The sequence below is a fragment of the Lutjanus erythropterus genome, chromosome 12 (genome assembly GCF_056507025.1).
Source record: "Lutjanus erythropterus isolate fLutEry1 chromosome 12, fLutEry1.hap2, whole genome shotgun sequence".
In the NCBI taxonomy this organism is placed as follows: domain Eukaryota; kingdom Metazoa; phylum Chordata; class Actinopteri; order Lutjaniformes; family Lutjanidae; genus Lutjanus; species Lutjanus erythropterus.
Genome location: NC_139328.1, coordinates 28,403,170 through 28,547,348, shown reverse-complemented (window position 1 = coordinate 28,547,348; position 144,179 = coordinate 28,403,170). Strand labels below are relative to the sequence as shown.

General features: G+C 39.6%; 1 protein-coding gene across 1 annotated transcript; it reads right to left on the bottom strand.

The window, feature by feature from the left end:
* Positions 1–38,738: 38,738 nt before the first annotated feature.
* On the bottom strand, positions 38,739–126,499 carry tmtopsa (teleost multiple tissue opsin a). Its single transcript, XM_084732630.1, has 4 exons — positions 125,704–126,499; positions 112,142–112,470; positions 65,375–65,608; positions 38,739–40,291 (listed from the first exon to the last, which is right to left on the bottom strand). The coding sequence occupies exons 1-4, from the start codon at positions 126,074–126,076 to the stop codon at positions 40,007–40,009; spliced, it is 1,221 nt and encodes a 406-aa protein (XP_084588756.1). The 5' UTR covers positions 126,077–126,499; the 3' UTR covers positions 38,739–40,006.
* Positions 126,500–144,179: the final 17,680 nt, after the last annotated feature.

Sequence of the window (144,179 nt, the reverse complement as noted above, 5' to 3'; positions counted from 1 at the left end):
AGCACATACTTGAAAGTGGTTTTTATATTCTTATCTAACTCTCAGCACATAAGTGAATATAAGCAAATTTCCCAAAATATAGAGCAATTCCTTTGGGGTGAACATGAAAAATAGCACCATTAAAACAAATGTGTGATTTCAATATTAAAACAAATGCTTGTGTTTTTCTTTCTGATTATGTCTTTTGTTCTTTGGTACCTCCTCACAATATTGCTGCTTCATTCTTCAAAATTCTTTAAAGAGCAACTCCAGTGTAATTGTTAAAGTAGGCTCATTACCTCTACCCAGATATTTTTAGGCATTTGCCACCTGAGTGCCAGCACACACTGGAGTTTGGGAACAGGAGAAAGTTGAACGTGAGGACATATAGTCACACTGCATAATTGACAGGTTCAACTCAAGGTTTATTTGCTATAGGAGCACAGCTTATTATATTAACTTTGAAGAAGTCACCACTTGTTGTAGGGAAGGGGGTGCAGTCAGTGGTTCACTTCCCAGCGTTCACTTCTCAATTAAGAGGTGGGTACTGAGGCATTCTTTCTTGGGTCTCCTGTCGATGGAGTTTTTGTTGTGACAGTCCTGTCTTTGTTTGTAGGGCGGCTCTTTATTCCAGAAAGTGATCAAGGTGTCGTTTAATTCAGACTGTTATAGAAGACATATTAGGCATAAGGCAGCCTAAAGCAATTCAGCCACATCTCCGCCAGCACACTCCCTGGCTGGGTCACGGTGTCCTCTCTCCGCTGCTTTGTGCCTCTCCCTGACAGCTCCATATTTCAGCTCCGCGGGCATCCACCCTCCACTGCAGGGTTACAGAACAGAGGCACGGCATACACACAGCTTTTATTTACTTCCAATTTCTCAGTCCATTCATAACACTCACAGTGCCAGTCATTCAGCCTCCCAGAGGAGCACGAGGGAGTGCTCCTTAAAGCTGGATTAGATAGCCGGATAACAGTGAAAACAATTACTGGATCTCCTGTAAAACGGATTAACATCTGTAAAACAACTGTCAGCATGCATGACTTAATCATGCATGTTCATGATTCATTATGAAAAACATTCAAAAACATATACAACATTTCATGGTAGCAAGGGAACGTTATATACTAACAAGATTACACAGCCTGGCTGTGGCAGTATAATGATGGGCCCTTGTGAGGGGGAATTGATTTACAGTGATGTGGAAAGAAAAAATATGGCTATGTTTATTGCTATACTTTGATCTGTATGTAGATGGCCTATTAATCCCCACGGTGTGGCTGTACATCAGGTGTTTCCTTCACACCACTACATAATCCTTTAGCACCCTTGCTTTCAATCAATCAAAAAGAATTAGTGGACAATTGTGTTATTATGTGACACACAATGAGATGTGAAAGTATTCATCACTGTAATTAATTTAGTGAGTCGCTGTGATGAAATCAGGTTCATGAATCAAGTGGAGAACGGGGAAATTTTGTTTGCTGGGGAGTCCAACCTTGTAAATATGTGTGTATACAGTTTTAGTAACTGTCTTAAGTTGAAAGTAGTTTGAGTAACAAAGGGTTCACAGCAAAATCAGATGTGCGTGGCTACTGAGAGTAAATGGAAGAATTACTTTTTGCAGGCATGGAGTACTGATTCTGTATAGGAGGAAATGTGGTAAGTAAGAAAAAAATCCATTTAGACCAATTCGAAATATAAAAAAATGTATAAAACACGACAGGCTTTTAGTCACATTACCTGCTTTACCAACGGGCAAAATGATCAAATATGCAATTCCCTAATTATATGTTTCATGTAGTACATTAGTATGATTTTGTTTACTTGTAAGTTGTGGTTGTAACCAGTTGTCACAGGACACTTGGTTTTGTGTGGTTAGACCTATGGTATACTTGATAGAGCTATCAAATGTGGACTGTTTGACTGGATGGGGACTTGTCAAAAGGTGCCTTCTGGGGCTGGATGATTGATAGTTTTTATTATTATTATTTAAGTGATCCACAACTGAACTTGAACCCAACCACTGCGGCTCATGGTCTGCCTGCTAACCCCTTTCAGCCGTGGGGTTGCTCCATGATTGTAAGTTGTACTTAAAAATCAGTGTGAAAAAGCGTGTTTATCAAATAGCAAAATCAGCTTTTTTTAGTCATAAATTACGTTTTGAGACGTGAACAGGTTGAGTGTGACATAGATGGTGCAGTCAACAGTGGTAAATTTAGGTTACTTTATTTGTACCTGTGGGTAGATGGGGGTTTGCAGTCATACAGAGACAGGCTATCCATCTTGACACGTTTGCAAACATCCCAAAGAAAGACAAACATGATCTACTCAAAGGCTCCTCAAAGGCAAGGAATGGTGACTATTTATAGCACCAAGTATGTCTTTGATTTTCGTAAACCTGGATCATATTTTATGGAGAAAATATTTTCTTGTTTTCTCTCTAATGTCCTCCTGCTGCTGTATCTTAACACTGTGATTTACTGAGCTTCCTGGTGGACAGTAAAGTACCCGCTAACTGCTGCTAACTGTAACTTAGTTGCTGTTACCTAGTTAGCTCAGTTAGCTCTGCAGCTTGCTGATTCTGCACAGACTGGATTACTAATATAGTGGCTTTGGACTTCCAGCAGGAGGTGGTTTGAGAGAGAAACCGCTCAGCAGTCTCTACAGACATCACAGCAGAGGTGAAGAGCCCTTAGAGGACATTGAAGCTAAGAAGAGAAAAAGAGAAAGTTACTGAACAAGAGGCTGCTGGACAAGAGTAAATGCTGAATGCTGTGCCGACCTTCATGCTGTTGGACTGGTCAGTAACATCAGGTGGCTTGCCATGTCTTGTGTTGTTGCACTTGCGTGATGTTTGGCTGTGTTAACAAAGTTGTTGACTAAGTTTTGTTTCCAAGTACTAGGCGTGTCACAATTCTCCAAATCCACATTTCGACTTGACTTTCAATTTTAAGGTCAAGATTCGATATTTCAATTCAAGCAATTTTTTCCTTATCATTTCTTTCTTTTTTTTTTTTTTTGGCTCTGATGGCTATGCCATTTGTAGTCTATTGAGTCTTGATTTGTAAAGATCAACAGATCATCGGTTTTATGTCCTGAAGACTGTCATTTACATTTGGTACTTTGTTGTAGTATATATATATATAGTGAACAGCAGTAGGTGGATTCCCACAGTTATACTTAGAAGCACAATTAGAAGCCGATATGAAAACACAGAGTTAAATTGGTATTTCTTTCAATTGATAACTCATTGTTTTTACTTTTAAGATGACTTTTTCTAACAAGGGAGAGTTTTTTTTTTTTTTCCTATTGAAATGAATGTAACAGTGTATGCAGCAATACCACCCTGCTGGGCAGAAGTTTGGCACGTCTTAAGTGTGAAGTATCATACAAACCTCACCAGGGCTCTTGTTCACCTTCCTTCATTCCATCCCTCCCTCGCCACTGCTGCCCCTCCTCTAAATCCCGCAGCCTTCAGCCTCGGGGACCTGGGAAATTAATTAAATGTCTGAAAATGACAAGCCCTCTTTCTCCCACTTGCAACAGCCACAGATCCTTTTTTCCCAGGACCTCAGGGACAGCGCATTGATTTCCCTGCTGTCTAATTCTCTCAAGCCATGTCTTCCTTGGATTTTTTGTAGTGAACTGGGAGGAAAAAGCGGAAAAAATGAATGAGATAAGATGGCACGAAGGGATGCAGAAACACCAGCGATGATGCTGGTGTGTGCGTGAGTGCATTCGTGTGGATGGTTTGTGGATCTGTCAGCGGGCACAGACGTGGTTGTGCATCCATCTATCTACAGTATGTGCATGTGTCTACAAACAGTCCCTGTCGGTTGTGAAGGCTGTTCATTAACTTTGTGCTCCATTCCCCTCGGTGTCCCCTCCCCTTCCTGTTTTGTGTTTTGTTGGATGTGTCCAGTTCAGAGAGGAAGGTCACTCAGTAGAGAGAAGCATCCTACAGAGACGCCATCAGCATACCATTGTGATGTTTTGACTAGTTTGGCTGTCCTTCACTCATACTATGCTTATATCAAAGACCAGATGGTGCAAAATATATTAATAGTCATAAATAAAGAAATAAATGCATTAAAAAGAAATCAGTAATTGAAATGATATAATTTATTTAAATTAAATGATTTGATCCTGATAAATTTCATCAACATTTCTCCAAAGCAGAAAGCACGCAGCGCCTCCGACCTTGGTCAAAGAGCGACTTAACACCAAGCTGAACAGCGGTGTTTTGCTGTCTGATCTTTGGTTGAAAGTTCACAGCCGGCACCACTGCTGCGTATGGTTATGTGTGGTCAGAAATGTAGAGTGAACAAATTACCACACCCAACAGTGATGTCATGGCGTCCTGTGTACCTGAAAAGTTAAACCACTGGAGGTCAACAGAGACTTTGTGGATGTAAAGTTAAAGTTTCTTGTGTTGTATCAAACACCATCATTTAAATGGACACAACACAATATGTTGATTGCACATTAAAGATTACAGATATCAGCAAATCTGTGAACTCTAATGAAAACATTTAACAACAATTAGAACTGGATATTGTTTGAAAAATTACGATACCAGTACCAAGACCAGTAACCCTTAATGATTCCAAAAGAGTACAGAATTTGATACTGTTTTGTCCCATTTCATTCGATACCTATCATATGAATGGAAGCATTTCTGAAATAATTCTTCAGCTTTTTATGCATTTATTTTCATCATATGCCACAGGTATGCAATTTGTTCAGTGCCAGAAAAGTACTGAAGTTTGGTGCCCAGTCCTACGCAGGTCACATTAAATCAAAGAACACTTTCAGTGACTGGCTGCAAGCAAAATCATATAAATACTTTTTTTTCTGGGTACAAAAAGAATGGAGTTGAGGGATCACTTGACTGGAGAAGTTTTCATTGCAGTTGGTACTCAGTTGTTTTGGTTGATATCCTAAAGGTATCTAGCACCGATTCCCACACTAACCACACTGCCCAAAAGTCACGTTTGCTTCTTAAGGGCTACACACACCACTGTGTAGAAAGTGTGTGGACAGTCTTTCTGTTGGCAACCACAGTTTTGTTTACAGAAGGTCAGGTTAAAGTAGAAAAACACCTCAAGAGGCAGAGAAGTCTCACTCTGTCTAAATGCTAAAACTTGAAGCACTCAACCACACACCAGCAGCATGTTGACACACTTCAACACCAGACTGCACATCAATATATCTAAAATCTTCAGTTTCACACCATTTGGAATAAAGTTTAAACCTAATTTTATGTACTTGGTTGTACTTGATTTTATTTTTTAATCATTCAAATTTGGTTGGGTGGTTAATAGATTTTTTATGTGGTGTGACTAACTGAGTAGACATTTATCATTGCTTTACACAGGCTTTAAAACTCCTACAAGGAGTTTCTAACTGGTTATGAAATAGTCTCAATTTAATACTGATGCCTCTACAGTATATGACTTACTTAAATGAGACCATCCATGGTAAGACTGGCTGTTGATGTATGGTTGTTCTTAATGCCTACCACTGGTTCAGATTCTGCATGAAATCAGATGAAACAAACCTGTGTTCACATTTTCTCAGACACAGTTACAGTGAGGAGGTTTATTTTTGTTTAGATATTTTACATTTTATTTTTGACATTATATTTTGTGGTTATGGTGAATGAAACCCTATAACTTTGGTCCACAGGAGCCTCCAAAATCAACACAATCTCAAAGTTTGTTGTAGTAGCTCTAAGTCACAATACAATATTATTACAATTACAACACTTTGCGGTATGCTGAGTATTGCGATAACATAAATTGTGATACATTTCCTTTTTGCAACTACAAAACTACATATCCCTAAAAGGGAAACTTTGTCAACATCTGTTTTATCCAATGAGATAAAGGTTTCAGTCTGTTCATCTCATTTCAGTATTTTTTTTTTTTTTTTATTGTTTTGGGGTTTTTTTATTGACTTTATTTGATAATAAGGGTCGAAGGCTCGAAGGGGGGAGAGGGGAAGGACATGCAGCAAAGGACTGCAGGTTGGAATCGAACCTGGGTTAAGGGAACTTTACAGAAATAACATTCAGGGAATGTTATGGAAATAACGCTCAGGGAACGTTATGGAAATAATGTTAATGTTATGGAAACGTTATGGAAATAACATTCCAGGAACTTTCATGGGAAGTTACGGGCATAACGTTCTGCAAAAATAACGTTTAGGGAATGCTACAATAATAATGTTCCGGAAACAATGCAGGCACAACGTTCTTGGAACGTTACGAACATAACGTTCCGGAAACATTACGGAAATAACATTCAGGGAAGGTTCAGAAAATACTGTTAAGGGAATGTTATGAAAATAATATTCTGGGAATGTTGTGGGCATAATGTTCAGGATATGTTACGGAAGTAACGTTTCAGGAACTTTATGGATATAACATTCAGGGAACGTTATGAAAATAACATAAATGCCTCAGCCTTTGTACAAGGAATACACACTCTGAGCTACCGGGCCATCCCACACTTGAATCATTTTTATTGCACCAAAATGGGATTCTCAGGTAGAGAGACTGTTTTAAAAACGTAACAATCCCACCGACCTGACCTCTGCTGACCTCACTAGAAAAAAGCTCAACACCATCTAGTAGACTGAAAAAGGAAATGATTTTACTATTTTAGCACCAAAATTTTAACTCACACTTGCAATATTATTCATTCATACATTCCTTGTCCGTAGCTGCTTATCTGGTGGCACGGTGGTACAGTGGTTAACACTGCTGCCTGACAGCAAGAAGATCCTGAGTTTGAATCTCCTAGCTGGCTGGGCAGGGCCTTTCTGTGCAGAGTTTGCATGTTTTCCTCATGTCCGTGTGGGTTCAGTCCAAAGACATGCAGCATACTAGGTTAACTGGTGACTCTAAATTGTCCACAGGTGTAAATGTGAGTGTAAGTGGTTGTCTGTCTCTGTGTCAGCCCTGCGATGAACTGGCGACTTGTCCAGGGTGAACCCTACTAAACTAAAGTCCTGCATTTGAAAGAAAGGGAAAGTTTATTATCTTCACGGTGTAAGCGGTGAAATTAAGGGTCCTGGTAAAGACAGTAAATGGGGAAAAAAGGAGTGTTATTCGTACAAGCTGTTCTGGCGTGAAGCCCTTTGTTCTCAGGTAATATATTATCATTGAGCAGGTCATTTTGTGTAAAGTAATTTTGTGTACCTACTTACTGCACCCAGGATGAAGTTGCAGCCATCCTGCTAGATTCTGCCAAAAGCAATAATAAAAATTTGAACATCATCCATCATGCTACAATTTATGCTTTGATAAAAATCATACAGAGAAAAGGAAGGATAGCTGGGCCACTGCACAGGCTGTCTTTCTTTTCTGACAGAAATCCCACTAACAGCATGTGTAATTGGTTTGATTCCACAAGACAGGATAAAATTACAAATCTACACTCATTTACAACAGCTGACAACTAGTTTTTCTCTGTAAATGTCCTCGACTTTGTGTGGCTGTAATCGCAGCAGTGAATACTAGCAGATCTGTCTCAATTGAAGAAGATTTCAACCGTATGTCAGTGCAGTTTCTAGTTAAATAGACAGAATTCATTGCAGAGCTTTAAAGAAATGTTGATGGAATGAATTTAGGGACCATACAGATCTGCAGAAGCAGAAATAATTCCAGACTTCAGAAGCAGGTATTTCTTTTTTGTTGCTGTTTTCTTCTTTTTTTTTTTTTTACTTCTTCCAGAGAGTGAGTGCTTCATTGCTCAAGAACATACCACTTTCATTCTGCAGTCTATTCGGTGGGCCAGAGTGTTATCTAATGGTCAGACACCTGTTGACAACTGTCTGACACATACGTCTGATTGAACAGACAGACTGATGAACAAAAACATTGATGTGTTGGCAGGAGCAAGCAAGTATTACTGAGCAAGTGTGTTAACACACACACTGGCTAAGCGCCCAGCTCAGATGCACCAATGTACCAAAGGTTTCCATTTCTAGGGCACCTTTCTGAAGAACACCTGGTGGAGACAAATTACATTTAGACCCCCCTTACACCTTGCATTAAAATGTGTTTTCAGTGATTGGATCGCAATCAGATAGTCCTTGACCTTATGAAAGTACAGGTGTAAATGCACCCCGGAGGGTGAGGAGGGATTATGTTTTTATTTGTTTGTTTTTTTTCCACATCTTTTTATTTCCAATGAGTTTCCTTATGTCTGTCATTAATGCCCTCCACAACCATAAACCCAAGTAAAGAAAACAGACAAACAAGCAAAAGAGCAAATAGCAAAGAGCACACAGGATGAGGAGGTGGTCAGAGATGCATTGTGACCACATTAACCCCACTGATTATTCGCCTGGCCGATAATAATGGCTGATGTTCAGCATTGTTACAAATATCAGAATCAGACTTTTTTTGAAATAGGTGATAAAATAATTTCAAAATGTACCACTTTGGCTCTGATATTTCCGTTCCGTAAAAATAAGATCGTAATGTTGCTTAGTGAAATTCCACCATTGATGTGAAAGCTTCCACATAAAGGTTTGAAAAATACTACTCAAGTTATTCGCATTAATAAAAAAGCCCTCTGGTGTGACAGGTACACGATATTGTTGTTAGACTTTAGACGTAATTGCATCTAAGGCCTGTATTAATCCCTCCGTACGTGGACTGCATAGATGGTGTACAATTGTCAACAGGAGTTAATAGTCACTGTACATATTTACCTATATTAATAATTATCAGTAATGCCTTGTGATCCCTGCACTTTGCTTAAAGGCATTTCAACAAAGTTTTGTGTTGGTTCTACAAAAATGTTTTATAGCACATTTTTACAAACAAACAGTACACTGTATTTACTCTAATACCAGGTGTTTTATTCTAAATTTTGACACCAATTTTTTTTATTTTACTGCAAATGAATACTGGTTCTAAATACTGGTTATTGGTCTCCTTAATTACTAATCAGTATCGGCGCTGAAAAAACCATTTGGGTCGATCCCTACACATGACTATACTTGCGTTGGTCACTAGAGTTAGTGACATGTCAGACACGCTTAGTGACCCATACCAGGTGTAAATGTAATCAGATGAAATTTCATATCAAATGCAAATGCTTAATGCAAGGTGTAAAGGGGGTGTTTAAGTCTGAGAAAATAAGTAGGACTGAGATCTGTGCTGCAATGATGTGTTGATTAGTCAATTAGTTGACTTAAAAAACAAATTGGAAACAATTTTGGCATTTATCAAATAAATATACAAATAAAAAGCTGGTTCCAGCTTTGGTATTGAGAGGATTTGTTAGTTTTGTTGGTGTTACTTAAACATCAGGACCATTATGCAATTTAAAAACCTCACTTTGTGCTGTTTGTGAACGATGGATATTTATATTTGGATATTTTTCTATTTTCTGACATTTTATCAGTTGCACTTTTAATTACATCTGAAGAATCAGGTATTATTTGATACAGAAAAACACACAGTTTCCACAGTCCTACATAAAACTGCGCATGAATGGAAGTTCACACGCTCTCACATTTTTCAGTTTCAACAATTTTAATTTAATTGCAGTTGATTTGCCATTTTGATCTTTTCACAGTGAAATCAAAATGGCACATTCATCAAAAACGCTTTAAACAACTTGCTGAAGCCCTACATGCCCATTTCTGGGGTAAATAGACCATATAATTAACCATTTGTTTTCTTAATTAACTCACAGCGACCCCAGGATGACCTTAATAGCACCAACTTCCCTCATCCAATATCAGAATTTAGAGAACATGTCAGTGGGTAATTGATACATTATGGGATCATTACAAAATCTGTGACCCCGTGTTCTGAGCTCCACGCTTCCACCTCCTCTGCTGAGTGACATTTGGAGCTTGAGGTAACCTTCTCTGTCAGTGACACGAGAAGAGACGTGAACATACTCAGTAGCTCATTATCACACTTGCATTCTAAATCAGAAAAAAATAGCAAGAAAGAAATGGCATACCCTTAAATTAAAATTGGTCATGTAAAATAAAAATTGAAAAGTATTAATATAATAATAATATGTAAAATTAGATGTTGGTGTGAATCATCTGTATTACATTCACTTGACAGAGGGGATTTAATTTTAAAATTAAACTAAACTAAAAACATGTTTCTTCATTTTTAATTGTTTGATACCTGATTCTGTTTTAATATAAATCATATTAATATCGAACTTAGTGCATTATGACTATATGCACAAGTGCACAGTAGAGCATTAATTAATATTACATAATGTTATAATATGCAGGTGCAGCATTGGTAGAGTGTGTTGCTTCAGATCCCAGTGAGTAGCTTTGAGCTCTGAAATGTGGTGTCAGTTTGTATATGACCTGTAACTACTGGACTGAATCAAAACACATACTACAGTGCCTTATTTCTGTACCACAGCTACACAGTTGCCCTCTGGTTTGGACCTTACTGACATGTCACCAAACCACTAGTTAATATTACGTCAGTTGCTTTACGTTGTTCTGACAGCAGGTAACCTTCCATTGACATGGATGTGATCTGGTTAGCAGAGGCATACAACCCTTAAATTTTGTTATTGAAGCATTGTGAGCAATCTCTGATCAAGTCTCTGGCATTTTTGCCTTGTGATTTCTTGACAGTATCTCTGATAAGCTAAAATTGACCAACATTAACTGTCATAGCAATCTAGATATTGGCCTGTTTCTTCCTCAACTGTCAACATCAGCATCAACAACACTGTGACCACCACTAACTACACTTGGGCGATGCCGTTTCCTGGGTCTCTTCAAGAGTAATGATCTCCGGATGATGAAAGAGCTCAGGTTCAAGGGTCTCCCCAAAGCCCTGTCTTAATCCATCAAACAGCCGGCACTTGTGTATGCTGGAGATCTGTGCATCTTTGTTACAGGCGAGGGTCAAAAGGGGAGATAAAACAGAGGGAGAGAGAGAGAGAGGGTGTGCTGCACATGTCAAAGTTAGAATGAAAATCTGCAGCAGTTTGGCAGCAAAGTGTCATTTTAAATGTGCAAATTGTAAAAATGGGGCTAAAAGCCCACAGCCTCCAAGCGTCTAAGTGTGACATCAGCACTTACACTAGTCGGATGACTTTTGACTAATTGATAAAATTATAAACAGTAGCAAGAGTCAGATTTCAAACGTGACGCTGGCGGCTAATCACAGCCTGACACGAGCTGACTTGATAACCAGATATACTGTATTTGTACAGACTGAAATCAACTTGAAGTGCAAATAAATGAAGCCCCAGAATTCGAACAGTCAAGGAGTGCAGGCAGACATAAAAGAGAGTTTTCTGCTGGTCAGTACACGACTATGAACCAGTGCTAATTAGTCAAAATCAGGGCCAGCTTAGCTAAACTGAGCTAAGGAACTAACATTACAACCAGTGTGACTTCATGTTACCATTGCTTTAGATATTAGCTACAGTTATTTTGGTTAGTGTGGGGGGTGTTTGATTGACAATGAACCAACCCTCTAAGCATTTGTTTTGTTCAAAGTAAGGAGAAGATCTAAAGAAACACGTTCAAAACATGCAACATCAGAATTTGTGCTCTAACATTACAGATACTGAGGGTCATCACTCACATCTTTCCTTGTAAAATGTCCAGTGTTACTGGTAGCACCAGTGTTGTCACAACTTAATTAATTGGTAGAAAATATGTCCTCACCATGACATTGGTTCACGAAAACTGACATTGACAAGCACATCAGCTGTATGAAAAGTTTAGCTGTCTCTGGTGCTTTTTGTTGAAATGTTAAAACGTTAGGCCAGCTAACCAAACTCAAACCTTACTTTATCTCATTCCTGTTGTCTTCTGTCTTGCTGTTTCAGCTGCAAAACCTGAACAAACAGTTGAGCTGGTATCACTGGGCTCAGTGAACTGCTCTCTCTGCTTTGCTGCCAGCGTCTTCAGGCTCACTCAGCTGAGATGATTGACTGGTAACGGCGCCAAGTGAATAACTTGTTATTTTAAAACGTTTGGCTGCATCAGCCTCAGGGGACTTAAACCTCTTCTATCTCTGCTTTTCAGCACCACCTTTATGTTTTTTTTCTCTCCACTATTTATCCAAATAATTTATCTAACCCTAAGCCAAAGTAATTGGCTGGGAGAGAGAGGCTGACAGATGTGATGCCCAACCGCAGTGGGCCTGCAGAACTCGCCTGGGCCCCCGTCAGCCACACAGCATTTTGTAAGTTTAATTTAAGCAGGAGTTTGAGTTATTTAAATATATGGAGATTTTTTGCATTGCATTGATCCCAGTTGTGAAAGGGTGCATCGGGAAAACTCCAAGTGCCTCAGATGGCCAGTCTGTCACTGGCCTGCAGGGACATAGTGACCTTTATTGATTTTTCAGTCAAAGGTAAATTGTGGCAGCATTTGCTAGCTGATAGTTGGTAACACTAGACAAAGCCAGACCTGCAAATTTAATACTAAATCCAGCTCTCAACATTGATTCCCATGATCCCAGCGCACACATGGCTGTATGTTACTGACAATGTTACAAGAATATAATACCAGTTTCAGTGGTATTAACAGCATTTCTGGAAAAATGTCAGTTGTTCTCTGTGAAGCTCAGGTAGGGGGGCAAGGTGTTGTAGGTGACGGTAGAGTAAAGACAAGCAATGACAAAGCGTGGCGTGGGAGGGGACAAAGAAAATGGAGAGAAGTGGGACTGAGATTGAGGAAAGGTGCAACTGATGAAGACAGAGGAAGGTGTATAAAAGGAAAAAGAGAAGAAAAAAGGAGGAGGGAGGCTGATGGAGACCGAATCAGGGTCCCTGCCTTTCCAATTTAGTCTAGCTGTCATCCTGGCTGGTGATTAATGAAGAATGGAATGCCATCTGTTTTCCCTGGGAATTTCTCCTCTCTGGACTCAGAGATTGCCCTTCCTGAACTCCCACTGAATCTGTGTTTCCAGGAAGCTGCAATTTGGGATAGCCCCATTCACTGCTGATACTGGAGTACAATTCTGCTGGTTAATGAGAAACTGGAGAAGAGAAAGTGAAAAAAATGGAGGGTTGGAGAAGATAGTAAGGTAAAGAGGGACAGCTGATGAAGTGTTATCACACAAGGTTGAGGACCACAGGTCACGAGGGAGAAGCTGGGAAGATTGCTATATGTTGTAAACATTACTGCCATCACCATCCAGAGGGATTACTGAGTCAGTGAACTGTGATGAACAATATAAAAACATTTTTTTTTTCTCCGTCAAAGCCGTTTGGGGAAGTTATCTTGTGTTTTGAAAGCAAAATGATTTTGGTTCTATGATTTTTTTTTTCTTTGAGGGAAGATAACTCCAGAACAACTGTAGCTAATAGACTGAAACAAAATTAGTTGTCAACAGCTTTGATAATCAATTAATTGTTTCAGTCACTGTCCAAGCAAAAATGTTAAACATTTGCTGGTTCCAGCAAAATGTATGGGTTTGCTGCTTGTCTTTGTCTGCTGTGATAGTAAATGAAGAGTCATGTATTATTGGTAAATATGTTGATTATTTTAACAATTAATCAATTAATCATTTAGTCTAGGAAATGCTCATAATTCCCTAGAGCTTAAACCAACAGCCAAAACTAGGGATGCACAATATTGATTAATATTATCTGTTTTAATCTTCATTTTTATGTAAGTAGTACAAACAAAATCATATAAAAAATACATATTTTTCTTCTTGCCTGTGGTGCTGTATATCCATCCAGATTGTTTTTCAATGAAATGCTGACTTCTGGAGATATCAGCCGCGTAGAGAGCAGTTTCTGAGTTAAAACCGCTCACAGCAAGGTCTGTGGATTGTCTTAACCAGGTCATGATTTTTTTAGTGCTTTGAGCACAACAAGCCAAGTGCCATTTACTCACAATTATATTCAAGAGAAGGCAGACATCTCTACAGGCGATGCCTCCAAAACTCTGCAGCTCTGCAACCAAAGCAGTCTAGATGGAAATAGCACTACAGGCCAGTAGGTAAATATGTGTCTTTGACGTTGGGGGGGACTATCTGTTTAATTCTGTTTGAACTACATCCGTCAGGGTTTATATGGATTTCTCATTTAATGTTAAAGCCATCTTGAATGAATGATCTGGTCATTTATCTGGTACTGTGAATATTATGTATAGATTCATCTAGCCGGTTGTATTGGTTGCTGCAGGACACTGGGTAGGATATGACTTACCTATCAACAGCAGGCCATTTATTTGGTGATGCGCTCAAATGTCCACCCATCCTCCCAGGTGGTTGGTATCCTGTTGGTTCCATCAGAGCGCCAGCCGAGTGATCAGTATGTGGGCAGCCATGCAGAGCCAAGCCCACATAAATTATTTGAAAATGTACACAGGGTTTCTGGCCTTGACACTTCTTTCACTTCATGCAGCATTGATTGCATTGATTTGCACAGACAATGTGTCAGTGGTCTCTGACACAAACTGGTGGGAAAGCATGCACTCCTGCCAGCTTCACTGATTTTATTGTGGAGAATCTTGAACTTAAAATCACAGACTGTAACTTTTATCACAGCCACAGGGACACAAGTGACTCCTGGCAGGAGGGACTTTTTTCCTTTCCTTTTCTTTTCTTTTCTTTTTTTTTTTTAACAATAAACCTGAAAAGGGCTCAGCCTTGTCTGGCGCAGATGGGCTGCCGTGAGTATTTTTCCATCCAAACAAAACACATGCCATCAACCAAAAGTATGTTGTTTTTTTTTTCATCACATCTCATTACGTGTGTTTGGAGATAATAACAGGAGAGCAGCTTCCCTTGATTTTGATAGTCTCTTCAGGGGTAGCTCTTGGATTTAATCAAACTCCCACAGCACAGGGACACAGAGCCTGTCTCCCAGAAATGGAACACTGATTCATGCAAATGCCATGCAGTTTGACCCTGTATGAGAGCAAAGATTGTGTGAACTAGTTCAGTTTGTGCCCTTAAGTGAAATGCATAAGATTCTTGGTATATAGTGAAAGACCTCATTTCAAGAAAATGCCCCTCTATTCGACCATGCAGGGTGAGACTTCTTTAACCCTTCATTTTCTTCTTTTCACCTCATAAGCTCCCATGATGTCACAATTTGGTCAGATAATGTGGCTCACCTCTGCTGTGGGGTTTTTTCACCGTCACTTTCGGCTGTGCCGAGTCATAATGTGACATGCTGATTTGCATTTCCACGGTCACTTTTAACGCACCAAGCTGTGCCGTGTCACACCTGAGATGGACCTTCTCCAGGGTACGGCAAAAGAGTGGTGACAATCTCGCCTACCGCAGCCAGTCCATGTCGAGCTCCCTTTCTTCTCCACAAACTAGCATGTGCTGCAAAAGTGAACTTCATGTCTGCACAGGAGAGCAGAGAGAAAGGCTTTTCTTATTTTTAAATCTCAGCATTTTCAGCTCTCAGTACTTTTATAGCTTCTAACTGAATCTATGTGGTTTGAAGTTTAGTTTCTCTCCTGGGTCGCTGTTTCTGCTTTATTTTACCGTTTCACTTTCACCTTTAGGTGATAGGAGAGTTTTAGGTTACTGCTGATGAAAACCCAAACCTGATTTTGGTGCTTCATAATAAAAGCTTTAGCTCCTGGCTCTGGTTTCAGATCATTTTCAGGTTGTTGTGGTGTTTGACACCGAGACAGCAGGGTGGACATACCCCCACCATTTCATTTTTAAACATTCCAGTTTTACAGGATGATTAATGACACATTTCTGTGAACTAATAATCTCAGAACACATTATTTAATGTTGCTTTACAAGATCTGCTCTAATGGAGATGCAAAATTTCTACCATTTTGAGTCAAACCAACTCGAACCAGGCCAGCACGTGTGAAAAAGGGGTACTGGACTATTCCATCAAGTTAGACAATCTGTGATGCCTTGTTAGAATCACTATAGGAAATGAAGATTAACTTACTAGTGTTTGCTCTCACCATGGATGAGCATGTAATCTGAACTAAATGCACTTTCTGCTCATCAGACTTGTATACACTCTGTTAAAGTTGGTCCTGTTGTTTTATTACACCCTGAGGTTTCCAGGGATGATAGCAGTTTGGCCTTCCTGCTCTCTGCCTTTTTTTCACTTTTCCTTTTTTTCTGCAGAGCAGCGAAGGCTTAAAACTTGTCCAGGGAGAAAATTGCACATTTAAAAGAAAAGAAGTGACCTGCTATTCGTGCACTTTGGAAACCCAGCGAGGGTTTTAACCGGCATCTTTCTTACTTGTTTGTAGGATCATTGGCTGGCCTATAGCAGTGAGGGCAGGGACCACCATCTGGTGTGCAGCCTTATTCCTCTGGAGGTGTGGCTGCATGACAGGCAAGGCAAGGCAATTAAGAAAAGGCAGGACAACCTTTTATTTATATAGCACATTTCATGCACAAGGGGAAACTCAGTTGCCTCTAGTTTGATGGCAGTGGACTGCTGGAATCAGCAGATAAAACCCCAGGACAGTGTTTCAGTGCCAGATTCATCATGTTTGGTCTGGTGTTTCTGATGTGGGTTTCACTTAAATATTCCACTGACAGTGTTCAACTTCGACATGTGCATTCAGTCCAATTAGTTAGAAACTCCTATTTTTTTTTTTTTTTTTAATTAAAACCTGATCTTGTGACACTGGTGATATATTTGCATAAGTTGTGACCAAAATTGTGGTCAGTCCTTTCCAGTGACTACTTCACAGTAAAAGTTACTGTTTCACCAATTAAATGATTTTATTGTGTAACAGCAGTAGGATGTTGAGCTGCAACGATTAATCAATTACTAATCAACTTTTAAATTAATTCCCAACTATTTTGTTAAACATGTACTTTAACATCTTTGATACAGTTTAATGAGAGCGAACAGTTAACAGTAGGGCTGTAATCAATAAGATAAAATTGTGCTGTGTTTCATGGATGTATTGTTGTGAATGACAATCCTGCTATCCTGCACCCTGGATGTATTCTTTCATAAAATTCCCCCAGAGTAGCTGATTATAGATGCATGAAAGACAATGGATGGGTTACCTTACAGCCTGAGCTGTATCACTGTGGAAGAGATTGAGGGCTGTGAATATTAAAGCTCCTGAGAGATGATGGACAATTCTTTCTGCTTAATAGGCGTGTAAAACTAATCCAAGGCAGTTGTGTCAGAGAATTTGCTGGGTAATGCTGAGTAATGTGTGGCTTATACTAGGGTTGGGCTGATGGACGATGCCACCATCCATCGCCGATGGCTGACAGTCATCGACCGCTGAGCCCTCTACCATCGTAGCGTTGTGATTTAAAAGCCTCCTGTATTTGAGGTCGTGTATGGCAGGAGTTGGCAAAGTTCCGTCTTGGAGACGTGGGAGTGGAAATAAAAAGAAGCTGTTGCTGCTCTTTGCAGCATTAATGTTACGTCTCCATGTTCTGTGTATTATTTTCTTATTGAACCTGCCCGGCGATGACAATGTCAAAAGTTTAGATAAAAATAAGCAGCAGTATTGCATAACGGACTCATGTTGTGGGTTATGTATTTTTTTCCTTCATGTGAGGAGAATATTTGTGTCACAGTTGGTTTTTGGTGGCAAGGTTAAGCAAAGTGCATCCATACAAATGTATTATTTACAGCTGAGTTGTTTAAGACAGAGAAAACGACAGTCGTGGAATAGTATTGGTATCAGCAAGTACTCAGGGTTGCTGCCCACTGGATCATCATCACATTTGAAAAACTCAACAACAACACCTCTTTATAAAAATCATGACCTGGTGTTACGCAAGATAAGCCACAAACCTTGATGTGAGCAGTTTCTGATATCTCCAAAACTCAGCATCTCACACCAAAACAAGTAGCACTACAGGGGAGAGAAACAATATGTATTTTTGATTTTGATTTGAATTGTCCCTTTAAGAGAAAATATAAGCCATTTCAAGGGATTTCTATTCCACTTTTCTGTCTGGTGTATTTAGATTAATGTCATACATGGCACGACTCTGAACTTTTTATATGAGAAAAGCCTTCTTGTTTACTCTTTTGGTCCTCATAATTAAATGGCTGAAATATGAAACTGCCACCAAAGTTTGATACTTTTAAAATTACAAGTTCCCACAACCCATCCTTACCTAAATGGTACAGAAAACTTAAATATCGAGTTTTATGTGTTGTCAAATAGCAAAACTATTAAGTTTGAAATTGAATTTTGTGAGCCTTGAAATTGTTTATGTTCTGATTGTTGAAGTTTGTCGGTTTGCATGTGAGTGTGTGCATTCAATAAATTTTCAGTACAGTGGTGAGTTCACTGACTGGAAACTTGTATCTTAACTTTCATCATAGTAGTTATAGTATTAATGGTAACACACACACACACACACACACACACACACACACACACACACACACACCGTTATGATATATTAAGCCACCAAGACTTATTGAACAATCCCTTCAGCAGGAGTTTCTGTGCAAAGCAAAGTTGACATTATACTAAAGTGCAACAAATTTGTATATAAACTCTGAGCATCTTGAAACATGAATTCATAAAATGCTGAACTGCTTTAAAATACAGTGATGAAGTTTCTTTTCATCTTGAGAGGAAAAAACATCACCTCAGCGGGTGATGAATTATCTTTTGTGCTGTTCCATTTTCACTCTGTTTTAACCATGTTTCATTTCTTAGTCTGCTCCTGTCACAGTAAACTCTTGACACATTACTCGAATTTCTAGAATATATAAATGTCCCCATTTACCACATCCATCCATATGCTCACCTGTTTGCCATCTATTGATCTGTCATCCGTCCATCCATCATCCACTTTATTAGGGGAGGGAGGAGAGTCTGGAGAGAGAAGTCATATTTCCCCCCAAGTTTTATTTGGAGTTTAATTTCCCTCCTTAGTGTTGGATTTACTCATGGATTTCTATAATACCAGATGGGACAATTACCATGGCCAGGCATAATAACCTTCCATTTTTGTCATTTTTCCTCGGTTAATCCCCATCAGCCACTGTCTGAGTAATTAAATTCTATAACAGAGCTTGGCCCGTGCTCGAGGATGATTACAGAGACAGTGCAACCTCAACATAAATCACTGTGACACGCACACAAAGCAAGCTGACTCACTTATTTTTCTCTTACGTTTTAAATGGATTTTGTTTCTAACGTTTCCTGTCTTCAAATGGCAGACCTATTCTTGTGTCAAACAAGCTGACTGTGTTGTTAAAAATAGCATAAATGGAGAAGACATACATTTTAATGCTATCTTAATGTGAATTGTTTTGCCATTATTTATTTTTTCATACATAGGCTGCATTCATTTGAATTAGTAGAAACAGTGTTATGGTTTTCATTAGTGTTGTTAGAGTGCATTTGTCTTTTCAGCTGAAATACAACGAGCTGAAGATATGAAGACATTAGTGAATCAAAGAGCTGGCTGTCAGAGCAGAGACCTCAGTGTGGGATCTATTTGCAGACAGTCCTTCTTGACTTCACAGGAAAGGTGACCTGATAATGTCCACTTGGCCTCCTTACTGAATCCCATAGCTCCAATTAAAGTCTTATGATTGGGCTTAAGTGTGCCTCAAGCGTGTCAAACTGACCACAGCATATGGTGGCACTCTAATGACAGATGATTTGTCAGAAGTCAGGTGTGGGCTACAAGGTAGAGAGTGGACTCTTTTGCAGCTTGCTATGGACAGTCAATGATCAGAGACAGTCCTGTATGTCTGTTTATCATCAGTATTGACAACGGATGATAAACTTATAAGTAAAGAATTTGCTCTATTCTTTTAAAGTCTTTAACTTCACGTCTGAATGTTCAAAAACGACGTTTGATGTTGGCTAACATTCAAATGTACTACAGGATTTTCCAACATGTTAGAAGACAGAGGAAGAGACAGAGTCGGCTCATCATCAAAAACTCTCAGTAAGCTCAAGCACATCCAGAACTCTGCTGCTCGGCTGCTCACCCACTCTCGCACCCGTGACCATATCACCCCCGTCCTCCGTAAGCTCCACTGGCTCCCCATCCCCCTGAGAATTCATTTCAAAATCCTCCTCATGACATACAAAGCCCTCAGTAACCACGCCCCAACCTACCTGTCTGAGCTCCTCCATCGACACACTCCCACCGGCACCCTGCCCCCCCCCTCCGGACCAGGCACAAATCTTGGGGGGACAGGGCCTTCTCTCGCTCCCCATAGTCATCAGAGACCCATTCCTCTCTCTCCATATTCAAAAAATCACTCAAGACTCACTTGTTCAACGCTGCTTTCAATCATTGACAGTTTCTTCTCCTCATCCCTTATTTGCTCTTTTATTTATCTCTTTTTTTCTGTCTGCAAAGTGTCTTTGAGTGTCCTGAAAAGCACTATATAAGTATAATATATTATTATTATTATTATTATTATTATTATTATTATTATTATTAATCCTCAAGATTTCAGTCCTGGTTGATTTGGCCCCTGCTTATTGTTGGTAAAAGCAAGTGTGATTTAATAGACCCTTTTAGTGCCGACATCATGATTATGTCACTGTGTTCGCTGGGGGAAAAACAAAGGCAAACATGAATCAGAACCCATAATCAAGTGCAAATGTCATCTTGCTGTGATGTTGGGTACAGAATCAAAGTAATAATGGCTCAAATTTGTTTGGTTAAACGTGATCAGACGAAAGCTGAGAAATGTGAGCAATATAATGTATACGATATATAATGCAATGCAATATATACGATAAAATAAACTCAAAGTCAAGAAAGGGCATAATCTCACACCTGATTTCCTTATTAAACCTGAACTAAAGTGTCAACTAAAATGCACTTTAATTATTTTGTTAACTACATAAAACACACTAGGGTTAGGCGATGTGTTAAAATTTTCCAGCAGACCATCATCAGCCTATCCATCGATGATTGGCAATATCTTCATCCCACTCTCCCACTTCCTCCTCTTCTCCAGTCTCAGGTGAAAGATATGTGCAAGTCCCAAATTACTTATGGTTACGCATGCTTCCCTACGCCCAATATACAAAATAAATTCAGTGTCAATAAATTCAATACACTGACACCTAGTTTTTCTTTTAAACAGAGAAATATAACCGCACATCTTTTGAATTAAGTTTCTCTTCTACCAAACTAAGATAGGCTTGAAGCTGCAGTAGGTGGAAAGCCTGAAAACGGTTGATTTTTGAGTCTCATCTGAATTAGGTTTTGTTTTCTGTGTCCTGACCCCCTCCCACCAGAGGAGCAGCACATGCTTCAATTTACGGAGGCAATCATGAGCGAGTACAGACCAACGGACATCAGCTGTGTGTAATAAAACAGACACCTGACAGTAAAAAACACAGACAGAGAAGAGAAAATACATTTAAAAACATAAAGATTCAGTGTGAAGATACAGAAATGCTGAGAGCTAAACATAAAGAGACTTTTAAAAATGTTTTTCTCCACACACATGCTTGGAGGGGAGTTGGGCTCGCAGTTCATGTCGGGTGTGGCTTGCCGCGATATAAGCGGCCGTGGAAGTGCAACTCAGTGGCAACACAGTTTGAGTCACGCAGCCAAAAATGTCAGTAAAAGCACAGTGTCCACAATTGTCTTTTACTCATCCTGTAAACAGCGGTCAGCTCCTCCATGATGCTGCTGCACACAAGTTTGTAAGAAAATGTGAAGATAAATCGACTTTTTAATCCCAAAAGTTAAAAAAAACAAACTCTGAACTCTCATCTCGGCAATCAGCACATCTGTAATTGTTTCGTGAATCGGTGTTGCAGAAGCACTGAGAGGCAGGAGTAAAAATAAATCAACTTTTTCATTTCAAAAGTTTCAAAAACAAATGCTAAACAAAACAAACTTTTTTCCTTGTTGCTGCAGAAGGTTGAAGCAGGAGTAAAGATAAATCCTCTTTTTAATCCCAAAAGTTTGAAATATACACTCTGAATTCCTCTCCTGCCAGGAAAGTTGCCGGTATCACAGCAACTCCGGTATTTTTTTCCTCCAGAAGCGCCAGTCTGCCACCAACCCTTCACTGCGGAGCTCACCGACTCTGAGCAGCTGTTTGTCAGCTCTGTGTCTTAGCTCCGCCCGGTCCTCTCGACACTCGGCAGAGCTCTGCGATGCACGTGAATGAGCACAACTGAAGGTCTGACTCTAAAGTAACTGATTGAGCTGTCAAACTCCTGGCTTGAGCATGTTGCTCATTGGGCTATTTTCTCTTTATTACAATGCCGTTTTGCCACATGCATTCAATGGATAAAAAAAAAATACACAAATTATTAGGAGATCAGGATCTCATAATTACGAGAAAAGATCTCATAATTACGATCTCAGTTTGATCTCAGCCCAGTCTGAAGTGCTGGATGTCGCTCTCTTTCTGCAGGAGCAGTTGAACCAACACCGGATGCTTCATGGATACAAAGTTGTTGGATTTCTCAACAAGTGTTAGTAACACCTCTAACTCATCTGTCTTGAAGTGCCTGTTGTTGTCCATTTTATGTCTGTTTCTCTTTGCCAACAGCTGCAAAGTTGTTTAGCTCAGTGAAATGAGAAAAGTAGTGCTGGTGGCTAGGGTGACATTAAAGTTGATTAGCAATGTTGGATTAAGTATTTAGGATTTCCTAACCTCACGAGTTAAGATATTAAAGGCTTGAAACACACACGGCCACTTACCTTGGCTTGGTCCTCCTGTAGGGAGCCTCCGTTGGCCTCAATGTACTCTCAATGCCAGACCAAAAGAAAAAAGAAACGTTGCATTTTAGTCCCGGTCCAGTTTGTGTTCACATTTATGTTTTTTTAAATACAAACCAAGAGGAGCAAACATGCAGTTTTACAGACTGACAGGTAAATCTTTAATTGGACAGTTTTGGTGATAGTCATCCTGCATCATCATTGCATCATCAGGACCCACGTGGGAAAATCTGATTCTGGCTGACAGAAGTTTGTGCAGCACTTTAATGGTTCAGATGTGTGTATTTAAGGTCACAAAGAAACAACCAGCAAATTGTGGCATGTTATGAATAATGACTGACAGAAACAGGATGAAAAGAACACACTTTTTAATCAGACAAAACAGCAGTAGGATATAAGCACAGCAGTTTGAACAGCTTTTGGCCTGTTAACTGGGGAAAACAGGTGCACTTAGGTACTTGCCTGAATATAGGTCATGTCTTATCAATCATACAATTTCCCTCTCAACACATTTAATGATCAACTGATGGATTTAGCTTTTGAAGTCGTGCCAAAATCACATCTTCTATCATAAAATCCTGTGTTTGGTTCGTTTGCTTTCACATCACAAACGAACTGCAGCAGAGTTTGTTTGGAACCACACCAGAGTGAATTTGGAACCACACCGAGACCCACCTTTGAAAGTGGACTAAGTGTGGTTCTTTGGTCCGCACCAGGGTTTGATTGATAGCTTTCACACCAACCCAGACGAACCGCACCAAACAGGCAAATGGACCATGGTCTGTTTTAACCAGACCAAACACGGCCGGTGTGAAAACGCCTTCAGAGGTCTTTGCAGCGGACTGGTCTCTCTATCGCCCCGAATCGGTTCCTGGTCCAGATCATACCAGTCCAGCAGGGACACTGGTGCTGACGTCCCCACTGAACCATCTGTTCCAGTCTGCAGTTTCAACATGATGGCCACCTCCATCACGAGCTGGGTCCCATTCTGGTCCTGAAACGTTACAACAAGATGGAGGATGAGGGAAAGAAGTTCCAGAGACTCACAGAGAGAACCACCATTAATACAGAATACTTTCAGCCAATGAGAGCAGTAAAACAGCAGATTTCAACAGCTTTGAATGAATAGTTAAAAGTAGTAGTTAAAAGCAAATATATCTCCAAACTTAGTTATGTACCTCATGTTTGCAGAACACATTGTTTTTAGGAATGTGTTTGATCGCAACCTACAAGACACAAACAAGACTTTGGTTAGCACTTTCTGACCACTGTGCATACATGTGTGTGTATGGTGTGCGCTTGTGTGTAACACTTACAGGTAAATTATCTGTTTTGCGATATCCTGCAAACACAGCTCCACAGCCTTCTCTGAGCCGATTATCGTTGATATTTGGCCTCAAAATCAGCTGAACAGACAGATACACATATTTTGTTGAGTCACAGTTCTGAAGAACATCACTTCCATGTTACCAAAGCTCTAATATTGATATTTCCTGTGTTATACCTCATGTAAATCCTCATTTTACACTTTATCTTAAAATAAAGTCAGACATTAATCACTACTTACCTCTTCGGGCTTCTACTATCAGTTCTTGTTTGATCTGCTGCAGGTCCAGGCTCCTCTGCCTCTTCCTGCTCGGTCCTTCTTCATCAGCGGCAGCCTTTCTCTTCCCTCTCCTCTCCAGAAAATCCTCCACAGATGTAATGCAGCTTTCAAACACGTCGCTGCTCTGTACAGATGAGAAAAACCCAGAGGATTGCTGTTGGTCACAGGCACTTATGTGGACTATGTACATTATATATATATTATATATTATACACACACACACACACACACACACACACACACACACACACACATATATGTCTATGTATGTATATGTATATATATTATTTTCAGCTTAAAGGTTTTGAGATACTTGTATTTGTGACTACTGTCTCCACCACAGTACAATGAAGATGAATTGATTTAGTGGATGGTTTGTGGCACTCACCAGTGCTGGAATGTAACTAAGTACATTTACTAAAGTACTGTGCTCAAGTACAAATTACTTCCAGTCCGCTGTATCTCAGAGGGAAATGTTGTTCTCTACTCCCCCGACTGTCTGACTAGACTAATTACTTTTCAGGTTACAGTTTGACATACCTTTCCTGTCCAGTAGTTTGGAGAAAATGTCCATCCAAGAGGTGTTCTGGGGTTCATATTCAGACACCCTTGTCCTCTTGTTGGAGGTCCTCTTGTCAGGACTGGCTTTTCTTTTAGTCCTGCCATCCTTTCCAGATTCTGCACAATGTTGACTTGTGCTGCTGTTGCTGTCTACAAATGAGAAAAACAGTGGAACATGGATTTGAAACATGGCCTAGAGAATTTCATGGTTGTATACGTATATATTTGTAAATAACTGTCAGACTCAATATTGCTTTATTTTAATTTTGTTTTATATTTTTAGAATTATCTGTATTTATGTGGTGTCTAAGTAAACACAACTGGGTCATTACAAATACACTGTGCTGTAAAAGTAACAAGTAGTGACACAGTGAGGAAAAAATAAATTGTAGCCCTCTGAATCGAAATCATGAGGTGCCAAAAAAGTCCCCCTAATTGCTAGCTTGAGACATTTTTTTGGTCTCTTTGGGATAAAATTTACTCGTTTTGATGATTCCCTGACTTTTCCTCTATAGCCACCAGCAAGTGTTGGCTTTTAGTGAACACACAACAAACACAGCACCAAAAAGTTTTAATGTTCTCTGAATAAATCTTTTTGTAGCAAGGGAAAGTTCATGTGACAGTTTAAAAAGGCCTCTCTGATAAGGGAATAGGCTCTTATCGGTGGTAGGAGTAACCAAACTTGGCTCAGGTTATACCCATGAGCTATAAAAAATTATCCCTAGAGTTTGTGAGACGTGGTGGATAAAGTCTTAAAAGATAAACTATAAAATATCAACGGACTTGGGCATTACCATAAGAGCATTTACAATGAAACCAGATCTGCTTGGTATTAACGATGAATCGCCATGAAGAGATAATCTTTAGGATGCTCTTTTTTTTCTTTTTTACATTTTAAGTGTTTTTCAATGCACACTGCAGCAGTGATTCCACTATTACCATCCTTGACCTGACTGCAGTTCACAATCACCCAGACCAGTACGGGCTTTTCTATTAAATCAAGCAATCCAGCACCTTACAGCATTTCCTGCAGCAATTTATCACAAGATGTGCTACAGTTGTGGGCCACCTTGGCAGAGAAATTCCCACTCAGTTAATATTTTATTGTATTAATGAATCTCATTTGGACCAAACTGTCACCCGAGTTTCAAAGTCAGCTACTGTAATTAACCTTGACAACGCCAGGTCAGAAAGTCTCACCAAGCTGAGCGGAGCATTCAGGGACCAGCAGATAGCACATCAGATCCATCATCTTTATCAAATTCAGCGTCATATCAGAACATGTTGGTATTTTAGACCATGTGAGGAATTGTTTTAAACACATTTGTTGTTAATTTCTTTAATTACAAAAATAAGCGGGTTAGCAGGCTCATAAAAGTGCAAACTATATAACAGAAAGATTTTTTTTCTTTGTGCCATCACTGTAAATTATCATTATCATCATCTGGTAAAAGATTCATGCAGTCTGTTTGGATCTGTACATGCAGTCTTTAGATATATTACAGTATATTACAGTTCTATTCATCCAACCCTTTAATGACTTCAATCTGACCCTTTTATTAATTATAACTATGAAAAAAGTATATCGTAGTGATTTTGATATATTTAAATAACCTGAAAAAAAAGTTTGAGTGTTTACAGTAGACTAATTATCTCATTCATTGGTTGCGTCTGTTGTTAGAAACAGAGACACTTATTATGTTAAAAACTTTTAAATAAGGCTGTATAAGCAGGTGGAATTTATGAGAGTCAAACTGAATGAAAATGTTAAACATTGTTCTTATTAAAGCCACACTCTACTTCTAATCTAGTATTACAGTGGTGCATTGTTTTGTATAGGCTCCGATACGGTTTTGTACAAAATGATATTAGGGCACTGAAACAGTAAACTTTATATTTATAATTAACTATGAATAAAAAACACAGATAGAGCAGAGCATATGTATATATTTAACTTGAATTGTGAGGAAAGTACAGATGTACATAAATGCTGCCTATAAAGTTAAACAGTTCTGTTAACTGTTCTGTTAAAGAAACAAGTTTTCATACTGGTGAATATTAGACAATATACCGGTCGACCAATTTAAGTTGGGCTCTACTTTTGTGCATAATGTTTCTTTTAAAATTGTGAAAAGTAATAAAATGGAGAAAAAACTTAAAGGTTAGACATAGAAAATGCAAAAAAAAATGCAAACTTTTTTCAAATCTGGCCTCTTCTGAAAAAGTAATTTAATGAGCCTGCTCTATCATATCTGTACCCATGTCAATGATAGAGTATCAGTAAGTGTAACTGAGAGAAGAATTTTATTTCTTATCATATGAGTGACTTGATAAAATGTGTGCAGAGGGCAGAGAACCTTCATTGATTAGCTCTCAGAAGCCTGTCACCAAATAAACAGACGTTAGCAATTAAAGGCTTGCATCTGGAGGGCAGAAAAGTCGTGGTCCAAAAAAAAAAAGACTTAAAATGAACTGGCCAAGGGCTGGTGACAAAAGTTAATTGGGAACCTTTTAGAAAGAGCCGGGGAGGTTTAGAGCAGCAGTTAGTTCTGGAGAGGAGTTTTGGAAGAGAAGGTGTGAGGTGATTATTTATAAGAACAGTTTTGTGCCATCACCTCTCAACCTCACTCCCTGGCTTGTTGAACACTCGACCCATCCTCGGTCCAAAAGCAGTATGGCTTGAGCAGATCGTCTTAGAATACAAAGTTGATATCCCAAGGACGGCACAGTCGGTAGCATAACCAAGTCCAGGGCAGCAGCAGCTCGGTACTTACACAGTGCACTGTGTATATTTTGTCTTTAGGGAGAGAACTGTGCAAATTGTTGTTGTATGCAGGGTTCCTGCAGGTTTCAGTCAGTGAAATTTAAGACTTGTTATGACCTTTTTATGACAATTATGATTTAAATTTATGACCTACACTGATTAATTTACTTTAAACATTTATTTGTATTCATCACACATTTTACACAAATTCACTTCATTAGTCACATTTTCACACATTCTGATGTACCCCGTGTGTCCCTCCCTGCATGTCTTAGTTCAGTCCCTTTCTTCTTAATTTCCTACTCAATGGTCTTTAGTTCTGCCAGTTTGTCTCTATGTGCCCTTTAAAGGGTGTTAATAATAATAATAATAATAATAACTTTATTTGTATAGCACTTTTCATACAAAAGGAATTGTAGCACAAAGTGCTTTACAATCATAGACTTTGACAACATCTCCGCCATCTTTGACCTAGCGTTTCTGCCTCAGCAAGGCTGTCTGCATCTCTTGAGAGGCATGCGGTTACCTACATTCCCCATCCTTCTCTGTTGACACTGCGTTAGCTAAAGAATATGGAAGTACCAGAGCCTGTCTATGGAAGTACTCTTTGGCACTGGTGGGTTTCCATGGATGTCCGGCGATTAATTCCTTCTGGGAAGTCAGCATGGACCTTGTGGTTCTGGAATTCCCCAGACAGAACTACAACAAAAGGAACGAATGAATGCCGCTATCAGCGCATTTCTCGCAAAGGAAAAGGCGATGATGAAACCAATGAATAAACAAGCAAATAATTTTAAGATGTGACTAAATGTTATTTATGACCTTGTATCAAAAATCCTAAAATTTTAATTTTTAAAATTAAGACTTTTTATGACTTTTTATGGAAATCATGTGTATATAAAAAAGTTGAACAAATCAAGAAAAAGATTAAGTTGAATAGCTTGGAAAGGCTTGAGATTTAAAATGTAAGACAGTGGTGTACTGAATTTATAGTGTCTTAAATCTCATCTGGATTTTATCCAGATATGAGTGTAAATTTTTTTCCTGTGATCTTCACTCTGTGTTAAACAGCAGCCCTCCAGCAGCAGACAGAACAGGACTGAAATGTGAGCGTAATCAAAGCAGGACCTGTAGTGATGGTAATATCATTCAAGTTGGTCTATCTATTCAAAACCCCAACCAAATCTTGATCCTCATCCACAACAACCACAGGACAGATCAGTAGTCACCTCACATCTCACATCAAAATTTCTAAATACCAAAAAGTTTGCAAGGTACTGTAAATACAAATGACAAGGTTTTTTTTTAATCAAATTACTGACGGGATGCTGCTGATCCCCAAAGGAACAATTACTAAATGATGAGTCAGCCTGACCTTTTCTCCGGATCAGCTTAAGGCTAAAGTGTTACTTGTACATTAGTAAAATCATAGCAGATTGCCATGAAATTTACCATGAACCTTAAAAATCCCTTAATGCTGAACACTTTCCAGTTTGGAAAATGAATACATAATTATAATCATCTGTTAGCAAATGGCAGGTTAAATCTACCAATGTTCTCTGAATGTTATTGAGGAAGCAGTGGAGTTTATTAATCAATTAAGTGTGGAATCCCCTGTGCTGTCTGCACTCATTTACAGTGTGTTTTATCATCATAGTGCTGGCTGGGCCCCACTGGTCACAGGGCAGCCTGCCAGATATTACAAACGCTTCAGTCTGGCTTGTTTGGCAGGACTCAAGACAAACACTCTACCCCCTGTGCTGCAGGAACCATGACTATTAGTATCAAAGAACCACATTTCTTCAGTGCTTCACTACTGCTAGATTCCTCAGTTAAGTGTTTGTTCAGTTTGTTTGATGCATGCATGGATAGAGCAGCAGCAACAGTTATTGTTATGATTGTAAGGGAACCATGGATGCGTTGCCAAGTGTGTCTTCATGCTTTCTCCTTGTTGGAAGTAGTTCAACCCTTTTTTAGGTATGAGCCCATAAAGACGGATCGTGATCATAATTTGCCTGTGACAATAGATTTTTTAACTTTGATAGAGCATGCACAGGTTTGAGATAAAAAGAACCAGAGTGCTGGGGAACATCATCTTCTCATGTGAAGGATTTGGCTGTTATCATGTACATTTTTGATGAGATGATTATTTGACAAAACTGTGACAAAATTGCACTGTCATGTAATATCACCAATTATGTGAAGAGTACAACACATCACACCAGACGACAGAAGAGGTTGCTGACTAATGATTCGCAAAATGACATAAGACTGTTGGACAGCGACAGGTTGCCAGCACCAGACCTTAAAGGGATAGTTCAACCAAAAATGAAAATTCACTCATTATCTAGTCGCCCTCATGCCAATTGAAGGTTGGGTTTAGTTTTTTTTAGTCCACAAAACACTGATGGAGTTTAACAAGAGAACAGTGTAAGTGAATGGTGACCAGTTTTGAAATAGAAATAACACCCTTAAACAGCCTCCGTACTCGTCTAGTGTCCAAGTCTCCTAAAGTCTGGATGTGCTGTTCACTTGTGTGCACACACTCCACAGACCCAGTTCAGACAGTGTGCACACACACGTGAACGTGGTTCCAAGCTAAAAATCTAAAACGTAAATTTTGACAACATAATTACCACCCTAACTGCTGAATTGATTTATTTTTTGTAAATAATTAGCACTTAGCCCATTGGCTTGGTGCTAACACATAGTAATTAAAACCATTAATGGAAATTAGCATCGCAATCACGGTAATATTTTCTTAATAAACATACATTTTGCTTCACATATTAAACATAAAATGTATGCTCATACTTTTTAGGCATATCTTCACTATGATCTTAGGAAACAAACTAATTGCTGCTGACTTCATGTTGCTAACTCAATCTGCTACTGTGGCTTCAACACCCCACACTGACCAGCTACGGCAACCTCAAAGAGTCAAAACTCAAAATCAAAATTACCAGTAGGTTTAAAAATACATCCAAGGGCTCTATTCATTTTGTCAGTTATTTTATTTTATGGCTCTAGCCTGATTGAGAAGAACTAAATGTAACAGTTAGTAGTATTTAGTATTTAGCCTACTATAATATGCAGTATAGCAATGATGCTGCTGAAATCCAATTCTGACTGACATGTGATGCACATCTTTACAGTGGTGATATAGAGTTTCCAGAAGCGTATGATTCAACTTTTTCTCATTGTGTAGTGTTAAATAAGCAAACAAAAACGGCAACAAATTGGAATATCACACTGTAATTATAATGTAATAAGCATATCGACCCAGCCCTGGTAAATATTGATGATGATGTTCAAGATGCTAGCAGAAGACCTTACAGCCATTTTGTGTTGTTTGTCTACTACTTCAGTTGCAATGTGAAGTCCATATTTAAGTTTGTTATGTGGAGTCTTTTCACATCCTACATTTCCTCTGGTGCATCAATGTTGCCTTTGCAGCATAAAGAACTATAAAAAAAAAAAAAAAAGGCGACACCTTAGTTTCATTTTGCATCATGTCAAGGTTGGTGAATTGTGGCTGCCTTGTTTTTCATCAGCATAAATCAATCAGTCAATGTACAGTCGTCTCTCAGCTACCAGGTAAAACATGCTTACTGTTTGCTCCGTCTCTCCTTGACTGTCTCCGCAGCAGACCTCTGCTGTCTGAAAAAAAAAGATTTAAGTCATAACCCAGAGGACTAGACATCCTGAATGTACTTAGGAAATGCAATTGAGCTTATAGCAACACTGGGAAGCAGAAGTGAAAGTGGTTGGTGTTCTTTATGCTCTGGCACGTAGTCCTAGTGAATCTGCAGAGTGTCAATGAACTCTGTGAGTGGACATCTCCTCCTTTTGGACGATGCCGCATGCCAACATACCATTGTTGTGGTCCAGTCTTTAGTGAGCAGCTGATATAACTTAAATTTTATTATCTTAATGAAACTGTCGTCTAGAGCTGAAACAATGAGTTGTGGTGTGAACAAATGAGCTGATGGACCGAACTGGCAAATGATTAATTAATGATTAACATTCACTGGTTACAGTTTCACAAATGTGAAAGTCTGCTGCTAATTTTCTGGTTTTGTATAATTTTAAATCGAACATCTTTGGGTTTGTATCGTTCGTTGTAAAAAAAAAACCAAAAAAACAAGTGATTGAATCGGGATTTTTTAGATATAGATTGATCAAGAAAATTCTTGCCAGACTAATCACTAATCAAAACAATTGTTATTTGCAGCCACATTGCAGTCATCTTGATGGCCAAAGTTAGGTCCAGCATCGCTTTACTTTCAGCCAAACTTTATGTTACTGCACAACAAGCTAACATCGCCATAAATGATGAGAACAGGAGCCAGGAACAACCTGTTCTAGCTGTTCCTCAGCAGCTGGTAGTTCAGGTAGTAATGCAATCACAGAATCCATTGTAAGTGAGAAAGGCAACAGAATAGAAAAAGTATTTCCTGTGTATACCCTCTCAGTGCTGCTGTTTGCACAGTGAATATAGAGTTAACACGTTTTTGTTTTGATGTGTTTTAGTGTACAGATTAATGTATGTTGGGACGTTTAACATGTTCATTTGTTCATTCAACCCTCATTTACTTCGTGGGGATACGTTGAGGGGTGGCCCTCATTTTCAGGGATGCTGAGATTACATTACCCAACAAAAGCAGAAATTCAGTATAAACAAAAAAGTACAAAAATAATTAAGTTCTTAAACAAAGATAATAAAAATAAGACTGACAGTAGAAACATGTAAATGCTTTAACCAATTCCTAGTTAAAGCATTTATGTGTAAATATGTTAAGATTTCTTAGCATGTTGTTAAAATCTCCTAAAGTTATCAGGAATTCAAGAGTTAAACTCCATTGTCAGTTATTCCATGAGTCAGGAGCACGAAGCCTAAAAACAATCTTTCCAAGTTCAGAGTTGACATGAGGAACAAGTGCAGTCCAGTCCTGAGAGCAGGTGTGCCTGTCAGATGGAGACTCAGACAGCTGAATGATCAACAGTCCCTCTCATTTTTATTTTATTTACTCCAAAATTAGAGTGTGTATGTGTTTTTTTTTTTTTTTTAACACAGCTAAACCTGCACAAAATAGGCAACTCTCTCTTTTCCCATTGCTAAAAGACAAGTTTGACTTTCTGTTTTTTTTTCTGACATGCACTTGTAAGCAGAGATTCAACTTGTGTCTGTGCAGGAGAGTAGAAATAAACGTGTTTTAAAAAGTATGCATGTTCAGTTCTCAGTGTTCTTGCAGCTTCTGACCGAATCTCTGTGTTTTGAAGTTTAGTTTCTCTCCTGTGTTGTTGCCAAGTTACTGCCAATGAAAAACACATTTCCTGTTTTTGTTGCATCATAAAAGAACTAATAATGGGTGATTATTATTGCAAAGATTTTGTGGGAAATAAAATGTTCCACTGTTTTTATAGACACTTTATTAAGAAATTTAAACTGAGTGAAGCCAAGCAGCATGTGTATAATTTACTATACCTCCAGTCATCATGATACTATGATTTTCTGACATGATTCTCAAAGTTACTTAATAAGTGTAATAAGCGGCCTACACCAGAGTTTACAGTACACTCAGCCTTTTTATTATTTTGTAGGTAATAATATTGGATATTTTTTATGATATATTGATCCCTTTACCAGAAAATTCCAGCTTTTTATTTTCAGAAATCTGATCACTTTCCTTCATTGCCTCTGCTATAAAAGAGAGACAATTAGCCACCCAGGTATCATGTTTACATCATTGCTGATCAAAGCTGGAGCCGATAAATACCCATGACTCCTGCATTCGACCTGGGATTGAATGCTGACTGTACTCTTTCCCATTGAAGACAAAAACCAGATGTTAGTGGGTGTCAGTGTGTTTTTTATTCAGTGTAAAAGAGGCTTTATAGTAAAAAATTGTTGATGGAAAAAGGTAAAGTCTTTGTAATCAGTGAAAGCAAATCAATGTTATTTCCACTACATTAGAGAAAAGGGTAAATCTTCTATTTGGCCAGAGGTCAGCTCTTCATCCCATTCCGTCTATTTTCACACAGCTCACTGAATAAAGCCCTTGACATTATTCCCAGCTAAAAGTCAGAGAGAGGGAGAGAGAGAGAGAGAGAGAGAGAGAGAGGGACATAGAGAGAGAGTGGTGTTGAAAGTGAGAGAGAGGGAAATCAATTTTGACGCAGGCCCTTAGTGGGCAACTTTTTATCAAGACAACTGACTGGCTCTTATTTCTGACAAAAGCTGAGAGGGTTGGTAACAAAAGGTCATTTGGATTATAGTCATCCCTGCTTTAGTCCAGTCTTCTGGCTATTGAACTGGTTAATCAGACATTACGCCCAGAGCCTCTGGTAAATGGAGTCCATCGCCACAATGCCGTCTCACAGCCGTGTTGATTATTGGGGCGTTTCTCTTATCTCGGCTCACCAGGGGCTTCATAGTAAACAGCGGAGACCGAGGACCGAGCATTACCCAAAAACAATTAGCAGAACATCCCAAAAGGCGCAGAGAGACCTGAAAGAGATTTAAAATCAGAACAGATTTGTTCAACCTGAAGTCCCACCACCAATTTAAGTTCACTCTCCAGTGGTTAGGCTTAGGTTTGTGTAGTCCTTGTAAATGTTTTGTGGCCATCCTCTGATAACACAAAGGTTACACAGGGGCAACTTCTCCCATAGTCATAATATAACCTCTACTGCTCAAAACATAATAGTAATATAACCATTATGTTACAGACGTAATTAGTGAATCTGTTTAATAAATTGATTTTTTAATGTCCACAATTAGCTGACAAAACCCCAGTCTAGTATTAAGATGATTAACTTAAAGGAGAGATATGTAAGTCCCTAGCATTCAAAAATGAGCACTACAGTCCAAATAATGAATTTGAGCATACGTTGAATACCAGTTTCAGACATGATCCAGAGCTGAAGTGAGTTGTTTCCCCCACCCTCCTCCTCCCCAAACTCGAGGCACAGGCACGTATGAGTACAACGTTATTCTGAATTTAGTACACTGTAGGTTCATCAGCTGTTCATAACTGTCACTTGTCTGTCGATGTAAAGCTAAACCTGTTATCCTGAAAACCCACTGCTCTGAAAATACACACTCTGGAGTTTGAGCTCAGTGACTGCCTGCCTCACTGCCTGCCAAACCACATTAACATATTTATCAATTTAATTGTTATAAACATTGATGGACAAAAAACCCACTGCTCTGAAAATACACACCCTGCTGGACTTCATTAAAATATCGCTCAGTTTAACCGTTACAAACATCTGCTCCTTCCAAAAGATTACTACTCATTACAACTCATAAACAGACAGTAACTCATTCAGTGAACATTCAGCATTAAACTCTAATAAACCTGAAAAAATAATTGTTCCAGCCTGGAATGGAAATTGGATCAAAGGAGGACATGCCGGCTGTAGCGTGGTTGTTGCAGGAGCCAAGTTTCCTTTATCTCTGATGACATGTCATGGTCATTTTATAATTTATATTACCTGCTTCGCCTTTAATGTTATAATATAACCATATTGGTGGTACAGAATTATCTCACTGTAATATAATTACATATTCAAACAGTGTTTCACAGTGTCCAGTGTTTCAAGCACACGTGGATTCATTTCTAGACGTCCATCATTCAGTAACTACTGCTTGTCAGTTGGCCTTTTGGCAACTGAGCTCCAGCTGTCCCAGAGGAATTACTGTGTTCAGTGGTTAAAAACACCAAAATGTATTTGTACTTGGCTGCTCTCATCTCTGTGTTAATGTGGAACCTGGCTTTATGCAGATAAAAAATGTGAAATGTTTTTATAACCTGTGTCAAAAGATCTAAGGCAAGAGATTGAAGATAAAAAGAAGTCTTCTTGACTTTGGAAAATTGGCACAATTGTCTCTGGCAATTAGATAGTCATAAGACTCCTCCTTTGATTCTCTGTGTGAATTTAAAACGTGGATTGGCTTAGTGCTCCAGCTTGACTGAGGATCTGCACTGAAGAATCTTGTGACCAGGTTGTTTGTAGCCTGAAATTTAATATTCCCCTTGGAAAGTCAATGTAGATTGCATTAGAGGAAGTAACTTCATTATCAGCCAGGCTAACCCCAGGTAACCTTTATATAAAGTTGGTTTATAGATCATTTTGCCTGTGGAATTGGTCGCTGTTTTGAGTGTTTTTTGAAGGTCCACTGTGTAATTGTTAGGGGCATTTATTGGCGGAATATGGCCGAACTGGGATATAATATTCATGAATATGATTTAATTAGTGTGTAATTGGAGGTCCTCTTCCATGAAGTCTGCAATGTTTCTACAGAAGCCCAGAACAGGCTGTAGTTTCTCATACACGCTCGGAAGGGGAGGGTGACATAAGCAATATTCAATTGGTTGCAATCTGCAAAATCACTGCTAGATGCCACTAAATCCTACACATTGATCCATGAGGTTAAACTGTGTTGTGGATGTTTTCTAAGCCCCGCTCTCCTTAATTACTGTACTCTTTGCCTATCAAGTTTACAGTTCTATGGTGGCAGATTTACTGCTCAGAATTCTTAGTTATGGTTGAAACAATGAGTCCCTGATTTAAGATAGAGATGGTCAAAGCAGGCTGGAAAGACATCTTTCATTAGCAGGCTTTATCAACTGTAAGTAGCTGGCTAATTAACATTAGCTCTGTTACTTGGTTGAAAACACCCTCTTTACCTGACTATTACGGTTTCAAGGTGACTCGTTTTGAAACAAGAACCTTGTAAAAAGTTCTTAATGATACACTTGGTGGCTACATCCATGCTAAAAGTCTGAGCCTGAAGCTGCATGTCAAGGCAAAAAGACAAACTTCAACTTAGCCGAGATAGGAAAATCACTCGGGGTTGGTGGGCCACACAGAATACTTTGGCTATTAATAGTTACAATGAACTCTTACCATGTAATGTTAATAGATGTATTCAGCTGAGTCCTCGTGAAAACTCACCATAAACTAGCCGTGATTTGATTTAATTCTGAAGCTTGTTGTTAGTGTAGCTCATGCAAGTTTCTCCGTGACCCACTAGCCCAAAAAGTGCAACGTGATTACAGCGAATCCCAGCACATAGGTACATTAAAAAAGACTGTTCCTGAGTTTTATTCATCTTATTACACACACCATCCTGATTTGTAGGCAGCTTCTTGCAGGCTGCTAGTTGAATGGGCCTGATTAATCCCATCAACAACTTTCCCTTTTCTATTTTTGGTTTTGGACAGGCTGCAGTAAAAGACATCGTGCCCCCAAACTCTCATATATCACCCATTCTTGAGAACCGGGACAAATCATATCCTTCCCAAAATAACTAAAAATGATTATTACTGACACGCTAATTCCAATATTTTGGTGAAAATTGTTTCTGTAAGGATTTCCGTATATGAAATATGTGTATTCACAACTTAAAACACAAATTCCAACTTAAAGATCTAAAACTAACAATACTTACTGATAACACAGGTGTCTATAGGTCCTTTCAAGTTTCCCAATTCTCAAGAATGAATGCTGTGTGTGTGTGTGTATTTATGTGTGTATATGTATATATACTATAATACCATTCATCATCTATATGCTGCATATCATACTTTAAGCCTTAATTTTTAGGACCCAACTTTTTAAACACATCCTCATCAAAAAAAGAAACACACATTTATTTAGATTAAAAAAAAAACAACCTTTATTGAACAGTACCCCTCAAAAAATATTTTTCTTTAGCTTTGGTATCAACTCATGTACATGAATGTATACAAGATCTTGACAGCACATAGAAAACAGTGTGCTAAAAGTTTTAAAGAATTACAAAAAACCTGCACACACTGTAATCATTTGTAGTCGCCAAAAGTACCACACTTAAACTTAGAGCTTAAATTTTCACTGACAACACAGCACCGATGTGCTGCTTCCAGACACTGCACGGTTATCTTTGTATTGCAAGAAGGAAACAAAGTGTCAAATCAGTTATCAAAAAGTTGAACACGATCCAGACAAGCACATGGCAAACAATATATACAGAACAGATTTATTCCACAAAAAGATATTTGTTACCTCAAGTGAAGTCTTTTTTTATGCAATACTGGCAAATAATAGCTGTTTGTTGTTCAGATTTTCTGAGATGATGCTAATTATTCAAAGACTGCTCAGCAGTACGCCGACTTTTGTGGAAGCAAATAGTTTGAATAACGTGGCAATTGTGAGGAAAGACAGATGCCTTTCCACATGCACTGCTGACTGTGTGCCGATGAACAAGGCACCGAACTGCTAATAACTTTATAAAGATGTTTGAAGATTGCTGTTTTACATTAAAGCTACTGCAAGTGACTTTCATATGTTGTTGATTTTGGATGCCCATGTGGAAAAAAGCAGTAGTGTTTCCTACCAGAACCTCAAAATATAACATCCAAAATAAAATTATCTAAATGAAAGGCTCTTCCTTCTTCTATACTATTCATTGTAGCTTTGCCGAAGAAAATGCAAACAGAGGCTTGTTTCATCCGATTTCATGAAAAATCCAACCTGGTGGCAGACATGAATAACTACTGTATATAGAAGTAGGTAATCTTCTTACAGAAGGTCTTGTTTTCTTATGTGGGTGATATAGAGGCAGTAGTATTAACGGGTCAGTTCACCCCAAAATCAAAAATGCACATGTTTCCTCTGACATCTGGTGCTATTTATCCATCAAGATTGTTTTGGTGTGAGTTGCAGAGTTCTGGAGATATCGGCCATAGAGATGTCTGCCTTGTCTCAAATATAATGGGACTCAATGGCACTTAGAATAGATCTAAAAAAGTCAAAACCAGTCTGTCTTTCCAGAAATCATGACCCGGTTGCTCACGACAATCCACAGACTTTGCAAAGTAGTTCCAGTAGATTCTAGAATGAAATAAAGTAGTTCCTCCACACAACAAGATTTTATCTGAAGTAACTGAGTCATGATTTCTGGAAAGAGACTCTGGTGTTCAGCTTTTCAAATGTATTTCCTGGCGCCCTGAGAACCACAAGCCAAATGCCATTTAGCTCCATTACAATGGAAAGAAGGCAGACAGTTTCTCCAAAACTCTGCAACTCACACTGTTCATCAACTTTGTAAGACAGAAGCCCTGTCAGACTGACACTGACATCTACATTTAATAAAAAAAAAAAAGTGTAATCACTTGGAGGTTGGTCCATTGCAAAGTTTGATCTTTTAAAATGTTTCTTCTCAGCGTAATTGAAGAGCGAAAATCAAAATCCCCGCAACATACAGTTTTGTCCGAATTCTCAAGAATGAGTTTTGATTTTGGGGTGAACTGTCCCTTTAAATTGAGAACGCCTCATAAGCTGTTTATAAACCTCTTGTAGTAGCTTTAAATGGCCTGTGACCTCTCTGCACAAGCTGCAGTTTGGATCTGACCAAATTCAGCATTCCTAAAAAGACAAAGAAACAGATGTCACAGCTGTAAATACATGTGGAAATGCCCAATTAAAAACCATGAAATGATACATTTTGAGATTTCACATGATACCAAGTATCAGTGATAGCCACTTAACATTACCAGATACTGTATTTCTCAACCTCATTTGCATATTTTATACAGTATCAGTGCACATGCACAGTCGATATTGAGGGAACTATACAGTAACACTCCAGCATGCACCTATTTCTTTGACCTTAAAGTCACTATTCCTGAAAAAAACGTTGATGCCGCTAGCATGCTAGCAATGCTACACATCTAGCAAACCACTTATTAAACCACTTAATTGAAAACCACTTATGCATTTCAAAGTGATGAGTGATGATTTAAATGAAAATTACAGAATAAAAGCTAAAAAGCCTGATACTTTAAACTCATTACCAGTACATTCTCATTGCTCCTCCTCGCTTATTTTGTCTTTTCAATCTTGTCTACTCTAGGAAAGACTTTTAAATGCATGGAGTGAAAAACAATGTGTGTTCTTCTATCTCACTTTGTGCCCACAGTTAGTGAGCAATCAATACAAAAATACATCTTATCCCTCTTCCTGCACACTGAAAACATTTCTGTTATGACATTTTATGGGAGCGAATACCAACATTAGATATTGCACAAAATAAATGATCCCTCCAATTCCGCTTCTGTTACCCGAACAGTGACAGTGCTTTCTCCAGAAGTCGTGATAAGAACATCTTTCAAATGCTCATTCCAAGCAAGACAGATATATACTTTTTCTCTGCAGAGAAACACAGACTCCCAGCTTCTGCAGGCTTAACACCTCTGATTTCTGCTCATATTGTCTAGAGGCAGGTGAGGTTTGGCTTTGTTACCGGTCCATCATTTCTACTAGCTGGGGCCGAGCTGATGCAACAGCCACGTTAAATCCACCTGGACTAGCAGACTGCTGCTCTCCAAGCTTTAGTAAAACCACCTTTCTCATTATTAATGACTTCCTGGCTGGGGACTTTGGGACTTTTCACGGTTAAAGCCAATCATCAGCCATCAAAGTGGGCCACTAATGACACTACGACAGGTTTGTTGGTGTCTGAAGACGGGTTTCTGGTGACATCATTGGTGACTTCAAAGGAGGGGCCCAGCTGGGGCATGGTGGTAGCCGGTTGGCCCAGGGAGGCTACCATAAATAGGAGGTCGTTGGTGCGGCGGGGACCCGTGACTCCTACACCTCTCATGGCCTTGGTGGCGACCTTGGAGGAGCTCTTTAAGCTGGAGCCTCGTCGAGGAGCCTCGCAGTGTAGCAGGGCTTGGAAACATCTGTAAAACTGGGGCAAGCAAAATACACAAGCACGTGATCAAAAACGCAAGGTACTGCAAAATATGACAGGAGACTGCAGAGGATGAAACTGTAAAGACTTGCCAAGAAAAGTATTGCTGTAGTAGTAGTAGAAATTTTGATTGAGCAACATGAAGTGAAACTCTGTGTTAGGGCTGCACCTAACAATTAGTTTTTAAATGATTAATCTATTGATTTTTTATAACATAACATATATCAAAAACATAAAGCACATCAGAATAATGATAATAGTGTCATATTTTAAAGTTAGTCTAAATTCTGCCTTATTTAATAGACTCCATGTGTCTGATTAGAAAAATACTGGACCTCAAATTCAGAAGGAGCTATGATGCATGTTAATTTAATCACTAATCACCGTCAACCCTTCACTGAACTGAAGTATTTTGACTTAAAACTGGTTATGACATGGAGTTATTTCATCACTGCAGTCATGTAGGTAAGATGAATCACTGGAAGTGTGTTTTTGCATCATTGTCGGCCAAAGAAATTACTTTTTGTCCTTTTCCTGGTGACTGAAATGAATTACAGACAGTCTTTAGCATTAATTTTAGCCATTTCTGACTCATATGTGACTGATAAAGTGTACAGAAATTACAAAATGGCAGAATAACACCGTTGGGTGACTCATGGTGTAAAGTTAACAGCAGCGGTGCAGACATCACTTATAACAGAGGGGTGATGGAGAAACTTCTAGAAAATCTATCTTAAGTGACTTCTACTAACAGAAAGATGTTCCACGTGTTGATGATTCTCGTGTCCCATTTGTGGAGCTAAAGAGAGCCAGACTGTTGTGTCTCTGTCTAAACTACTCCCACACTTTAGATAACTGTGGCGAGACTGGCTCTCTGCAGCTTGTTCCATCCACGCTCTGACCAGGCACAGCAGTTCATAGCAACGCGTCAACGCACGATATGCAAATCGACATATTTTTGCAATATCGCCCCAGCCTTACTTTGTGCACATAACCAGTGGTGGGTTATATTTCAAGCCTAGTATGCGAGAGTGCTCAGGACGAGGCGATGACTCGCAGCAGAGAAGAAGCACTTGAATAAGGACAAAAGTGTCGAAGTGATATAAACCTTATTTGATCATGAAGCCTAATGTTACTCTACAGTTCTGTGGTTTATACCGCAGAGTAGAGTTTCTGTTAATAACAACAACTACTAACTCCCTGTCTCCTTTTCATTGCATCGCTGTATGCACCATCTCTCCTTGGAAGTTCATTACTGTCAATGTGATGAAAAAATAAGAACCAGTAAGTCATTATAATAAGAAGCTTATTATAATAAACTTATAAGAAGTTGGTAATTCAAAATAACAACTTATTGTCTTTAAATCAACTCAAAATAATGAGTTAGTGTCAGAATCATGAATTACTGTCTCAAAATAATAACTTTTTTTTTTTATCTCAAAATTATGATAAATTTGTCATTATTATTCAGTGACTATTTTCAGAAAGTGTCTCATTATTTTCAGATAATAAATTATTATTGTAATATACTGGCTCATTCATTGGAAAAACTAACTGATTATATATACTGCACTGACCTCCAGTGTCCCTTTGCTTAGTGTAATTAGGAAAAGATTGAAAAATTCATCCTTAACACATATGTTAAGTTTATTACAGTATTTCAGCTGACTTAAAATCATAATTTTATTTGATGACCTTGCTCCTAAAATGATGAAATTCCTTGCATCCATAACATATTTTACTGTACATGAACCTGATTCAAGTTCCTGCTTCTACTAATGGGAAGTTAATTTGCCTCATAATTTACTCATTTCACTCTCTTTCTCACTCTTACAAAATATTTTGTAAAGTTTCTAAAATAAATTAAATATTCAACTAATTACATTCTCAATCACGAGCTCGAACCATTGCTGCATTTTCAACTGGGTAAGTGATTTTGTTAATGTGTGCTTAGAAAGAGTGCCAAGTTGAGAGTGAGAGAACAAGAGACCGAGAATGGAGGACAGCCAATTTCACCCAATCTGGTATTCTCTCTTGGGTGAACTAACCACCCAAGACTTCCATTATGTGCTTAATAATTTTCATAGTGCAATTTTATGTGTCAGAGGGGTCTTTTGTAAAGCAGGTTCCAAAAAGCTGCGACCTCAAGCAGTTTAATGAATACTGGCTATTGAAAAATGAGGGCAGAGGAAATGGATTCATTTTGTACGTTGTTCATCGTGGGGTTATTTTAAATGTAGTATTTGATCAAATTTCCATATGTATTGTGCAAGTCAACAATTCACATGGCACCAACAAAGCGTGTCAATCAGAACAGGTAGTTGACTGCAGGCCCGAGTTGAAGGTGCCAAGCGGCAGACGAGGTGACCATTGAAAATATAACACTCACAAAAGTTGAACCATGTTAGTAGTGTGCAAAATGTGCTTACAGGAAAGGTAGAAGAAAGAGTAAGAAAAGAACAGCAAAGCTTTAGGGAGGACCAAAGATCATTGTCGGACTTCACTCGCTGGTATTCCTGTGTATCCTACTCTCCGTCTCATCAAACTCAGTGGACAGAATCTTGTCAAAAAGTTTGAAAACAAGACCTTGGAAAGTCCTGGTTAGCCACCTTAACTTTTTCGTACAAAAAGTGTTTTTTTTTTTCATCTTAATTCAACCAGGGAAATCTTGCTGAGAGCAACTCTCTCTTTTGCAGGTTCACTCTCGCACAGTTTCCCACCTCGAAGCAGTAATTTAAATTGCAAGCAATGTTCAAACAGGATGAAATACACGTTTTTCCCAACTAATCTATCACAGAGCCATCGAAACTCACCATTGCATCCTCATTCCTAAGAGACAAATCTCAACTGCATATCAGGTCTCATGACTAAAAACAATCTTTATTTTGCTTGTTTTCTACAGAAGGTGCATCATACTAGTAAGAGTCCACTATCTGTCTGTTTCCCCGTAGATCTGAACTGCTGGCAGGTGAAATTAGTTTTTTTACATCATGCCAGAGATGCCTGTGACCTCCACGCTTCCTGTTCTTTTGTCCACATGAACCCAAACAAAGCCTTATATTATCCACAGGCTGGATATTGAAATTGAGGCACCCTCGACCAGTGAAATGGGAGCTCTCATGCTCACTCTTCATAATAACTTCCCAGTGGTAATTTGGGAAGTGGCAGTGACAGCAGCTATCAATGTCTCCATGGTTCTTTATGCGGTTACTGTACAAGGCAGCAGTGGCTAGACATAACAACTCTTTGGAGATGAGACGCTGATGGAGCTGTTACATGTCCCTCACTGTCTGCATCACCGAAGAGGCCTCAACCTAATGATATACATAAACAAAGATAGGGGTCCTGCACTTCATCAGCCAGTCAAATTGATCCACTACTTGCCTACTGCACTTTAGATTGTGGTGAGAGAGATGGACTAGTCTGGGGCTGAAACTTGAGGTCTCCACATATATTCACTGTCAGTGGGGTACAGCTGTGTCCACAGTGAAACAATGGGGCTCATGCATGAATTTTGTCTTACTTTTCTCTTATATTTGTTCTTAAACAAAGCACCAAGAGGAAAATTTGGGATTTATTAAATGTGCACTGACAGCAATGTCTGGTTCTTACCCACCTGAACGTGTTGATGTATTGCATCTGATCTTAAATTGGATGCATGTGCCAAGAAGTTTGCAGTTCACATACGGAAACACCCCAGTAAATGCAAATAAGGGCAGCAGACTGTAGTGCGGCGTGGAAACCACAAAGCAATGAGCTGCTGACAGGTAACAGGTAACGTCAAACTCAGACAAAGGAAGAAAGGAAGCAGAAAGGAAATGCAACCAAAAGACAGCAAAAAATAAACTTTTTAACAGATATGGATGAGCACATTGAAGCATCACTGGAAAGGTTTTGGAGGTATTTACTGTTAGGGTGTAGCAGGTTGTGCAATTCCCCATCCCTCACAGGCAGTTGCATGTTTTAAGATTCTGTGCATCACATATTATTTGGACATTTATTTAATGGATTTTTACTTTTTTTTGGAAGGACTGTGGATGTGGAAACGATGCCTCAACATGCACATGAGGACAGTGGATTAATCTTGTCTCCTGAGCAGCAGTGTGGAAACTGGATGAACTCTGGTGTTATTTAGATACGTTTAGGGAGTGCACAGCACATCGGTGGTGTCCACAGTTGTCCATGCATTCGTCCGTTTGGGACTAATCCAGTCTTAATACTTATTAAACAGTGGACTTAAATTTTTCAGACCCATCACCAAACTCTTTCTGGGAGGCCAGGAAAGTTAGAGCTGAGTAGATGCAGATGAAATGCATTAAATGGTTTTGTCTCTGATCTAAGCTAAAGCTCCAGAACTGTACACAGGTTTTGAAGATTAAATCTCTGTAATCTAATAATCAATCCTCAACATTTGCAAACATTTAAAATTATTAAATGAATAAATAGTTGTATACCATTTTTCCAAAAAAAAATTCATAAAGTTAACTACTTTTTCTTCATCTTTATTAATATTTCACGACACAAAATGTGAATTGGCTTTTGTCTGTACATTTTGTTCTTAAGAAGAAAGTACAAAAATATTGAATGCCACAAAAGTTCTTGAATTGTTTGCACACACAATTTAAGATCAAATCTGTTCATATAAATGATTCATGCATGAGGCCTGTTATGATGGACAGTTGGGTCTAAAAGAGTCTCTGTCTCAGTACCATGTTCATGTCTTAGTTGTGTTTAAACAGACAATAATAAACACAACATGGAGATTTAGTGCAACGATCAGCAGCAACAGCCTCTTTTTATTTTCTCTTCCACATGTCGAAAAAAGAACTTGGGCAACAGCTCTTTGGCAACCCTGAGGGGACACACAACCCCAAATATAGAATGCTTTTAAATCACAGTGCCACGAAGGTAGAGGGCCCAGTGGTAGATTACTGTCAGCCATCAAGATGGACGATGGCTTTGTGCATTGGCTCAACCCTAATATCCATGTCCTCCTTCTACCAGGAGTGGAAAACACAGGCCCACCACTGGACAAATGGTGACTGCAGTTCAACACAGTACATCAGCTCTGAATTTATGACCCAACAAGACTTTCATCGTCCCCTGAGGCACTGGCTCTCTAGAGTGAACATGTCAGCAGACAAAGATTGTCCAAAAAAACCTGCCTCTCCTGATGCTAGCTCGTTGCCATTATGGTAGCTCCTTAATCCAACCGAGGATGGGATGACTCCTAGCAGCCCACTGGTCCTGAGCAGCGCTGTCATAGAGGAATGCTGTGATTGATATGGATGCCTCATCTCAATCAGCCACTGATGGTTTGAGACCTCAGTAACTGTGTTTTGATCAAAGCACGTGTGCTCAGTCCACTTCACAGAGTACTTTGGCTTCCAGTCGTGGTGTGGTGTTTAAACCCATTGACCTGCTCTTTAGAGTCACTGCTCTTTTACCACCAACTCCTATTAGGGCCTGTCACATTCTTGTAACTTGTATGCATCAGCATTTTTTTCCTCTCCGCTGCGCCTCTGTGAGAGAGTTGTGGTCAGCCACAGCCATCCCTTGATGAAATTTTTTCTTAAAGGTTGTAGGAAAAGACGATCAGCACTTTGTCCCTCAGTGTTCCAGTTGTTTGCCATGTCCTCCGATAGGAGTCTTTCAAGTGTGATGACTGGATTTTCTGGTAAGCTGCTGTCTACTGACTCTGACTGCAGCTGGAGCTGATTTACACGCCATGTGTGTTGCTCATTGTGCCTGTTACAGCATTGCAATATCTCTAGGAATTGCATATATATATATGTACATAATAATAATAATTCATCTCACGATATAGTGTCAATACAGGAAGTAGTGTGCCCTTTGTGTGGTGAGGCGGACAGCGAGTGAGTGACGTTCTGCTGTGGCTGGGCATGTAGCATATCTGCCTTTAATGTGGAAGACTGGAGCTCACTTCTCTTCATGAACCTGCATTAACCTGAATTAAAATTTACCTTTTTATTATAAAAACGCATGATACACTTGTTCACATAACTGCAATCCTTACCTACCCATGACCACATCATGCAGCAGTTGCCATGCATCAATAGTTGTTTTGTTTTGTTTTTTGCCATTGTAGAGTTGCAACGATTAAATGATTTTTAATCGACTATGAAATAAATTGCCAGTTATCTTGATAATCAGTTAATCAGTTTGGACGTTTTATATATATATATATATGTATATATATATATATATATATATATATGTATATATATATATATATATGTATAAAAAATGGCCTTCTCTTCTTAATGGCTTTAGTCCTTTATGACAGCAGACTGAATATTTTTGGGATGTGCAATAAACAAGACTTTTGAAGATGATCAAAATTTTTTACTGCTTTTTGACAGTTTATGGATAAAAAAACTAATGAATTAATCAAGAAAATTGACAGATTAATCAATAATGAAAATAATCTTTAGTTGCAGCCCTACATTTACAGAATTGTTTTGTAGCAACAACTTCCCGCTTGTACTTAAATGTGTATCCCTCTCTGTCCTGGCATTTTAGTTTAATGACTGATGACAGCCACTGTGTGACAAGGCTGGAGTTCTGGCTACATCAGATTAACTTAACTGAGCTCTACAAGCTGAAGGGCATTAATTTATTTCTAATCAAAGAGAGAATATTTTATTTAGAATCATTGGTGCTTGTTAGAAGCGTGTTGGCCCCTATTCACCAACTTATTCTTAGCTTAAAGACTGAGTCAAAGCTGAATTGTTCCATCATACAATGAATTATTTACTGTTATAGTCTATAGGGGTCTAGGCTCAAATTTTTGTACAAAATTTAACCTCTCTAGCTAATAAAACATTATTTGTTTTGTATCCCTACACATGATGGGAGGTTTTTAGTTTGAAAACGTATTATTTAAGACTGAAGTTGTCATTTTTAAGCGTGACCAGATAACAAGAGAAATTCCGTAAACACATTTCCTCAGTCTGATTATATTGTTACAGTGATTTCACAAATGTTACACCTCCACAAATACTGCATTCTAACCAGCAGCAAGACTAGGAACACATCAAAATATTTTGAGGAAAGAAAGGACAGGCTGTCTCCAAGGTACAGAGGAAAGGCATTGCAATGTATACAGCATCTGTCAGCGTATAATAAATAGTGAATGGAGCCCTGGATACATTTTTCAATCCAAGAAACAGATCTGGAAGTCTCGGGATTATGATTTCATGCAGATCTTCCTGTTTTACACCAACCTCTACACACAACAGAGCCCCTGTGTTGCCCAGCTCAAAGTCCGGGTATGTGCTGATGGACAGATAGGAAGATTCTGAATAATTGAGGACCCCAGCCGCAGGTTGAAAGCATAACAATGCATTCAGGGTATTTGGCTATACTTTAAATTCTAGGCATTTCCAACCACATCCAAGACACATTCACGACACAAACGGGCACTGGACCGCAATTTCGATCTGTTCTTCCTCTGATCCTGTTAATGTGAACTAATGTGGAAGATGCCACTCTTAAGTAAACGTAGTATACTTAGTATACTTTCTGAGTTTTAATGTATACTTATAGTCTACTACATTTTCTCATGAGTGCAAAATTGTGAAACTCTTTCACAATATCTAGCTACAGTGAAGGTATAACAACAAGTCAAATGTACACATTGAAAACACTGTGAACAATATTATATAATATCTGTTGAGAGTTGTAGTAGACAAGAGACAAGAGAAGGAGGCAAAATACATGAATGATGGGTTCACAGATCAGTCAAAACACATGAATAAAATACAATTAATTAATAAAAGTAACTTACCTTATTTATATGCAGCAGCTCCCATGGGCATCCTTTTCTTAAGGGTAACGATGTTTAGTATCCAATCATTTTTATTGTTATAAAATCACATAAAAAGACCAAAACCAACAAAGTATTGCCTGTGAAAACATCGTCTGCACCATAAAGATCTGTTGTTGTCCAAAATCTATTTGGAAAAAAAACATGAATGAGGCTCACTGCTGCACTGGATGATATGCTGCTTCACTGCTATGAACAAGGACACTGTGGTCAGTTCCACATCATGCTGCAGTAAATACTCACTAACACACCAAATCTGCAGCTGTAAATAATCCCCAACAAATACACTGTTTACTGTTACTGGTACAACTGTTTAGCCCTTTTTACTCTGTACAAAAAAAAAAAAAACACTAACATCTGGCTTTTGTCTTCAGTGGAAAAGGTTGCAATCAAGTTTCATTCTTGAGTTAAATGACTCTGCAATAGTGAGGTACTTATCGGCTCCAGCTCTGTGATGGAAACATGACACCTGAGTACACAAGTCCATTTTCGTCTTTTTTCTAGCACAATGCTATGAAAGCTTGTCACGTCAGTCAGTTACTTTTGTAACTCTTTTGCCCCTTTTTCAAACACGTGTCCTGGTTCGGTTCGAAACAGCACGTCAGCCCAACACGGCAGGGATTTGCATCTCCATTGCAACAGGGCCACCTGCCTGATTGTGTGTCTTTCATGGATACACACTTATCACACATACATCAGAATCAACAGAACCAGGAAATGTTGGGTTTTCATCAGCAGTAATTTAACACAAAACCTAAACAGCTGAGAGTGAACATGAAACACTACATAAAGCCAGCATCTAAAAGTATGAACAGCGGTGCAAGAGAGAAACTCAACGTCAAATCACAGAGCTTCAGTTAGAAGCTACAGATGCACTGAGTTCTGAGCACTGATACCTTTAAAACGTCTTTCTCTTTGCTCTCCTGCACATGCGAGTTGAAGGTTGGCTTTGCGCATCACAAAAAAATAATAGAAAGACAAACTGGTCTAACACCACTGGTAAATGCCCACTTTTAGTGACTTCTAAAAAAAAACGTGTATACACACTAATTATCTGCAGACACCTCCGGCCAGAGGCATTATGATTTCCAGTCTTTACATTCTTGGAAAGCAATATCTTGAGAACGCCTTGAGGGAATTTCTTCCAATTTGTCACAAATGACCACTTGGACTCAAGGATGACCTGTTTAATTTTGGTCAAAGTCACTCTAAACTCATATCCATCCCACTTTAGTGAATGTGTTCAGGAATGCTTGGAGGGACTTTCTTCAAATTTGGTACAAACATCCACTTGGACTTAAGGATGAACTGCTTATATTTTGGTGTTTTCATGCACTCATTATAATAAAATCAATCAAAATATTGGTGATTACAAAACATTGAAATATTGTTGTGAAGATATGCACTGTATTGAGTGCTCTAGTTTTGATTTAAATTGGTATTTCAGTAGCATTTGCTAATAACTACAGTGCCCAGCTGTTCTACCTATTTCTTTAAACAATATATATGATATGTATAATCTATACAACCTGATTGTATAAAGATATATAATATTCAGTAAAAACAACAATGAGCTGGAGATTGACGGCCATGGACAGGCTGGGGAAGTTGTAAAGTATTAAAAGATGGACTAACACATTATCAAGATTGGTCTTTCCATTGGATTTGTTAACAAAACAAAAATATCACCAGCCTTATCCTTTGAATGATGACCTAAATACTTTTCTGTTCAAAACCTGCCGCAAACATAATTTTGTTACCACACCATAAACTCATAGAGAGAATATTTGAATCAACACTGAACTTCTGTATATCACTTGGTTGGTGGGTATGAAGAGATGTAGAGGGAGAAAGAGAAAGAGAGACAAATGCCTGGAGACATAACCAAAAATTCTCCTCACGGCGTATCTGTGTGCTACACGTTCGCCCCCTTTGTCAGTCCGCCCATAACCTATAGGTCATCAAGAGTGAAGGCTAGCGAGGAGATGTAAAGAAACAAGACAATCAACACCTCTCTGGTGGTCCTGATGTATGCTCCCTTCTCCCCTCAGCTGTCCAAACAACACGCTGAAGACTGCTAGAAAGATGGAAGGGAGGGGGATGGATGCATCACACTAATGGTAAAGGATGAAGTTAGTTAAGACAGAGGCATCAAGGCTAAGGTCAAGAGAAAGGTGAAGGCAATGACAGATGAATAGATAAAGCGTGACAGGGAGACGGGAGTATTTCAGAGAGTGGGGGTTGGAGATGACTCAGGAGGGGTCGTCTCAGACTGCTCACATCAGGTTTGGGTGATGCTTTCTATGATCTGGGCTGATGCCGTATGGGTGGAGGATGACGACAAGAGGGTCAAGGTTTAGGCATCATCTCAAACAATAAGGCCTTCATCTATTTTTTAAAGCATGGGACGTCTGCACGGATCCAGTATTTTTCCGTTTCTACGTGACTGTACACAAGGAGACTTTCATTAGCAGTGCGCACACGTTGGCTTTGCAGGAGGAGGCATCCGTTTTTGTTTGTTGTATAAAAGAACAGCACAGTCCAAAAATATGTATGGGCCATTTTTCATATTTAATCAGAGGTTTTGTACAAACCCCAAGACATACTGCAGTGATATGCAACCTTTTCAACCTACGCTCAATTGAAACCGTACAAAGACAAGATTTCTTAATCTTCAAACAGATTAACTTTTTTGTTTGTTTAGTTTTTTGTAAATTTGATGCCTGCAACTCATTCCAAAAAAGCTGAGTCTGTTAATCACCATCTCATTTAACAAAACTCAGTAAGAGTTTGAGAACTGAGGACACTAATTTTTGAAAGTTTTGAAAGCGAACTTCTTTCCCATTTTTGCTTGATGTACAGCCTCAGTTGCTCAACAGTCCGGGGTCTCTGTTTAGGTGAGAGGGCACCTATAGGTGACGGGTCACCTGTCACCTAGACTGGCCTGCCTGCTGTCCAGTCTAGTACCAAGTAGTACAACTCTGTGACTACACCACACTGTTATAACTCAAGCAGAATGTGTCTTGTCATCATCTCGCTGACATAAGCAAGGACGTCCTTGACTTTATGACTTTTTTTAAGCATTAATCCTGCAATGTAAATGGTTACTCTTTTCCATCAGAACTTTTTTCAGAAGAATCATGCTTACATGTTGCTACATTAGTCAGCTACATACAAATTGAAAAGTATTTGCAAATCATTGCATTCTGTTTTTATTTACGGTTTACACAGCGTACTGATTTTTTTTAGAATTGTGATTTAAGTCTAACGTGATCATATTCAGTCAGTGTGTCTACCATGCTGCAGAGCTGGGTGCAAAAATGAATAGATCCTAGTCTTTTAATTGAGTTCTTTGTGACATTAATATCCAAAACTCTGCAGCGTTCTCACAACAGTCTGAGACACTGCAGACAGTCAATCACTTCAATACATTACACATAATACGGTTTAAGGGATTTAAATGAAGTGAGTCTAAGGCAGGAAGTATTAAGTTTCTTTTATAGACATCAGCAGATAACCCACTACTTCATTTGACAATTTTGTGACTTAATTTGATCCAATAAACTCCCCAGTGTTGTGAAGTATCCTGCAGACCGAAGGATGTAATATAAAAATGAAAAGATCTGAGCGCTGTAGCCGAGAAAAATAATGAGTGCCACACAGGAGCATGTGAACGGAATGACAATCATTTGATACCCTCTTGGGATTTCCTGGCACATTCTCAATTCAGCGACGGGGCTGCAGTGTGTTTATGTTGTGTGTATCAATCATTTCCTCACGCTGCAATCAGCGACTAGAACTTTCAAGTCTCGCAGTCAAGATTTCCTGCAACGTCTCATTTCCGTGATGGGGAGAGCCATTGACTTAATACTTCCTAACAGATCAGTTCTTTGCCTCACACATGGTTCTTCAGGAAAACAAATCTGTCCAAGTTCCTGTTTGTAGTGGCACAAGGAGTGAGATGATTGTGATATGGTTAAATAAACAGCTCCACAGACACCAAACAAAAATCAAAACTTTGGTTGCTGTGGTAATGCTTCATCTGTTTCCTATCACAGCTTTTTCAGAGGCACCCTGCAGCTACATTAGGCCCTGGTCAGACCCGATATTCGCATGCTCGGTTGATCCAATCACAAGTGGACAGGTGTGAAGGATGCATTTGAGATCAGATCTCTCATACTACATTCAGAGGTAGTCTGGGCCGCATGTGACCACAATCTTTAGTGGTATGTACGCAGTGTGTCCTGGGCCACACTGTTTAAGCTCATTATTTGGTTTACTGTAACGCAAACTACATGTTCGGGCTCTCCTACCTTCAGTGGACATTTGTAACCTGGTAGTAACCACAATATGAAAAATCGAAAAATCTTGGACAGCCAAATGGATATATTGTAAAGCCAGGTGTGAATTCATGTACTATGAACTGTCCACTTGTGATCGGATCACCAAGGACGCTGGTTAATATAAGGTCTGAACATGGTTTTCGTGACCTACGTATGAGCAACAGTATAATTAACAAAGTAAACTTTCATTGTCCAGGTTCAGAGTGGAAAAAAACCCTCCAATTTCTGCCTACCAAGGCCTCACAGCACTGTTGAGCACTCCCTTTGAAATTTCTATTTAATTACATCAGAAAAAGTGTGTCTCGAGTCAATATTGGCGCTTGGTTTTGGTTTTAATACCCCTGTACCTGATGAAGAGCCAATTTGAGCTTGAAACATTGTTCTATATCTCACGTAATAAAACAGAAATCTTAGAGGGAGCGATCTACGGTGTTGCGAGTTCTTAGGGGGCAGAATGAGGCAATAAGCCCATAACATTTTTCATGATATTGCTGCCATGCCTTGTTAACGCAGTCATCCATATATTCTCCAGCTGACAGGTTTCAGAACGTTAAGAGTCCACTCATTCAACTCACTGTTTCTTTTAAGTTTACTGAAACGAATGTCTCATCAGAGAGTCGCTACAAGTAGGACATGAAATAAATTAAAGGGTAAATCAAAGTATGGTTCTTTTTATATCTTCCTATTAAAAAGATGATCATATGAAGATGATATAAATCATTACAGCTATGAGGTAAGTCAGCCTAAAGGCTCCTAAAATCATGTCACAAATGCATTTCCAATTTAGGTCAAATGATGATTGGAGTTCTGCAGCTGCAGTCAAATATGACCCAGCAGCACTGTAATGAGTTTATCATGAAAACAAACTTCATTATTGTTACCATAAATTGAAAAATGTACAAGAATAAGATCTGACTTTATTGACAGTTTTTGAGTGCACCTACATCAGATTGTTATTTTCTTTTTCACCATTGCATATAATTTTGAAACTGTTATTTCCTCTTAGGGCAGGCCTGCTGACAGGGCAGAAGCTTTATTTGTGGGTCACTGAATAATATAATCACTAAAATTGCTCACAAACACCGAACAGAAATTGCCAAGTGTATATGCAGAAAACTAGTTCAGACTTTATCATTTTAAGCCCTGCACGATATTAGGAGAATATTCCTATAATATCTTTATCAGGACTTATATTTTATACAGTTTTTGGAACAAACGAGGAGCTTAAAATACTGTATTACTTAACACATGGTATCGGTTAATTTGTAGCATCATTTTAAAATAATGGTGTCAAACTCACTTTAGTTCACTGACCACATGCAGCTCTTTGATTTCAAGTAGGTCGTACCTGTAAAAGCATTGCATAATAACCAATTAATAAAAAAGTGCCTTGGCAATAGGGTGCCAGGAATATTGTTTTAAGATTGTTACTGAAGCTGCTGATTGACAATGTACAATATCTTTAAATATGGCCAGTGTTTTTTGTTTGTTTGTTTGTTTGTTTGTTTGTTTGTTTGTTTGTTTGTTTGTTCAGAGAACTGTATTATGGTCTGGAATTAATGACTGCTAACTGCAGTTTGTTACACTTTGCAAAGTCATCCAGTGGGCCAGATTAGACCCTTTGGCTGGCTGTGTGTTTGACACCCCTGCTTTAAAATATTCATATAGTAACTTCAGATTTTGCTCTGTACTCTTTACACCTCATCTTTTGGCGTATCCAACGTAATTTTTTGCAACTTTTTATTCACTGTAACACTGAGTTTATGACATTTTTCTCATATGATATCTGTATAAAATCATATGATGGGATTGTGAGTCAGATTTGTCTGCAGCGTCAGAAGAATAATTATTAAACACACACATCAGGATCACCACACCCAGCTTGTTGTTACTGGCCATTACTTCGAGTTTACTTCAGAGAAACTAAAAACCATTCAAGGCCTGAGTCCACACAGTAATCTGACAAACAGCAGCTATATTAACTGAGAGCATGTGAACCATGGGCCTATATCATTGCCTTTATCAGTAAACAAGCTGTTATTTTTTAAAATCATCCTAACCATCAAAAATTCAACGAAAGTATGCATAAAATCAGCAGCAATGCCAACTCGTCTCTTATTACACTAAATTTTGGCCACAAATCCACAAAATTAAATATTTCTATATTTCCGCAATTCTCACAAAACACAAAGAAGTTCTGTCTCTCAAAGATGCCTGGTTCAACTCCAAATTATTATTATTCAGTTAACTCCAAACTGCAAACTGAATACACATTAATGTCCAGCTGTCCATCTAACTTTCTTTCATACTGGCGAACCTGCCAGTGATAAATGACAAAATGAGAAGAACACAAGATCCACATTTCTTTTGATTTTGCAGTTCTTTAGCCCTCATAGAAACATAGCATAGTGGAACCTGTCTGAAGAGAAAAACATGAAAAAAACTGATTCATCACAGGACACAGCTCTATGTCAAATATATTGTGCTTAGTCTTACTACTAATTAATAAGGGGGTAATAAGGTCTGATCATATGGACTCCTTTATGAGGCCTCATGAATGAAGGCCCCACAGCTCTAGTTAACAAATTCTGGAATGACCCTGAATGAAGAGAGTCTGCCAGATATGAATGCACATAAGAAGTAGGCTTTAACTGTCACAATTGTTTAACCAGTGATGGAGTAGATCACTCCACCTGTCAAACTGTCAGTCATGATAAGGCAATTTACTGCAATGTTGAATTTATATTCTGGAATAATGCACCTGTGATTTGTGCACAGATTATTTTGGAGCTCTGCTGCTCATCTCATGTTGTCTCAAAAAAATTCCATCGCTAAAAATGACATCTTACTGATACTTGATCTAATTTAAGATCATTTTGCAAAAGTGTGTTTAATTATGATTAAGTTATTTTCATGGAGTAGTTGAATGTTTTGTCAAGGAAAAAGCTTTGATTGCTTTCTTGCAGAGAGTGAGATGACAAGATTGATACCACTTCAGTGTCTGTCTGCCAAACGTGACGCTACAGCCAGTTAGCTTAGCAGAAATGACAGGAAACAGGGTAGAAACAGCTAGTGCGGCTCTCTCTAAGTGTAACAAAACAAAGTCACTGCATCCGTTCAACAAATAGCCTTGCACAGAACCCTTGGTGAAACCACAAGTTAGATTTTTGAACAGATTAAACAAACGAGATATGGCACGTTAATTAGTTGGCTTTAAAGGTGCTGGTAGGTTGATTTTATAACATTTGTACAGGGCAATGCTTACTGTTTCCCTCTGTTTCAGGTCTACACTAAGCTAACCAGCTTCTTGGTAGTATTGTGATTTTTTTCCCCAACAAATTCTGAATCAATTTTTTCATGTATAAATAAGTGCCTAGTCCGTTAGCTTGATGCTAACATGTAATGGAAATTACCCATTAATGGAAATTAGCACTGTGATAATTGTAATATTATTCTAAAAAAAAAGTGATCCATTTTTCCTCACATGCTTATCAAAATGACGTGCTCATACTTACAGGCATATATTTCCTATACTCTGTTGACTTCTCTGTGTTAACCCAGTGGCCAAAACTTAAACTCAGAATTCACAGTGTTCAGGTTCAGTTTTATATGTGAAGGGATGTTAATTTTAAAGCTCTTTGTGCTGTTTGCAGTTTTCAAGGGCTCTGTTCATTTTGGCCTAAAATCACATTTTATTCACTTTCTTATGGCACTAGAGTGGTGAGCAGGAACACCTAAAGTTTCCCTTAGAAAGTATTCTGTTTACTACTTTTTTATGTAGTGTAACAATAATGCTGCTGAAATAAAGCCCAAAAACTGACTGACATGCGATGTGCACATTTTTGGAAATATGATATACGATTCAACATTCAACAGCAATAAATCGGAATATCAAATCGCAGGACTTGTAGAATTGCGCCAAATATTCAATCAGCATGAAAGTAACGTGATAGTATCAAATCAGACGATAAATGTTCAGTCCCAGACCTACTTCTCACTGTAGTTTCATATGTAGATAACAAGTGTGAGAGATGTTATCGATTTTCTCATCTAACCAGCAATGAAACTAATATTTTTTTTCTTAAAATGTAGAACTATTCCTTTAATGTCATCCTCTTCCATTTATATTATATTGTGTTATCCCTCTTTGCATAATGTGTGTTACTGCTGTGTGCAACTTTGCATTAGACCTGCTTCATTAACTTCAAGATTCATCCAAAATGTTGGGCTGTTTATTCATTTCCATGCGTGTGTGAGGACATTATTACTCATGTTGTGGGGACATAAATCTGTTTACACACTTATGGGGACCAAATGGAAGTCCCCAGAATGTCAATCATTGAATTTAGGGTGATGACCTGGGTTAGGGTCAGGGTCAAGGCTAGTCAAGTAGTCATTATGGGAAGCGTTAGGATAAGTCTCTGGGAAATTAATGTAAGTCAGTGTAATGTCCTATGAAGTGATGGAGATGTATGTGTGTGCATGGGTGTGTGTGGCACTAAGAAGCAGTGAGCTGTAGTTGTAAATTGATGAATTGATGAATTTGCATATGGGCTCACAGTTTATGGGGCAACAATAATGTTTTATGTCTCTGTTTATCCTTTCAGTTTCCACTTTTGCAACAGTTTTCAGAGCAAAGCTCTCAGCAGACATACAGTACAAACTGCCATGTATCCACATGAGACAGAAAGATGATTCAGTGAAAACTTACCCACAATTCCTGGGTGTTTCCGTGCAGGTGCCCGACATCCACCTCAGGCCCCTCGGCTGTGAGTGCTGCCGCTCGGTGATGGGACAAACACACACCAGCTGCTACTTGTATCTGTACAGCATTTTTAGTCTTCAACTCGCCTCAACTCACAGTTTCCATAGTAACGGGCTGGGAGGAATTGAAGACTGAAAAAGACATACAGGACATTTGGTGTCCCTCTCTCTCAAGGCGTCATGAGGTAGACGATGTGTGGGCTAGAACATCCCTGTAAGATCAGGTAGCTGCGATGGGGGCTTCAGTAAGACGGGAGCGTGAGAAGAGACAGACGCTGTCTATCTGTGCGTCCAGATGACAGAACATCTGGAACAGGATGTAATTTTCTTTTCATTTCCAACTTCACAATAAAATAACTCTTGACAGTAACCCTGTGAGGAAAGTTTAAACTTCAAAGTTTTACTCTTGAATGGCTTTAGAAACTGTGATAAGATTTGCTCTCCAATATACAGTACAGTACTGTATATATTTCTCTACATAGTACATGAAATCCTTCTGACTGAGTCTGAAAGGAATACTTTCTTAAAGCCTTACACAGCATTTTGTGCTTCACTTAATAGAACCCAATGAGATGATAAAGATTACACTGTGAGGGGAAAAAAAGTTTTATCAGTGTGCCCCAGAGGGAATGGAGGACAATCTTGGTTATCTTCTGTTATTTTTTTTCTCACCATGATGAACTGTGTTTCACAAAGGAACAAAACATCTTAAATCTTATGTGTAAATGTATTGTTTTGTCCAAAGAGTTTTTCTTGATAAGTATAAAATACAAAGAAGCATTTAAGTTAAGTTGCAGACATACAGCCAAAATATAAATCCTAAATCAAAGTCACAGGCATTAAATAAGAGTTCAGTCTGTCAAAGTAATATTATCAACTGTCAGCCGAGGACAAAAGTTACTTCAGGTTCCTTTGCTGTGGATTTGTGTTATTAATCATTTAATAATGTCTGAAGTTCTTTAAATATCTTTTAGGGGTTGCATCCATTTCCTTCAACTGAAAAGTTACATTTTGAGGTTGTGTGTCAGCTGAAGTCGCAGTTGCAGTTGTAAGCTAATGTGCTCTTTTTACGGCTGTCCTGAATGCCATATTTCGGGCTTCTGATCTTCAGTAGTAATCAATAACGAATATTCAAAGCTTCAGCAGCGGGGGAGCATGTGGTGTTGGCCATTTGGAATTAGCCGTACGTTTCTTCGTTAAGCTGAGGTCTAAAACTGAAGTGTGACTTTCACTCTTTCACTGGTGTGAGTGTGAGGGACGCCCAAATATTTCCACATTTTAACTGCGCAAATGTTTTCCTTTATCACAGGAATTTATCACCTGGTTTTGGTGGGTAAAATGACAAAGCAGCATTCCAAATAAGTTATTTATTACTTAGAGAAACATTGTGCACTGTACAGTCTCCTGCACACGTGCATGCTGGGTACACCAGAGTTGTGTATAACAGCGTCAGTATCGCTCGTGCTGCTGGTGTTTTGTCCATCTGCACCCAGCTCGCGCTGAAGCTGCTGTCTCTCTGTCGGAGAGGTGGTGGTCCGAGTGACGATGGAGGCAACGGGGAGAAACGAGTCTGGGGCAGCAGCGCCTGCTGTGTCTTTCTCTATTAGAGACACAGTGAGAAGCAGGTGGGCGTGCAGGGCGGGGACCCACCTAGCAGCAACTAGAGCACGAGCTTGACACAGATTGACATAACACCGGTCGCACGAGGATCACCAAGGAGACCAGCGAGGAGAACATACAAATATAAAAATGGTTGAATACTTATTTTGCCGTTCAAATACCATGGCATCAAATGAAGCTAGCTAGCATTAAATACAGCCCTAGCTCTTTTATATGTTGGATGTTTGAAGTCTTGCAACAAATAAGATGCCTTGAAACAAATATGTTTGAACGCACACTACATTCTCCATGATGTGGGTGGATTCTGTTTAAATTTCAGTCCCTTGTTTCACCGTAGAGCTCAGCTGAGACAGTCTCCAGCAGTCAAACCCCAAACCCATTTTCTGATTTCTCATTGTGTGTATGTTGCAACATAAGGTAGCAGACATGTACTGTCGACTGCTTCAGAATGCTGATGCTGCGTTCATGTCACATAGGATGTTCTGTAAATATAATCTGTCCACAAAATTGTTTGTGTCAACTTCCTGTTGGGAATTACAAGTAGGATCTGAGGACAGTTTTGCAGCTGCTGTTATCACACACCAGGGAAAGTGGCTGTATACACATGATGTGTGCCTGCTGTAGTGAATATGTGTTTGGTTTAATATTCAGAAATGATTATGGGTATCAGTGTCCCAGTAATTAATGCTTGCTTTAAAACTAAAGAACAAACAAACCTGATTACAGCACAATTGCAGCAAGCAAACATTAACCTGCAAAGGGGCCTCAGGGCAAAAATTTGCTGTTGGCACCTCTGCTTTTTTTTCCAAACCTGATTGATTTTTTTTTTTAGGAATATGCCCCATGTAAGCACAGTAAAAAACAAAAAATAAAGGTTTTAAAAGTAGATTTTAAGTAGTAGATTTTAAAAGTAGTAGATTTTAACTCTTGAGTCCCTCTATGAAATGGTGATGTGATATGAGACTAGATATCATCTTATATTTTGAATATTGTTATGTTATGATATAACATATGTTGTATTTTCTTGATTTTAAAGGCTGCCTAACAGTAAAGCAATATAATTTTCTGAACTTATGCTGTAAAATTACATCACTTCATTGTAATGCACTCAAGCCAGAAAAAAAAAAAACAACACTTATGCCATGACACAACATAACAAAGATAATATCTGGTCTCATACCATGATATTGAAATAACAACATAAAAATATTGCCTTGTCCTACAGTGTCACTAAACAAATTTAGACCTCATCAGAAGCCTTCGGCCCTAAGAGGGTGGTTCCCAGCCTTTCTAGTGTGTGACCCCATTTAAATGAGGCAAAGTGTATTTTTAACCCCTAATTATGAGTTATTTATCTTGTGAGTAACAAGATTCGCAAAGCCAGAAGATCAACACAAGAATCAATCTTCCCAGGTTTCAAGTCATGTACTTGTAGCTAAACCACCACTGGCTTTGACCACTGACATATATAGAAAAGGACAACATAAAAGCTCCCGAAAAGTTAAGCCAGAACATCTTCATCGCCCCCTGGTGGCTGGCTGCAGTATATGTCATAAATCCTGCCTCTCCAGTGTTAATAGGCGGGACATGGGCTTAAGTAAAACATCAACTTACTCATCAAATACATTTTTCCCAAAGACAGTTTCTGTCATTTTAGGTAATTCTTATCACGCTGATGATTGATCAAGTTATCATTTTTGTCATCAGCTTAGTTTCGGTTTGTTGTTTGATGCTATGAAAGGGGTTTCACAACATGATTGACACCTGAGCTCTCTTTGCAAGTGAGTCAGCTGGGTGTCTGAGCAGGAACCTGCTCCAATGCTGATCAGTACTGTGCAGACTCCAAATGATGTCACCAGTGCAAGATGGCAGTACTTGTATCCACAATATTTTGTATTTTTTTGTCTTCTAGTGGGAGGAGATGGAGACGTGGTGTCCATCTTTATTTTTCAATGATTCAGACCACTCCTTATGAGGAACTACTGACAGCTATGGCTGTGTTTTAGTTGTGACGACAGCAAGATGTGATTACTTGTTCTAAAACAACAATGGCAGCTGCTAAAGAGATAGCAAATGTGTTGTTGTAGCATCAGTTACATCAGAACCGCAGAGAACAGCGTTGAAGGCTTTCCTCAGTGGAAAAGATGTTTTTGCTCTTCTACCGACTTGCTTGAGTAAGAGTTTGATTTGCCACCTGGCTCTGCTGGTCATGACATATTGTTTGTTGATCTGATTGGTTGAAGTGATAGACCATGATAGACAGATGGTTCACCCACATACCTGCCAAGTGTTTTTTGAAAGTGCCTACCCTTTTTCCAAACATTTTGCAAGAGGGATTTCCCCAATGATCCTGTGTAACAAACCATCTGGTGTTTCAGGTTAGCAGGTTATAGCCTCAGTTCAAACAATTAAACCAGCAAGTTGTTTCCTCTCCATGGATTGTTCCATTTGAATGTTTTTAGAAGCCTGAAGAGGTGAAAGCATCCATATTTTTTCAAGAGAACAAAGTAACAGAAAGCAAGAAAGGAAACAGTATCCCCTCATATTTATCTCAACCCATATGTTGAGAACCACAGGTAAGGATCTAGAAACCCGAGACAGTTTCCCACTCAGCCCAGGTGGTAATGCAGCCTTTGTAAACATGGTTTAAAAAAGTATTGAAAGAGCAATTAAATTAAATTTATCAATCAATCAAATTTATTTGGCTTAGAAAACTAATTTTAAATCACTTTTGGGATCCTGCAGCTGTAGCTGCTCCAGCAACAAACTGTTACCATTTAAAGCTCTACAGTGAAGCAAGTGATTTAAATGCAGTCTATCATTGTGATAGAAAACACCAGGAAATAAGGGCCAAGTTAAAACTAGCTGGAATGATCCATTAAACAATACCTGTCCTCTAGCCTGTCCTTTTGGGGCAAAACCACATCAGTGCTCCTGCTGGTTTGGCGATGTGTCTCATTAAATCTGATTTAAATTCACCAAGGCCTTTGCTGAAAATAGCCTAATCTAATTTTCAGCAAAGAGAATCTCGGAACCATTTCAAGCATTGTTCTGGACTCCAATCTCTGTCTTGGCTGAACCTGAAATTGCGAAATAAAAAGGCTCCAAGTGAATGAGTCAACAACCAACCATCAGTCTGTGGATTTAATTAAATAACACAAACAGGCGAGAGTTGCATGATAAATGTGACACCACTTTTCAGGTCTGCTGTGATTAATTATTTGAATACAGAGGCCTTGTGTCCCCTAGTCCTTAATCAATAATTTAGTATGTATGTACAGCTAGTTTATAATCAGATGTGCTTCTCCACATGTCGGCCACTAGAGACATAACATGAGGAATGACTGATGAAAACGCATCTGATGTTGGAGTTCACTTCCCAAGCCCGACTGCCTTTTGGCTTTCATCCTGTCTCCTGTCTCTCTGGCCCTCCAGCCAAAAAAAGCACGGCTGGGGCCCCCACTGTCCAGGCCCAAAAAGTTTTTGTCTGTCTTTCCCTTTCAACTTGTGACAGATGCACAGCCATGTTTATGCAGCATTTCTTTCACTGCTGTATTGAACTTTCAGACGTATGTGAGCACAAATTCAACAGCTCTGAAAACTTAAAAATCAGCATCTATAAAGTAAAGAGATCTAAGACATTAACACACCATATCCTGTCAAAGTTAGAACATTTAAGCTTTAAGGTATTTTTTTCTTTAGTGCGCCAGTTGTTTTGAAGTGGTGGGACTCCGTGACAACAAAGTGATCCTAGATAGTTCTGGTCCCTAATCAGGATGTTGCACCATTTCAATCAATTTGATGTTCGTTGGTGGGTTGTTTGGTCACTGTCACTTAGATCTGAAGCAGATCAACTGAGTTTTTGAGAGTCAAACAAATACATAATACCCCCAAAATGTTTTTTTTCCTCTTGATTGTTGCTTTTTTTAGTCACAAATATTTTAGGGAAGAGTTTTACATTTTTGAACTAGGCTTACTTTGCTTTGGTGGATAATTAGATTAGATGAGTTTGTTGGATGTCTGTTAGTCTGACTCACTTGATGTAGACTGTGGACATAAGCCTGCCATTGGTGGCTTATTTCAGGCAACATCAATTATTTGTGTTTTCAAGGTCACCATTGTGACAAGTATTGTTGGGTACTGAAAGTTGCTGCCAATATGGCATTGGTTCCTGTACATTTGGTACCAATCAGTCAGTTGAAATAGCTGCTCTGTGATGTGGACATTACAGATGAATTTCCAGTGCTACACTCACTCTGTATTGCTCTGGCAGCAGGAAGCCCTCTGTTAGCTAGTATTCACCATAACCACAGTTGAAATGCAAGGCTAAATGGTCTAAAATGTGGATGTATTTCATTTGAAAAGATTCAAACGGGATGCACCGTACCCACCTGCTTGTGTGATCCCATGCTAAGCCCGACAGCTGGCAGTGTGGGCGTCCCTCATCCCAGAGATGGGAATCCTGGATATAAAACACTGTATCTGACATGTGTGATGACACCGCTGATGATGATCAAAGCAGACTTTCCTCACATTAGCAAATGTTGTCATATTTATGCAAAACAATTGCCAAAGTTTGAAGCTGGAGATTGTAGAATACCAATCCAGTACTTAGATTTTGCTGTTATTAGTACTGTAGCTGTTGTGTCAATCTCATTATCCATCATTTTGTGTTTCTTTTTTTAGCTATCAGTTCAGGCACTGTTTTAAAAGTACTGTTTTAGCACCGTTAGGTTACCAAGAAAAAAGCCAAATGATACCCAAAGCTAGCTGCAGGACACAACTACAATTTTCAGCATGTAGGTAGCAAACTGTATGATGAAAATGCCAAGTTAGCACCTGGTCACTAACTGGTACAAACGAAAACAAGCTAGCAGCAGTTACCTTTTCTTTTCCTGGCATTTAGCCGTAAGGCCACCCCTAATGCAAATGTTCTTCCAGGACAAACACTGTTTGTTATTTCTAGGCTTAGTGAAACCCAGGATGACTGTGATTTATTTAAAGAAATACAAACCAGCTGGAACTGTTTTTTTCCTATAACAGAATGATAATGTGAGAAGCATGTCCTTTGACCAACGCTGATACAGTGCTGTGGCTACGGGGGGCGTAGAAGTCCGTTAAATATAAGACTAAAGCCAGTGGCTGGTTAGCGTAGCTTAGCATAAAAATAGATACAGCTCGCCTTTTGCTGTTTGTCCACCTACCAGATTTTCCACCTACCAGATGTTCTAAGTATCATTTATTAACATGCTATAGATTTTTTGTTTGACTGGTACAAAAACTTAAATGTAAAAATGACAATATGCAGTTTTATATGGGATTATGTGCTGGATATTTCTTGGATAGAAGCAGTACCTTCCTAGAGTCTCCACTTGTGCTTTGCTAAGCTAACTGGCTCCTGCATGTAGCCTTAACAGATGTTTAACTGACTCATTTAACCAAATTATCCACCAGAAAGTAAACAAGTGTATTTCCCAAAACCTCTAACTATTCCCTAAAATATTTGTGATGAAATAAGCATCAATCAAAGTGGTTTTGATCTTCTCATTTTACTTATTTTACATATATATTTTAAAAAAATGTTCAGCAGTTATAGTGATAATAATTGTGATAAACCTAAGATGAGATGGAGTTAGCCCAAGAGCGGCATGTGACATGGGCTCATTGTGTCAGTTTTTATTTACCTCTTCACTTAAAATTAAATATAACAAAGTAGTAGAGCAAATACACAATGATAATCCCAGGCCGCAGCAACAACCTCAAAATAGATGCTCTCAATTAAAGATAATAACTCCCAAAGTGTTTCATCATATTGTCTAAAGTGGACATGGGCCGAGGTTAATTGAGACCTACTGTTAGTTTAATTATCAAGACTGCAGACGATGGGCAGCCTTCAGGACATTGCAAATACACCCTCTGGTTTGACAAGCGCTGAGTAAGTACCAGGAATTGCTCGGATCACATGGAGGGCTTGGCTTAGGCGATAACAGGGTAGATTAGATTTGCTAAATATGGCACAGAAATTTAAACTTGTTGACAAAAGTGGAAGAGGGCACAAGCAGTGTCTCCTCTTTTTTCTTATTGAATTTTTGGTATCATTTGATAGCTTTTTATCTCATTGGATCCTGTGAAGCTTCTTGATACACTTAGCCCATCGTACACGTGTCCAAAATATTATGTTTTTGGTCTGAATTTGCACCATGCAGCTTGAGCGTTTCTCCTAAAATTTGCAACAAGTAGCGGGAACACCTTCCTATATATCATCAGCCCACATTTACATTATTTAGATTATTCAGTGGCAAGAAGGCACCTTAACATCTGATAGGGATGTAAAACAATGGCTCATTTTTATTATTTCAAACCACCGTGAAAACAGCAGAGAGAACTTTCCTCAGTAGGCGAGATGACCTCCACCTGCTGTTTCGTGACAACGAATGATAAAAGGCATTGACCTCAGCCACAGCTCACCCTCCCTCCCTCCCACCCACTCTCACCTACTCTCACCTGTTTATTCATGAAGACGTAGATGACCGGGTTGATGACTGTGCTCGTCTTGGCCAGGACTGATGGGATGATGCTCGCCTCGGGCGTGATCAGGCCCGGCGGCCCGAAGGTGGCCAGCAGGGCCATGATGCCATAAGGCAGCCAGCACAACAGGTAGCAGATCACCATAATCACCACCATGAACAGCACGCGCTGCTCACGTTTCCTGCTCATCGATGCATTGATCCCGCTGACCTGGAGGCAAGCGAGGGAAACAGAGAGAGAGAAGAGGAGGAGGATGAGAAAGAAAAAAGGACTTCAATGAACAAGCAAGTCTCCTGTGATGAGACGATGTGTCCAGATATGTAGGTTTTTGACTTTCGCCGCCAGGAGCATCTGGACATTCCCTTACGGAAGAGAGCTGTTAGAAGAAGAGTCTAGAGGTAAAATGCGGGTGCGACAGAATAGAGTGCAGGTCAGACGGGGTGAAGTGCGAGATTGAAAGGCATAGAGAGGGGAAATGGACAAGATGGGGAGGACAGTGAAATTCATCCCAGCATCTACAGAAGGACTCTAATCAGTGAGACAGAGGCTGTGTGAGAAGAAAGTGACATTGAATTCTTTGTAGTTGCTGATCATTGGATTTACTGGAAATCTTGATCTCAAACACAAATATTAAATGGTAGACAACACTTTAAGTGGTCACACATTGTTTTCTGACAAAAACACATGACACACGCACAGTCTAATTCTGACAAATTAAATTAGGTTTCATTTTTGTTATTTTGACAATCATTTTACACAGTAATAATCAGTCCCCCGGCAGTAAGATTTTACTCAACAAGTTAAGGAAATTGGCTGACATCCGGGGAACATACACTTGCATCGTGAGAGAGAATTAAATGGGAAGATTGATACTATTCTTATATATTTTTTTTACTCTGTTTCCAGTTGTAATGATAACTTAAGCAGGGTGTCTCCTGGCTCCAGCTACATATTTATCATAAAAACCTGATTATTTAACTCTTGGGAAGAAAGCAAAGCAGCATATTTCTTAAGTACTTCATCAAATGCTTAGATTGTAGATATGGTAATTGTGATATGGTATGGCAAGTGTTGTCTTTCCCAGGGTTTAAAGGCTGAATTACAGTAAAGTGAAGTAAATTTCTGAACAGACTGTTTTAGCTGTTCTATTATAACCTCAATTCCAAAAAAAAAGTTGGGACATACATAAAAACGATATGGTTGACGGACAATGTCTTCAGTCAAATACAGCACAAAGACCAGATATTTAATGTTCAAACTGATACTCTTGATTGTTTTTTGTAAATATACATTAATTCTGAATTTGATGCCTGCAACACTTTATAAAAAATTGGGACAGGGGAAATTGATTGAATTGAATAAAGGTCAGAAAGTTTTATACAATGTTCCATCTTTTTTGGAATTGGGTTGTAATTGCCTTAACCTGCTTAATTATTATAAATACATTACTGATGACTATTTATCCAATCAGTAGTTCAATCCAACAGTCATCCCCATAATGTTGTCACAGTAGTGATAAATGTCTACTGGAAGCCCTGCAACACTAGTAAAACCGAGTCAGATGATTATACAGCTTTAAAAAACAAACTCATGTTAACCAAACTTGATAAATTTAGAAGATTAAATTAATATAAAATGTTTGATTTACTGACCAAACTGTCGTAGGTCAGGTCAGGGTTTTAACCTAATGTGCAAGTCCTGCACACACAGTTTTTAAAATGAAATGATAATGATGTCATCTGGCTTAACTGTCATATTGTTTACAACCTATATGATGATATGAGTGCTCATGTTTCTCACCCAGGTTTGAGTGTAGTCATAACTGATGGAAATGATGGATAAAAGTATGAAAATGATACCCATGTTGTAATAAACTAATATTCCTCTTTAGCAAATAATGGTAACAACCTAAACAGATTCAGATGTAGGTACTTACACATGTATGCAATCACATTCTGACAGTTACACGTGAACATGGACACCAAAAGGCTAAAACACACACACATACACACAAGGACAAACTTGCAAACTGACAAACACCTTCACTCTCCACAAACTTTAGCAGTCTGCATTTGTATCTCTGCCTGATGGCCACATGTCGGCGGCTGTCACTCAACTTCATCGCCATAGAGACACACACTGACAGCGAACCACTTTGAAAAAAGACTCCAGCAGTGACAGGTTCTCTTTTCCCCTTTTTTTGGAGGTGAATAGGTATTCTGAGAAAGCAGATATACTGCAAACGCATCAGTAAATCACTCAAAGCAGAAAAACACAACTTAAACATAACACCAACAGAAAAAAACCCTCCAAGCATCCAGTAATCAATCATCACTCTCATGACAGCTAATCATGAAATAAAATATTCTCACTCTCTGTTAACTCCATAATGAAACCTCTGTATTTGTATAAGTCCACTTTATAGATATGTTATTTTTGTTTTAGAACATGCTGCATACATCGTACATTGTGCATTGTTTTTCTCTTGCATTGTTCAGTTCACATTATACTGACCATTCAGTCACCATGTAAACTGCATTCCTGTACACTCCTGTGCAGCTACTCACACTGTGGCATTTGCATGAACATTAATATGGCACTCAGCTTTCACCACACTGTCTGATTGTTTGCATTACTACCATAATATGACGCAGAGCAAATAAATGATTTTCCTTTGTGGCAGACTAATCAAGCCCTGTCAGTGACTGACAGACTCTTCACATTTGGCTCATTTACCCCCCAGAGACTTCCACAAGTCTGCAAATGGGAATTTAGGGTGTGTTCACACCAAACATGTTTAGACCATTGTATTAAAACCCTGAAGTGTTTACTGTCTTAGTTTCTTTCAGGCTAAGTGTGTCGTGGTTTGTCAGGAGCTGCCAGCTTAGTATTTTTTAACAGTGGTTCTTGATTTCAGACAGAGGTAGATAAAAGCAGATTCTCATTTCTAAAGATTTTGATGGCCGTTTTATTGAAATACTGCAGCTGTGGAGTGACGGGAATATGGAGTGACATGCAGCAAAGGGCCCTGGGCCAGAATTGAACCCAAGCCACTGCGGTGAGGACTACATGGTGTATGCTCCACCAGGTGAGCTACCATGGTGCCCTAGGCTTCACATTTCTATCGTACATGCGCCAGTTTTGCCCGCTGAAATGACAAGTGATGCCAGCAGATTTTACTAGCTGTAGTTCACCAATAAAGCTAACATTAGCTCCATGAGTTTGTGTCTGTGGCTGGATTTTTAATTTAATTTCCTGTTTACTTTTTTAAAAGGGGGTTTAAATATACCCTTGATGGTTATATTGTGCTAGAAAGCCAAAGCTTCGTATCCCAGGAAAAATGTTTTCCTCCTCAACAGTTGATCCATCATTCATGCACAAGTGGGACCATGTGATTGCATGCATGTGAGTGGTTGCATGAACAACAGACCTAGAACTTGTCTGCAGCATTCATCATATACTACTGGACCGATCACCCTAAATTTTTTGGTGCACATTCATGGCTGTATGGTGAAAGGCCTCTGTGGCCTCTCTCACAGTTTTTGAAAAGCCTTTTTTACAGCCCCATGCCGGCGCCATCCATGGGCAGAGGCATTAGATTCTTGGGTTATCCCATTCTTGTGAATGCAATACCTCAAGAACGCTTGGTGGGTATTCCGCCAAATTTGGTACAAATGTTAACTTGGACTCAAGGATGAACTGATTAGATTTTGCAGGTCAAAGGTCACTGTGATGTCACTAAACACATTTTTGACACAATAACACAAAAATTCCTCCACTAATTATGTCAAAATCAATAAAGACGTTGGTGAACACAAAGGGGGTACATCAAAATATTCTTCTTGGGTTGCCTCTGCTACTTAGGATGAGGACCAACTAATGTGTTTGGCAAATGTGATTCTGAGTTTTACTATAGGCTGCTAGAGTGTAAACCCCTAAAGTAATAAAGAGCAGCACAGAGCCGCTAACGTTGGCCCATAATGTGATATAGCAGCACTCAGGCCCAACTTCCACACTGTGGAATGTGGATGTGCTATGGTGAACAGTGTATTATCATTGTAATTAATACCATTGTACCATTGTAAGCTAGTTAGCTAGCATGCTAATGTTTGCAGCTTATTAGCTTCCCACAAATTACACTGTTTAGTCTATTCCTTCTACTTTTGCTCATGTGTTTTGGTTTTGGAAAGAATAAAAAAGACCTCTTTCTATACTGCTACCATGCACAATGCTTCAGCATGATTTGCAAAGCTTGACAGACCTGCCATGCCATGCTGTGGTTACTGTGATTGGACAATCACTGTTTGGGGTAACGGTTTTGTGAACAGTCAATTATGGGAAAGAACAGAGACAAGTCTATCACACTGAAGCCATTGGGACTAAATTAATTTATTTTGACTCCCTCTGCCATCAAATCTCAAAGTTGGCAGGACAACAGTGGGACAAAAAAACCCAAAACAAACTCACGAGGAGACAATTTGATATTTATGTGGTTTAAACAAAAGCCAGTATAAACTCAAACAAACCAAACAGAAAAATCACTTTAGATTCCAAAAACAGCCAATATGTCCATGAACTGCAGGGTATCCTGCTCAGAGCTGGGGGACAGTTGTCATCTGTGTAGATCTCCTGACACACTGGGTAAGCTGCCTTGGGGTACAGACACTTTTTGTCTTTTTTACTGCCTTCTGTTTTTAAAGTTTTCAGAATGCAAATCTTTGACTGAGACGGTCGCCCGTCATTTTAGCTCAGAAAAGTTTTACTTTCAGTTTGGCTCCATTCCCACCCTGAAGACTCCCTCACTTTGTCAACTCTGGAGAATAGGTGGCTAATAGCTTCAGTCTTGGCTCTGATTAAATAAATGAAGTGGCAGAGATCACAGACAAATTGAGGAAATGGAGAGTAAGTGCTGAATGATTGCAATCAAAGGCTGTGTAGCTGGTGAAAGGAGCTAGCTTACTAATTGACTGTCCTTACAGAGGAACTGTTTCATATGCTAAACAGCAATCCCCAAAGCCATATAATTAATATTTATGTGTTGCGTCCGTGTGACGGCAAAATCTGTTGCAGCCTTTTGTCAAAGTGTTGAGGACTACAAGCTTGGTAATGAGCATCAAAACACCAGTACGTTTTTGATGATGGACGACATGATGTTGCACTAAGCAGACGGTGACAGTGAGAACAGCAGTCCCCTTAATATTGAGCTCAGCGTCATGACAGTTTGAAATAGAGCTGTAGATTGTGGGCAGTGGTCCAGCGCGGCACTGATGCTCACAGAGTGTGGATAGATAGGTGGAGAAGGATTTGTCAAGAACCATTTGACGGGAAATCTTTGTCAAGAGAGAATATCACTGACTAAATTAAATTTCCGGTGGCTAATTTTCCTCTGCTGCGACAGAAGGAGCACCGTCTCCTCTTGAGTCTCTGGCGGGCTGTCAGTTATTTAGACACATCATTTGGCCAGTGTGCGGCATTGTTAAAATTAGTTTTGAACCAAACTGAAAGGAACAGCCTTGAAAAAGAATAAATTGTAAAGTGTCGGTATATTAAATGGATTTCGTTTTGTGTGTCTGTGTGTGCTCCTACTCTCAGTTTGTCCATATTTGCAGTTTGCTTGGCTTTTTCCTGTCACACAGACGAGTGCATATTGAAATTGCAAATATACCGTGTGTGTGTGTGTGAGCCCCCACTAAAATAAAAGTTGGCTCTGTTTCATTCAAGTGTCTCAGTAAGCTATGACAGCGAGGCAGCAAGCACAATAACAGGCACCTGAAGCCAAAGCTAATTGGAATTCAACCATCAATAATTGCATTAATCAAACCTGTGCTTTTTCTACTGTGACGTGTGAAAATGTAAGCCAGTGTCATTGGAATTAATTGGATTGAGTATCCAAAAACAGGAGCCAACTGTTTCTCTTGAAAGCTGCTCTCTCAGTGTGTAAAGTTCCCATCACTTCCTGCCGGCTCACATGATTGACATGAAAATAATACCGTCAGACCTTACTGTGATGATTTAATGATTGATGATTAAGAGGCTTTTGAATGTGTGTATTGCAGCAGTTACTACAGCTGTTTCTCCTGTACTGACAGTCTGTTATGTAACCTGCAATTTACACTTTGGCCACCGCACTAAAATCAGACCTATTCTTATGAGGTTTTTTTCTTAGTTATTATACACATACAGACAATATGGACATACTAACAATATAATGACACAAAAAGACAGATAAGTAACAACTGGCAGCATCTGAATGTATAATAGTTAAAAGAAAAAAACACACAGCATGATCTCTTTGAATTTAGATGCATTTCAATCAACGTTTTCAGGATGGGTTAGTATTATTAGCCTGTAACTCTTGTTTATACATGCATGTTCCCATATACACACACGTTTTTTCCCTTTTCTCGTTTTTCCCCTTCCCCCTCCCCAGTTACATGCTTACATTTATACTTTTTATACATTGTGGTTTCATTATTTTATCAGCTGCGGATGAGCTGTTATGTCTTTTGTACAATGTGAGCATTCAGTTGTAGGAGATAATTGGGGCTACAAGTAGGCACTTGGCTCGGGAACCAGAGGGTGGTCCCAGCCCATTCTCATTCCCAACTCGTCAAGTACCAACGTTTTGTCACCGCTCCCTGGGGACTCTTACAGACACGACCAGTAGCTGTTACCGACTGAAAGAGAGACACCAGGCTTTCAAGTGACTTCAGCGTAAACCCATCTGCGGCATTATGAGAAGCCCAGATTTTTGACCTTGTATATAGACAGAGAAGTCCACACCTGCTCGGAGGAGGTAGGGTGGATGCATGGCTCAAACATACATGGGACTTTCACCCAGGAGACCAGGGTTCATGTCCAGGTGGATGTTCCAGCATAGACGAGTCAGTGTGGACTGTGGACTGGTAGCTGGCAGGATTGTGTCACCAATGGTCATTGAACACGGAGCCCTCTACCATCGTAACAGTGTAATTTGAAAGCCTTTGGTATGTGTGGTATTGTGTTCCAAGACACTTGGTTGGTAGCCGTATCTCTTTTCTGCAGGTCACTGTTTGTTTTTTCAGTCGTGCTGCTATGAAGCTGCTGAAAGTCAGGTTTAGTTTTTCAGTCCAAAAATGACTGCTGGAGTTTCACAGGAAAACAGCTGTTGCAGAATCTCCTAAACAATTTAAGTTAATGGTGACCATTTTTCAAACACCAAAAAAACAACTGAAGAAAAATACCTCCATACTGCTCTTCTTTTGTAATCCAAGCCTCCTAAAGCCCCAGCATGCCGTTCACTTGCGCATGTGCACTGTCACACCACACACACCCAGTTCAGATGGTGTGCACACACACGTGAACATGGCTCTAAGCTAAGTATCAACAGTAAAGATTGAAGCTAAAAGCGTGGTGTAAATGACATCTCTCCACGCATTAATGTGTGTGTACAGACCCTGTAAAATGGTCATAATAACAAAGTGTGCTTTCTTCTTCTTTGATGGATTCTTTCTGATGCATTCTGCGACAGTACTTTGATCAGGAGAAATGCACAATTCAAATCGTTAGAAATTGGCATACTGCGGCCAACACTAGTAGAAAGTGCTGGGCCTGTGCAGACTGCAGTGTATAAAATCTGCCATTATTGAAAGAAACTCAACGATTCATGGCCGGAAGATGGACTGAATGTTGGCACACTGTGGAGGACAGACACTCGAGAAAAAAACAAGGACAGCCTGCTGCCAGCAATGTAAGGAAGTGCTGCAGCTAAACTAAACTAACTTAAATATCAGATCAAGAGGACAAAAAATACTGCCACACACATAGCAAACCCGCACGTTTACTGCGCACTGCTGCAAGGCCATGTGAGCGTTCCTGCGAGGATGGGAAAGATGTGTCTGACAATGATAGTGTGTTTTGTGCTACTTCTTTCTGCCTGCCTAAATGTCTGTGTGCGTGTGTGTGTGTGTGTGTTTTATGCTCCAGAGACATTTTGCTCTTCCAGATGACACTGAAGTTGACATTAAGAACCTGCTTTCAATATGTCAGCCATGTCGTCCCTGTGTGGGAAAAGACAGTCGCTCTGTGGTCTGGTACTGTCACACTGACATCTAGTGTGGAAATTTCCTGTCTGAAGGCAAAGCCATCTATTCTAATCACAGCGTGTCACATGTAAGAGGATGAATAATGGTGTGTGAAGTGAGCGAGACAGGATTGGATTGTGTGCCGTGTCATTTGAGAAATTTGACAGTTACACTTTACTGTAGACATTTAGCTGTTCATACTTCATGTTCAGAAGAGGATCTTACAAAAAGAGCATGTTAAAATCACTCCCGCACAAGCCTTTCTCAGTTGAGCACCATAAAAATATGAAGTGAGAACTCAGAAAGTAACTTGCTGTCCTTATTTTTTAAAACCTTTTCAAGAAGAAGTTATTCTGCCATGTTGAGGGGCAACAGAAGGTTATTTCACGCTGGACCGAAACAGAGTCAAGAGAAGAGATGACCAGGTCGTCTCACAGAGGGGAATGTAGCAGGTAAAGTCTTAGAATTAAGGGTTTCAAAACGATTCTTCCTGGAGGACTGAGGTTCTACCCAGGACCATTAGTTTCCAAAGAACACTTATTTGAAGTAGGGATTCGCCAAGGGCTGTTTGTGAGACTAAGGTTTCTGTAAGAATTCAGTCAGAGAAGCCCTTTTGGAAGACAGTGTTTTCAATGATTGTCTTTCATCAAGGATTCTTTGTATCATAATATAAAAGGGCTCTTGGTAGAACCCCCAGGGTCTGAACTCCCAGTGAGGGTTAACCCTAACCCTTACACAATAGAAGTGTTCTCTGAACCTCTCATAGGGCTCTTTTCCACCAACGTGGAATTGGCCCCGTTATGGTTCAAGCACATAATTTTGAACAATTCTGAGCATTTCCACCAAAAAGAAACTGGTTTGGCACCTGAAAAGTTGGTTCCCAACTGGAACTCCACAGCAACAACATTGATGACATCTTTAATTATAATGGTTCCACTCAAAACTGGGCTGGTTCACTTTATAGCACTAAGATTCCAAGGATTTTGAATGGAGCCAGTTCATGAACTAGAGCTTATTTGGTGGAAAAGGGTCGATAGGGCCCATAGGTTCTACCAGGAAATAAAAAGAGTTTTCCTGTGGGAACAAGCTAAAGAACTCTTAATGGTTCTAGTTATTTCTAAGATTACAGAGGTAGGATTTGCGACACTGGATGGTCTGTGTGATTCAGGCCACAGCTCGTTGTTCAAGGCAGGAATAGCGGACGTATAGCAAGAATTGGAGAAATCATGGATGAGGTTCAGTTTAAAAGGATATTTCAGCAGCCGGGCTGCAGCTGGTGTTGTGCTGGTCAAGGCAGGATGGATTAAAGTTTGAGCAAAGAGCCGAGCAGAGTCCTGGGTGAGGAAAAATCAGATTTGATGGATTATTTGGGCGAGCGAACCCTCATACTTGGGTCGTGGCTGCATTGTGGACTTTATATGACAGTTGCTTGTCTAGAATGAAGTCGGGGCTCCTGCGGGTTTGTGGCAGGAGTCATTATAGTCTTGTCAGCAGTGATGGAAAGGTCTAGTAGAGGTGGGAAAAGTGTTGCAGAGTTCCAACATCCATCCAATTTATTTTCCAGTTTTGTTAGTTTTCAAGGAGAACAGTTCACAAGCCTATGTGGTATATACTGAATTATATGCTGGCGAAAGTTGAAAAAATGAAATTAAATGCTTTGAATGTTTTGCAGCCAAAAAGTAAACCATGGCTTCATTTGACAGTCTCTGAATGGCACACATTTATCTTAGTTTAAAGTTCAAGCAGAGGGAAACACAAAGAGAAATTAACATTCATATTGGTTCAAATTTTCCTTGCAGGCTAAATCAATAAGAGAAAATTAGCAAGGGGGAACATGTTGACTCAATTTGGATTTCTTGCTTACTGTGCTTTCAACTGCCCCGTAGACTCACCAATATAATTTTGGTTTATAGTGACTGGGCATGAAGACAGTCTGAGTCACAAGGAATGATATTTTTATTAGAAAATATTGCTACTAAAGCAGAATATATAATCTGATGAGAATTCTTCATTGAGAAAGCAGGTCTCTACATCGTATTAGTTTAGCTTTAACTGCCTTCATTTTTCGGTCTTCAGCTGACATTTCAACTGACATAAGTTTTCAGTGATGTGAAAGTAGATTCAATATACACTTAAACTAACATCATCTTCTCTCAGGACTTCAATTTATCCTTTTCACTTTGACTGACACTTTATCTCCTTTCACTTCTTGAACTTGAAATGAATCTACAGCTTCTTATATTTAAATTGACACTTAATTCAGTGCTACACCACACTTAATAAACACACAACCTCATCTTTTTTTCAGTATTTCAACAATTTTAAAAGTTTGAGCTGCAGCAAACACATCTTACTTGATTTGGGTACCGTTTGGGTGCTGCCTCTTCTAAGGTTCTGTGCTAAAACAATACTTTTAAAACAGTACTGGTGCCTAAACGGTGCCTGAACCAATAGTTTTTCTCAGAAAATAAGCATTAAATGATGGATGCTGACATTAAGGAATGGCCTCTTTCCATTGCTAAAGCAAATTTAAATGCAAAATTGAACAATGTATTAAAAGTTAGCTGTTTCACATCATTAGGAAACGTCACAGCTAGTGTTGTAAATCTATGGTAGACACTTTCAGGGACAAAGACGTCCACACAGTGAGCAAATGTGCTTGGCATGGGATCACACAACCAGTCGAGCATGCTTTCAAGTGTAAACCATGCGTTATCAGATGCTTCTCCTCTTTACACGTAGTTGTTTTTAGACATTTGTTACACATCTCACCCGGCGTAAGAATCCTTTCAAGTGAAATACAGCCACACTTAGCATGTTTAATGTCTCTGCTATGAAAGCTACCTGCTGCCGGAGACATGTAGAGTTAGTGCTGCTGTAATATTAAGAAGTGGTTTGGTGATGTGTCTCTAATACCTGCACCACAGGGCAACTTATTTCAATGCACGGCTTAGTTGTGTGGCACTGAAATGAGGTACTGTAATCTGTCCTGGGGTTCAGTCCGTCCATGTAGGAACCGTTGCCATGTTGGTACAGAGTTTCAGTAATCAACCCTACATGATACTCACATTTTCTCCAAAATATTACATCAAAATACTGTGATAGATTTGGTTAGATTAGTCAGGTTTCTAAGAATATTATGCCACATTAACTTACAAATTATATATTTCTGTCACAATATCCTGTTTTGCTAAAATGAATAATAATTTTTTTCAGGTTTAAGCACCACATGATCCTCATTTGGAGGGAAGGGAAAACAGCAGGTTAATTCAAAGCATGCATGAAAAAGTATGAAAATTTACAGCTTTGGATATAATAAGCAGTGTGAAACTTATTTGTGTTCCTGTAGTAGTCCTCTCTTATGACACGCTGGAAGGATCAGCTGCTTTTTATATCGGTGTAATCAAATAATGTAGTGAATCGAGCTGCGAGCGGCTCTTTGAGGTTAAATAGACTCTTAACCTGTGCTTTTCCTTACAGTCAAATAGTCTGAGGTCTCCCAAGATGGAGTTTGAGATTGAGTGTATTTTATGACATAAAATTTAAAATTTTCTGTTTTTAAAGATATAGGTTATCATTTAGATCTTTAAGCTTGAGTCACAGAGGAAGCACTTGTCCCCGTCTTACAAGCATTGAAGCCGTAATAACCTTGGTTTAGATGATATCTTTTCAACTATTTTTCCTAAAGTTGAGTTTTAGTGGTTTTTGGTGGAGGATCGGGGCAGAGTGTAAATCTGTGTTTGATCCCAGGCCAGCAGGCATGTGTGATATCCCCAGTGTGGAGGATAAGTCACCTCCAACATGTTCCAAACACACATAAAATTGGTCTGCAGGTGGATGGAGGAAACAGACTGACAGCCGTGTTGACACAGCGCTGAGGCAAGGCAGAAATAAATCGACCAACAACTCTGACTGTGTTTCCATTTCAGAAGCTGCTCTGACAAGAGCTGTGGAGTCATTGCATAAACTTCATTTCCACACACACTACTGTCTTCGCTCTGTACTTCTGCTTTGTTATCAACTCTCCACCCTTTCAGTTTCATCTGTCCAAGTCCAGATGTTCCTTGTCTCTTCTGTTTTCTCCTGGAAAAAAAAGAAAAAAAACCTGTCTTTTCTTCTTCCTCTTTTTCCACACTTTATCAAAAGATTGTCTGGCTATTCTTTATGCATTAGCTCTGGTACAAATGTAGCTGTGTTCATTCGCTGATATCTATAATTGTATCATGGAAAAGCAGATTGAAGCAAAACAGTGATAACATTCATTGTAAAAATACTTTATAGTCAGTGAGTTACACAGAAAAAAACTGAACAAGCCATAGTTGTGATTAAATTTCACAAAAACTAATATGCTCTTTATTAGTCAGTAAACAAACACAGCTTTACCCTAATTAGACACCATACACCAGGACCTAACAAGCCATATTTTGAATCAAATTAGACAGAAACTGAACTATGCTCTTCATCAGACATATTAGACCATTTATTCAACCCTTATTAGACTTTATTAGAGGGCAGTTAGAACATTTCAACAGAACTGTCCTGTAAACTAAACCCCTACCTTTATAATTTTCGCCTTTACTTACTAGATCTGGTTCACAATTTTCTTTTAAATGGGGGAGTAGCAGATATAATTTCACTTTAGTTTACTGTTCAGATTTGTTGTAATGTATCCCTAATTACCCTCCAATAAAACCTTCGAATAAAGTCTGATAATGGTCTAACAGTGAGAAACAACTTAAATTTACAGTACAGTTCTGTTGTAATGTTTCCCAAAGTACCAAGTGTAATAAGGGTCTAATGGTAGGAAATAGTACACTTTATTTACAATACAGCTCTGTTTCAATATGCCCCTAATTACCCTTTAATTTATTAAGTACACATTTAAGTATGTAGGTCTAATAAGTGGTTTAATACCGTCTAATAAAGAACATATTATTTCTAGTTTTTCTCTATTTTGATACAAAGAATAACTGTTTCATGTGTTATTAGTATACTGTTACGTGTATCATGTCTTATTAGAGTATAACTACTGTCTAATAAAGAATATAATATTTCTCTGTAGCAGGGGTTGTCAGAGGCAACTGGACTTGATACAGTTCTTGAAGACCTTTCGCCTCTCAGGAGCTTCTTCAGTTCTGCAATAAATTTCTCATTTTCATTTATTTTGATGCAATTTAATGCAAAGTACAGCTAGTAATGTCACTGTAGTGTTCTGTAAAATAAAATTCAAGCAAAAAACCTTGTTCATAATGACTGCTGGTGACCCAAAATTGCAACACAATCACAGCAGATGCCCCCAACTCCTCTGACCCCCCCCCCCCCCCCCCCAACTCCCACACACTCAACCACATTAGCACACTCTAAGTGTTCTTAATTAATCCACATAATCAGTTAATTTGGAGTCTTGAGGTCTGTTAACTGGATTACATGGATGGAGCAGGCGGCTGCCAGACCGGCTGCTAAAAATCACCTCAGCCCGGGGAGGCTGGTGGCATTCAGTGCCTCCTGTGCCTTCCCCAGCTGCCGCCTGCCCTCCCTCCCGCCCACAACAGCACCAGACACTGGCTATTAGACCGCGAGATTGGTGGTGGTGGCGGCGCGACAGAAAACAGGCGGTGTGAGCCAGACATGGAGGTGAGAACAGACAGAGGAAGATGGAGGGGGAGTAGGGAGAGTGAGACACAGCAGAGAGAGGTTGTTTGAGAGGTAAAAGTGGTACGGGTGGAAGGAGTGGGATCAGTGCAGCTGAGGCAAACGAGAGCGGAGAGGTGGGGGAGTGAAAATCCCACAAGGTGGAGAAATGGAGGGATATAGGGAGGCAGATTTATAACTGATGTCGGCTGCACTTTATTTTACAGTGCACTAATAAGAGGTGACAAGCAGGAACTTTGCATCAAATTAGATGAAAACTAGAAATAATTTGTTCTTGATTAGACCATATTATATCCTTTATTAGACTTTCATTGTGGGCAATTATGGACACATTCCAACAGAACTGTACTGTAAACTAAAGTTAAATCACATAATGGCTACTTCCCTATTAAAAAATAATATATGAATCAGGCATCAGTCTTGGCTACTCTGCTAAATTTCCCTTTTCTATGCCCCGCCCCTTTCGCTCTGTGTTCCAATGACAGTTGAGCATAGCAGGTACCTCTTGTTTCCTGTACTCAGATTTTGAAGATGGTTAAGAAGATGTTGCTGGAGGACTTGTAAAGTCATCTAATGTTAGCAAATGCAAGCTAACTGGATAGCTGATATACATCAGTCATTAGCTAGCTAGTTAGCTAGCATTTTGCTAACATTAGCTAGCTAGTTAACTACCATTTTGCTAAGATTAGCTAACTTTAGATGTGACTGTACATGTCGCTTTTGGTGGAAAAGGAGAAATTTGACCAAAGTACCAAGTTTGCTCAACTGTTACTGGAGCACATAGCAAAAAGGGGCGGGGCTTAGAAAGAGTCAATTGTGGGACCAGCCAAAGAAGGTGTATCTCAAGGAGATTTTACTTTAGTTTACTGTACAGTTCTGTTGTAATATATCTCTAATTACTTCTAATGAAGTCTAATAAACATGTAATAAATGGTCTAATAAAGAACATATTATTTCTGTTTTTTGTCTGATCTGATACAAAGTACGGCTTGTTACATCTCGTTAATGTATTGTTAAAAGTGCGACCCTGATTTATGTCCAGTTGTAAATGGCAAAATCAGCAGAGAGACTAAAGTGTTGTTGTGATGAATTCAACAAGTTCCTCCTCTCCTGCTTTTGTCTTTCCATCCTAATTTTGTGAAATTGCTGTGGGAGTTCGCCCCACGCTGTAATCAGCAGGTGAGGCTTCCAGCTTGGCCAACGTTCCCCTGGCTCAAGAGAAATGTGCGACAGCTGCAGCCATGTTCGCTCTGTCAGTTAGACAAACATGCACGCACACAACCTTAAAAGAGGAGGCTGCCGTGTAAGTGCACTCAGCTAAGCGAGCCCAAACAAATAACCTTCGCTGACTGTCTCCTTTAAGCGCACATACCCTTAAAGCCTCTCGGGAAAATAGAAGCCCAAGTCAAATCACTTGAAGCAATTAGTATCTACCACGCCAGGAGATTTTTTTTTTCTTTACGAGAACGCACTGTCAACACTCATGAAACTCCTGGGAGAGGTGAGCTGGAGCAGCTTTGCAACACTACACCGCCTCAACCAGGAAAGAAAGATTAGAAGCAATTTCCTGACTGCCTTTACTGTAAATTCTGACTCCATATCTCCTTCTATCTTTTACAGAAACCATTTTCCCATTTTCAAGTCTCTAAGTCTGCTGCATCTAACTTTGAAAAGCTGAGAGCCAAAAACTTATCTTGTGACTGTTGAATGGGACTAAAGTTATGTGGAGAGAAACCAAAATAGAAGATACGCAATCGTTTCGGGCAACTCTTTCTTAAAGTTCATTTAATGAGGAGGAAACTTCTCAACTTCTAATGCCACAGCTCTTGACTCAACTCACCCTCATAAAACTCCTAATAACTGACAGCTAGAGTTTCTTTTTCTAAACATTTATTAAACACGAGCATATCATGTATTGCTTTCAAACACCCCCTAACTTCTGGCATCTGACTAAAAGCCAGGGCTTTACAAGAACCACAGTGCCAAGATTGTAAATGTAATAAAAGTGGCTCATTTCGTTTCCGGCGTCGCCGTAATAGCGGAATATTCACAAGTTAAAAAGTAAAAACCTTGTTGGTGTTCGTTTGGAAAATTCCTCTGTACTGTATGATTTTTTTTTTTTCTGCCGTCGGCGGGGCTGTGACAGCTGAAGCTGCGCCACGATATCAAAGCTAAGTCGAATCCTGGCATCAGAACATGAATGCCTCAGAAAGCTACATCCTCACCAATCTGATCGCACTTTTCGCCCTTCCATCATCTTCCCCCCGCGCTGCCAAAGGGGGGAGAAAGTGCAGTCACCGAGACAAGACGCTCAACTAATGCTGAGAGTCACATTAAAACATGTTGGCGGTTGCACGAATGACATCTCCCCTCTGAAATTACTTACTTGAAGTGAGAGAGAGAGAGTTGGGGGGTGGGGTGGTGTGGGGGGGCTCTTGAAGCCAATGCTGACAGTGTTTTGGGGGTTTGCACACACACATGCAAAACAGAAATATACACCCAGATGTATACATCCACTCTGCATGCAAATATAGTCGGAAGAACTTCCTCATATTAAAATAGACACCCAGATACACCTGGATATAAAGAGACAAACACAAGCCAGTCAACTAAAACACACACTTCTTACATTTAAACACACACCTGGGCACCCAGACAAATTGTCAGACGGTACACACACAAACATGCATTACCCAGAAAGGGAAAAGACATAGGCGCAGCACTTTCGCCTGACTTGTTTTGCCTCAGCATTCTAGCTCCTGAGTCGGCCCGGATGTTCTGCCAGCGCAGTTGTTGGCTGCTAAACATGATTGATCGCGGGATTTGTGTCTGCTGCATTAGTCCTGTACACCACCAGCCTCCTGTGGCCTGCCAAACACTGTGCCTGCCTGTCGCCCATCAAAGGGCCTCTCTCAGCAAGAATCCTCAATGCTCCACTGAGTCGCTTTACAAACACTCACTGTCCCCCTCCTGCTCCCCCCCCCCCACCTTTCCATATCCCTGTTCCTCCCCTCCACCTGCTCCTCCATCTCCCCCTCCCTGCTTCCTCGCCATCGCATCGAGGTGTCTGCAAGGTCGCGCAAAAAGGAGCATGATTGTAACTTTTATTGAATGAGGGGAGAGTCAAGTAAATCTGTGCAGCGCTGGGGAATAAGCATCAGCAGCTGCTTTCTATAGACAAACAACTTGTAAGGGGGGGAATCAGGAATCAAATTGAGGGTGAGGCTCCGTCAGGCTGCTGGGGGAATTCAGCGGAGGATGTAGTGAATGCAGGGTTACCGCACGTGTGTGTGTGTGTGTGTGTGTGTGTGTGTGTGTGGGAGGGGGGGGGTGTATGCTGAGATAGAGTGCCGGGACATTCATTTTCATTTCGAATAACAACACTCCAAGGACTTGAGGGAGAGGAGAGCACTGTACACAAGATGTGGAATTGACTTGTTGAATTATAGACCCGAAAGGTTTTTTTTTTTCACAAATAGATTGCTTTTGGTAACATCTGGAGATCCTGCCTCTTGTCCTGGCCTTCTCCCGGAGCTCTAAAGCGACTCTAAATTGAGAGGGAAGAAAAAAGAAATCTGGGGACAGAAGTTCTTGAACGATGTCAGAAGTCCTTGATAGAGTTCACGAAATGGAGAGAACAAAATGAATTATATCTGCTGGATGTGAGCAAGGTGTCAAAGATGAGTTCATAGTGGCCTTACACATGCCCGCTTTCCGTAAACACAATTGACATCTCTTGACATCAGGAATGCCTCACATCCTGATCCTAAAGTATTCAGTACAGACCTCTACCTGCTTTAAATTGAAGAAAAGAACCCTGTCAGAATATAAATTTAATATTAGGTGGAAATCGACAAGGAAATTGTCATTTCACTGGACTAAATTGAGCACTTGAAGGCTTTTATTTGTATGACAGGCTGTGCTGAAAGAGTGTGCTCATTCAGTGGTTTTGTCCTGACTCAGGCACCAAAGCTGGCCGGCGCAATCAAACTCACTCACACAAGTAGTGTCAAGCAGGCGGAGGAACACAAAGACAAAGATTTAAATTCATGCATTTGGTCACTCACTCAGATGTTCACCATTTAGTTAAATAAAGTAGAGAAATTGCTGGACAACCAGCACTTTAAATTCAATCAAACATCCAACTTGAACATGTTCATTTGTGATACAAAAGTGGTTTGAAATGTGTAAATGGAAAACCTGGCACCAAATGAGGTCAGTCTGGAAATTTCAAACTTTCTTCTGACACTGCAGATAACTTGTTTGTTACATCTACACCCACCCTCAAGATAACTAAGATCATACAGAGAAGTTTGACGGCACTTTGCGAGCAGAGGTTTAATGACCTCTGAGTTTTTAAACTAGAGTTCAATTCAATGGTCACGCCCCTTAGAACCCAATTAACACAGTGTTTCCAGTGTCATGACAGCCAAACCCAAAAAGCAGAAGGTCGCTTGTATAATTAGGATTTTACTTGAATATGCAAAATATACTTTTAATATCTTGTTTTAAAACACAGCAGGATGTTAAACAGACATATCAGGGAATTGGCATTGCAGTATTATTACGTTGGAGGACTAACAGGTCAGGCTGTGGCAGTGATGGATGTCCGCTGTGGTTATTTAGGTTGGTACAACAGTAGTATATGCAGTATTAGTACCATTCTTTACTTCATTTATGATAAATGAAGTCAGTTGGTGCTTTAACATCAAATGTAATGTTATCTGTGGATCTTACTTCACTGCCAGCACACAACTTTCTGGTGTGAGCAACCTAGCTGCTGTGCTAATCATAGCACTTTCAGGGCATGTCTATAACAGAAGCTCTGCTCCTGACATAAATTTTTCCTTGTTGACTAGTAGTCATCAGTTTAATCCATAAGTCAACCAGTCGTCACAAGTTTATGGTATTAATTTAATTATTTTAATATATGTTTTGGGGCACAAAGCGAGCTGCCTGATAAATGGTAAACGCAGTAATAAATCTGAGTGTGTCTCCAATCAGCAAGCAGACTGCCATTTTTATTTCAACGCAGTATAACCTCACACAAGTCTCATGGTTCAAAACATGGGAATAGTAGCATGTGGGATGATGTATATGTTCTAATTAATTTGTTAAGTTACAAACTCGCTCATTGAGTGCTTCACACCTCCTGTTCCCGCTGAGTCTTCAACATCCCCAAAGTCACAATCCTGGGTGGAGAGCTTTTAACTCACCTTGGCACTGTATTATTGGTTGCTAAACCTGCCGCATGACTGGGTAATGGCACCTACAGCATAGTTAGCAGCAGTAGAGTACCATTGACCACAGTGTTGCAACAATCCCTTGGTTCTAACGGTACAGCTTTTTTTTTTCTGCAACTAACAAATAAACGAAAATGTGGTAGAGGACAATTTAGTTCACTATTTAGATGCAGCAATGCTACAGTTCCTGGCATTCTCCCTATACTCTTGTTATTTACTGAGGCTTTAATGAGGCTTTACATTCTAACAGTTTCTCTTGACCGTCCCTCAATATTACAACATTAGTCCAGCATCGCCCCAGCCTGTGGTAGGCCTGTGGTCGGCCACATAAGCCACGCAGCATTCTAACATCGAGTTCAACAGATTAAGTTATGAAATAAACAGTAAATCAACATAAAACTTTATTTTATAGAAAATTTACAGTTTCCAAGTTTGAAGTTGGGTCATGGACACCCGTATCGATCCATCCTTGAGCTTAAACCATTACAGGCATTTGAATTGCTTGTTCAATTTTTTGAATCATTGATTCATCCATTTAACGCACATTGCAGTGTGAAACAGGAAGGGCCTGGCCTCATGCAAAAAAGAAAAAAACATGAACATTGCAGTTGCTGTGGTTGCTTGCTATCCCCTTGTCAATAGCATGGTATTTCAAAGTTGCGGTTATTGCAACAGCCCTACTTAGAAGACAGAGAATAAAAGAAGAATGGTCAAAATCAAAGCCAAGATATCAGATGTGGGCTGCACTATGTATAAAGCTACAACAACAATGGACCCTTATAATGCCCACAGTGCAACTCAGCAGTGTCTTTTGTCAGATCCTGAGGACATCATCAGGGTTATTTTTTCCTCAGACTTCAGAGCCACTAAAGTAATTAAACCAAATGCAGACGTCATTTACATGATTAGTTAACTCATGATGAGCAAGCATTTGTAAAGAGGGTGGAGTGTCCCTTTAACTTTTCTGTATGGTGAAACTCTCACAGACTTCCATGTACCTCATGCTGTAAGATGTTCGTCTCTCACACACATGTAGTTGCAGAATAAGACTGTTTGTTGTGTCCTTGTGTCTCATCAGTTAGCAGCAGGGGGCTAACAGCTCATCGCTCAGTGTGTCCTGGAACTGCCTAAATCTCACACCAGCACACCCACACACACCTTACCAGGAGGATTCCCCTCCGTATGGTTTTAAACACATTCAGTAGGAATATTATTGATTGCCCCAGTATGGCTCCAGGTTAATACATCAGGGTGGCATTACATTCTAACAGCCAATTAATTATCTACATGAATATTTAATCTGATATCATGGAAGAAAAAGCAATTAGCCCAGGTGCAGCACTCCTGATGTGAAAATTTACATTTTTCCAACCTCACTGTTTAATGCTGGTAGTTTCCAGTGGTATATTTTAATTGTATGTCTTTTTTACTGCAAAGGCGACTATGTGTTCCATTAAGGTATAACGCCAACCTCAGCCTCTGTGCCACTTGGTAATCAGTGGTCATGTGGTACAACTTGCCAATCTTTATGTCTCCATGGCCGGAGCTATTGTGTTTTTGGGTTGTCCATCTGTCCGTCCCATTCTTGTGAACGCAATATCTCAGGAACACCTTGAGAGAATTCCTCCAAATTTGGCACAAACGTCCACTGGGACTGAAGGATGAACTGCCTGGAATTTCTCAGAATTTGGAGGTCAAAAGCCAAGGTCACCGTGACCTCACTAATCACGTTTATGTCCACATTTCCAAAATCCAAATGGTTAAAGGTCAACTTCCATTTATTTCACTTCATAATGTTCAGCAAAAACAATTGAAACCGTCTATCATTTCTCTGTACTGTACTGTAACAATACTCTCTGAGTGAAGACAACAACTATCCCACTGAAAGTTTATCCCCTATAGTAGATAAAATGTGATAAATGCCCTCAAGAGTGGCCCAGTGTCTAAGACAACATGCTGAAGTGTGCTTCCAGTAGACAAAACGTGTTGAAGTGTCCTCTAGGGTGTCTTCAAAATTACCTTCAAAATGTGGGAATGTGCCCTTCCTGTGGACAAAGCCTAATAACATGCCCACCAGAGTGGCCTTACAGTGGAGAAAGTGTGATAAAGTGTCCTCTAGAGTCCACTTCCAGTGGACAAAAAGTGATAAAGTGCCCTCAAGAGTGCACCTCCAGGAGACAAAACTTTCAGTGTGCTGGTGGCTTTATTTTTTTTTTCACCTCTGCCCCTCAGATTGTCTGTGCCCACCACTGATATCAATGATGTGACCATTTCAGTTTTTCCAAAAGAAATAAAATAATGATTTTTTGATTCACTATTCACTACACATACAGTATTATGAGTCTGGAGAGACTTGCATGTAAACTGCAACTTGGCTGGTTGGCAGAGGCATACAACTGAGAGGCTGTAATTCTAGTTTTAAAGTTGAATTATTTATAGACCTGCTGTTAGGTAGACAATCACATCACAACAAGGTGTTATTGAAAATCAAGGGCCGTATTCACAAACTGCCTCGTCTTAGGCAAGATTGTCCTCCTAAATGGAGGTAAGACTTTCAAGCACTTTTTCTCAGAAGACATATTGACAGTAACTTTTACTTGCTGAACTGAGAAAACTCCAAAGATAAGAGAGGGAGCAGTGTACTCCCTGCTGTTGAGAATGACATTATTTTCCATGCTTGAATGAGCATACGGTGATTGGTGGAAAGGTGACTTAGCTGTGTCAGTGAATGTGGAAAAAAAATATTCATCAATACACAGGAGTGCATTATCTTTGTTTTTTCAAAACGCTGACGCAAGCCAGGTGCTACATGAAGCACATCTAAGTGACCAAGGTGTCCTCTGAACGCCCTTTAACTTCTTTCAGCCTTAGGAGCTAGTTTTAGCACTCAAATGCTTTGTAAAATCCTCTTAGATCAAAAACAAAGGAGGTTTATTTTTAGGGAATTTCTCCTAACTCAGGCAGTCAGGAGCTACTTTTAGCTTAAGGCTGATGCTTACAACAGTTCAGCTAACCTAGCTGCCGACTACAACCTAGCTGAACTTTGCAGAAAACTTTGCACAAGGAGATAAATTAGGTTAAGAAAGAGCAATGAATAAGTAAAATGTACTTTTGTACAGTCGCTTAGTTCTAGGTCAGATGTCACAAAGTGATTCTCAGTAAAAGACAAGAGAAAGCCATAAAAAAGAGATAGAGTTTTCTATTTGCACAATGCAGTGTGAAGTATATCCATACGTGTATACTTCCTGTCATTGCTATAGTAACGTTACCTGCACCTACAAATGTAGTGTTTAGTTACTTCACTTTTCACAGTCAGCTTGGTACATACTGTTAATAGTATTTACTGTTTGTTTTGTGTATGTGTTTTTGAGTATTTGAGAATCACCTCAGAGCCTTCGATAACTGTCAGCAATGCTAACTAGCTTGTTAGCATCATCATCTTAATTCAAACTGTCATAACAATCACTAACTCTGGTTTGGTCAAAATAAACTCACCACATTGGATGTGAAAGTAAAAGGCAAAGGGGAGAAACGGTGTGTAGCGCAAGAATATTTTCACATCTACCTCGGTGAATTAATGTTTTTTTTTTTTTGACAAAAACCTGAGTTGGTGATTGTTGGAGCAGTGGAAAGACAAAGCAAAATGGTTTTGAGTTTTATTTTGTTAAGATAATAAGATAAGATAATATATAAAATAAATAGGTAAAAAAAAGTCAATCTAATCAAAGGTAAGTCTAAACAGCTGTATTTTAAAGGTCTCCACAGTGTCCATATTCCACAACTTCAAAGGTACAGTCTTCTTTCCTTTTGAATCTGGAGCAAGAAACAACTAACAAACTGCTGATATAAAACTCCAGGAGACCTCTAATGTTGGCAGGGGCCCGATCATGCAGGGCTCTAAAAACAATCAAAAGAATTGAATTGAATTCTGGTTTGATGTCTTTCTCTTCTCTCTTGCGCAGGCTTTTCACACCCTCTTCTAAAATGTAACCCACAGCAGTGGTAATTACAATATACATTCCCCCCGAACAGAGGTTGTTTGAAGATTCTTTTAAACATTATCTTGCTCACTGCAGTGCATGGAATTGCAAAAATGTACAATAAAAATGACTGGTTACAGATTACACTCCGCTTTTCTTGAACTAGGCATAAGGTTTGATGAAAAAGGGGAGATGGAGGAGCCAACAGAAATCAAATGAGAGTGCTGATGATGCAGGTCACTGTGCTGCAATCCCACCCTGAGGCTGAAGGCGAAGTTTTTAGAGCTTCTCCTCAGCCACATGTGGCACCTTTCTCCTGTCCAGCATTCAAATGTGAAACTTTAAAGGGAACCAGCTGTGCTAAAGCTCGAGGATCCTAATCTCGCAGGACCCACTTGGAAGAAAGTTTAGAGATTTTGAGAGAAATGGACATGGTACAAATATCAAACTGCGTGAAACTACAAAAGCACAGGAAAAATGTCCAGTTACAAACCTTTTAATTTTAAAAAGAAATTTGTTGGGAATGAGAAATCTCCAGCTGAACAACCATACAGAATTTATTGGGGAGGGCCAGGGTACAAGTGAACACATGAAAATAGGTCAGGAAGAACCCAATCAAAGCGATAATATATCTGTGGCTGCTGCTCCCATTTCCAATACAGAATTCTCAAGAGGTATGTTAGATTTATATCCTTGGGAGAAACAGACGGGGCGGAGCTGGGGCAAGCACACACCGCAGGCAGCCATCCTCAATAAACCTGCGGCCTGTGAAATATGGCGAAGAATGACTGCTATATTTCAAGGAACGCACCACTGTTCATCACCGCTCTAATGAATGAATCAGTGTGAGTGTGTGTGTGTCAGCCAACGGTGAAACGCTGCTACATCCTACAGACAGATGGCTGCAGAGGCTGGCAGTGCCAGATGAGAGGCTGCTTCACATTCAGATACTCCAATTAGGCCATGGCTTACTGGGTCAGGACAGGCGGAGAGTCCAGGGTATCAGCAAAGAGAGGAACAATGGCCACTACAGACGGGGCAGTCCCTTTGTTCAGGAACACACACACAAAAGAAAACCACAGACAGAATAAAGGTTCTGGGTTTTATCCAACTACTTTGCAACTAACAGTTCTGAGAGATGATAACCATCAGCTGAGGGTTTTTCTCATCTATGCTAAATTCATTCCTGGAGTTGGTGAAGGCATGCCAGTGTCCGTATCATTTAGGTTCAACTGAAAATAGCCCCTTAAGGAGACGTGGCACTTCTTATTAGAAAGCACAAAAAGTTGACTGTGTGTTTTCAAAAAGACCAACAGAGCGGTGAGCCTTGGCTCGGCTCGGCAGCTGCACAAGAAAATGACAATTTCATGTTTTGATTTAATCAGATCACATGACGTCATTTTCAGGGAAAGCTATAATAAGGCGGCCTAGCTGTGTCCCAATTCAGGGCCTTCTCCACTTTGAGGTCCACATTTCATGATTGGATGCAATTTAATGGGTCAGTAAGACTGTCCCATCTCAGAGGTCCTTCCAGACACAACCGGTTGATATTGCATTCCTCTGCCAAACTCCAGATTATGTTCAGCGTACAACGGCATTTTCAAAACTTCTTTCTGCCCTGAAATATCTGCTCAAGGCAACGATGGTTGTTAAGGAAAGAACATGGTTATGGTTTTAAATAAAAGCTTTACTTGAAGATCAAGGCCTGTGACTGGATGCAAACTCTGTTCTTTTTTTTTTCAAGTACATTACATGTCCTTTCACTACTCCAGTGTCCATACTTTTTATCTTGCTAAAGGAAGGACAGATTACTTCCTGCAGTGGCTCTAAATGATGAAATTAAATCGTGAGGTGTGACCATCCAATATAAACTTAATTCCTAGGGTGCTGGTCTTTGTTTCAGTGAGTTTGAATTAGTGTTATTCTTCTGACAAATAATCTCATTAGTTTTAGTCAAATTTTAATCATTTAATTTTTGTTCGTTTTACTCATAGACCATATATTGAAGTTATAATCTGTAAGATTTCCGCATGAAAATGTCTCAAAACACTAGACATATTTTGTATTTGTTGAGTTGTGTACTTACATTATAACAAATGTTTCCACCAATGTTCAAATTCAGCAAAATCCAGAATTTTTTTAAGGTAATAGTGTGTTTCCTGCTTGCCAGTGCTAGCTAGTTGTTAGTTGCTATACCTTCTGGGGAAACACAGGATATGTCAGAGAGTGATGAAAAGAGTCATTGACTCATCAGATAGATTTTCATCAGCTATGATATTTTAAAGGTTAAGATAACAACTCCCATGATCCCATGCCACGTCACAATGTCATCAAACCACGTCTTTTGTTATATTTAAATGTGAGAGAGACCCCTTATGGCAGAATTTAAGTATTTAATATTGTCTATTTAAATAATAGATGGCTCTTCACCTCTTGTGAAGTGAATCCAATGTGAAGGTGCTTTAAATGTGGCGGCAAAAAGAAGTCTGATTGTATGTACTCTTATGGAAAAATTATCCTACTTTACACTTGATTTGTGACCTCAGAAAACCGTTTTCTAATGAGTTTGTCTTCTCGATCACTAGTTTCAAGTCTTTCATACAGCATGATGTCCATTTTGTAAATCATGGTCTTACTCTGGGTAAAATACACGATAACACAGGGTATGCTGCAGGGCAGGTGTATTGTGTGATGGACAAGTCATTCTCAGTGAGTCTCATAAAACTCAGATCAAACTGTCAAACTAGTGCAGGGCTGATCAAATATGAATCACCTTTTCACAGTGTTTTCAGTGACATATTTTTATGAACTGTTAAGTTCTAATATGAGAAAGATCATGACCAGGCAGGCCACCATTAAATCTAAGTACTTTAGTTTTTGTCAATGAATTTTTGCCTAATTTCTGTCGTGTATTTTGATTTTTTTTTTTTACGTCCTCTAACCTTTTTTGAGACTGTAGCTGTCATGGTTACAGGTGTCATTCACATGTATCGCAATGTTAGAGGAAGCACAGTTTATCTTTTATTCTTTTTTATTATCGTAGGTTATCTATTATTCACATTCATACAGACTCCATGTGACTCTGCTCTGTAGCAGTGCAACAGACTGACTCTGCTCAGTAGCAGACTCAAACCCAGCTGTCATATCCAAACTCAGATTGTTTGAACAGAACACCTAGCATTAGCATCATTGCTGTACCTGTGTTCTCCACTGCCGTTTGTTATCTGGGTTCAGCTTGAGAGGCTAAAACATCACATAAAGCAGTGTTCATAATTGAACACCTAGAGGAACATTTAGATGATTGACTTTTGGCAACGATGTTAAAACTTACTCACTCCTTTGAGCACAAAAGATTGCTGAAAATAACATTAACATGGCATCCACAGCACTTTGCTGGCCTGCATGTTTTCATAGCATTTAATTTTCAGCGGATGGTAAATTAATTTAGTCCATAATCTGTTTCTTCCAAGAGCTGCTAATGTTAGATAAGATTACTGACAGAAACAAAGTTTATTAAAGGACCAGTCTGTATGATTTAGAGACATTTAGCAGTGAGCTGAAAATTGCTACCTACTCACCTCACACTCCATCTCAAAGCATGTAGGAGAAACTACGGTGGCCTTGAAACTGGAGAGCCAGTGTTTGGTTTGCCTGACGACCCACACCCTCTGTAGGCATAAACAACTCAAGGCGGCACAATTCTTATTTTCTGGTGATTATATGCTAATGAAAACATACTGAGGAATATTATATTCCATTTCTGCCAATTCTGCCAATGAATCCCTGCAAAATCTTACACAGTGGACCTTAGGGTGGGCTGATGTCTAAAAAAAATTGGCGTCCACAGTGAAACATCACCCACAAAAAATGACATCAAGTTTATATGAAGCAGCTAGCTACACTGAGGAGGCTGAGCTATGAAAACAAAAGTGCAAATAACAATGGCACAAGTGAATGTAACACACTGACAATACACCAATGAAATTTTTTCAGCATAGTTTTAATGGATGAAATTCACTTTACTTTGCTTCCTTTGTGACTTTCAGCATCCCAAAATCTATTGCACACTAGTCAGTTGTTTACTGCCATGTTCTGGCAGCGTCTGTCATCTCCACAAGGGAGAAAGTGTAATTTGACAAGGTTATATTTACTACGGTGTACATAAATATGATAGTTGTGATGCTCAGTCACTGGTAAGAAGGTGAAAGGTACAATGTAAAAGCCACTGTAGATTATATTGTCTTGACATGCTCAGTAGACTACACAGGGCATTGCAGTCTATTAATAAAGAGTAACGTCTTCTCTCTATCAGTCCTGCAGTGTGTGCAGATGTTCACACAGTGGTGGCTTAGTTAGACAGATTAGGAAATATCAGTGGATAAGTATTCAAAGATGCCAACACTGATGGCTGGCATCTTTGGCATAAGAAAGGCCATAAAGTCTTGGGTATCGTCTTCCTGCATCAGCTCTGAATGCTGCCAAGGAACATAAATTACATGTCCAATAACAATTTACCCAAGAAGACTGGACAGTGTGGTACAATAAAGCACAAACAATTTTTTTTTTGGTGGAAACTACAAAATCAGCAGCTCTATTTGGACATATGATCCAGCCAAACTTTGCATTCATTCAGTAACAACCAACTGCGTTGCACCGACTTCGGTGCGAAAACCAAAGTACTGCAATTAGAGTGGTACAACAGGAGATTGAGTTCTTTGGCCCTGTGCTTTACAGTTTGTCAGTAACTTTGATGCCTGCACTTTGATTCCCTCCAGAGATGCCAACATGAAAGTTTATAAGTGAAAAACTGGGGTTGATATTTTCAGATCATTCTGTCCCAGTTTGCTTTGGAAGCAAATGCAATGGGGATCACAAGAATCTCATATTTACAGTGCAGTATGGTATTTTGATGACAGCAATCAAAACTTCAGCTCCTAACAATAGCTTATGGCTTGAATATCAATAATTAATGAGGTAATAATGAATAATTTAATCACTTTTGCCCATGTGGTAGATCTGGTTTGAATTACTGGGTCAATAAGACACACTTTGTTTCAGCTGTAATAATATGGACATTTTGCATTTGTGAGTCAATAAACTAACTTTTTCTCTCTTTCACTGTGTGAAACCTATGTGTTATACATACTACATAAAATGTGATTTAAAACAAGGTTAGATTATATGTAAGTTTTAAACATTATGAACAGTTTCATAATGCAGCTTTCTGAAGTATTCCCACTATGAATGGCGTTTCATACTGTAGGTTTCAGTAGAAGGTCGATTAAAATGAATGAGGGACATCTGAATAAGACTTCAGATAAAGAAGGCTCAAGGCAAATTACATCTATACTTAAGTATCACCCACCTTAAATGACCCTCTATTTCCCTATCTAGTTCTTCTAATATATATTATTATTCTGACAGCCATTAAAAACATTAGCTCTTTCAAATCTATTCTAATTAGTTTTAATAACTAGAGTAAAATAAATGGCTCCAGGACTGCCATCAAATGAGCACATCTCAATTATGAATTAATCTAATGATACATCCTCCTGCTGGCTTTGAAAGGGTCCTTGCAACTCTGAAGGAGCTACATACTGTAGTATATTCACACTTTTAAAGGCTTCGTATTTTCAAAGGCTTCACAAAAAGGCAGCACATGCTTTCAGTGGAAATTAATCAAGTGCACCGCACACTCGTCTGGGTAAATACAGGGCAAAAAAGAAGTGTAATCACAGTGTTGGTGACACAAAGACACCCCATTTCATTCTGCAAATGGAACTGGGGTTGAAGAACATCTCAGCGTGGGGATGAAACACAAAGATTTGAAAGTGAAGAGAGTTTAAGCGTTGGTCATGAACATAATGTCTAGTCACATTAACATTTTGGATCGAACAATGTCACTCATATTCTTGGGGTTATACCACAGCAGAGACATTACTAACACAAATCTGAGCACCCTTATATTATATACAGTTGAGAAGTTCATTTGCTAAAATTAGGTTGACATCATTCTTAAGATGAATAAACCATCATCAGTTTGACTGATATACCTCAAAGTGCACAATAATGACAGACAGATTTATATCCCTGGAGTGAACAAAAAAAACCCTAAAAAGATCAGAGATATCTATTTTTGCAAAAAAGGAAATATAGGAAAAGGAAATATGCTTATTCACCTTCTTGCTGAGATTTAGCCGAGAAGATTGACACCACTCTCCGCATGTTAAATATGGAGCTACAGCGAATGCGTGGTTATCTTAGCTTAGCATAAAGATTGGAAAAGAACTTGTTTATCTCCGTCCAAAGGTAACAAAATCCATTTACCAGCAATTTCTAAAGCTACTCAGTTAATAAGCCACCTGCACAAAATCAACAATCAACAAAATCAAACAGTTTTTGTGCTAAGCTAACAGACAGAAGGTAATAGCTTCATATTTACATTACAGAGCCCCGTCAGTCTTCTAAACCACTGAAACTTGGTGAGTGCTGAACAACTGTATTTTCCAAAAGGTCTACCATTCCTTTAAAGAAAACCTGAGTGCTGAGCTGTGTGTGTATGTGTGTGCGTGTGTATTTTCTGTTAATCCTGTACAAGGTCATGTAGATGATGCTCAGATAGTACATCAGGAGTGTGTAATTAACAGTGTGCCCTCCTGACCTGACTCCTTTGTTAAATAGTCAGGTTCAGAGACTTGTACATCTCAATAAAACATGCAGCCATAATAGCTGATACAAGTCTAAATTACATAAAAATATTAATTATTCATGTGTATGAGACCCAGGCTTAACTAGGATTTAAATTTAACATAGACGGTAATAGAAAGAAACAAATTAATAACAATTTTCGAGTTCAGGCCTAGGCTGGGCTTGATTGATGCTTCACAACTGCTGCTGCTGATGAAATTAAAGTTTATCTGTCAGGTTGTTGTGTCGAAAAATTATCCCTGTTTCTCCAAGGTTCTTTTTGTTTTGTACAGTACATAAATCTCTTAACAAAGCACCTAAAATAGCTGACAAGCTTAAGAGATTTTCAAATTTTGTTCTACGACATAGAACATGTCAGTAAATAACCCACTGTTTAAAGCAACAGTTCACCCAAAATTAAAAATTAAGTCATTTTCTACTCACCTTTATGCCGATTGAAGATTCATTTTGTTAGTCTGCAAAACACTGCTGGAGTTTCACAGGGAAAAAGTACTGCAGAATGTCCCAAACAATGGAAGAGAAATAGAAAATGCCTCCGTATTGCTTATCTGGCATAGTACAAGTCTCCTAAAGCCCCGACATGCTGTTTGCACTCCGTCACACCACACACTCGCAGTTCAGACAGTGTGCATGTGCATGTGACAAGGCTGCATGCTAAGGAGCTACAGTGAAGATTTAGGCTGGTGTAAATAATTTCTTTTAATGGACTTGGCATGCTGGGGCTTGAGGGTGAGTAGATAATGACTGAATTTTCATTTTTTGGGTAAACTGTCCCTTAAATTTTGAAGCTTTTATGAGGCGTTTGCTAATGAGTGGCTAAATTGGACTACAGAGGTTGTCGGGAACATTGAAAGTCACATTCGTTGTAATGCTAAATTCATGTGTCCTCGGTGTTTGTTTATATATTATATATGAGTTTATATATTTTTATATAACATAAGCTTTTTACCTCTGACATCATATTTATACTTCAAAAAATTATAAAAGTGGTATTTGTTTGTGAAGATTATCTTGCTGAACAAAAGCTTCAAGGATCATAAACTTTTGTCCACCACACAGTTTATTGTCAGCACAGTGTGCTTGTGGAGAGAACGAAATCGATGTCAACTTCTGGTTCGGCCTGTAAAAATACATCATCTCTGTAGCACTCTGTTATTTTTCATAATAGAACAAAGGGAGGCAAATAATAGAGGATATAATTCTACAGAAGTGCCACATTTCCTGAGCACATTCTGTAATATTGATAAAATGGTCTGGGGACTTGCTAGAGGTTTCCTGGACTTGCTCAGATAAAAACGGACAAAGACTCTGGTGGCTTTAGGGTTTGGTGAGAGTGACTTGAACTCAGTGACCTCTGTGTAAGAGCTGCAGTAACTATAGACTGATCGAGGCTCGACTGTGGTGTTGTTATTGTCTCGGTGGACACTGTAACTGACCCTTTGATCCATGTGAGGGCTAAACGTGACTGTATGTCAATTGACACCAGCTGATGCACAGAGGCGGCTCGTGGTTTTAAAGCCACATGCACAATGACCACACCAGACTGATTTAAACAGATAACACTGGACTGCAGATGCTGATGAGCACATTGTCCCTTTTACAGCTCGGATTCCACCTCCCTCCCACCAGATCCTATCTTTCTCCCAGATTTCCAAATGGATTTTTGAGGTCAGCTGCACTGTTGACCATCATTTGGAGCAAGTGCTCCTCCGTGAGGTTATCAATTAAAGTATCAGCAGGGTTTAGTTAATGGCGTCTCACAGCTTGCATGTAAGTGCGGGCTGCGAATGTTCTCAACATGTTCGCAGATTGGTAGTGAGGGGTTGGCAGATGTCAGGGATCCCGAAGCAAGTACTTGAAAGGTGCTGCTCTGCACCTGCAGTTATTGGCAGGCACTGAATCTGTCTACGTAATGCTAAGTGCACCCTTCATTGGGCATAAATAGTGGTATTGGAAACAAGTGTCTGTACCAACTATATAAAACAGATGATGGCAGTTTTGTATTTAGTTTCTATTTAGTATCTATGTTGATCTGTAAGTCCCATGACTGGACACGGACATGGTCACAATTTAATTTTGATGCACTCCTTGATGCAAGATGCAAATGTAAATTAAAGTATTCAAATGCGTGTGCCAAGCAGCCCAATCATGGCCAAGAACTGTGAATGAAATGATGATTAGATGGTGAGTAACTCTAATGACTACTGGATGATAATTTTCTGTTTTTAGCCATATTAAAAGCGGGGTTGCATTGCAGTAAACATTTTGGACAGATATTCATAACTTTTGTGATTCTTTCATTTTCCTTCTAGCATAATCATCACGTTTAAATTTTCGTCTGTTCACTGCTTGGGTTTATGACTAAACAGTACTTCTTCTGTGGCAGACTTTGTGTTTAGTGCTGATAAGCAAATGTTAGCATGCTAAAATGCTAAACTAAGGTGATGAACATGTTAGCACTGATGCTGCCAGCTAGCTCGCCATTGCCATGTTTTTCTAGTGCAACATACAACAGATATTTAAAGCTGGGGTAGGCAGATGAGCGTAAATGCAACCTGACGTGTTTATTTTGACTTCCAGTCTACTTTTTCTACACAGCGCTTGTAAACGTAAGAATGGTGCCAAGCTAAAAAGGCACTGAAAATATATTTTAACTACAGTTTGTTCTCCACAGCCGGAGATCAGCTCATTCTGCTCCAGTTTAATCACACAGACTCCCTTCACTTCATAGCAGTTGTGTAGCAAAACTGAACTGTTTGTAGCCACAGTTTATAGGTTTAGTTCTTGTTGTGGACAGCCCTTAATAATGGTATAATTGAAGTGGTTTGAGAGAAAACTAGACTTTCGCTCCTCCTCTGGACTCTGTTTTCATCAAGCCAGTGATGGGAGACTTTGGCCAGTCACAGGTCAGTAACGTAGCTGACTGTTGAGTGTCATTCCCAAAACATCAGTATTTCACAAACTGTAAATTTGACTCAACAACCAATTCCTTTTTTTTTTATTAAGAGGGACATTGAAAATACTACTTCTGTAATTCCTCTCTGTCTCTTTAAAGATTATTCCCATTCTACCTCTTACTAGATCGCTTGTTAGACTTTGAGATAATGGTCATCCATCCATGAAAACCTGGGACAAAGGCTTGGGCTTTACATCCCCGAATCTATTCTGCCATCTTGCATTCTCTTCTTGGTAATTATTAACAAGACAGCCCTCTTCATGAGACATTTACAGTAAGATTTCTTGACAGCAGGTCACAGAGCCACTGAGCAGGAAGAACAATCTGACACATATAGTATGCAGGTATAAATAATCGGGTTTGTTCAAAAAAAGAAACAATCTATAAAGAACCCACCACCAACTTGTGGTTTGTTTTCTTTGCTTCAAAGCAGAGTCGAAATGTTATATATAATGGACTTTGTTCTTTGAAAGAAGTTAACGTATTCAGTGTTTGTATCAGGTGGGAACACATGACCACAGGGCACTTGAGTGTATGCACATCATTCAAAACAAAGGCTTCCCACCTCATTTTGTTTAGCTTATTTTGTATGCACAAAGTAAGCACTCGCTATCAGATGTCAACATCTGTCTCATTGTTATACAAAAACAGCATATTCCGGGCTGCTTCTGGAGAGGTGATGAGGGGTGGAGATGGGATGGAAGTGATAATGGCAGCTGAGACAACCAAGGTGAAAAAGATGGATGATAATGGCACAGTGAAAGGGAAAGAATATGTGAAGAGGGCACGCGGAGAGCTGGGAGATGGAGAAAGACAATGAGAGAAAGCAAAGTGTGAAAAAGCTGGGATTGGAGCAGCCACCGCAGAAAATGAAATGAGCCGTTGAACTGGGTGTGTGTGCGCGCCGATCCAGAAAAGTGAGCCACTGACGGCAGCAATCAGAGTGCGAGTGTGTGGAGATGCGTGAGCGCACGAAGAACACACGCACACGCAAGAGATACACATCAGTCCAAAGACATGTCAAGAGAGGGAAACAGAGTTGGATGTGGATTCTCAGAAGACAAAGGCAGAAGAATAAAATAAGTGAAAAATCAAGGACCCAGCGAGACAACAAGCAAAGACAGGGCACTTGTAGTACAATACAAAGAGAACAAGAGCTTCGTCCTGGAGCCAATGTGACGAGAACTAATTTGTGTTTCGAGCGTGCAGCAGCTCTGCAGCGCAGCAGCCGTGCCCCCCAGCATCTCACTACCTCCCCACCGAGCTCGTTTCAAGCAGAAGTGCTGGCAATTTTTATTCTAAGGTTTGGCAAGGAGTGTTTTCACAGCTGTGTCTCCATCTCTCTAACTCTCTGATTCTGTCATGTTTGTGTGTATTCTATGTGAGTGTGTGCGTGGTGAGTTTTTTGTCTTTCTAGTTTTTGTTGAACATCAGAGGTCCTAATGTGAATACATAAACACAGTGTGCAGCAGCAGCCGAATTGGATGTGATGTTTTTGTAATATGTGACCAGAGGCACAGATCTGACATTATACTGGAGTTATGGTACTAGTCAGGGAGTTTTGGGAAGCCTGTCATTGTGGACATACGGACAATTATGTCTCATTAAGACTTGAAAATCTGAGATAATCACTTTTTTGAACTCAGCTATGATAGAAATACTCTCGTAAGCATTGGAAAAGGAAGTGCGGGGTTTGGACTGAAGAACAGCGGACACTGAGACATTTAACAGTGCATATGGCAGCACCCAGCCAGAGCAGCTGACCACACTGCAGAGGACACCTCAGGAGGAGTGGACAAGAGCAGGGATAAGAGCCATGCTAACCCAGCTTAGCCTTAAAGCAACTCCTGGCTAATGTCCAGGCAGGAAAATTAAATGGGACACGCAACAGGAGACCAGAGACAGTTGTATAAGTTTATATCTATATATGTAAATCACTTTATAAGATTGTTTTATTTTATTTTGTTTTAAAATTTTATTCTGTCATCTGCTGAATATAATTAACTATCTTTATATCTGTTTTTATGTGTGTTTTGTTATGTAATAATATGTAATAAATTACCTTGATACCTTGGTACCTTGTGATGAGGAGCCACGAGTAAGCAAAGCCAAACTGTTGGACACTGCAGACGGTCCTGATAAACCTGTAGCCAGCAGCTTCTTTCCAGCAAGTTTGTGACACACACACACACACACACACAGGTCTGTGCTGTCACTCTCCTCTTATCTCCTCTTTGAAAAGACACCCTGAACAACCAGGAAGAGCAATTACACACTTAGTTGCAAGCTTATAGACACACCTAAAACTAATACAACCCTGCAATAAAACGTACCTGTGTTTACTGAGAGGTGTTTCTCATATTTATTCTACCGTCACAGATGTAAATAGGGTGGACATTATATTAGAAATACTTCTCAGTTTAATGAAGTACAAAAGAACATCACCACTGCCGACTCCAAAATGAGCATTAAGTTGAATCAGCGAAAAACTGAACATCCAAGACTAAAGGATTTATTTATACTGCTTCAGCTAGGTGGACCAGATGGTTACTAAGTGTATAGTTGCTTTTATTTTAATAATTTGTTTGCATGTGCGTGATGGTTTCCCAGCACACAAACAAACTCTCTTAATAATAATAATGATATGCGCCCACAATTTGTAATGAAGCATATGAACAATGCAGCACAGTATATGAGGATGTGAAATAAGGTGAGCAGCAGATTGTGGTGGAGAGTTGTGAAGAATAGGTTTGTCCGCAGTTACCTGCTTTTATATAATGTCTTTTACTGCTGTCACTTTATTTGTTGTTATTTTCCACATTAGCAATGTTAGGGCTGCAGCTAACTTTCACCTGTATCGTCGAATGATCTGGTGTTTTCTCAACCTAAAGCACTTGTCTCTTACGTTGTCATCACTACTGCATTGCATTGTGGTATATCTATGCCAGAGTAGTGTCCATTGTTGGCATTCTATAATACTTCCCAAGAAATAGTATGCACTTTGCCTACTACTAGTTTCATACTAAGGTTTCAAAACATGCTAAAAAGTCTCACTTACTGCTTTAGCCTAATAGCATGTCATATATATATGTAACAATATTGTTTGAGTTAATTTTATTATGTATTTTATCCTATTCTATTCTGATTTTAAATATCTATGTATGTGACAACCATGAAGGGACTAAAACTGTCTTTTTGTTGTGCAAACCTGTGTTGTATAATGAAAAATTATCTTGACAACTTGTTATTTTGTAATCCCCCATTGGCATTAAAAGAAGGCAAGTCTGTCGATAATGTTGCTTTCACCACTTGCGTTGTTGAAAGAACTCAAACCAATGAGCACAATGTTCAATAGATGGATGCGCATCCTCTCTTACGGAATAGGTCGAGAAATTTTTAACAGTACCTTTATGAACACCAGCAAAGTAGTAGGAGGCCGAGGTGTAATTTCTTACCACCACCTAATTTGCATTGAAATTCCCTTCTGGTGCACTTCCTAGCTATTTTTGGGAATATGATTGCAGGTCACGAAGTTACCAAATAGGCAAGGGCGGGAAAAAAAAAATCTGCTCATGGCCAACGAAATTACCTCATGACCAGTGCAAGGTCACTACATCTGATGTGGGCCAGGACAAAATTAGGACCCCGGCAGTCACAGTCTGTCACTCTCCCCCCCTCCTTTTCTTCCTTTCATCTCTCTGCCTCCTTCACTTCCTCTTGATATCTTCATCTCCCTCCCTCTCTCCAGCTCCACCTCTGTGCCACAACGCCTACAGCATGTTGGAGAAATATTGTAGCACTTGAGAGTATCGCCAGATATCCACAGGGACATATGAGTCACATAATGAATTCAGACCAAGGGTAAAGATGTTGAGACAAGGGGAGGGAGCCGCTGGTTATCTAACCAAAGACTGTTTGATGTGTAGGGGTGATGTGTGTGTTCATGTGCATATTTTGTCCTCCTTTTTTTGTTTTCATCCAAATGATTTTAAGTGTCATGGATATAGTTTATCTGTGTCACTCTGCTGAAGCAGCAAGCCACGAGTTGCTGCTCTCTACTATTTTTGCGTCTTTGTTGCTTGGAGAAAAGATACCGGACAGAGGCTCTGTGGGTCAGGAAATCTAATACGTTTGCTGAACTGAGTTGGGTTGAATCATGAATGATCAGAGCAAAAGAATCATCACTTCAAACCACTTATTTGTGCCCACTGCTCTCTGTCAACAAAGCAATGAATCAGTGGGTAACTCAATTCTAATAATATGTGTAGAATTTGATTATTATTATCTTGGTTTCATCTGAAATATCAAGTGATACAAATTATGTCACTAAATTGTGTGGAGCCCCCCTAATGAGGCAGACCTCTCCACTTGTCAGGGAGGCTCAGTGAATGGAAGCGAAAAATGATTACATGAGTTATTACATTAGTTATCAAAGGGAGATCACAAAGAATACTGTACATGTGTTTGACTTGGTTGAAAAGATAGTTCAGAGAGGGAATTGTACTGTTTTTCTCCACTTTTCCTGAGTCACAAACTAAAAAATTTAGGCAGATCTTTTTTTATGTGTTTGGTGCAGTCTGAAGTTATGTCAAATAGGAATATTAGGCTCAACTGTTAGTTGTCTGTTGGATGAAATAACATAATCATGATACCACAGACATCCAGGAATTGAACAAAACTAAATAAATAATGTAAGATGAGAATATTTTTGTAAGGACATATTCAGCAGATTTTCTCTGTTCATTATTCTGAGTCTACATAATTTAATTAATTGTAACTACATTTGTATTATGCTGTTTAAGTTGTGCTGTTTCTTCTTTGTTTAAGTAAGATTGGCAGAGTGACATGTAAGATGTGAGATCCCACTTAAAGCTGTCCAAGTGCTCTTGCTATGCCCACAGCCCTTCGATAGTTTAATGAAGTAAGAAGTTTATAGGCAAGACATTCAGAAAACTGCCTTACAGTAAGAATGTATGCAAATACTCGACTAAACAATTAATAATTCCCTACCCTCGCTAGTCGGCACATGAAATACTAGTCATTTAAAGTAACTATTAAGTATTTTATTAATGTACATTGTTGGTTTGCTGTTGGTTTGCCACTAGCCAGGGCTAAAGGCTGGATGTTGGTATTCAGCCAGGTGGAAAACAGAAAGTGGGACATCTTGTAAAATGATCATTTTCATGTAGAAAATGAAAATAAGGTCATGTGTTGGCCATGTCAGAATAAACTGATCATTCAGCCAAAGCAATGCATAACCACATTCAGCCCAGGCATGTGGATGCTGATGGTAGTGCTAGCACTGCTAACATTAGCCTGACGGTGTAGCAGCTAACGTTAGCTGTGGTAAACAATGTCATATATATATGTTATATGTTATATGCTTGTGTGTTGGTCCTCCTGTCAGCTCAGAAGTGGTCTTCCTGTGGTGGAGCAGGTCTCTCTGTGTGGACTCAACAGTCTCTGGTTTCCTGTTTCTTGGCCCGTTTCATCAGGTTCATTGTCCCAACCAGACATTAGCCAGGAGCAGCCTTAGACCCTAGCTGTAGCGTGGCTCTTATCCCTGCTCACTCCCTCTCCTCCTGGAGTGTCCGCAGCGGTGCAGCCAGCTGATCTGACTTCACATTCGAAAGATGCCCTTGATCATCTCTGCTCTTTAGTCAAAACCCCCCGCTTCCTTTTTCAGCAACTACAAGTGTATTTCATAGGTGATACGTGTTTCAACTACAAAGCCTATAATCAGTTTAAAATTTATAATTTTGTGTACCTTTCCAGACTCAAATTACAGCATTATTACAAAGTGGGCAGGCATAAAAGATACATAGTGTGTTTTGTGATTTTAGTGAGGTCTAATTTGGCACACTACCAGCAACTGAAGTGAAAAATTACACAAAACAAAGCGGTACATCTGCTGTCGCCTGGGTAAAACCAGGATGGCAGAGTGACCTGGTCCAGGTGCACAGTGCTCTGTCACCACTCCCTGTGGTTTGTGCTCATTTCACTTGTTTCACAAAAACTGTTCCAGGAAACTGGACACAAAACATTCAAGGCCAATTTCGCATGTGCTGAACTACCGAGATAACACAACCGTTGTTTAATTAATTCAGGGTTAATTAAGCAGATAACATGTAGCACCAACGACGTGCACAGTACTAAATTTTATTGTGTTAGGGATGAAAATGCTGTTCCATTAGACACCGATTGTGAGTCCAGTTTTCTTGCCACATTTGCATATTGCAGTTTAAGTCAAAAAGAGCAATTGGGGATTTTAAGTAAGAGGGTTTATCTGTTGCTTATTTACACCTTCTAAAATCAACCTGCGCAGCTTTAATCTTTTGCAGCTACACACAATTCATTTATGAATTCAAATCGAACCAGAACCTTACATTTTTTAATGCCCACATGCTTTCATTGTAATACCAGGAAGCATTCAAAGCATGATTTCACACCTTCACTGAACACTTTGAGGATTTATATGTTGGGGTTTTGGTTTTAATGATGTTTTTGAGTCTGTGGGTGACTTGCGTGGTATCAGTAGAGATTTCTTAAGCCATGGAAGTGACACATTATGTTTAGGAGTCAAGGTGCCCGCAAGAGCAATAAAGCTGAGCCCACAGTTTGCTACATTCAGGGCCATAGTGTGCACACAGTAATATATTAAGCGAGTGTGCGGGCATTGATTTGCATGCACAAGATTTACTGTATAATCATTGGCTTTGCTTTGAATCATGTATGCCTTTATTTTCTTTCTGATGCACAACACTACATGTGCTGACAAGTTAAAAAAAAGGGGAAAACATTTGCAAAGAGTGCTTAATTTATTTTTGTGTTGAAATCTCCTAAATGACACAATTTGCAGTTACAGCAGTGGCTTCTTGATTCCACTGACATTAAACTTAATTATCCTTTTTAATAATTAGTTGGAGGAAGCTTTAGTTGGGGTAAAATGGCAAGGGCGGATATTTAATTTCACTTTTGGTGGGGACAATAAACGAATAACTAAATACAATACAAACTCAGCGGAGGCTCGCTCTTGCCCACAGTTCAAGAGGAGAGGGAGAGATGCTGTGGGACTGCGAGAGGAGCCACTGACTCAGATTACTCTGAGCAGCATGCATGTAAATGAATTGCAATATAAAGACTAATGGTCTGACTAACTGACTAGATTTATCACAAATAAAGTCGCTGAGAGGGTCAAAGTCAAAGGTCGAAGGTCTCAGTCACCTAACGAAACAGGTTTTTGGTCATATCTCAAGGTTTAATATGTTAATTATGACAAAGTTACACACAAATAACTAATACGATAAAATGAAGAGGTAATGACATTCTATATCCAAAAGGTCAAAGGTCAACTTCACTGTGATGTCATAATGTTCAGCTCTGCTCTGCTCTGTTTTATACGACCATTGACTGCTGACCTCTCACTCTTCTTAACCAGCTGCTAGCTGCCAAAAATCAACGGCTGCTTCAGTTTGAATCTTGTTTCAGCTTGGGACAATGTATGTAGAGGTCATGTTGATGTTGGCAGAACTTGTGTGGTGGCATTGCAGCAGGTGCTTCACCATCTATTGCCTGGCAGGGATCTGCATTCTGCTGAGTGACTTCTTCTAGTTATGACGTTGCACATTTGGACAGACTGAATTCAATTAACTCAGACACATTTTATGTGCATGTGAACTTTACAGCACACACACTGGTGCAAGTAAATGTCCTGGAGTCAGTATTTCTCTGATCATTCAGAACACTATCATATTGTTTAGACAGGGACTGGCAAAATAACACAGAGTTCATTTGTTTTCTGTACACTGTTTCCAGATGTTCCCTGACTGTAGTGTCTCACCTCTATCACAGCTCCTGTCCTCTGCACCGATAAAGACCCCAATTTCCCATCACAGAGGAGCAGCAAAAACAGACGACAACACTGACAGACACGCACAAGCATGCATGAGTAAGAGATGCCTCTGTATCTGTCTGTCTTCTCTTTTTACTAAAACCCCACCGGCAAGTGTATGGTATGATTGACAGGATGGTGCGTAGTTACACTGAACAAGGAGCACATTTTCACATCATTGTGAAGTAAAACATTGAATGGCATCATGCTTTGAACTGTTTTTAATGATAAATGTAGGCTAGTAATTTCATATATAATGTGGATAACTACATCCTACTTGAGCTGCAACTGATGATTATTTTCATATTCGATTAATCTGAAAATTACTAAATGCTCAATTTCCCAGAGCAAATTGCCTCTTTTGTCCAACCAACAGTCCAAAACCCAAAGACTCTTCATTTACTGTCATAAATGACAAAGAAAAGCAGAAAATCCTCATATTTTAGAAGCTGGAACCAGCAAATGTTTGAAATTCTTGCTTGAAAAATGACTTTAACGATTAATTGATTATTAAAATAGTTGGCAACTACTTTTCTTGCAATTGACTAATTGATTCATCACCTAGTAGATACATTTTGACATCTTACTAAACTGTCTTCCCTCTCCTCTGATGGTTGGCTGGACAGTGGATGAGGATGATGAGGCAGTGAAATCAATTTGGACCAAACCCAAACTTGATTCAGTCTTCCCCATGTGGATCGCTCCACTGATCGCCACATTATTAGATCGGGGAATTCAACTCTTTCAGCTTTTAGTGGACAAGATACTCAGCTTTTTATTTGTCTCAGTTGGTGTTACCGAACATGACCTGAAAGGTAAACTTTAGCCTTTACATAGCAATGTCAGCAGGAGAAGAATGACTCTAAACAACACAGCGAGCCATTAAACTGAGCAACGATAACAAATGCACATGTAGTCCTTCATAAACAAAGAACAAAGGATGAGAAAAGGGACAAAGAAGCTGAAGCTGACATATAATAGATATGTAAGAGAAAGAGTTTGGGTGGAAGAGAAAGAGAGGGAGGGAAAGTCTGACAAAGACAAAGAGAAACAGAACTAAACACTATTACTTTCCCCTCGCATCTTTCTTCATCCATACAAAGAAGTGAGTGTCGTCTGATGAGGAGAGACAGCAAATAGATAAATGGTGAAAAGGGACAAAAGAAAAAGAGCAAAGTGAAAGAAACAGTTGCAAAATTATAAAGAGAGGAAGACATGCAGTCAAAGAAAGAAAGACAACATTGTTGTTCTTAATAGGGTTGTTAAAAGTACCTCTATACTACTCCAATACCACCAGCATTTGATGGTATCAGAAGTACCAGAGCTACAAAAGAAGAGATATATGTGCTCATTCAGGACCTCAGTTCAGTTAAAGGAACAATATGCAGAACTGCACATCCAAAAATGAGCACAGCCGTCCAGATATCAAGTCGGAGCTGCAGACGGTTGGAAAAGAGGTTGAATTCCGAATGAAAACCATAAAGATCTTTATTTTCTATATACTCAGGTACAATGAAATTGTGAATGTCTTCTGTCTGTGCATCAGAAAAATAAACATAAACCTAAAAAAATATATAAATAAAAGCAGAAACAGATAAACAGCAGTAATAGCAGCTTTAAAATAGATTAAAGGTTATGTACATTTTGCAGATTCTTCACATTTAGAGGTAGTGGGTAAACATTTCAATAAATAGATAATAGAACTACTATTTATAAATGGTACACATTGTGTCTGCAGTTGGAGTCTAAGACTGGGGGGCGTGTGTGTGCTAGTCACAGTCTTTGTCGTGTGTGTATGTGTGCACAGTGCACTCTCTGAAGGTGTGTGTGTGTTTCGAGGTCCTTGATGTGTGACAGTGTGTGTGCGTGTGTGTGTGTGTGGGTTCTTGGGGTCTGTTGCGTGTCGGGGCAGGCAGGAGTGTGATGGAGGCCACAGCTCTGAGAAAGAAGCTGTTCCTCAGTCTGTTGGTGTGGGATTAATCTGGACTCAGCTAGAGAAGCCAGTATTTAAATTTAACGTTTCCTTAATCTCTGATGACATATCATGACCATTTTATGATTTATTACAGTAAATATATTACAGAGTTCTCTTTTAAGTCTTTTTTCTGACTGATATTTGGCAATGATTAGTGACTTTTTCAGCACCATCACTGTGTGCATGTTAATGAAAGAAAAAGAAAAGAAAATAATAATCCTGTTTTTGGTGCGTTGTGTGCTTTTTTTTCTTTTTTCATTTTTAATGTTGATTCTCCTTTTAGCTCTGTTTTTTAGCTCTGTTTTGGTGTCCTTCATTTCCCGAGAGAAGTATCTTTTTGCCATGGCATCGAATATCATTTTTTTTATACTAGTATTGTACTGAAGATAAAAATTCTTGTGTCCTGACAGCTCTGACTCTTAGATTGATTGTTATTCATCTTTGCTCTCAATTGTGTCAGTGTCACACACACAAGGAGGCTGAGCAGTTTATCAGAGAGGAAAGAGCACAAGCGTGCTCATGCAAACACACACACACACAAACACACACACACACACACACACACACACACACACACACACACACACACACACACACACACACACAAACACACACACACACAACTCATTGTTTACCTGAGAAGACATGATGCTCACAGAGTGTGAGTGAGTCGTAGCTCTGGCAAAATTGCTCTGGGACCTGTTCCTGCAAACCGTGCAACTGTGTGTGCGTGTGTGTGTGTGCATGCGCGTGCATGTGTGTGTGTGAGGGCTTCCCTGGAGAGAGAGAGAGGACTGCCTTCCGCACTGTCTCTCCTCATATTCTTCCAGTCAGTCAGTGTAGGACAGTGTGTGAAAAACCAAACATTGGTTACATCATGCCACAGTTCACAGCCTTGAGGGAGGAAGAGGCAAATCCCACAACAAATACTCTGGATGATCAGCTGTCCTCCTCACCTCTCTGCAGACATCTACTGCTTAATATTTAATCAGTGTAATCTGGGCCTGTATTTATAATGCATCTCAGAATCACTCTTAAGAAAAAATAGTGAAAGTGAACCTCTGGGTTAAAACTGCTCCTACCTCAGAGACAGACTTAAAAATGATGAATGAGTGAAGCTTCTGATACACTGGTACAGAGAAGTTTTCCAAAGAAGAGAGTGTGACAACTCTGTTTTATCTCAGAGTACTGTCATAGATGCGCTAAACAGCTGTAAACTTCTAAATGCACTTCTTTATGTGTATAGGCAATGTTTGCTTAGTTAGTCAGCATAAAGGGATAGTTCACTCAAAAATAAAAAAAAATCAGTCACAGGAAAACAGTCACAAAATTTTTCCAAACAATGTAAGTGAATGGTGACCAGTTTTCAAACACAAAAAAAACACCCCCCCAAAAAAAGGAAAAAACAGAAAATGCTCAATCCAAGTCTGCTAAAGCCCCAATATGTTGTTCACACCACACACACCCAGTTCAGACCGTGTGCATGTGCATGTGAACGTAGCTCCAAGCTAAAGATGTACAGGATCACCATTTACTTAAGTTGTCTGGGAAATTCTGCAGCACTCTTCACCTGTGAAAAGCTTTTTGTGCAAACTACGCCTTTAAATTTAATAAGTCATAAGTTCACCAGTAACATAATAGAAAAATTGTCAAATAGTAATGTTGATTTTTCCTATGCATAAAACGATCTTGCACATTTTTCAAAAAAAAAAAAAAGTGAACGATGACATAAGGCTGGATGATATGATTTATAAATAATATCTTGATATTTTAGGCTATTCTGTGTCATATGATATACCTATATATATATCAATATATATATATAGATATATATATTGATATGCACATTTTCTCTAAAATAACTTCAATAAGCAATAGTGCAAATCAAATACCTCAACATCAACAGATGGTTAATTATTCATTTTTGAGTTGCCTGGTCTCTCAAACACCCCTGACACTGTCAACTGTAGCTGACATCCGTATAATCGGTGCATACATACGTATACATATACACATACACTGGAGAAATTATTAATAAGGTTATAGATAAATGGACCATCTCTCATTCCATGTACATGTGTTTCTGCCTGAACGCCATCTCCTGCTGTCTCCTAACAGATTAGGCTTTCCCAAATATTAGCATAGATAGGAGTGATTTCCTAAATTACAAAAGCTGATAAACAGTTTTTACTCCAAAAATGTGTCATTCTGAGAATTTTTGATCAGATGCTTGATAAACAGGAGCTGTGGTTGAACCCACACTAACGTTTAGACCAGCATGTTTAACACATGAACCCAGTTATTATGTTTTTTTAAAGGTGATTTATAAAGATGTCTAAACTAAATGGTGTGTGTGATGTGGCCCATCAAAATGCAGCTCCCCCGACAAAGACCCAGACATTGAGTTTATGGACAGTGACAGCACCAGTGGTAATTCTACTGTGATACAGCCACAGTTTATGATTCGCAACCATAATTAGCTCTGCTATAAAACAGTCATGTGAGTGGAAGGCTGTTTAAAAAAACATGTAATGAAGTCCAAAATCAGCTGCAAAAACATGTTCATGAAACAGCTGCAGGTTTTGGTTCAGTGGCTCACAGCTTTGAGAGGAAAGTTGTTTGAACTGGCTTTACTGCCAACGGAATAACAGAGCGGGCGAAGAACTATAAGTCATTAAAGGATAGATTTAGTTACTCAACAACAACAAAAAGTGTTGATGTGCATATATTCAACTCTATGAGCTGTTATTCTCCACAAAGTTACACCACAGCAGATCTCTGTTTTAAGACAGGGAGAGAAATTCAATCATCGATACAGTTTTACCACATGATACGTAAATGTTGTTAGAAAATATCCGTGATGTATATTACTATGTTACCTGCGCTATTTCTTATATTTTATTGCATAACTTTATTGCTTTTGTCTTATTTGGACACACAACTCTTCCAACATTCTTGAATTCAATGAAAATGTTTCATAACCCAGAACACATTCTGTAGCGCAGAAGCAAACATTGTTTGGACGGAAGTCTGAAGCACCTGTCCCAATAAAGACGAGGCCGCTGTCTCCTCTGATGTTTGCATTGCATGAGTCAATATTGTATTTTTGACTTTTATTTTGGTTTTTTGGTTTATGTCCGTGTCCAGCATCTAGAGGCTTTGACAGAATTTAGTTTTATTTCCACTGTTGAGATGCATCAGGCTGCACTTTATATATCATATAACACGGCCACAATCAAATTTAAGCACCTACTCAATCAGCTCGCAGTGGAAGTTATTAAACCTTCATTTGTTTTTTTTGTCACCTGATCGCATTGAAATCTAATATTCACTTTATTTTCAAATGTGTTTGAGTCTCTCCAGTGTCGGAGGGAAATATCTGGTTCTTTAGTTGCTAAATGCTCCACTGTGTTCAACAGCTTTTCACTAATTTTGTCTTTCTGCTGTTTGGTGCACAGCAGGTAGTGTACAGTAGGTTTTAGAGTGTTTTGCTGAAAACATGTTTCATGAGAGTGGTTGGAGTGAAACAGAACAGTAAAGTTAAAGGTTGTAAACAACAAAAACTTGAGGTACAATCATACCACGATAGAAAGTCAACGATCCAACGATTTTTTGTGATATTACTGTGGAGCAGGATAATGAATCTGTGGGTCTGTCCGTACCAGCAGCACCTTTCACACACATGTAGTAATCAGATTAATTGTTAATAGAAAATACTGATTGAGTACATTTACACAGTAAGCCTGAAATTAATGTGCAACATTTTAACCTCAATAAATCACTAATTTCGACATTTAAGATGGTGTCATCGGCATAAAGGATGAGTCCATTCAGACTGTATTGCTGCAGTTTGTATTGTGGCTTTGGCTGAGGAGGCGACGCTAATGTGTGTGGTGTGTGATGTGTAAAGTGGTTTGGAGAAAAGTGCTACATAAATGCAGCCATTTATTATCTTTTGTTTGACAACTGCTGAGTGTCTTTATGGCTTAAAGGGAAGATATTCTATAAAAAAGGGAGGCTGTAATGAGACTGTAAATGAAAAAAGTGCAATATTTTTTTTCATTTCATGTCTCTGTCTTGTCAGAAAACATATGAGCGACACTTACTCATGACTCTGTCTCTTTACTTATTAGGGTTTATGGGAAATGTGGTTTTAGGTTTGAAAATCCCACGGTGACCTTTAACATGGCAGCCAGTGTTGAAACTGAACACAGGCTCATTTGTGCAGCTACTACAAATTTATTGGACGCCGTCCCCGCCCCCGTAATGCCTCACCTGTCTGATGGCACACAGCAGCTTCCCATAGCAGAACACGATCACCAGGAATGGCACGATGAGGCAGAAGACAAACAGGCAGATGATGTACGATATGTTATTCGCTGTCTTGGCCGTCCAGTCAACAGAGCAGGTGGTCCCGGGACCCTCAGGGCCGTAGCTGCTCCAGCCAAAGAGTGGCGGCATGGTCCAGACGAGGGAGTAGACCCATGACAGGGCGATGCCCAAGGAGATCTTACAGTAGTCGGAGGAGTCCGCCTCAGTGGGGGTCATCATGGTGCTGTAGCGCTCATAGGACAGGACAGCCAGGGAGATCAGGGACACGATGCCTACAGAGGGAGACAGGTCACACAAGTAACCATTATTTGTGGTACAGGAACACAGTGTGTAGAAACATATCACATTAAAGAGAAAACTTGAACATTTCATGTGGATTTTCAGTCAGTGCTGATGGTAAATGTAGTCATTTGAAATCAGAAAGTCCCCAGTGCATGCTAGGGATGAATATTTTTCATGAAAAATATCCCAAGTACAGAATCATGCTATCCCAGAATTATCAGGAAATGCACTTGTTTTTAAGGTATAACTTAAGGTACAGTCAAAAGACACTGGTCATTTTTCAGGCAATACTAAATGCAACAAGATGAAATACACCCTGACCACTATAGTGTACTGTCTAATACCGTCAGTGATCATTCAAAGTTTAAAAAAAACTGCTTGTTGAACCTTTGTCTGGCACATTTGATGCATCTCTCACATAGCGCACACTTTACATCTTCATTGTTCACTTTTTTTTTTTTTTGAAGTATTTCCACACAGAGCTGATGGCAGACTTTGCGTTGTGTTAATTCAGATGATAGAGCCTACAAGTTATGTGGACTATACTGGCGAGTTGTTAATCAATTAAACCTATATTTACCAAGAGAGTTATGGTCAGAACATAACATTAGGTGACAAAAATACTAATTTATCACACCCCTGGCTATCTAGTTCTGCCTGCATCCACTGACATCACTGTGATGTCACTGGATGCAGGAAGAAGAACAGATTTTGGACTTTCTTGATCAATCAGCAACACTGAGGAATTTATTGCCTCAATTGACTACATTTACCATCAACACTTACTGGACATGGAGAGTGCCAAATTTCCCCTTTAACTGTTAACAAAAGGAGTTCAGTTCATGCGCAGGTGTCTTCTTCCTTCTCATACCCAGACTACTTTACTTCACGTTTTATGGGACCATCAGTTTGAACCAAAAAGGCAGCGGCTGCTCAAATGTTCATCTACTCTGGTGAGGACAGCGTGCACTGTCACTGTGATAAAGCTTCATGGCTCTTTCTGATATCAAAAGTGCAGCTAAAATGAGCTTTATGGTTTACAGCTTCAAAGAGAGGGCGGGTTATGATTTTGGAAAATAATTGCTCAAGTGAAAAGTGCAGCATAATAAAATTATTGCAAACACGGTGGTGGAATCATCTAATATTTCAGTTCGCATGCCAGGGAGCCTACAGCAGATACACACTCATAAACAACAGCACTGCCTGTAGTGTCTCTGCTTGACAGAAGCAATGCACTGAAACACAACACTGAAGATTTCCAGAAGCTTTCTTATCTTTCTGCAACCGCTCAATGAACACACACACACTGCATCTCAGTATCTGGATGTCTTTGTGTCTCAGTATCTCAGAGGTGGAGGAGCAGGAACCTGGAGGTCAGTGTTAAGGCTGAACCCTCTGCCTTTATATCCTGTCTGCTGTTTGTTTTGAAGCCATTATGATCCAAGAGACCATCCTTCATGCCCATTGATTTTCAATGGCAGTAAAGCAGACCTAAACCGGATGCTCCACGAAGAAGGCGGTCCGGGCCTTTCACTGAGGTGCCGACGCCATGGCTCCTGCAGCACAATGAATGAATAAAGGTAAAAACTGAGGAGGGGGAAAAGTTAGAGCCAGCTGAAAAAGATGGAAACAAATTTGAGCCCTGTGATTGAGGGTGGTTGTTTTCAACAAACATTTTTGTGCCTTTCTGTGTGTACTTGCACACTGTGCAGATACACTGACCACGCTGCATATACCCCTGACTGCAGAGTCTCTTTGGCACAGCATGCTACGCTCATCTGTTGCCCCCAGATATTGCAATCATGTTGCTTTTCCGGCAGAGACTGCTTAGCTCTGGGTTTTTATTAGCTCTGTTACCACAATACTGCAAAGTCAACACAGTTTTACAACAACCCACTTGTGTTTCTGTTTGATCGGAGCTCGCCGACTCATAGCAACCAATCCCAAACAGATTTCACATATATTTTGACTAAAGATGCTTTCAACCCTGCTTATTGCTGCCCTGTCACATCCGGTCTGTGATTTTTCCTCTGTTGTTCTCTATCTGCACTCTGTTTAGCTTCCAATGACACAGCAGGAGAACTGTGTTCTCACAACAGATGGACCGGCTGATCTCATCTTCAGACTATAGTAAAATCTTTGATATAGTGTCGGCTTTGTGTCGTCAGTAAACACTGGTATAGTGCGACAGCAGCACTTGTTACCTTGAACCACAGTGTGGCAGAAGTTAGACTCACAAGTCAGTCTCTCAACACTTTGCTCAATACAGACTGAGGACATTCTCCCAGTTTTTCATTGCAAACACTGGGTGGAAACAAAACAAAAAAAAAAAACCTGCAGAAAGTCTTTAGGTGCAGTCTCTCATATTGGCGCGGTAATATGGCAAAGATGTGTGCCTATCACTGGGGAGAATGGGGGCAGAGCATTGTTTCTGGTAAGGCGTGTCCTCCGAAGCATGTAAGGTTCATTGGTGGATGTTCTCGCCACCATTCAAGCAACTATTTTGCATCTAGAATTTCCCAGACAACTGGCAGTTGGTGATATCTCCAATTATCAATCCAATTTCTAATGCAAGACTAGATAGAAGTAGCCTTTACTCCAGTGTGTTGTAGAGCAGGCAGCGAAAGGCGAGTAGTATTTATTTTGGATTTTTGGACTTTTGATTGGTGAATGAATTTTTACAGCTTACACACTTCTCTGATTGGTCCATTCACATACTTCCAATATAGTTCCAGTCAGTGCTTCACCGAAAGTTCTGTATCAGTTTTTACATATAGGCCACTGGAATTTATCGATACAGTACTGTGGTTGCTACTTGCTAAGACGTATATAACTTTTATACGCGAATTTGGGGCTAACCACAACTAAAAACAAACTTCTCAAAAGATAATTTAGACTACACCTCTCAGAAAGGATGTCATGGACTGTTTCCTATCAAAGAAAAGCAATCACTTCCCGCACACGCTTGTCAGCGCAGACGTTTCGGTCACATGGACCTTTCTCAAGACATGTCCCATGACAAGACATAAGACATGTTTACTCTTTGATATGACTTTTGTTGGGCTTTGTGTGTGTGCATGTTGCCTTCTACTCAGCGCTGTTTCCCAGCCTTGACTTTGAAAACAGCAGTTGAATGGGTAACATTAGGAAATATTGTGGTTGTTCTAAACCATGTCACACATTATTTATTTGCAGGTGAAGTTATCACAAGCTCTGGAATAAGTGAGTAAATTGTCCTTGAGTGTTGACTGTTTTGTCAACCCACCAAAGATTTTTTTTTTTTTTTTTTTGCAGAAACAACAGCATGCTCTAACTATTAAAATGTTACTCAATCTTAACCAAAGTGAAGACAAATAAGTGAAGGGTCATATGAATCTTTGAATGTTTTTGTGATATAAAAACATATTATGCAGCATTTTCCTTAAAAAAAAAAGTATAGATTCATAAACATAATCATACATCATATCATCAGAATTGCTGATAAAAGTGTGATGATGTTTGTATCTGCAGAGACCCTTCCCTCTGCCTGTAGTTTTTAAATATTTTGCTGTGTTTGGATGCCTCTGGGCTTCAGCCTGTCTGGCAGTGGTGTGTAGTCCCCAGACAATACAGGATGCAGTTTTTGATGTTACAGCTCTATAAAAAAAAAAAAAAAAAGAAAACATAACGGTCGATGGTTAAATTTCTTTCTCCATCTCTCTCCATGGCTCTTTGTCTGTGAGAGCTGCAGACAGAGTTTTACACACAGGCAGAGCAGACTGAGGATCACTCCAGCTGTATGCACACAAAATTTGGCATTGTGTGGAGGAGTGGGTGTGTTTATTTCTGTTTGAGAACATGATCGCTGCAAAATGATCAGAAAATTACTCTGATTCATTGCTTTGGTCTCACAGCACGCGCTCTATTGGTCTCTCATTTCTTGAGCTGAGGAAGAGGGGCAAACTTTAAATAGTGTGTTTTCAAACAATGCTGTATATTCTGCCTTAACTTTTTTTTGAAGGTACTGATGAAGGATGTCCTCATGCTGATAAGGGTGTGAATATACTGTTTGTTGTTTCGGAAGGTGATGATAAATTAGATTTGTCATGTGAAAAACCTTTTTTTTTAAACGGATGTTGCCTTGGATACAGCTTCTCTGATTGCCTGTGATAAGTGGCTGTGGTATAAGATGCACCAGTCCTATGTTTTCTCTCCAGATACCAATTACTGCTGATACCATGAACTACACCGATACCAGCGCTCTTATTTAAAATCTGTATCACTCACTGCGTGGAACTCATTGGGATCATCATCAGTCACGTCTGGCCAATACCTGAACCACTTAATAAGGTCAGTATTGGATCCACTGATCCAGTATATTGGATCCCTAACGGTATGAGCGAGATAATAACACTCCAAGGTTTCCTGATAGATAAAATAACTGACAGGAAAAGCAGAGGCAGAGGATGTTACAGCAGTAAGGACTTGATTTCTGATTTCTGTCCTTTACCGTAAACTCTGTGAGGCCATGCATTCCCAAACCCCTGGTTAAGAGCGAGTTATGTAGCACATCTCTAAGATGACAGACTGATGACATCTAGTATTAAATTTCTTTAGTCTCCATTAACCAGCTTAGAGTGAGGAGCCAAATCAAATCACAGTTTCTCAAAATTACAAAAGCTAATTAGCAGCCCTCCTCCATGACTCAAATACAGAAGCAGCAAAATGTAATACTTGCAGCCATCATGTTGATGAACCAATTTGCAGCCACCCCCGTGCCCCAAGACTCGATGAAAATATTGTACTTGATTATGATTCATGGGGTTGTACATTTAATATGAAAACTTGATTATAACAGCTGATCCCATCACATAAACTGTTGATGAGAGCAGCTCTTTCTCTCCTTACACACTTTGAGAGTAAATCTTTATTCGAGGGAATGTCATGTCATAGTGAAAGACACCCGCACAACTTTAGATGTAACTTCACAGCATCTAAAATCAAACCTCACCCCCCATCAGTCCTCTAGTCCTCCAGCAGGATCAAAGGCAGCTGAATCTAATATTCCAAAATGAAACATCTTATGATCTGATAATGTCTGAAATAAAACAAAGGAGCATCTGCTCCCTCACTGCATCTGTCTTATTTGTCTGTTGAAAAGCATCTGCTTCGGTATCACTTGTCTGATACTGTGTATCCAGGAAAGGACAGTTTGAATGAAAAACACAGGATCGAATAAAGCTGTGTTTGCTCTATAAATCCCATCCCGGTGTCTTTTCTCTCAGGTGCACAGAACTACCATGACACCGCCAACAGGTAGACAAAAACTTTCACCAAATGCCAAATGTCTGGCTGACTTTAAAGCTGGCCATACACTGTGTGATTTTAGTAATGTTGTTTAATTCCACTCGCACTGTATGGGTAATCGTCTGTGATGTAAAGCCAAAGTTCATGATTTATGAGCTCACACTGTACGGTCCAACTGTCAAGCCATAACAAGTGTGAAATTGAAAATAAAATGGCCCATCTGCCCCAGTGGACCACTCTGACTATTGACAATTGTCAACAGAGATTTGTTTGAAAGTGCAGAGGCAGACAGAAGTTTGTTTGCAACCAGTGATGCTAACAAGGCAGAAACGTGCTGCCAAATTGTCCAGATTTGTCCACATTACGCATCATAGCGTTGGGCCAATTTAAACAATTTTCAAATCAGTTTGATATTAAGCCACAGACCAGACCGGACCGGTAATACCAACTTTTTAGCACTGGGTGTCACATGTGACTCCTCATGAAAGCCAATGAACAAGAAGTTGCAAGTCAGCAAGTTTACCACAGCAGGTTCACTGTAAGTGTTTCACAGTTACAGACTCTGAAACGCCAGAGTATTTGTAATTTGTTGTTTTGTGTTCCAAAACACAAATGTTGTGCTTTGTCAGTGTTTGTGATGTGTCTGTTCAGAATGTTGTGGTTTATGTTGGTAATAGTAATTTTTGCACTGAATTATTCTGAACCATATGTGAGGTGGCTGTCACATTCTTGAGGCCAGAAGTCAAGTTTAGCTCCTACACTGAGTATCACAGAAGGACTAACAACGGGCCTGTTACTGTAACGTGGATTTGTGCTGGAAAACTCCATTTATACAAATCTCGGTGTAGTTAATTAACATAAAATTATACCGGTCTATGTTTATATATTGGAACGTACTGATAGAACTGGAAACCAATCCGATCCTTGCTGTGTGGCACAAAAGTCGGGTGAGAAAGAGGCTCAAATTGTACACTGTATCCCCAGCTGAAGGATGACTTCTTCACCAAGTCACCCTCTGTGTTCAAACATGATTATTCACATTAATGAAGACACCCTTCACCCACAGTACATATTTTTGCCTCTGCTTTAAAACTTTCTAATTCCCTATTTATTACAAAGACTCGTTAGCTGGCTTACTCACTCTGACCTTTATGGCGAAGCGCCATTGTTCTGCTTCCTTTCTCCCCGCTGAGACTTCTTCTTACTGTCGTATCAAATTAACATCACTCAGGTCAGGTGTTGCCTGTGCCTGCGTGATGCACATGTATATGCATTTCCTCTCCTCTGTACATGCTCATCCATTCCTGTGCCCCTATCTGTGCTGGAGCGTGCGTGTGCAGGAGGGGAATCTGACTTCAGTATGCAGAGAGTGGGCGCAGCAGTGCAAGGTTAATCCAGTGACTGTGTGCAGAGTCCACTTGAGGCAGAAGGAGGAAGCCAACAGTATGCAGGAACACGCAGACCTGGTGTCAAACGAACACCAAAAAAAAAAAAAGCCTCTCTTGTTCCCCCACAGTATAATAGAAGACAATAAAAGTTCAGTGAGATAGAGAGGAAAATGCAAAGAGGTGGGCAGGAGAGGTGAAGCGGCTAAATGGGTGCCAGGAGGCTGATGGCAAAGGAAAAAGTATAGGGTGAATGTGTATTCACACACATACACACACACGCACGTCTCCACAAATTGTCTTCAGTTTGTGCTGTTGGCGCAAAGTCAAAGCGGTGGACCTTGAATTGTTCAGTCATTCAAAAATCTAAGACGTTATAGGCTAAAAGCAAGCGAGCAAAAAGTAGAAATCAATGTGAAGAGGGAGCAGAAATACAATGTCCTAACACCAAGCTAACAATGTCTTTTGTCATTGACAGTGATGCACTCTAATTTGAAGGAACATCGATCATTCAGAGAAGCTTTATAGAGATTTGGTGAAGACAGACACAGTCACTTTGTCAAAGCTGTACCCAGCGTTATTCATCTAAACAATCAATTTCACTTTTCCTTTCTCTGACCCTCTCTCACTTTTTCTTTCGCTCTGTTTTATGAGCCCATCGAGGAATTACTCATCCATAACCAATGGTTGCTCTAATGATGTCTGCGAGCCATTTCTCCCTCTCTCACTCACACACACTCTGTCTTTCCATCTCTCTGTTTTAGCTCGTGGAAGCCAAAGTCCTGTCAGACAGATTTTAATAAATTGGCTCCTTGTGGATGTCAGCTTTACAGATCTTCAGAAGGTGCTTAATCTCGGCATAACACCAGGGTTAGTGAGACAGTTGATACAATCAGAGTACATCCAGATACAGAGAAATGGCTCACTTTTTTCCCCACAATATGTCTCAAATGAAGCAATCCTGTTTTGGAAACTGCCAACTTATCCCATAGGAAGTGGAAGTAGTGCCTGGGAGTCTGTTTTCAATTTAAAAGTTTGACACATTTAAGAGGTTCTTAACCAAAGGAAAATTCAATTTAGTGAAGTTAAGTTAACTGAACTGTGTGAGCTGAACTTTTAGCAGTAGATCAGGGGGAGCAACACAGTGGTCTGGTGACAAAAGCCAGTAAGAAGAAAGGCCTCCTCCTAACTCAATAAGTTTAATGTGTTTAAAACTTTAGTTCTTTCCACTGGTGTACAGATGGATGACTTAACCAGCCTATCAGGCACATATCTGGGAGGGCCAAGAGGCCTCCTGGACTTCACCTGTAAAATGTACCTGACATGAAACTATTCCAAAGAAATGCAAAACAATTACAATAGGATGCAGAAAGATCACAGAGATGCAAAAAAGTGAAACGGCTATAAAGGAACACAAAACTAATACAAACAGATAAAAACTACCTTGAAGAGATGCACAATGATCATCAAGAAGTACAAAACTACAACAAACAAAACAAAACGACATCAAACAGATGCAAAACTACCTCAAAGGAAAGCAAAGTGACTACAGAGAGATGCAAAATTACTATAACAGGATGTGAAACAATCACAGAGGGAAGCAAAAGGACCACAAAGGGTCACAAAATGACCACAAAGGGATGCAAAATGACGTAAAAGTGATGCAAAAAACTGCAGACAGACCGAAAAGACCATAAACAGTTGCAAAACATCCACAAAGAGATGCAGAATGATTACAGAGACACAAAACTACAACAGACAGACCTGAAAGATATCCAACAGGTGCAAAACGACTACAGAGACATGCAAAATGACTACAAGGTGCAAGACAACCACAAAGAGAAGCAAGATGGCCACACTGTGATCAAAATAGACAACAAACTGAGGCCGAACGCCCATAAAGAAATGCAGAAAGATCATAAAGAGACATAAAACTACAACAAATGGAGCAAAAAGACACCAAACAAATGTGAAACTACCTCATGAAGATGCAAAATGACGATAACAAGATGGCAAAAAACTCAGAGGGAGGCAAAAGGACCACAAAGAGTCACAAAATAACCACGCAGAGATGGAAAACGACTACAGAGTAAAGTAAAACAAGCGCAGACATGCAGAATATGTACAAGATACAAAACAGCAACAGAGGGAGAAAAACTGACCACAAATAGTCGAGAAACAGCAACAGCAAAGAGACACAATTGACTTGCAAAGATTTTAGCCTCTTTCACTCTCAATGTTTTGCCCCCATGCTGGAGGGCTCTCTCAGGGACCCACTGTCTCATAGTCCACCCAGAGTCTGCTGTCAATGTGAAAATACAAAACTCGCAGAGTCGCACATGAGTAAAAGTCACAAAATCAGCATCTATGTTTTCTTTCAGATACTTTTTTAACTTCACCTTTTTCCCCAGTTCTTGATACTCCTCCTCTAGATAAGGACCAGTGCCCAAAATCTTTAGTGCCAACAGGTATCAGAAGACCTGACATTTTGGCTATAGTGTGTTGCTGAGATTGCAGGTTGCTACCAATAGCTGCTCCACTTTAAGAAAAGCTTTAAACATCAGGAAATTAGACCCACTGAAGTGAGTCAGACGGAGCCCTTTGTGCAAGATTCACGAGCCCTTTATACAGACTTCATCAGACTAAAGCTACGGCCGCCGACTGTGGATGTCCGGCGTGAAATGTGCAGTCTGTGTGCAGCTGGTAAAGGGAGGTGGAGGTCTCAATTTCTGAAAAGCTCTAAATATTTTACCCGAGAAAAACCATTCACAAAGTTGACATATTTTTTATCCCAATATCCAATGAACTTTAAGAATTCATTTTTGAAAGAAGCTGACCATGAATATAAGTGGCTATAATTAATTCATGTGGACCGGAGCCTATGGCTCAGGGGAAAGCAGCAAAGTAATGAAAACATGATAAATGATTAAAACGTGACCAAAGGATTGACAGTTGTCATTTGTATAGTTTGACAAATAGAAGCGCTTTTAATGCTGTGAATTTTGTATGATATGCATATCGAAGCCTCTGACATTTGATCTGTCAATCACAGGGATCAGTATGAACATAAAAGGCTTATGAATCTGACTGCATGCACAAAATTACAGTATTTTGAGGTCTAAAATTACGTACACAAACCACATCTCCTCTCCCATCTGGTTTGTCTTCCAAAAATATGCAACAATTACTTTAAGAGGTAGGTTTTAAATCGCACAGTGCCAGATATTCTTTTTGATTGGACAGCGAGAGAGTACCTTAATGATATGCAGCAGTGCAAATGCTGCAAAATTGTATTGATGTCAAAGAGCGGATGAATGGGTGTTTTGAAAACCCAACATTTCAGGCTGCCTGGTCTTCAAAGGATGTTGCTCAGAAATGTGGTTTAGAAAGCTTTTAAAGCAATTAGTGGGACTGATAGCAAGAAAGACTGTTCATTAAAGATCTTTAAATCAGGCATCAGGCCAAAGACTCCTGATGATAGAAAAGAAGTTTTTATGTTTAAAGAAGTAATATGTAAGTCTTTGCATTCAAAAATAAGCAGTGAATTAGAGCCAGAGATGGTAAATAAGTTGAATCCCTACTAAATATATGGTCTTTGTTTGAATTGAGTTTTTCCAACCCCCACACCTCCCCAGACTTGGCAAGCTGCATGGAGACTGAAAAGGAGCGTGACAATGATGATGATGATGACGATGAGTCCTACACTGTGAGCTGATCAGCTGTTTAGAATTGTCAATTAACTCCCAATGTGAAGTTAGGAACTTTATCCCAACCTCAAAAAACTATTTCTATAAAGATGTGCACTCTGGCCTTTGACTTCAGTTCAGAACTGAAGAATACTTGAGTAAAAGTAGACAGTATTCTTCTTAAAAAGTAGTCATAGTATTAGTTACTTTTAGCTGTTGATGGTTAATGCATTATCGTATTGTTTCTCAACCCTGGTCCTCACAGACTGCCGCCCTGCATGTTTTAGATGTTTCCCTGCTCCAACACACCTGATTCAAATGATCAGTCCATTATCAGACGTCTGCCATGGTTTAATGATGAGCTGATCATCTGAATCTAAAACACACAGGGCAGCAGTCCCTGAGGAACAGGACCGAGACACTGCATTATAAAGAGCAGGGATTAAATCAAAAGGGGTTTCTGTTTCTTCAAATCTTAATTCTAAACCACTGAAAGGTTTGGATCTCACTTATGATTTTAAAAGTAACTCAGTAGATAGAGCAATGCATACTTAAAGGGTCAGTCCATACCAAAATCAGTGTTTATCCATCTAGATAGTTTTGTTGTGAGTTGCAGAGTTTTCGAGGTGTCGGCCTTCTCTCACATATAATAGAACTAGATGGGACTCAGTTTGTGGTGCTTTAAGTGCCAAGAAAACAAACAAATTGAAATCCATTTTCGTGAGCAGTTTCCTGTTGGAACTACTTTCTGTTTGCCGTAGACACTAATCGGAACTCCTTTCTTTCTATTAGAAAGAAAACAGTTCCTACATGAATTTTCTAACAAGGTCTGTGGATTATCCTGAGTAACCAGGTCATGATTTTTCAGGTAGATGCTATCATTTTATTAAATGCTCCACCACTCACTTTGTGGAAAGTTTCTTCCCTTGTGCAATACATGGATTAAGTAACTCTAACCTTTAATGTTGGAGTCTCTCACTTGTCTGCATGAGTTGTTCTAGCATCACAAACCCAGCGTCACTTTGTTCCATTATATTTGAGAGAAGGCATCTCCTATGAAAACTCAACTCACATGGAAACTAAATAGCTGTACAGGTAAGAGAAAATATGTCTTTGATTTTGGGGTGAACTGTCCCTTTAAGTACAAGTAAAATTTCTCATACAATAGGTGAAAAATTAATTAAAGTCACTACAAGGAGTTTTAACTGGTTATGAAACAGTCTCAGTTTATTACTGATGACTCCATAAGACCTATATAAGCAAACAATATCACTGGTCATATGTCTGTCACCGGGTCGGATTCTCGTTTAATTCAGATGAAACGAGTTTGCATTTACATTTTCAAGTCAGTGACTAGTACACCCAGTTAAAAAGAAACTGGATGAGATTTTTCTTTAGATATTTTAATTTTTACGTTATATTTTGATGTTATTATGGTGGAAAAAGTGTCCCTCATGTCTACAGAATATGACTGTTTCTTGCAGTAGCTTTAATTACAGCCATTTCATTAGCTGTGATTAGTTATTTCCACCCCTGCAAATGAGGAGGAGAACTGTATGATTCTATCATTTGAAGTTAAATGCAAAACTCCTCGTTTGCAACTTTTCCATAGCACCCTTGGCCCGTCCAAAAATAAACCCTTAGGCTTTTTTTTTTTTTTTTTTGTCTGGCTCAGCAGCATCCCAGCAGCCCGGTCCTGTTCCAGGTGAGTGAGTATGCAAGTGCCTTATTCTCACGTGCATCATTGTGCCCCATTTGCATCGATATCAGCACTCCTGGCAAAGGTGGACCAGCGTCCCCTCTCGCATCACACGCTTCCCCCGGGTGACTTTACTCTGCAACAAACGCTGCTGATGCATCTGCCACCGCCTGCTCCATCCGTCCCATCCCGCAGCCCGGCGCAGAGCAGCGCGGCCAGCTAGATGAACAGTGATGAGGCTTCCCTTTGCCTCAGGCGCACACACTCAACGATATGGTAACGAGCGTTTAGCGGCCATTTAATAGCGGGATGCACACTGCTTCATATACGGGAGCACCCAGACCAGCCGCTGACAGTCCTTCAGAGTTACTAATGACATTTGAACAAATGACTAAGCACCATGTATGTTTCCTGAAACACCCCCAGCGACCTTATGTCGTCTACATGCATGCATGTGCAGCTTGGGAAGTGACTGGAAGTGATTCAACAGTCTGTCAGCCGGAGATAATGACACCGTACCGCACCGGACGGCTTTTTACAACTCATCACCAGGACAAAACCTGCACGTCTGCATGTGTGCAGGCATCCTGGAAGTCTACGATCGTCGTGATGAATGATTTTATATGTTTTTTTCCGCAGGCATGCAAAGATAATAAGGTAGTCTGTAGCTTTACTAAGACCTCAATGATCTGTACTGTGACAGACTGCAGGGTGATCACACCCAAAATTAAGAAAAAAAGACAGAGGAAAAGCTTTGAAGACCGAAAAGGGCATTTTTCAAGCATGCAAAAACATGATCAATTGTCCGAATATGTTCGGTGGTGTCGAATTTGGCGCATAAGCATTCACCATTTCCTCATTATTCATTTACGAGCTATTTTCAGGCTTTTCTCTGAAAGTTTCATGCGTCCATAAAGACGCACCGCGCACATCACGATTTGCTTCGTAGGAAAAGACAGTCAATTGTTTGTCTAATTTCTCCAAATCCTCAATTTCGAGCCCAGAAATGAAGCTTAACATCCGATCTAACGAGCGCAGTGCTCCGGGAAATGTCCCCGCACAAAGCATAGCATCACTCAGCCACAATTTGTAATAAATATATGCAGCCAGATGTAAAATAAACGCACAAACAAAACGTTTGCATGAACATCACCCTTTTCTACTCACCAAAGAGCGAGTTGGCGAAGCCGTACCACACGCAGCCTCCTTCTCCTATGAGCCACCGTCCCTGCGTGCTGGCCGCGAAGCTGAACGGAGTCCCCAGTACGCACACCAGCAGGTCGCTGATGGAAATGTTAATCAGGAGCAGGTTGATGGGCGACCGCAGCATCTTGTAGCGGCAGAAGAGCACGAGCACCAGCAGGTTGTTGAGAAGTCCGAAAGTGCCGATGAAGCCCAGGCACACGGCCACCACCAGGTTCCCAGTCGGGGTGAGGCTGGTCCTGTACGAGCCCCCCACCAGGTGCCCCTCCGCGGCTCCGGCGCACACGGCGCTGTTGACCCCTGCGCAGCCGCTCAGGCTCACGTTGGACACGATCATGGCAGTCCGGTGGTGTCACGGCGGTGGCACACTATAGGCGGCCACTGAGCGTTGAAAGACAGCTAATATTTCGGTGGCATATTTTCTTTCTTTCTTTTTCTTTTTTTTTTGTCTCTGTGTGTGGGGAAACTAATACATGGACACGCAACACTTGTTGCTGTGAAAGAAATGTGGAAAAAGTAGAGGCAAACACAAATGTTGGGGGTAAAAAGTTTGTTTTGTTGGGGATCAAAACTTTTTAGCGTCTCAGTTCAGGGGTGGGTGGGAGGAGGGGGACTTGAGAATTAAAAGAAACAAAAAGTTTGGATGGTCTTTGCTCCACCGTGTGGCTTTCTACAGCGCACACTCTCACTCTTTCCAGAGACGCCGCTGTCTCTCACAAAGACACCTTCCCTCTCTGCCCGGATTTAAATCACACATGCCCGCTCTCCGGCAGCTGACGTCTGGGCGGAGGAGGAGGAGGAGGAGGAGGAGGGAGGAGCGGGGAAGAGAGCAGCGTGGAGACCAATCGTACCATCATCATGTGGCTCAAACACACAGCGCTGCGCTTGTTGTGCTCGAATCCACCAAGTCCACCTTAAAGTCAGAGGGACTCTCCTCTGCCTCCCGGTGCTGCACGGATTGATGCTCGGCGCTGTCCGCGGTGCTGAACGTGGTCTCTGAGGAGCGCAGCAGCAGCAGCTCCACTCATCAACCCTGTGCTCCACGCTGCCGCGCATTTTAATTGCAGTTTAGAAGTAAATAAAAATGATTTAAGAGTATAAACCGCGAGCATTAATTTCTTCGATTCAGGTCATAAATACAGCAATGAAATATGAACTCAGGTCCATTTACTACAAATGTCAGTTAAGTCTCATTTATAAAAAGCAGTAGGTGAGTTAATGATGCTCGCAGGTCGAACCAGGAAATAAGAGTTTTGAGTTATAGCCTCCAACAGACATCTAAAGTTTATTTAAAGATGAAGTACTTTGTTCATCATTTGGCACGGAGGGAAGGCTTGGCACCAGGAAATGAGGCGTTGACTGAGTGTCCAGATTTAGACACACACACACACACACACACACACACACACACACACACACACACACACACACACACACACACACACACACACAGAGAGAGAGAGAGCAAGCCGAATCACTCTGTTGTTCACTGATGTTGTTTTAAATAGTGATGAGGTCACTTTGGAGTAGTGGCCAGTGCTGGATTTTTGGAGCTAATGCCAATATCAATATTGGGCAGTAAAATATCAATATATCGTCCGATATTCTTTATACAGAATGTAATATAGAATATATACATAAACACACTTCTTTTTTTTTTTTTTTGCAATGATCCCTCAAAAGGTTAACACTTGTAACAAAGATATGTAGTGGAGGCAGGATATAAGATGTGTTCAGGGATACTGGACAAAATAAATATAAGCTCTTCTAATGTAGTGTCACTTGTTTGCTGAAAAAAAAAACACACTTAACAATTTATTGAAAAAAAGAGAAGAAACTGCAGCCCAGTAATGGAGGTAATTGACTGCTTTGTGGCCATTTCACCTAACTAACAGCCTGCAGACTGTAAATCCAAGACATTCATAGACATAAATCAGCTATAATGATGCCAGAACTAAACACACACCTCAACCTTCAGCTTCAGTTGATGTTATTATCTGATAAATAAGCAGAAAGTTTGTGTTGTATATACAACATATGTATCATAGATTACAGATATATATATACGTACACATAGAGGGTATATTAAATAGGTTGAATCACTATTTAATATATGATCTGTGGTTGAGGAGAGTTGCTTCCCCCTGCTCCTCCTTCACAGACACCGAACCTACACGAACACAAGATACATGCAACATTATACTCTGACACTGACCAGTGGCACCAAGTCCTCCACTGTAAGTCAGTCAGTTGTTTATAACTGTCAGTTGTCTGTCTATGAAAAGCCCACTGAGTCTGAGTTCAGTCACTGCCTGCCAGACTCCATTAACATATTGCTCAATTTAACCTTTACAAACTTCTACTCTATCTTAAAGATTATTAATGATTTCTCACATGTCATAAACAGACACATGGCATTAATTTAAATTCTATTTAATGTGAAACAGATGAACAAAAGCACTTGTTCCAGCCCAGAATGTAAATATCAAAGGAGAACATGCTGGCTGTAGCATTGCTATTGGAGAAGCCGGTATATCAACTTAATGTGTCCTTAATCTTCATCATTTTATGATTTATGTTCTTCCTTTAAATCTGAATTAAGAAAATGGACCAATTATACGTTAACCTGTAATGTATAATTGATCCATTGTCTTAATAGATTAATTGGTTACTCTAAATTGTCCATAGGTGTGAATGTGAGCATGAACGGTTGTGTGTCTCTACGTATCAGCCCTGCGATGAACCAGCGACTTGTCCAGGGTGAACCTCGCCTCCTGCCCAATGTCAGCTGGGATGGGCTCCAGCCCCCCGTGACCCCTCAAGGATAAGCAGTTATGGACAATAAATGAATCAATCAATCATACATAGAATTCTGCCTATAACACTCGTAAATTAAGATCTACATTATGTTCTGTTAAAAAAAAGTTTTCATATAGGTCCATATCACATAACATGCTGCTACCAGTATAGACCAATGTAGCTGTGATTGCCAATAATATCAGTATTAATAATAATCAGTCAAGCAATATATCGGTCAGGCTCTACTTTGGATCACTGTGCAACACTCAGTAAAGCGCAAGTAAACTCTGCATGACTCTGGGCTGTCATGGATATCCAGATGTTTGGATATTCTGCGTGCTTTTTTTTTTTCCCACAGAGAAAATCAATTTAAGTAGATTTTCCATTGTCCAATGGCTCTTTTTCTTTTTCTGTTTTGGTTGATTCTATCTGTGAAATGTAATCATCATTTTTTCCATCTGTCAGCACTGGAAACATATACTCCAGAGATGGCAGTTTCAGGCTGGAATAATGAGGAGCAGCGAAAATGCTAAAACACGATGAGTGTCAGCCAGGCATCTACATCTTACTGTGTCCATATATTCTACCACAGGCTGAAAGAAGCAGGGATCCTTGTTTGCTGTGCTGCTGAAACTTGGCTCCTTTCTGAGCCAAAAAGCATGATCTGGACCAACTATCAGGTCCACAGCAGTGCTTAAGTAACCTCTCATCTGTTACCTACTTTACATGGCTGACAGATTAAGTGCTACCAACCGATGACTCTTTATTTAGGGGAGAGAACAGCATGTCCTAATTTTAATTAGGCAATCAAATTAAGAATAGTGTGTTCAGTTTTCAAAGTGAAGTGACAGTAAGCAGATACAAAAGCATTCTAATGGCTTCCTCAGAGAACAGTTTGCATCTGGCAGCAGGTAGCACAGAAGTCCAATTTGCTTTTGGGTGCTTTTCTGCGTATTTGTCTGCTGCTGCCATACTTTTACAATATGGCACACAACGGTCACAATATGATGCAGCAAAAGAGTCAAGCACAGGTTCAAAATGTCAGCAATTAGATGGTAATTATAAGCAATTCCTTGTGGTCAAGCACTGTCATTTGGTGTTAAAGCAATGTTCTTAATTACATGGCAAAAAATGTGCCCTCTGCAACACTCGACTTCGCGCGCTGATGGAAAGTTACAGAACAAGATAGGAAAGTTCCCAGTTCATCGTCTGTTCTAATCCCTTCCCACCAAATAGCCCCCCCGTCACACTGGAGCGAGGTAATTACCCGTGAAAACTGTACAGTGACATTTACTGTGACATCTTCCATATATAGTCCCACCTGTAATTGGGTTGAATTAAGACACTTGGGTTCAATTGTGAATACCACCCCCCTATTTAATCATCTCAGTGGGGCTAGGCACTTGGTATTTAGCTGGATTTCTGGGTCAGCTTGGTGGCTGCACTGTGGGGAAATGTTCCAGAAGATAAAGTACAAATGGGGTTAGAAGGTCAACACAGAGAATGCTGTTTTATGGTTATTATCCAATGTATTTGATTTATGGCCGCTCTTTATTTTGCAGTATACTAATAATGTGTAAAACGGTGTAATCTGTATCAAATTAGACAAAACTAGAAATAATATGTTGTTTATTAGACAGTGATGGACCATTTTTATTAGAGGGTAATTGAGGATACATTAAACAGAAATGTACTGTAAATTAAAATGTATTATTCTCTTCATGTGCCGGTTAACACTGTGGCTGCTTTATATCCAGGTCAGCAGTAACATCCACACTGATGCTTCAATATTCATAATCTAATGTCACTTCTAGCGCGTGTTTTCATGACAAAAAATCATTTGGAGAGCAGGCAGGGGATTCTGCACATCCAAAGGTCTTGTAATTAGTGACCCCTGTCTGTCAGTCATGTAGTGTGCAAAGCACAGCTTCAAGACTCGTGATTAGAAGGCAGACATTGAAAGTCTTCTGGTGTGGCCCAGGCATTAGAGGGTTATTAGGGACACATTACACTGTAAACTAAAGTGAGCACCATTAGATGTAAAGTGTTTAATTAGGGTATAATCACTGTCTAACAATGACCATATTTTTTGTCCAATTTAATACAAAGTACAGCTTGCTATTTCTAATTAGTGTACTGTAAAATATAGTGCAGCCTGATTTGTTATGGACTGTTACTGTCATACCGATTCAGATTTGCACTATCCTGTCTCTTAACCACAATTTGAGACAGATGAATTGGCACATTTATTAATAGCCAGTGTGATTATTAAGTGAAAGAGGTTTGTTCCCCTCCAGGACTGCATGTTCAAGCCACCTGTTCTTAGTCTCTTCCAATAGGTTTGATTCATTCTACCCAGAACTGAAGTGCCACATGTCCCGCCTCTATGTGCACAGGGAGATCCCATCTGGACAAACTTACTCTCACAACATTTGCCAGAGTTAACATTTAAACAATAATGAAATAAGCTGGCACTCAGTCAATTGTGTCATTAAAGTGCATTATGTTTCTGCATTCATTAGCTTGTTTATTGTGATTATGTCAGTCTCCTGTGTTTTCCCAGAGCCAAATCTGCAATGAAAGATCAAGATTTTGAACCCAAAATTGAGTTAGGGGACTGTTACAGATTCAGCCCAATTTGATTTTTATTAAGTCCCCCAAAAGACCAAGGCCAATGCGAGTCATTGTTTCTCTGTTAGCGATATCAGGGTTCTTGTTGCTCCAAACTTTGCCTTGTATCACAGATTTGTTGTCACAGCATAACATTTAGGTGTGTTTTGATCCTTCTGTGCCTTTTATCAGCTGTAAACATTTTAGCTAGACTAAAGGCCCTATTTAAATGATCAGTGGTACATGGTCTTAAGTGCCTGAGGCAAGTGTATATAGGGTGTGTCCAACCCCATAATGAGGGTGCAGAATAAGGCACAAATCACTAAAGAGTTGTATGTGATCTATTAATTAATCCTAGGTGCGTTTTTGGCATAACATGAATCAAGCCAATCAGAGTGTCTTCCCTCATTCCCTGTAAACTTGGCACTTGGCGCATTGCTATTTGTCAGATTCTGCAAGCTGGAGAAGAACAGATCTGCTCAAGGGCGGAGGTAGCAGCGAGCACGTCCTCGCCTTCTCACATCATCAGAATGGCTGCACATTCCCAAAAATAATGATGACGGGTGATGAGGATCATCTGCCTCCATCATCTCCCAATCCTCCGTCCCATCCCATGAAGAGCGCTGCTGTGTATCGCTGAAACAAGCAGACTGTATGCACTTTGTGAACCCACCTGTGTAGGTGCATCTTAATATCAGAATAATTTGGAAAATACTGCACCATTGACTTTAGACCAGATTTTTGTTAGTCAGCATGCTGAAGTTTAGCAGATAATAATGTTCTCTATGTTAACCAACTTAGTTGTGCATGTTAGCATGCTAACATTTGCTAATTCGCACTAAATACGAAGCACAGCTGAGGCTGATGGGAATGCCATTATTTTCAGAGGTATTTAGTCATAAACCCAAGTATTAATACATTCACTACATAAATACTGTGATGGTGGTGCTAGATTTAAAGTCAGCGTATCCCCAAAACTTATTACAAATCATCCTGAGGCGGTGTGAATGTCAACCTAATTTCATGGCAATCCATCTAATAGTTGTTGAGACATTTCACTGAAAATCACAAATGTCAACCTTGAGGTGAAGTCAGGCGATCACTGGAGTCGGTGGGATTCATCTTCTCAGAATCCTAACTGTCTGTCAAAATTTTGTGCCGAACCATGTACAGTAATACATGTCGAGAAATATTACTTAATACCTTTGAGCTGCTGGAGGAAAAGTCACTAAAGTCAGTCAGATTTTAATGGCAATCCATGTAATAGTTGGTGAGATATTTTAGTGCAGAACTAAAGTGGTGGACCGACTCACTGACCACCTGACGATTCCATCCCTCGAGCCACGCAGCAGCCCGGCTAAAAATGTTTTTTTTGCTGGTGATATCAAAAGCTGTCCCATTGCTCTGGCCGGTCTCACAGACGAGTTGTGTCAGGACAGAGGACACTGTTTTATCCCTTTGATTCTTTTATCAGACTTGATCATCATCATGAAAAGTTGTGGTCCAGCAGACAGTATTTATTGATAGGTGCGCGTGTGTAAATGCTGGTATACCATCTTCCCGCAGAATCTGCAAGCGTCACTTTTACGGTTGTCAGGGTAACAGCGTCATTCGAAGCAAAAATATGTCATTCTTCTGTAGTTTCAAAGAATTTATCAGAAAAAAAGGACAGAGAACTTAACATATTTAAGTGTATAATTTCTGAGAAACCCAAACACTAAGACCATTACTCTGACTCACAAACACATTTTAAATAATCTGTTCTAAAATCTATTCTATAGCAAATTATATCTTTAGTACAGGTAATGTAATATAAAATCCCTAGTGTAAAATACAGCCTTTATTTCCCCTCATGCCTAGTGCTTGACTGATTAGTTTGTTAAGTTTGCTATTTGATGTACAAAATGTTAATGGTACTCTCTGTTGGTGCTTGTGTTACGTGCCACAGTGTGTGTGTGTGTGTGTGTGTGTGTGTGTGTGGTTCTGCCCCTCCTCCTCCTCCTTGCAGCTGCAGTGATTGGCAGCAGCTGCAGTCAGTCTGCAATCAGGTCCAGGTGGTTAAAAGCTGGGAGTGTGCAGCTGGACGGGGCCAGAGGGTCACTCAGCAGACGGAGGTCTGCAGTCTCCTGCAGGGGCGGGCCAGACTGTGTGTAGTGTTTTGTTTGTTACGTGCTTTGTTAGCAACCCCAGCTATCCAAGTCACTCGTATTTTGTGTATTCCATGTCTTGCTATCCTCCAGTTAGCAAGGACACTCATGTGCTTTGTAAGTTTCTCTGGCTTGTAAACTCACTCGTTAGCCACTCTGGCTGGCAAGGACACTCACTGGCTTTTGTGTATGTTGTTGTTTAATTTAGTAGGTGTTATGTTTGATTTAGTAGGTTAACCATTTTATTATGTTTGCTTTACTTAATTTGAACTTGTTTTGCTAATAAAAAGAATCCTTTTCCCACCGATTACATTTAATTATAGTTACACCCTTCATCCTCTAGCCCAAACCTGGGGGTTGTAACAGCTTGTGTCTGTTCAGAACATGGTGGTTTATGTTTGTAGTTGCCATTTTTGTGCTGGTTTATAGTTCTGAGGTGGCTGTTACATTTCTTGTGGCCAGCTGTATTTTTAATATTTTTCAGTGCTTGTCTCTTGTGTTGAATGCCTTTCTGATGTTGCTCAGGGTTGCCACCATATTTTATTTGTTTCTCAACAACCATCTGGCAGCCCCCAGGTTGAGAACCACTGTTTTAGTGTTGTAAATTCTGAATACATCTATTGTTCACAAAAAACTATAAAGTACAGTCATCCTCATAACATTTCTTGATACAGGAGGTTGTATACGTGTGGAGGAATAGGTTGAGGATGGTAAATCAGAAACAAAGCTGCAACTTGCAAACATGATACATCTGCTACCATAACTATTGTATTCTCCCAACCTGAGAATTCCATTAAGTTTAATGGTCACAGGAAACTTGAATTGATAGTTGATGCAGCACTTTTCTGAACAGGATTAACTAAATAAATATTGACTTCAGGTAACGTTTGTTTTCTTCCTTTTAATGGTTATATAGTTTTGTCTGAATGGGCTCCTCAATTGGGTTCCATATCTTTGTGTATATCTATAAATCTTTGTATATTTCCTCTTCCAGCCTGTCTCAATATCAGGCCGGGAATCAGTACATTTGATTTGTTTATCCTGTCTCGCAGAAAAGATTATGGAGGCCTTGGTGCTTTGTTTGTGTCGACATTATGCTGGCCCCAAAGGATGCACAACTCAAGGTAAACGTGTCACCAGGTATCGCTGCCCTGCATTCAAATAATCCACAAGCAGCATTTATACAGTAGATCTTTGTATGCAAGCGGTTGAACCACTGCCATATTGTCAGAGACAGAAAACACGATGGCATCTCACAGAGTCAAGGAGAGGAAACGGTTAGAGAACAAAATGAGTACCGGAGAGAGCGAATGTCGGAAGAGGAACGAAAGGTCATCAGACATGTGGGGCTTTACTGCTGTTTGTTACAGCAGCAGTACACAAATGTTTGTGTTACACGACATTCTTCTTCAGTGAAAGTGTAGTTTAAACCCCCATCACATTGGCATTTTGTTCTACCTCTCCTCCACTATTCCCTCTAGCCCCCCCAACGCTCCTCCTCCATCACCGCTGCCCTCTCCTCTGACACTGACCTTGGGAGAGTGGCCACTGCTGCTCTGCAACTTAATATGCCCGAGGCTTTAAGGAAAGCTCAGATGAGGTGTAGTGCCATGGATCATATAGATTTATTGTCCATAGGTTTAATACACGGGTCCACCACAGCACCCAGTTTATCTGGACACGTGTGTCACTCGAGCCCCATGCTTTAAATGCTTGACACACAGCCTGTCATGACATGATACAGGAGAGGAGAATATATCTTGGATGATGGGTGGGGAGGGGTGGAGAGGTAAAGCTGTCGGAAAATATGTTGTGAGAGGCTGGAGGAGAGCGAGGCAGCTCGTGATGCAGCACAGCATCCTGCAGCAGACTGACAGGTGTCAAATCAGGTGCATGTACCTGCATGTCTGTCCCCAACTTCAGGTTTAGAGCGTCCAACTGCTCTGAACCATAAGACAAAGAACACTGTGGAGTTTTTTGACCACTGTACACTGTAGAGCAATTATTTAATAGGTGAGTATGAAATCTGACTTCAAAACTCCATCTGCTAGAGAACAATGTGAGATTCATTTGAAAGCCCCACAAAATGCTAGTTAGTGGAGATCTAATGTCAAAGTTTTTTTTACCCAATATCTTTTACATTTTTTTATTCTTTTGTGACCTACCAACATTCATTTTTCTGTATCCACACAAGCAGAGGTTGATGATAATAACACATTTCTGCAAGATGGCAGAAGGTGGTAAAAAAGTAAAAGAAAATATTATTCAGCATTGTATTAATATAAAAGAAAGCCATATAGCAACATATGTCTCTCTCCAAACCAACTAAATTTCACAGGCGAAATCAGTCATGTTACCTCTTAGAACACTGGAGTTGCTGATCTACTGCTGCCTTGATCTTTTTGTCTGTCACGCAATAACAAACAAATCCAGGCACTGGTAGACCAGCAACTTCTGTGTTCTGTGAGGTAAAATTACTGATTTTGCCAATGGAGTTTGGTTGGTTCTGAGAGAGCGTTATTTGGCTTTTATAACGGTGGTTTTCCACCATAAAAGGTTGTCTGCAGACAAAGTAAAGCAGTGAAAATATCCTAAATATAGTGTACACTTAAACCAATGTACAATTGTGGGGGTTGGACTTTCTTAAGTGGCTACGATATATTTTGCTGCTGGCTCTGTCCACAGCAGTTCATTGCTTAGCTTCCATGATGTTACCCCTCTCTGCATCTTCTATAGCTGAGTGTTAACATCAGCATAACAGGCTGTAAAACCAAAATAATGAGCTGAGGCATGTTAAACAATACACGTAAGTAAAATATTGGCTACTGCAGCTTTAAGTATAGACATGAGCAAACTCTCAGTGTGACTTTACACTAGCATCTCCGCAGGTCAATTGATATTTGTTCAAATCAATGGCAATTATTTCCCTCTCTTTCATTACAGCCTCACGTGGCTCAAGACTGTATCAGGGAAGTGAAGGGCATGCAGTATATAAGCTTCCACATTATTGGTTTTCTATGTGGATTCATAGATTTTCAAAGTTGGTTGACCCACTCCACAGAGAGCTAGGAGAGGCACATGGGAACATGTGACATAAATATGGGAGAAATAGAAGCTAAACAGAGTGCTGACCCTTTGCTCAGGCAGTTAAAGTGCATCTTGCTCCCCAGTGTTTAAACTGTCCAGACATGGCCACACCTACCAGGGCCGAAAACCCCCGAGGAGCATCCTACAGGCTGATGTTCAGACAGTGCAAAGAAGTGACATTGACTCTGTACACTGAAAGTGTGAAAACATCCCAAATTTTATTTCAACAGCTGCTGCAAAAGCCAGTATCATTTGTGCTATGGGAGACAGAGTGTACTTTATATATTACAGCTCTGTGCTCGTGTCTGTTTTCATCTCTTTTGAGGAGGTTAAAGTGAGCATGGTTGTCAATTGCTCATAAATATTTTTTTTTCTTTCAACAACAGGGAGTGCTGAATGAGTCAGAAGGCAGGAAACTGCTTCTACACTACTGCTGGTTGGAATTTTGAAATATGTAGCACTTCTGGTCCCATCCTAATCAGTGATTGCACAGTAGGTGTGTCCTCATCTGTTCAAAGGTCAATAACCTACTGTGGTGCAACTGATTGAGATGTGGTCACATGCTGGAAGGTTTCAACTGGCTACGTACACACTGCAAGCCCTCGTCCTCAATACTGATTTATTGCTCAGAGCAGATTTATATTTTTAATTTATCTCTTTACATTGTTTTATAATCAGGCTCCAGTGTGAACTGTTTATGGCCCTGTACTGACCCACACTGGCAGAAGAACAATATGAAAGACATCACATGCAACACACTGCCATACTGAAGGAAACATGGAGGCTTTTGAAGTCAAAATCTAAGGTTTCAGTTCTATATTGTACAGTGGAACTGATAATGTGGACAGGGATGAGGAGAAAGAGAGCCAATTTTGTAATTATGGCTTTTTGTGGAGCAATGGCTGCTACTTCTCTACGGAGGTGTGTGTGAATGCAGAGTCAGAGTCTGGAGTGGTGTCATCACGATGTAAACGGCTTCACAAAAACAGATTTCATTCAGAATTTCAGGATTTCAAGGAGTGCTTTTAACTGTATCTGTCAGCACCTCTCCACGAGCGTCTTTTGGTAAAACACTAAAGAGAAGTGAGTAACATGGTAACTCTTTATAATAACCATCATTAACTACAGGAGGCTGCAGATGGTGAAGCACCTACCGCAATGCCATCACAACTGCCAGACGCAATCCAGTTCCACCAACAGTAACATGATCTCCACATACGTCTTCCTCGAGCTGAAACTACATTTCACACTGAGGCAGCTGTTGATCATTCGCAGCCCCTAATGGCTGGTTGAGAGGAGTGAGATGTGAGCTGTCAATAGTTGTATAAAACAGACCTATCAAATATAAAACCGCTGCCATGCAGTTGCATGTCTGTAACCTGACTGTCCAGACTCAAATAATGTGAAGCCTTTTAAGTAATTTAACATGTAACTTAAAACTTTAACTTTAAAGAAATTCAATAAAAGGTATTAAGTGTATTTTTTGGCATTGCCAGTGAGAACAGTGAGAAACAGGCCATTTTCACTTAGAGACTATTTTTACAGAGGAATGATAGAGAGCTGAACATCGCAGTGAAGTCGACCTTTACATGTAAAATGCCATCAGCTTATCACTTTATCCTGTTAGATATGTGTGTAAAGATTTGTCCTTTTTTTTTTTTAAAGAAAAATTAGGCTGATCAGTTCAGTAGTATGCTAGATTAGGTCCGGACCACTGATCACGCACGCACCCACACATTCTTTTTTTTTTTTCCTTTATTTTGACAGAGACAGGTGAAGATATGAGAGAAAAGGTGGTAGAGAGAGACAGGATGACACGCAGGATGGGCTGCAGGCAGGAGTCAAACCAGCGGCCGCTGCAGAGGACTACCAGCCTCAGTACACGGGGCACACGCTTTACCAACTGAGCTATAGGGGCGCCCCACACACCCACACACTCATTAACGCACGCACAAATGGAAATGATCACATGATCCTCTGGAAGGGATAATGGGCATAATAGACCACACTCAAAGTTTTTCTCTGAATACGGCAGTGTGGTCAGTGGCCCTAAGCTTAGAGGGCTCAAAAAAGTATACAAAAAGTATTTGAATACGTTTGGGAGAAGATCAGCTTTAGGTTAAAATAAGCATGTTGCTTACTGTATGTTCACATAGACAATGTCAGTCATGTCAGCTACATATGTAACAACATAAGGTGTTATAATCATCAGATGCAACTTTATAATAACAGCCAAATTATGTTTATATATGGTTTACAAACTAATTATTAACCTTTAACAAAGTGTTCAAATATCTCATCATCTCTCTTTGTAATGATTTCTTAAAGGTTAACAAGTCAGCTAATTATCAACAACAAATAAACAAAGTACAAAAAATATTATAAGGTGTGCAAAGATAAACTGTTAGTTTACTCATTTAATCACACTATAATTGATTGACTCTTATGAGCTACGATACAATATAATATTCATAAACTAATTATTTGTATGGCACAAAATAATTGTAAAATAACAAACATAGCATTTCTAATAATTACAAAACATAATTAATTATTCCATTGTTTCTTAACACTGACATAACTATTAACTAAAATTTAATTAAGTTTGACCATTGTTAATGATGGTTATTACAGAGTGTTTCCAAAGTTCGACCTGCATTTGATTGAGGACCATGATAGGACATGAACGTGGAATGAAATATAACATGATGTGTTTTATCCTTTTAGACACTACAGGCTTTATGTTTTGTGTGTTTTGGGGTTTTATTTTAAGGTGAAAACATTTAATATGTGCAGATGGTTCATTATCATCATTCCCCAGATAACATAAGACATGCTTGATTAAATTTGTTTTTTTTGACTGTTCTCATCATCATGACAGTCAGCTGACGTAGGATCAGCACATTTCCTCTCGTGTGTGTCCTTTCTGCAGTTGAGAATGGAAACAGCTTTTCAGTACTTCAGGAACAGTTAAGTGGTACAGTCACATGCACTTCGGTGGAAAAAATTGATCCGGTTCTCTCCAGCTATAAATACTTTGATGTGTTTATTGATAGGGCCGGTTCGGGTAGAGTGGGTTGTCCACTAATCACAGGGTTGGCGATCCAACCCCTGGCTGCTCCTGTACACACATCGAAGTGTCCTTAAACACCGACCGCAGGCCTTGCATGGTACAGTAGCTTGCTGCCGTTGGTGTGAGTGTGTGTAGGAATGTGTGAAAGTATTGCAGTTAAACTTGGTTTAAAAGGCTTTTTGATGGAGCTCTCATTAACTAATCTTCTGTTAATATAACAGAATAGAAGATAGCTGAATATTAACTATTAGCAAGTTAAGTTACCAGTATATCACTTATATTACCCTGCTCATACAAGAGTAAAAAGTGACTGTCCAGAGCTTTTTCTGGTGATGATCAGCTGCCGTTAGTGCAACATCAGTTTCTCAGCCTGAACAAACTCTGTGCTCCATGAATACCCAGGTTCTTCTTATGTAGGTTGTATAGACTCATCTTTATGAAATTGAGACTGTTTCATAACCAGATGTAGGTTTAACAGTTCAACTTGTCTCCCTGTGGTGTAAAATAAATGTATCTAGAGGATGACCAGCCGCAGTTAGGAGGAGAAATGGTGTCATTCCTTGTATGACCAGCTGCTCCACTTGGTTCAGAGGAGTTTTCTTGTCTGTTTTATTGCTGTTATTGTGTTTAGACTGTGTTGCTTCCTTTTTATGCCCTGTCACAACAAACCAAAGAATGCATTGGATCGATTTTTCTCGTTGACAGAGGAAAGTAAGCTGTGGAAGAGAATGGAAGTTTTGATTTCTGAAAAACAGTGCTATATATTTCATACAAAGGCAACATTTGAATTCAAGATCAGTCCCACTAAACAAAATAAACTGCTTCAATGGAGCGGTGGTGTTAAGTAACTCTTTCAGTGATCACCTCTTACTGTCATTCATTGATTTATTTTCCACGCCTGCTAATTCTGTGTCCAGGAAACAATCTAGATATGTTGAGAGTGTACAGGAACACCCACATTTACATTCATAATCAAATAGAACTTTCATCTCCAGGCCATTTAAACACTTTTGTACTGGCTGTGCTGCAGCAAAGTGGGGGCCAGTACCATAAATGTGAGCGTGAGGGAGCAACAAGCTGTCAGTAGGCTCCAGCTTGGTCTCACGTTGTGGACACGTTGAGCAGAGAGTGGACAATCTGCTTCCATACACAGCCTTTTCTTAAAATAGATTAACGAAACATACAAAACAATACTGAACAAAGTAAGTGATCATCAGCATCAAAATGCATTGTTTTCTATGGGAATATCCAAACTGGCCAGGAATGACATGACATAGAGTGCCATTTTTAACTGAACTTTTGTCAGATGCCTCATTTTATATATTCCCGTCTCTCACACTGAACGTGCTGTGCAACATTTGATTCCTGAAGTTAAAATAAGGAGTTATCTGCAGCACCAGTCAAAAGTTTGGGCACACTTCCCATTCAATGTTTTTTTTTCTTTATTCTTTATGAGAAGTGGTTCAGATTCAGTGTTCAAAGCTGCCATCAAAGCAAACAGTGCCTACTTTGAAGAATCTGAAATATCAAAAAGCAAAAAACTTTTGCACACTTGTAGGTTGACAGGTGCATAAGCAAAGACCATTGGTCAACAATAAAAAGCAAAAAGGCTGTTGCACACGCTTCTGCATTTGCAATTAAAGATTTTATAACAGCAATCTTGCTATAATATAAAACATATTGCCTAATGGGGATACCATTAGGCAATGGTTGGCAATTGTCTCCTTTTTTTTTCTTGTAGTTTTTACTAGATAATTATGATTTTCTAAAAATCCATATGCTAAAATGGCATCAGAATGCTTAATTATGATCTTACTGTGTATCTGATTCAAGAAGACAGTTGCCAACTCAAACGGCTTGGCATGGTGTACAGTAAAAAAAAAAAACTAAGCAAAGCTACTCCAATCGTGCTGAAAAAAGTTAAAAGTGGGAGAATATCAATTTTACAAGAGATACAGAAGTATCCACAGTCAGTCCACCAACCAAGAAAACTTCTTTCCTCAGGCTGTGAGACTCCTCAGTTCATCCTCTGCTCTCCACCATGATAAAACGTTTATTTTTTGACTTGTTAAGATTGAAGGATTGAAAAGGGGGGAGAATAATGGATGTGGTGAGCCCCATGCCTGTGTTTACCCATGACTAAATTCACCCTGACATAGTCAGATGCTTGCATTCAGTTAGGGCACAGTGTTATGTATGTTCTGTGACGTGTAGGCTTTGTCCTCTAGAGTCATCACAAGTGGGAGAAAGGCAAAGCAGCATATGGTCTAAGCCCCACTGGGTCCGTCTAGTACCTACGACCACAAACACACCCTCTTTTCAAGAATGAATAACTAGCTCAAACTCTGTCAATGCATCACAGCGCAATTGTGCATCGTAGAACATTGTATGTGCAAAAATGGCACGTTGGTGGAGTGGAGACGTTGGGTATGCACTGTAACAGCCCAGCATAAAGCAGAGCAGGAAAAATATGTCTCTCTATGCACATAGAGCCATGAGGGAAAGCATACATCTTAAGACATGTGGAAGGTATTAGCAGTGCTCCTGTGGCTCAGTTGGTAGAGCGTGCACTCCATGTACTGAGACAAATGTCCTCTGCTGTCCTCTGCAGCAGCTTCCAGTTCAACTCCCACCATTTGCTACATGTCATCCCTTTTCTTTTCCTTTCCTGCCATATTTTCAGCTGTCTGTATCAAATAAAGACAAAAATAACCCCAACACAATCTTTAAAAAATGAGTGGCAAGTACTGTTCCTTCAACAGCATTTATAACATTTTTTTTATTTAAACATACTTTAGTCTGTTTAAAGGAAAAGAGAGTTTTCTTCTAAACACATACGTGGTCCCCAGCACTATATAAGCCCCATGAATTGACTCACAAGCGATACCACACTCCATCCCCTCACCCTCCTTAACGGTCAGTTACAAATGTACCTTAAATGAAAAGTTCATTTCAGCTCACTTCAGTTCCAACAACCCAACATAGAAGAAAAAAAATACAACCCTGTCATGATCCTCTGGCTCTGGTGACTCAAACAAATCTGGACATGTCCAATAAAGCTACTAGATGGAGTGTCAATGTTTCAGGTGTTTTTCAGGTGATAGTGGTGTTTGACACTGATTTTGAGACCCAATTTTATTTACTTAGCATTTTTTAAGCATTCATATTTGGCTGGGTGGTTAATAACATGTGGATGTGTGACAAACTCAGAACACATATTTATTGTTGCTTTACAGTATCTTTACCCACATCATGTATGTTACTTTAGAACACTTAATATTACTGGGACTGATAAGTAAAATTGCAGATTTCATATCAAGAAATTCACATTATAGATACTACCACTGATCATATAGTCCAAATTAGAGCCTATTAGCTTTTGACACAGTCTTGTTGACTGTGAGAAGAAACCACATGAACTCAAGGACAAATTTCAAAGTCCATACAGACAGAGATTTGTACCCTGGATCAGATTTTTGTGAGGTGACCACTGAGCCATTCTGCTGACCTCTGTCAATGTAATAATGTAATCAAATGTACCATGAGCCATTACACTAATGGGCTCAATTTCACTCCCCAACCATTTAAAAGACATTTTATTACACTGGGACAAGTTATTACACTATTTCTCAGTTGCTACAGCGCAGTAGGGCATTACGCCAATACTAGTCCAGTGGATTGGAGACTCAGCTAAGGGGAAATGGCTCTTGGAAAAACAACTATACTCTAGGCACTTTCTTATTGAAAAATGACTGAAAAATGTTCTTTCAATGTTAAATAAACTTGACTGAATGAAAAGGGAGCGCATCAAGTCGAGGTCTATACAACTAATAAAACTGGGGATTTCCGGCACAGATTAATATCAAAGGCTTTACCAAAGCCTCCTCAGTATATAAAAACTTTGATAGTTATTTTCACCACTATATCCACAGATATAAGGACCAAACAAAAAGAAATAGAGTCAGAGTAGCTTTAGAGATAAAAGTCCACCTGTGATTTAGTTTAAGAACAGAATTGGAAAGGTAATCAGTCAGATTATTAAAGAGGACCAACTATAATTTTTCCAGCTCTACATGTTCATTCAGGGACTCCATTAGGCCCTTTTTGCAGCCACTTTATTCTTTACTTAAGAGGCAGCTGGATTTGCAAGATTACGCGAGAATCAATGTTGCTAGGCTTCAAATTATCCGTTTATGTCTGCACCAAAAGGGGTGCAGCCAATCAGCATCCTTTGAGGGACTACTGGCAGCTACAAGTGTGGTTTTTAGATTTGATGACAGCTAGAAGTGTCCCTGGAAGTGACTTGTCTTGAACAAACAATGGTGCCTCTTGAAGAAGTTAGCATATATACTTATACTTATACTTTATTTTCTTTGGAAGCCCATTGTGGGAAAGCACCTATATTTGTGAACACCACACTGTGGAGCAGAGCGTTGGTGCTGGACATCACTGATTACAAAAACAACTTAATTCACTGTTTTTTTGGAGAAAATGAATTATGTTTAATGGAGAAAATATCTTCTGGCCTTCCTCAGGATGTCCTCCGGCTGCTCTGCCTCAGCTCCCAGCTTATTACAGACTTTCTTGATGGACAGACTTGTTGTCAGTGCCTGCTGTAGCCACTACCTGGCTAGTTAGCTCAGATAGGTCTGGCTATGTGAGACTACAACGCTAGCACTACTCAGCATTTTATTTGATCCTTTTTGCTAGTATGGTCGATGGCA

What these genes read in the sequence shown, in the direction of transcription:
- tmtopsa (XM_084732630.1), bottom strand. Translation starts at nt 126,076, where the DNA reads ATGATCGTGTCCAACGTGAGCCTGAGCGGCTGCGCAGGGGTCAACAGC. An exon ending in CTTCGCCAACTCGCTCTTTG is followed by an intron (nt 112,471 to 125,703) that starts GTGAGTAGAAAA and finishes CTCCCTCTGTAG; the next exon opens with GCATCGTGTCCCTGATCTCC. An exon ending in TGCTGTGTGCCATCAGACAG is followed by an intron (nt 65,609 to 112,141) that starts GTGAGGCATTAC and finishes GCTTGCCTCCAG; the next exon opens with GTCAGCGGGATCAATGCATC.